This window comes from Acomys minous (assembly GCF_964271855.1).
Source record: "Acomys minous genome assembly, chromosome: 3".
Taxonomy (NCBI): domain Eukaryota; kingdom Metazoa; phylum Chordata; class Mammalia; order Rodentia; family Muridae; genus Acomys; species Acomys minous.
This window is the reverse complement of record NC_140485.1, coordinates 20,273,367-20,417,545: the sequence shown is the minus strand read 5'-3', so window position 1 is coordinate 20,417,545 and position 144,179 is coordinate 20,273,367. Positions and strand designations below refer to the sequence as shown.

The 144,179-nt window shown below is 45.3% G+C and overlaps 3 protein-coding genes across 5 annotated transcripts in view; 2 read left to right on the top strand and 1 right to left on the bottom strand.

The window, feature by feature from the left end:
* The first annotated feature begins 5,112 nt into the window (after window positions 1-5,112).
* Window positions 5,113-10,497, top strand: LOC311594008 (putative speedy protein E7). Of its 2 annotated transcripts, none has more exons than XM_084775448.1 (9): window positions 5,113-5,280; window positions 6,178-6,362; window positions 6,661-6,732; window positions 7,173-7,289; window positions 7,455-7,661; window positions 9,257-9,315; window positions 9,615-9,700; window positions 10,117-10,291; window positions 10,378-10,497. In XM_084775448.1, the coding sequence occupies exons 2-9, from the start codon at window positions 6,272-6,274 to the stop codon at window positions 10,435-10,437; spliced, it is 867 nt and encodes a 288-aa protein (XP_084631574.1). In that variant the 5' UTR covers window positions 5,113-5,280; window positions 6,178-6,271; the 3' UTR covers window positions 10,438-10,497. The 2 variants fall into 2 exon arrangements, with proteins under 2 accessions (XP_084631574.1, XP_084631573.1); XM_084775447.1 differs by having other exon boundaries at window positions 6,616-6,732.
* A 13,221-nt stretch (window positions 10,498-23,718) lies between these two features.
* Window positions 23,719-100,884, bottom strand: ANAPC1 (anaphase promoting complex subunit 1). Of its 2 annotated transcripts, none has more exons than XM_084774589.1 (48): window positions 100,568-100,884; window positions 99,293-99,529; window positions 97,744-97,905; window positions 94,056-94,107; window positions 93,777-93,877; window positions 93,417-93,499; window positions 92,114-92,187; window positions 89,267-89,412; window positions 88,903-89,123; window positions 87,297-87,506; window positions 84,759-84,854; window positions 82,295-82,385; window positions 82,121-82,186; window positions 80,855-80,989; window positions 79,055-79,195; window positions 77,896-77,956; window positions 76,561-76,748; window positions 73,294-73,368; window positions 71,800-72,068; window positions 70,465-70,556; window positions 68,661-68,809; window positions 64,663-64,741; window positions 64,305-64,341; window positions 64,144-64,214; window positions 61,986-62,164; window positions 59,186-59,400; window positions 56,252-56,370; window positions 52,813-53,084; window positions 51,719-51,953; window positions 49,037-49,128; window positions 46,368-46,502; window positions 46,137-46,219; window positions 45,014-45,092; window positions 44,301-44,375; window positions 39,499-39,575; window positions 38,956-39,046; window positions 38,795-38,848; window positions 37,528-37,721; window positions 36,076-36,162; window positions 34,568-34,685; window positions 33,621-33,698; window positions 33,249-33,316; window positions 32,248-32,386; window positions 30,837-30,923; window positions 29,999-30,094; window positions 27,922-28,120; window positions 26,139-26,273; window positions 23,719-24,015 (listed from the first exon to the last, which is right to left on the bottom strand). In XM_084774589.1, the coding sequence occupies exons 2-48, from the start codon at window positions 99,503-99,505 to the stop codon at window positions 23,900-23,902; spliced, it is 5,835 nt and encodes a 1,944-aa protein (XP_084630715.1). In that variant the 5' UTR covers window positions 99,506-99,529; window positions 100,568-100,884; the 3' UTR covers window positions 23,719-23,899. The 2 variants fall into 2 exon arrangements, with proteins under 2 accessions (XP_084630715.1, XP_084630716.1); XM_084774590.1 differs by having other exon boundaries at window positions 100,744-100,884.
* A 13,471-nt stretch (window positions 100,885-114,355) lies between these two features.
* MERTK (MER proto-oncogene, tyrosine kinase) overlaps window positions 114,356-144,179 on the top strand; it is a 96,220-nt gene continuing 66,396 nt past the window's right edge. Inside the window, exons 1-2 of the mRNA XM_084777615.1 lie at window positions 114,356-114,569; window positions 136,092-136,500. Of these exons, the coding sequence (XP_084633741.1) occupies window positions 114,512-114,569; window positions 136,092-136,500 (467 nt within the window). The 5' untranslated portion in view covers window positions 114,356-114,511. The remainder of the gene's footprint in view (window positions 114,570-136,091; window positions 136,501-144,179) is intronic.

The window sequence follows — 144,179 nt, the reverse complement described above, 5'->3', positions numbered from 1 at the left end:
ACTACACATGTGGTCCTGTTGTGTGTGGAGAGGTCAGGAATGACATCACTACACATGTGGTCCTGTTGTATGTGGAGAGGTCAGGAATGACATCACTACACATGTGGTCCTGTTGTGTGTGGAGAGGTCAGGAATGACATCACTACAGATATGGTCCTGTTGTGTGTGGAGAGGTCAGGAATGACATCACTACAGATATGGTCCTGTTGTGTGTGGAGAGGTCAGGAATGACATCACTACAGATGTGGTCCTGTTGTATGTGGAGAGGTCAGGAATGACATCACTACAGATGTGGTCCTGTTGTATGTGGAGAGGTCAGGAATGACATCACTACAGATGTGGTCCTGTTGTATGTGGAGAGGTCAGGAATGACATCACTACACATGTGGTCCTCTTTATGCTCTTGCACAGGAAATTGAGATTCCATGGGCCTACTGCATGGAAACATGAGAAAGCATGGTCCCATGAGCATGTCTGAGAACCAGGAGCTGCAGAAGGACAACTCTTCTAAGCAGGGTCATTGTCCCTCAGAGCCAAGGAACACAGTCCCACAGGCTCAGCAACACTGGCAGGAACCGGAAACACTTCCCACCTTCCCTAAGAGGGAAAACAACTGAGCTCCATAAACACACACGAGAGAGAATAAATAAGCCTAACTTAATAAGCTACCCTACAAATGCCACAGGTCACGTCCAGCTGGGACCTTCTAAGTTCCTCTCTGCAAACACTCTCCCACATATGATAGCTGTGTTCTCAAAACTTGTGTGAAGTAGCCAAGCAACTGGCTCACTTACAGGAGACATAAATAAAATCCTTGCCTCTTATACATATAAGATGGTGACATTTTCACAATTTTAATGCCCCTGCCTAATCACATACGTGTGCCATCTGCTGTGGTCCTACACTGTCCAGGCCCCACTAGGGGGCACTCTAAGCCACCCTAAACATGTCCCATTAGGGCCTGACAAGTTCTCATGAACCTTTGCAGGCAACACATGATGATGCTTCAGCCAGTCCTGCCATGGACCCCGGGGTAAGTGGACAGGAAATTGCATTGGCACAGGAACCAAGGATCCGTGAACTCATATTCAGAGCCAAAGTGTTTTTACACTTACATTCCAGGACAACAGTACATGTGTGGTACTATTTCCTTCCCTCTCACTGTCCAGTCTGCAAATCTCTTCTAGCTAAATGAAAGAAATATTACTTTTTGGTCTTTTACACAAATTGATGGTGAGGAAAGAAATAAGGCGTGCTTACCAGGCAGCCGGGGCCATCTACATAAGATCACAGTAATAACAATGTATTCTAAAGTCTTCAGGGCCTGTTGAGAGAAGCACCCATTAACCAGAGGCTCCGCTGCCCAGGATTCTCTCCCCCCATGCCAATCTGCGGGGACATCTCAACCGGCACATGATCCCCAGAATGCCATGACTCCCATGCCAATAGTCTTCTCTGACAATGGTCCTCTCTCCATGTGCCAGTGACCCTCTCTGTGTCCCAGCAGTCCATCCTCCATGTGTCAATGGTCCCCCTCGGTGTTCACAATCACTGCTCCCTGTAAAATGAATGAGGCCTCTGTGTGACTACACACACACACACACCTCTGGATGTGCTATGATTTTCCTTTTCCATCCACTTGTGACTCACCGATGTCTTTGTAGCAGTATAGCCTTATAAAAATGTGTGTTTCAATCTGGCTTTTCACACTGAATTTATATCATACTGCTTACTATTTAATAGGAGCATATAGACTTTAAACTTTTTCTTTTCTTTTCTTTTCTTTTTTTTTTTGTTTTGTTTTGTTTTTCGAGACAGGGTTTCTCTGTGTAGTCTTAGCTGTCCTGGACTCACTTTGTAGACCAGGCTGGCCTCAAACTCACAACGATCCACCTGCCTCTGACTCCCATGTGCTGGGATTAAAGGCATGTGCCACCACCGCCTGGCTGCTTTAAACTTTTTCAAATCTACTTTATTTGGGGTTCTTTAAATGCTTATGCCTACCTTCTGTCCCATCTACCCTAGACAGAAGAGAAAATAGGTTAATGGGAACACAAATAGACCTTTTTAGACTTAGTTCCTTGGAGTGATTCAACTCTTCATAGTCAGGATTTTAGCAGATGCATTAAACAGCAAACCAGCAATTCAGCAAAGGTGATGGCAACCTCAGCAGCCAGAATCCAGAGCAACAGCAGGAACCTCAAAGAGTCCTCTGGAGCGGTTCTCTCTAGGAGCATCTGGAAGCAGAGGGATGCTCTGCAACGCAATGCCAAAAGCAAAAAGCAAGAAGGAAAAAAAAGCCAAGCTCCTTGTTTTGGGGGGAGAGTCCATACTAGATTGTTTATCAGCTGGCAAAGACCATGCCCCCTCAAGAGGCGGTTCCTCTTCTAGTGGACAAACATCACTTGTTCTCTCACAGGTCCATTTCCAGCAAAAACACACCTCACACCCTCACACAAGGATGTTTCACACCTGGGATCAAAACAGAAACACCCACTACAAGGAGCCTTTGGTAATTTGCTCTGCCCCGTTCAATGCTCTTGCTGAACACCTATGATTTCTATGGCAGGGCGGCATATCCAAGCCACCATCAGGCTAACACGTAAGGCTGCAGGACCCACATGCTACGGGGATGTGTGAGGTTGCTGTAGTCTCTCTACCTCTTACCTTCTTCTCCACACCAGGCAGACAGTGTCCTTACAGGCTTCCCCTCACCTCCTAGGCCAGGCTGCTGCTCCCGGATCTACACAGGTCCTGTGTGTGGGTGGCCAGGCAGTTGTTCAGCCTGTAGTAGGACTGTACAAATGTGACACCAAGCCTACCTGAGAAATAGGACTCTTACAAAGGAGTAAATGCAAAGAGACCTTTGTCAAAAACTATTCTAATGCAAGACCAATTCCACAGTGAAAAATGGACTCAACTCGCACCTCTCAGGCTGTGCAAACCACTTACAATTACCTTCTACGGGATTGTGGACTTGCTGGAAATCTTCAAAGGTTTTGAAAATACATGTGTAACTCCACAGAACTAAATATATACAAATATTTGGGATCTGGGGCTAGGTAGAGTTCTTAGCACACTTGAAACAAGGCAGAACATAAAAATAATTTTTATTTCATGAAATTTGCAACTTTGGCTTTGTGAAAGACCTTTATGGGAGAAGGAAGACCTTTAAGGGGCCAAGGGGAAAGATGGGCACATTGCATAACTGACAAAGGACTTGTCTCCAGACCGTAGAAAGGATGCAAAATGGGAGATGACTCCGTGAATAAAGTACTTACTGCATGAGCAGAGACAAGAACTTGGCTCTCCGACACACATGTAAAGAGAAAGGCTTGGAGGCCAGCATCCCTAGCCCAGCATCAAAAAGTGGAGGTGGGCACATCCCGGGGGCTCGCTGGCCCACCTGCCTGGCCAAGGCAGAGAGCTCAAGGATCATTGAGAGGTCCTGTCCCCCCAAAATAAGATGGAGAAGCAACTGAGGAAGATGATGACATCTATCTCTGGCACGCACACACACACACACACACACACACACACACACACACACACACTTCTATAATAAGAAGGAAACAACTAAAGCCGGGCATTGTTGGCGCACACCTTTAATCCCAGCACTTGGGAGGCAGAGGCAGGCAAATCACTAAGTTCAAGGCCAGCCTGGTCTACAAAGCCAGTCTAGGACAGCCAAGGCTACACAGAGAAACCCTGTCTCAAACAACAACAACAACAAAAAGACATGGTCAGACATTTCTCCCAAAAGGATACATAAAGTATATGGGAAAATTATCATTTGCTATTAGAAAAATGTCAATTAAAATAACAACAAAATACATGTAAAGTATAAAATAATAGTACCACAAGATGCTGCCCATGAGGTAAGACAAGTTGCTCCTCCTCGTACTGCTGTGGCTGGGGTCTGCAGGATCCCAGAAGGCCATATGTTACAGCTTGCTCTCCAGCTTCTGGGTGTGGTAGAACATTCTGGGTGAGGTGAGGCCGACTTGGAGGTGCTAGGCCCTTGAAGAGGCTGAGTCTGGGTCCCTCAGAAGGGGGTTGTGGTGTTCTTCCTTCCATTTACCTCCCAGCCATCATGAGGTAAGCATCGTGGTCTACCTCATAGTCCGTGCAGTGATAGATTGCCTCAGTACAACAACATGGCCAAACAACCATGGACTGAAGTCAGCAAAAACTGATACGAAACGAACATTGTGCATTTTCTCTTTTGTTTCCAGTGCAGGAGATTGAACTCAGGCCCCCCTGTACGCTAGCATGCACTCCACCACTAAGCTACGCCTCCAACTGCCTAGTCACCTCCCCGCCCCCACCAGTATATATGTGTGTCAGTGTCTGTGTGTGTGTGTGTGTGTGTGTGTGCACACGCGCGCACAGTCATAGCCTCACTTTATACACAGATAAAATTAATGGTTGCCACAGATGTTGGGGAAACAGAATTTTTTGAGAGCTACGGTGGCTCCTTGTCATAGAATTCTGCACATCTTGATAGAGAGCACAAAAGCACACACAAGATACACAGCTGCACAGAACTACATGCAGACACATAAGCACATGCATGAGAATCTGGAAAGCTCAAGTAAGACTTCTCCCAATGTCCATCTCCCTGGGGTGCTGAATTGGCTATGCAAGCCGATCTCGTGAGAGGATCATTGGGAGGAAGGGATGTATGATTGACCTCTAAGTATAAGTCCTGAGAGCTGCATACCAACCTCGTTACCAGCAAATAAGATTGTAAAGATGATTTGATTGTATCATGATCGGAACTAAAGACGACAACAAAATAAACTGTATGCCTAGCTTTGTACTACAGATGAGGGGCCAGTGCTTAACTGCGTGTGTTCCAAATTTACTCTTTCGGGAATGTACTTTTCATTTGTAACCTTGAACAATCTGATTAGGCAGAAGGTGAAGTCTAAAAGAAAGTTAGCAGTGGGACAAGAGATGATCACTTGAGTGTCTACAGGAGATGCCAGCCCTTTATCCCAGATGCCCATGGCCGGCTTCTGGGGTCTGTTTCTTTAATAGACCAGAGAGCAGGTTCTGGTTAGTGGTGTGATGTCAACAGTGCCTTTAGAATGTTTGAGTTCGCTTAGCTACTGCTGTCAGTGCTCTCCTCGCAGTTGTGAGACTGAGCTCTGGGTAAGCTCTGAGAAAGCCTAGATCTCGAGAGAGCAGAGCAGGTGCTCACGCGTGAGTGTCACCCATTGCTACACTAGACTGAACGTCAGGTGCTGAACTACAATCATTCAGAGAGTCTGAGGTGTATCATGGGTCCCCTGGAAGACTCCAGATGGACAATTGGTGATATGGTGGGAATGGAAACAGGTTTTAAATTAAGGGAAACCGAACAGGAAGTAAGTGAACAAAAAGGAAAGTCAAGTGTCAACAGGGGGGCCGTTCAAGAGGACTCTTGTCCACCAGTGTCAGCCCTGGAGGAGTCATAAGGAAGATGGTGTGGGCCACATGGGTTGTCTTTTTAGGGAGATTTAATTGCCTGTGAACTTCTAGTGGCTCACAGAGCTACGTAAAGAGGTGATGGCAAAGAAAACAGGTGTGTAAAGTCATCAGCCTGACCCTATTGGAAACATGACTGATGCTCAGTAGCCATCCCTCCCATTGGCAAATGAACAGTGGCCTAGCCACAGCAAGGCACACACTCTAGGCAAGTCCAGGAACTACCTTCTCATGTGTAAAGCACGTGAATTTTAGTCTTTAGTTCACAGATTACAAGGATTAAGTGAGGCCATGTGTGTGTGTGTGTGTGTGTGTGTGTGTGTGTGTGTGTGTGTGTGTTCATTGGTGTTCTGCCCACATGTATGTGTGTGTGAGGGTGACAGGTTTCCTTGGAGCTGAAGTTAGACAGGTACGAATTGTCATGTGGGTGCTGAGAATTGAACCTAGGTCCTCTGGGAGAGCAATCAGGGCTCTTAACCACTGAGCCATCACCCTAGCCCCAAGTGAGGCCTTCTTTAGCATAGAGTAAATTCCAGTTTCACAAGGAATGAGGAAATTTGGGGTAGAGCTCCAGGATAGAGCACTTCCTCAGCACGTGTGACGCCCCAGCATGTGTTCAAGTCCCATCACCACACAAGAAGAAGACCTTCAGCTGCCATTAACCATTTAACCACTGTTTCAACTTTTACTATTCTTTTGACTTAGGGGGAAAAAAAAAGGTTACACAGAAATAGCCTGGCCTTGGAATCAGGCTGGGCCGCTTCCTTGGTTAGGAAACCAAAGAAGACAGGATCCCTTTATGTCGATCCCAGCTGCCTCAGGTAGCATACCAACGCTTCAGGACCCAATGAAAGATCAAAAGAAAAAAGGACCTGGGAGAACAAAGACAGGTGTGTATGGCCCTTGGTGCTTTCAGCCCTGGCCCCCAGATGAATGAAGAGGGGAACAGTATGGCCGATGCTCCTAGCTCCTCCCTCTCCCCCAACTATTGTGAGTCAAGTTTTTACAGGGCATGGCAAGAGATATAGGTGCCAGATGATGTCTTCAGATGTTACGTACAAATTCCTCACTGTGTATGAGAAGGGCCAAGCATTGGCCAAGCAGGTCCCTCTCGGTGTCATGCGGGGTGTTCTCTTCCTGCAGCTCCACAGGTCAGCAGCTTTCTGGCTTCCAACGATGTTTCCACAGGGGATGTCCCTGAGCAAAGATCCAAGAGGAGGAGGAGACAAAGGAAAAGGAAACTGGAGAATATTGAGACCGGTATGTGTCTGGATGTCCCCTTGGTACTCTTGTCCAAGTATGAATGAGGCTCAAAAGAGCATGGCCACCATGCGTGGCCCCTCTTTCTTCCCAAGCTCTCCTAAATCACGTTCTACAGGGGCCATAGCAAGGGGTGGCCTGTTGAGCCAGAACATCACCTGCTCACTTTTGTAGCTATGGTAGACAGAAGACCAACATATTCATTTGTCTCCGTGGGGGTATTGTGCACACAGAATGATCCAGAAAAGAGACACCAGGAAGAAACTGGTGCCTGACAAAGAATATGGTACATAGTGACTTGATGTCTAGTCTCCTTTGTAGGTACATGAAGGCCATCCCAGATGGCTTCAGATGTCACATTGGAATTATGAGAAGGGAAGAAACCCAACCATGTCCCAGTTGTCCCTCTTGTGGTCATGTGAGGTCTTCTCTGCTTACAGATCCAGAGGCCTGTGTCGGCCCTGTCTCTAATGATGCCTCTGCAGCGGATGTCCCTGAGCAGCAAACCAAAAGGAAGAGGGTCCAGAAGACAAAGACATCTGAGGATGTCCAAGTAGGTATGTGTCTATCATCTCTGGACATTCTTGTCCCTGTATGAAGAGACACTTGTCCTTGTCACTTTGTCCTTGGGAAGCAATAAATTCCTCAGTAATGGTCAGGGAGTTGCCAGAGTTCCCAGTGTGGCCACATCCACGCTTACTGAGGAGCTTTTGTTCCCACAGCCACCCAGGAGAGCAGTCTGGAATCTTCCAGAACAGCCACCTCTGAAGCCGCCCCTGAAGCTGCCTCAGAGCCCAAGTTCCCCAGGAAGAGGAAGAGGAGGACCATATGGACTGTGGAATGCATCGAGGGGACAAAACTCATAATGAACAAGAAGAGAAGACCCAGCTACCGCCCTGAGGACCTTGAAGCCTTCTACCGACTTCTGGGTGGGTTCTTTGAACCGAGAATTAGATACGTGGGGCCAGCTCTCAAAATTGAGAATTGAGTGTAGGGAGCAGTAATTCTAACCTCCCCAGAGTGCTCATGGGTAACAGGAATATGGGTGCCCTGGTTGTGTGGAGGTGTTTCCCTTCTGTGTTAAGTCCTTGGAGAGAAGGTAAACAGCCTCACACATGAATATGAAAGTTGTGGGGCTTCTCCACTCATAGAACCAACCACTGAACCCCACCAGTCAAGATGGTACAGACTGGTGAAACAGGAAATGTCACTCATCTGGCTTTGGGATGTGCTATCAGGAAGACACAAAACCAAAAAGGCCCAAATGTTTACAAAATAGAGTTACTATCAACTCTTGCTAGCTTCACAGGAGAGCTTCAGGTCATGGCACCTAGAGTTGGGCAAGCATGACAACAGCAGAGACCTATGAAGCCAGTAAGGCACAGACGGTCTCTCTGAGGTGGTGATAACAGGCCATAGATCTGGGACCAAGTGAGGCAGGTTGGAAACAACACCCAGGTATACTACCCAGTATAGTATCCACCAGTCATTTACTGTTTAAAATGAATTAAACAAACCACATCCATTCAGCTCCTCAGTCTCCTTTGCTGCATTTCCAGTGTTCGATACCTACATGTGGTCATAGGGTGCCATGTTGGATTGCAGTGCCAATACCTACATGTGCCTGTAGGGTGCCATGTTGGATGTCAGTGTTCAATGCCTACATGTGGCCGTAGGGTGCCATGTTGGATGGCAGTATCAATACCTACATTTGGCTATAGGGTGCCATGTTGGATGGCACTTTTCAATGCCTACAGGGTGGCATAGGAATGCTTTAAACACTTGAGAATGTTCTATCAGACAGTGCCCTTCTGAATGTCAGGGAAACTGCAGGAGACATGTGCTGTCCAAGTGTTATTTTCCTGGGCAACTGGTGAAAAACACACAGGACCCTACAAGCATAGGTCTTCACCAGAAAAGGGTGCTTCCAGGGAGGGACTCTGAGCACAGGTGGCTTCCTGTGGGGCAGGAGAAGCTGGTTACTACCTCAGGGAGAAAGGAGACCCAGGGAAGACAGGGATGGGGCCAAGCTATAAGGATGGCGCTAAGGGCTCTCTCTCTCCCCCCCCCCCTCTCTCTCTCTCTCTCTGCCCAAAGAGTCAGTTGTCATACAGGGCAGGGGACTTTGGCACGGTCCCAATATGGTAAACGGACAGGCTGTGGGGTCCTAGAGATCTAAGGCCATACCTGAGTTTTTGACCAAAATAAAACCTAACATTGAGAGGTACGTTAAATCCCTGATGTAAGGAGAAGTATCAAATGACGTCACTGACTGAGCTCACGAATCTACAACAGCAAACTTCAACATGCAAAAGCAACATGGGTGTGTTGATGCCAGGAGCATACCATGTTCCTGATATGAAGGTGCCTTAAGAGAGGTCCTGTTTTCTGTAAGGAAGCAGCTCAGGGGGAGAGGTCTGGAGACCACACATTGCTCCTGAAACTTCCCCTGGGAAGCTACAATCCCACACATGGTCAACAAGATAGGAGATCCAAGTCCCTCTCATGCCTGCTTGCTTTGCAGATGATCCTGTGGTCCAGAACTTCTTGGCAGCTGACATCTTCTTCAGGGTGACTGACAAGGTACCTGTAGCCTAAGATAAACAGTCTACAGTCACAGCCCTTAAGAGGACAGGCAGAAAATATTAGACTGTGTGAGGCCAGGATAACCCAGGTCTGCTCTCAAGGACAGAGGCAGGGGAGACACACTTCCTGTCCCTCTTATAGCCTCAAAATTCCTTTCCGGTTTTCCAATCAGCTCATAGTCACAAAACAAATGTACCCCAGCCCCTCATTCTGTGTGTGACAATTGGATGCAGAAGGTCCAGGCCCTACTGAGATGTCTCAGCCTACCTCCTCTCACCAGCTCTCTCTCCACACAGTACCTGCTGTCCATGGTGGTGGAGTACTTTGGCCGAGTTGGGCTCCCAGGACACCTCTACAACAGGATCCACTTCTTCCTGGCCCTGTGAGCATCCATCTCCTGGGGACCAGTGCTCCATCTGTCCAAATCCCAACTCTTATAGCTGCCATCACTCTCCCAGGACCAAGTGGTGACCCTCAAACCAGAGTAGTTGAAACTTTCAAGGGACCAGGAAGGGGAGGAAAGAGAGGGTCCTGACATCATGAAAGTGGCTGAGAAGGCAGAAACTACTAGAGGCCAGGAAAGCTTCCTTTTCCTGGGCTGAGAAGTGAATGGGAGCTGTAGGCTTTGTATCAGAGACGCCCCGGGAACGATCTAGACCAAGGTCACCCTGCACAGACCGCCTCCCCACTCTCTCTCTCTCTCTCTCTCTCTCAACTCTGTGCTCCCGCCTGCATCTGTCACAGTTAGGGACATGCTCTCCCCCGACCCCCGCCCTCGCCCCTGCCTCCCTGTGGCAGTTACATTGCCTGTGACATGGAAGAGGATGACCCCGTATCCAAGAGGAGCATCTTCCAATTCTTGCTGGGACGAGACACCTGGCAGGACTTGTACAAGGACTTCCTGAGGCTGCAGAAGGACTTCTTCCAAGCCATGGATTACCGAGCCTGGGTCACGCGAGAGCAGTGTGAAGAGGTGCAGCCAGGGGAGTGGGTAGACAGGGTTCCACCCACAGAAGAGCAAGGATGGGCCCTGGGATCCACCTCTCATTTCCCTTTCAGATCCAGAACCAGAACCCACACCACTGGGTCTGGAGCCGGGTGCGCCAGAGCACCGCTTAGGTTCCCAGGCCTGGGAACCATCAGCAGGGTCGTGGAGCATGGAGCTGCACGTGAGGCAGGCAAGTGGAGGGCCTGGCCAGGGGCTCCACATGCATGGCCTGGCTCTGTCCTCTGGGCCCCGGAAGCTGTATTCTGGGCTGTGTAGACATGGGAGGAAGCTCTGTTGTTCTCCATCTTGGCGTTTCCTCCTGGATGGGGGTATCTGAGCAGTGCCAAGGTACAGAGAGTGTTTAAATCACAATTCTCCAGCTGGATTGCATCACAGGGACGTGCAATCCATGACACTGTTTCAATTTGCATGTCCCTCTTGTTGTGTCGTGTTATTTTGTTTCTTAACTCAACACACACAAAAAGTTTAAACTCAGCTGGCTGTGGCGGCACGTGCCTTTAATCCCAGCACCCGGGAGGCAGAGGCAGGTGGTCTACAAAACATGTCTAGGACAGCCAAGGCTAACAAAGAGAACCCCTGTCTAGAAATAATAATAATAATAATAATAATAATAATAATAATAATAATAACAATAATAATAACAATAACAATAATAATTTAAACTTACATTGTCTAGGCAACAGCTCCAGTTTGCACTCAGGTGACATTTAAAATATTCAAAGATAAAAAACACTGGAGCAATCCACTCCATAAGGGAAGATGACACCAGGAACTCTGAGTTACAAGATAAACCCCATTTGGCAGAAGCTTTGCCTCATCCCCAGGCCTTGTCTAGGATGGCAGAACTCACCTCAATCACACAAATAAGGGAGCTGAGGATCCGCCATCAGTAGTCATGGCAACTCGGATGCTGTTACTTGGAGCCTGATCTTTCACTGTGAATTCTGTTTGTGATATGCAGGGAGTTACCTTCTATCCCTAATGACACTTTCTTTTTCTCCTTGTAGCTCCTGCCCACCCCTGCCTTTCCCTCCCCTCAACAAGAAGCCAGAGCTTTCCCCCATGATCCAGGCACCTGAAGAAGCCAACATACATCCTAGGGTTCCCCTTATACCTTCAGGGTGAAGGATCCAGGGAGAGCCTGTGCCTCCGGAACACAATGCGGCCAGCGAACCTCAGGCCTCAAGGATGGCGGCCTGCAAGGGCTTACCTTCAGAATCTTTCATTGGATCCCATAGCAGCTTAGAAAGGTCCAAGAAAACCTTTATGTCCATCCTACTGAGGACTGGGAGCTGTGATGTCACACAAGGTTCAGGAGTCCTGGACCAGAAGAGGAAGAACTTAAAAAGCAAGCTCAGGCTCTAAGGTGTAGCAGGGGACCAGGGGAAAAAAAGGAGCAACCGAAATCAGAGGGTGAGAATAGGTCCACATACGGGGCAAGCAATGCCTTTGGAAGTTGTCGTCAGGGACCCTCTCAAGTAGTCTACCAAGTTATCCAATGCGGCTTACTGAGATAAGTGATGATGGAGCGATCACACCAGGGGCCTGATGGGAAGCTCTGAGACCGGAGGCAATGATCCAAGTAGAATAGGAGAAAGGGGAAGCCCATGAAATTGCAGGCTGCTACCACAGGGAGACAACCCAACTCTCAAATGAGAGCCAAGGAGTAGAAGTAGGGGAGAAAGAGGAGATATGAGTGGCTACGGCTCCCAACACTGGCAACAAAATGGTGAAAGCTGAGGAACAGGGCAAATGGACTCACACAGGGCTGATGCAAAGGCTGATGCTTACAGACGTGACCACCGCAAGGCAGACATAGGACTTAAAACAGGAAAGACAAAAGGGCATATAAACTTCAGACACAGCTGACATCTTTCATATTATTTTGGTTATATTGTTTTGGTTATACTGTTTTCACTCTTATTTTTGTTTTTTAATATTTTGGTTATATTTGTTTTATAAAATTTTGATTGTATTTGTTTGGTTATAATGTTTTGATTATATTTGTTGTTTTATGTTTTGGTTACATTGCTTTGGTTTTATCTTATAATATTTTTATTATATTTCTGTTATTTCCATTACATTATTTGGGTTATATTTTTGTTATGATTTTTTATCGCATTTAGGATGTGTTATTTTGCTTATATTATTTTTCTTATACTATTTTGGTTAATATAATTGCTTATATTATCTTACTGATAATTTTATTTGTATTACTTTAATTGTAGTGTTTTGGTTATATTATTTCTTTTGGGTTATTTTCATTATATTATTTTGGTTACATTATCTAAAATACATGATTACATATTAAATTATATTACATACTAAAGCTATATTATTTTCTTTACAAAATTTTATTATTACATTCCAATAATAGCATCTTGGTTATATTATATTGGATGTAATGTTTGGTTCTAACATCATATGGCTTATTTGTATTACAACATTATTTATATTAATAAAAATGAATTATTGCTAAAGATGACTCTGACAGGCTCACAAAAGCACAATTCAGCTCTTTCCTGTTTGAGAGATGCCAGAGTGCTTCTAAGGTGCTAAAAGCAAGGTTTGAGGATGCGGGGGCTGGCAGGTGAACACCCCAAGATGAGTAAGATGCACATCTGGATTGCAAAGGAAAGGAGCCCAGGTAGACAGAAGGGTGGAAAACTCTTAAAATCTAAGTTCCTGGGCATCAGGAGGGTAGTTGGGCATTAAGCCACATCCATTCACACAAACACATTCACCTAAAACTAATTTTATTGGAAATAAGAACACCAGAGGTGGCTATTATGCCCAAGTCTCATCTTGTACTTCAGAGCCATGGCAGCCTGCCACCTGCACACAGCACACAGGGTGATGAAATAGATGGCCCCAGTGGAAAGCCACAACGGAGAAAAGACAGACTCTTAGACAAATGGTGCTGGGAAAACCAGTTACCTCCACAAAGAAAGAGGCTCGATCCTTGTCTTTCACCATGCACCAGAGTCGACTCCAGATCCACAAGACCTGACCCTGACACTGTCAGATATAAAAGCAGGGGAAACACTTCAAGATACAGGCACAGGTAAGGAGTTTCCACACAGTTCCAGTAGCCCACAGAAGAAGGCCAACAAGCAGCGAACGCAGGCAACAGTTACCACAGCCTGCAGAGTGGGAGAAAATTTCTGCCCAGAGGATTAACGAGAATAGACAACGCAATGAAACAAGGAAATAACCCAACTGAGGTGTGTGTGTGTGTGTGTGTGTGTGTGTGTGTGTGTAAAAATAGGCCCTCCTTCCCCCAGGGGGAGGCACTAAGATGAGCAAGTATGTGGTAGAGAGAGAAACAATGGTTTGAGCACCATGAAGAAAGGAGATGCAAGGTGGGTGGAGAACAGCCTGCCGAGAGGAACCTGCCCTGCCACCTGAGGCCATGGTGAAGTTCTGGCCCAGGCTGCTACTGAGGGCCCTGTCTGGGTCCATGGGCATGCAGCAGCTGGGGTCTCTGTCAGTGTCTGTGGCCCATGTCACCACCATGCAGACATCCCTGGTCTGGGCTGCTGCCTAAGACAATGCTGACGTGCAAGGGCTGCAGAGAGTTGGCCCCACCCCTTCTTGGCTGGCTGCAGCAATCAGGAGAATGGTCCCTGCACCTCGCCTGGGCAGCACAGCAGAGCTGGCTCTGGTTGCAGGGGCACAAGTGGGTGAGCTAGGCAGGGCAGTACTGGAGAGCTCACCCAAGTGGTGGAGGTGTAGGAGAGCTGGCAGGGTGACCAACTTAGCTAACCCCTAGGCCCAAATCCAGGGCTTTGAGTTGGCCCGCCTCAACATCTACCCCATTGACGAACTGCTGGAGTGTGAAGGGGCTGATCCTGCAGACCCAAAGCTGCAGGGTCTCCATGACACAGAGCAACAACAGGCTATCCGAGAGGAATCCCAGTGAGGATCCAGTATTGACAGTGTAGCAGAAACCAGAGGCCTCAAACCAAACCAATGACTCATTGCAATGAACATTTCCAAGTAAAGATTTGTGAACAAAAGGGTATATACTGTGTGACACGCTGCAGCTTCCATGGGGGGGGGTGTTTTTATTTTCCAGGGGGGGCAATTGTAAGGGCAGAGGGCAGATATAGAGGGATGGGGAGATGAGTGCATGATGTGAAATTCACCAAGAATCAATAAGCTAAAATATAGAGGAGATTGTGAATTCAAGGAGTGGAAGAGGCCACAGAGTTCGAGGAAGGAGAAGTGGGGAGCAGAAGTGGTGTAAACGGTGCCTTCATGACTTTGTCAAACTGAAAAATGAAAATAAGTGGGCTAAGAGACTAAGTAATTCTCAAAGAAAGAAAAAATAACTGGCCAGTAAATAGTAAATACTTTAAAAAGTGTTCAATATCATTAGTCATTGGGAAAGTGCAAATGAAAACTGAGTTGAGATTCCATCTCACGCCAGTTAGGTTAGCCATCATCAAACAAGTCTGGTGAGGATGTGGAGAAGGCACAGCCCTTATCCACTGTCGGGGGCAGGGTATGCTGGTATAGTCCCTGTGAAAATCAATGTGGAGCCTTCTCAAAAAAAAAATAACTTAAAGCAGGGCTGGAGAGAGAGGGGAGAGAGAGAGAGAGAGAGAGAGAGAGAGAGAGAGAGGGAGGGAGGGAGGGAGGGAGGGAGGGAGGGGAGGGGAGGGGAGAGGAGAGAGAGAGAGAGAGAGAAGGAGAGGAGAGGAGAGGAGAGGAGAGGAGAGGAGAGGAGAGGAGAGGAGAGGAGAGAGAGGGTTATGAGAGCTTAATGGTCCCTGCACCCATGCAGCAAGCCAGGCTGCCATCTCTTGTGTGCTTGTGACCCCAGGACTATGGAGGGGTAAAGACAGGAAGCTCATTCGGGTGTGGTTCCCAACTCGTGGGTCACAGCCCTTTGGGGATCCCATATCAGACAGGCTGCATAGTAGATGTTCACATTACGATTCAGAACAGCAGCAACACTACAGTTATGAAGCAGCAAAAAAGTAACTTTATGGTTTGGGGGTCACCACAGCATGGGGAACTGTATAAAAGGGCCAGAGCATTAGGAAAGTTGAGAACTACTGCATTAGGGCTTGCTGGCTGCTAGCTCACTTAAAAAATAGAGGGGTTCATGTTTGAGAGAGGGGAAGAGGAGAGACAGAGAAAGAGTGAGAGGAAACAGGAGGGAAAGAGGGAGGGAGAAAGAGAGAGAGAGGAAGGGAGGGAGGGAGGGAGGAAGGGAAAGAGAGGGAGAGGGAGGGAGGGAGAGAGACAGAGACTTTGCCCCCAACAAATAAGGCAGAAAGTGATAGGGGTGGGTATTTCATATCCTCCTCTGGCCTCTGTTACACATGTATAGGTGCATGCACCCACACATACACCACACACACACACAGACACACACACACACACACACACACACACACACACACACACACGCGCGCGCGCGCGCGCGCGCATGCAAAAATCTGACGCAAAAAAGAACATTCTTCTGACCCAGCTATAATCTCTTCGGCTTACCCCCAAGGCATCTGTCCTACCACAGAGACATTTGCACTTCCAGGTTTATTACTATTCTACTCATAGCAGCAAGGAAGTAAAATCAACCTAAATATCAACAAATAGACAGTGAAAAATGTGTCTCTCACACAGGCGTGTTATTCAGCTACCTCTGAGAATGGCACGGAGCCGAGCGTCCCAGATGGAAAGCACCTGTAAGTGTTTATGTGGCGACTGGATAGGAAGTAGCCCAGATAGGAACAAATGAGTAAGGCAACCGGCATGGGATGTGGGGCTGAGAGGGAACAAGTAGATTAGGGGTGACATCTGCCCAGCTCCATGTGAAACAAGGCTTATTGAAATAAACAGGTGCCTGTGTCTTTTACTGATTTGATAGCAGGTTAATAATAAGCACACTGTAATAATTATAGGCTTTTAATAATAAACATTATTAGCCATATACTTGTATAAGGTAGCCACCAAAAAAAAAACTGATTTATTAAATCTGCAAGAAAATGGATGGATGTGAAAAAGTTTATTAAGTTAAGTGATTCAGGCTTAGAAAGACAACCATTGTGTCTTCTCTCTCCTATGCAAATTATAGCATCTAATTTTTATATGTGTGCATTTTTGTGGGAGTGAATGTATATTGAGCCAAGGGAAACAGAAAGGGGCTATGAGAGAGGAAAAACAATTCTTTAAGGCGAGGGAGGGCTTAGAACATGTGATACAAATTAAAAAGGGGGAATATTAGGGGTGGAAAGTTTTAGTGAAGGGGGGATAAGAAGTGGGGAAGAAAAGGGATAGGGGAGTGTCAACCAAACTAAAACTAAATGAAAAAGTAATACAGACGTATGATATGTGCCAAGAGAGGCAAAGAATAAAAAATTAAAGTCTGGGTATGGTGGCATATGCCTTTAATCCCAGCACTGAGAAAGGAGAGGCAGGCAGATCTCTGGGAGTTCCAGACCAATCTGGTCTACACAGTGAGTTCCAGGCCAGCCTAGTCCACATAGTTCTAAGCCAGCCTGGTCTACATAGTGAGTTCCAGGCCAGCCTGGTCTACATAGTGAGTTCCAGGCCAACCTGGTCTACACAGTGAGTTCCAAGCCAGCCTGGTCTACATAGTGAGTTCCAGACCAGCCTAGTCCATATAGTGAGTTCCAGGCCAGCCTAGTCTACACAGTAAGTTCCAGGCCAACCTGGTCTACATAGTGAGTTCCAGGCCAGCCTAGTCTACATAGTGAGTTCCCGGCCAGCCAGAGCTACACAGACTCTGTCTCCAAAGAGAGTAACATAAACAAAAGTTTCTAAGAAGATACTTTGCATCATGATACCTTGTGTGGGTGAATAAGGTTACTTCCAGGAGCATACACTTGTACTTGAAAGTCAGTGTCAAAGGCAGACTACTCTCTTGGTTGTTGGTCAGGGGGGCCCCCAAAGAATCCCCCAAACAGGTAATTGCCACTGTTGCTGTTTGCTCACTAGAACTAGACGCTAAGACTGTGTTGATGATACCACACATCTTGATCTCATGCCACCTTGGGGCAAAACTACTGGCCAGCCAGGCAAGATGGCCCCACTCGTACATTAGTGGCAAATGTGTTATAGCAAGAACTACCACTTTGTTTTGGTGCCTGCTCCAAAGAAGAGATTTCATGTCTGGTACCCAAACCAGCCAAACATAGCTACGTCATAGGACCTTGTGAGAAAGCTACTGTTGTTGCTTTGTTAAATGGGCATAGTGTACCCATCAAATGGCCCCCCAACTAACTATGTTTATGCTCAATGGTTAGTGTTGCTGTCAGTTTTGTCAGAGAATCTTCATTTTTTTTTTCAGTAATCAACAGTAATTAGAGTCTTATAATTGGTCAAAGCACTGAGATTGACTGCTGAATGCTCCACCGTAAGTGCCATCCCTTCCAAGGCTTAGGGACTATGGCAGTAGACGGGGCAGACAGAACAGAAGGGTTAGAGAGAGGAAGGAGGGGCGGTATTGAACACTAACTTCTAGGCATGGCATGGCATTTGCACTATTTTTAAAGTGTGTGTGTGTGTGTGTGTGTGTGTGTGTGTGTGTGTGTGTGTGTGTACAACTTGTAGCAGTCAGTTCTCTCCAAAGAAACGACTCCACCTAAGTCTATGCAGTAGGCCAGCGAGTTTACTGTGGTTACATACAGGAGTGTGGATGAGGGGTTATTTATTTACAGGAGCATAGACTCCCCCTCAAAGACAATCGCATCACAGAGAAGCCCGCCCTGCAAGGGTGACAACTTAAAGCTACATCCTTGGAGTTCCCTGCTTGACTTCAGGCCACAGGGCTGCTACAGTTCCCTCTTCTGAGTCATTTACTGATGATGTCACCCTGAGGGAGGGGGGGGTGCGTGCTTCAAATCTTACACATTTCAGTTTTCGGAGACTGGTCAGTTGTGTTTACTTCCTGGGTCTTAGGAGCTTCCCTTCTCACCCCAGGAGGAAGTGTGTCACTTGGGAAGAAAATGGTTTATGGTGGCCCCGCCCCATGCTCATTTACACCCCTGTGTTGGGGTGCTGGTAGCAATAGTGGGATAAACACGGGACTCACTGGGACACAATCCAGGGCCCAGAAATAGAATTGGTTCTTAAAATTATGCTGTGCTCTATCTTAACTCACAGAAACATATTTTAACAACTCCAGTTTGAGCTCAGGTGGCCTTTTAAAATATACCTGGATAAAAAACACTGGAGTAACCCACTCTGGTGAAGAGACTCTCATGTGACTCTTAGAAAGAAGAAGAGAAATTCCATCCCCCCCCTGGGTTTTGTATGTTTCGCTCCCACATGAAGCAAGGTTCACTGAGCTGGGCCAGTGAAGGACGATCCAGTCGCATCTCCATGGGCAAATCCCTGGTCTCTGAAGGCAGTGTGATTGCCAGGAACAAAACAGTGTGTGAGTGGGCAGGGAATTCTGTGAGACAGGTAACCATGACAGATCAGTGTCTGGCACCACACTCCAAGGCACACTTTCCTTGCCTGAAATTTCCCTTCCTCTTTGGATTTACTTGAAGTGGGGACAGATTGCTAATGAGATGCATAAGGGTCCCTTCATCTGGGCATATGATTGTGCTAAAGTAACCCATAGCCTGTATACGCCAGAGTCTATCAGTCTATTTTGACCCTGAACAATCAAAGGAAAAAGGGAGGGAGGAAAGTGGGAACCTTGTCTTCAGCAGTCAGCTAGTTGGCCAAAAATTCACCACCAGGGTTTTCATTGGTGTCGAAACCAACCACATTGGAACTTTAAATTCCAAATGCTGCGGTATTCAGGGCCCTGAGTTTTTGTCCTAATAGGTGGGTAAGCAGTAATCTCCCCAGTTCTTTTCCCTGTACCCTGTATGTGATATTTAAGAGTCTCCTTATACTTTCCTTCTGTCTAGCTCTTGCCCACCCTTGCTATCCCCTTCCCTGCCAAGAAGACATTGTCTTACCCCTGGGATCCAGGTATCTGTGCATTGGCAGCAACCCACCTCCAACCCTCCTCAGGATGCAGGATGGAAAGTCCATCAAGAGTAAGCATCCCTCCACCAGGGAATCACTGTCCTCCACCTTCAAGTGGGAACCGGCCTACGGAGGTCCCTGGCCCCTGGGTATCCCAGGGAAAGGTCCCACCACAGTATGGAAGGATGCGGAAGGGAAGCAATACCTTCAGAGATCAAGAAACAGGAGGTTACAGTGCAAATCTTGGGAGTCCTAGGCCACTGAGAAAGAATGTGAAGAAAAAAGCCAATTCTACACTGAAGACAGGGAGGACAAGGAGATAATAAGATGACAAGGAGGACACCAGGGAGAGACAGCTGAGAGGAGGAGGAGAACAACTCCGGCTGGGGGGATGGGATCTTATGTCAGGAGACAAAAAAAAAAATGCTTTCTGTGAGGTAAGGTTCCTAGGGAGGCTGTCTTCAGAGCCCTTCCTGAAGGCTACCAGATTATCCAACGAAGGCTAACACCATATGGAGTCTGTGAGGAAATTGGAGATGAAGCCCTGAAGTACTGGGCGTGATAGCATCAGCTGAAATCAAGGTAGGAACAGAAGGGGTGAGTGCATATGCCACTGTGTGCCCTAATGACGTAATAAGCAGCCATCGGGACCCAAGAAGGGGAAGAGGGAAAGAACGCAAGTGTAAGGGTATCCTCAACACTGAAAACAAGGGATGGAAGACAAGGGAGAGAAAAGAGGGTTAGAGACACGAAGCTGTCCTAAGTGCAAAGCATCTGATGGGATGCAAAGAGCAGAGAAAGCAGATCAAACAGAAATTTAAAATAAGAAAGTAGCACACATGGACTACACAGCTGAGGAGCATATTACACTGGTTGTATTATTTATGTTATGGTTCTACCGTTTTAGGTAACAGTTTGGTTACTGTATTAGTATTAATAAATATTTTTTAGTAAAAAGGACTCTGATCGACTCACACAGCAAAATCTAGCTCTTCACTGTTAAGATCTAAGTAGTAACTAAAAACAACGCCTAGGGAAGAGCAAGCAGTTAGCATCCCCAAGATGAGAGTGCCATCTGGAGGTCAGAGAAAGGAAAACCAGGTTTAGGGCATCTAAGGTCTTGCAAATTGGGAGGGAAGCCAGACGCTAAGGGTGATTCAATGGAGCCAGCAGATAAAAAAACAAAAAACAAAAAAAACCCCACAAACACTTGCCCTGAAAATCTGATGTGTATTTGATCCCAATTGTATGCATGCCACACAGCAGAAACAAGAGAGGCCATGCCTTAACATGGTAGAAAGATCTACTCTCAAAAGTTCTCTTGGATTTGGAGAGATGGCTCAGCTATTATGAGCATTGCCTGCTCTTGCAGAGGAGCTGAGTTCAATCCCCAGCATGTACACAGAAGCCCCCAATGTAAATCTAGTCCCAGGGGATCGGATGGCCTCCTCTGGCTTCTGGAGGGCACTGCAAGCATGTGGCCCATGGACATACATTCAAACAAGCACTCAAACACATATTAGTAGGGGTTCTATGGTACAGACAGACAGACAGACAGACAGACAGACAGACACACACACACACACACACACACACACACACACACACACACCAGTTAGAGAATCAATTGACATTGCTAATGTCCAACTTAGCAAATCGATGAGTTTATTGGGGTCACTTACAAGAGCAGGAATTTGTGTTGTGCCAAGAGTGAGGATGACTCAAAAGTGGTTGCGTCACCAAATCCCACCTCAACATAGGCAAGAACTCTGCACAACTTGCAGGCTACTTGACTAGTCAGAGTCTCCTCTCCCAGGCAGCGAGGCCTCCTCTAGGCAGCTCTGCTGGTCTCAGTCAACCTGTCCCTTTCTGTCCTGTTCCTATTCCTCCAGCATACACTGCCACACAGCTCCATTCCTACAATCTTGGGGAAGCACTTTGTGACCTTAAGCTTCAGCTTTCAAGACAGGCGATGTTTGTTAGTCTCTTCGGCCTCCCCTCCCTGTTCTTCCTGGAGGGGTGTTTCAATTAGAAGGGAATTACTATGTAGCTCTAGTTTTCCACTTTGTCCTTGTTTTAGGTACCCAGGCTCCACCCATAATGTGACCATGACATCATGATCCAACAAGCCTTGAGTTCTTAAAGCACCATCTGCAGCCTCACAGGGCAGACTTGAGACACCCATTAGCTACAGAGAGAAGCTAACAGCCCAGCTAAGCCCAGCACTGGAGTAGGGAGAAAAAAAAAAAGGAATGAAGATCCCACAGGCACTTAAAAATCTTACTGAATTTATTATGAAGTTCCTGTTTTAAAATTCTAATATGAATGTTTCAAGGGGAAAAAAAAAGTCTGAAAAGTACTCTCTAAAGTATTCTAAAGGAAAAAGATTGCAGTATTAAAGTTTACCAAGGAAGTATTTTTTTTCAAGGAAGTATTTTTAACTAAAAGAAGATTAAACAAGGGGCTCTATGTAATGTGGTCAATAGTGACAGACTAAGTCAATGAGAGAAACTTCAAGAACACAGACACAAAGGCCCATGTGATTACAAAGATGTGCGCCTGCTCTTCGACACGTTCACAAGCTCTGCCACTGCGAAGTCCTTTCGGTTCCCACTGAGTAGTTGTTCCTGAGTCTCCTGGACTGAAACCTGTACAGGCAGCAGCACATCGGAGCAGGAAGGGTAGAGAGGCCAGCATGTTGAGGGCTGTGGCAGAGCGGTGCAGCTGAGGTCTGGCATCGGTCCTCGAGGGCGGAGCACACTGCTCAACTGTGTCTGTCTGCAGCAGACAACACTTGTGCTCTCAGCAGCCACACCTTGTGTCTCTGCTCCACATGCACCGGAGGCAAAGCACTGTAACAAGTCCTGGCTAACCGGTCTTCACTTGAAGTCCTGAGTGCCGCTTGGGGACTAGAGCACTTCACTGCCAGCTGCTTCTCTGGCCCTTCCCTTGCCATGGCTCCTGGGAGGCTGGGTCCCACAGGATGTTTTAGACTAGAGAAGATGATTTAGCTGATGATGGCAGCATGCTGCCGTAAGCATGCTAGAATTTCTTCAGGGAATCCAGATTCAGCTAGAATCTCCAGCTGACCCATAGATAGGCCCACCCATCAGTGCTGCTCCCACTTTCTCACTCTTGTTGACATCTCCACGCCTATTTTCGCTCCTGTACAAGTTAATGTGTCCAAAAACTAATTAAATGCCTCTCAAGTCTTCCCCTGGCAACCACTAACAACTGAGTGACAATATCGATTGCCTAAAGGACGGGTTCCATCCTGATGCAAACGTTCTATCACCTGCCATTTAATTGCAGCCCTTAATCTAAGAGTGGAAGAAAACACATTTGCCCTCAAAGTCATGTGCTTGCTGCAGGCAGGCAGGCAGGCATTACTATCCCCAATGGAGCCGCTTCAATGTGCCTTTTCCAGACACAAACAGGAAGTGAGTGAACAGACCCCTGGCATTCCCGCTTGTCCATGGTCCCACTGGTCTGACAGAAGCTGTGAGCACAGGGGAGAATGGGTAGAGGAGTCTGTCCTGCCACATGGGTGCTGCAGCTGCAGGGCCCACACAGGTGCCCTCCTGTGTCCATCATGAGCTGTCCTGAAACTCAGATTACAAAAGCACTTTCCAGAGCGTCAGTTCAGATGGATGGGCTTTTGTGTTTAGAACCATAGGGTAACTGTATATTTTAGATTATTTTGAGCAGGTGTCATGCACTAGCCTGCACAGGCTCCTAAAACCCAATACCACAGACAAAGCGGCTTAAGCATCAGAAATTTATTTCTTACACTTCTAGGTGCTGAAGTCCAAGACTGTCTGGCTGATCCCCCACAAGGGAATCTTTTTGGCTTTAAGTAGCTGTGCTAGAGAGAGAAATACATCCCCTTTCTCTTCTGAACAGGCTGCTGACTCTATCAAGTCAGGACTCACCCTTACGGTGGCCTTAATCTGTCACATCCAAAGAGCTGCTGCCCGCACGGTCGTACTGAGGTCAGGGCACTGACACAGTCCAGCACTCCATGCTGAGCAATGCTTCACACGAGTAGAAATCTGCTCGCAATAATGACGTCATGCGCCACAGGAAGCAGAGTCACTGTGACATAACAGGCCACACGGGCACGCTGTGACATAACAGGCCACACAGGCACGCTATGACATAACAGACCACACGGGCACGCTGTGACATAACAGATCACACGGGCACGCTGTGACATAACAGGCCACACAGGCAGGCTGTGACATAACAGACCACACGGGCACGCTGTGACATAACAGGCCACACAGGAACGCTGCTGTGGCAGCAGGAAGAGTGCCGACCCTTCATCTGAAGTTCAAAGGCTTCAAGGCCCAGCCTGTCACTCTACTCTCTCACGTCAAAGGAATCATCAATAGTTTTGAAAACAAACCAAAAAAAATCTTTATTTACAAAAGTGACTTTTAACTGACTTTTATACATCGTATGACATGTGGACAGCAACAGTGTATCTGTAACATTTTCAACACAGACTTAGATACAGGAAGGCGTACGCATCTGGATTCCGCTGCCTCAGCTTTGCTGCCGTGGTGATTCTGTGCCGCAGTTACTTTTGGGGTGAGTTTCCACCCAGGGTGGTTACATAACCATGGGCTGTGGATTCCCAAGCAGCAAAGGAGCCAGTCTTAGCAGAGCTCGCACTGGCATCTTCAGCTGTCTGAACCTGAAGAGTAGCTCGGCAAAGCTTGTGCTCCCTGAAAGGACAGATGCCAAAAGCCATGTTACCACACAGCCCTCCAAGGAGCTCAGCACAGCCAGGAGGTCTTCTTTCCAGACAGAAGCCCCCGTGGCCATCCCTGGATTTTTAGTTCCCTGAAACACTTCAAAGAGTTTCAACTTATCCATTCTATACTTTGAAACTGACCGTCCCATAGTCCCAACAGCACAGGTTATACACTTTCCTGTTTCTCTCCATCTTGGGCTTTATTTTTTCTTTTTTTTTCATTCAGTAGTGTTTACTTTCTTATCTGAGTAAGAACAAGGTGGGGAGCAAAGAAAGAAAACACAGGGGGAAAGGTGGGCAAGACTCCTGAACAGGCAGAAGCCAGGGGGAGACAGCTGTTGGCTTGTGGCAAAATTGTAGCAACAAGGAGGAATGCACAAGCAGCTTGAGGCAGCACAAATCCAACCAGACGCCAGCCTGGGGCTGCACTAGCAAGGCAGCTCACGGGCCTGTTCACCTACTGTTATCTTTCCTGAGACAGGGTCCTGTGTGGGCCCCGGCCAGCTCTCAGCTCACTCCAAGCCAAGGATGGCCTCCCTCCCCTCCACAGAGGCCCTGCTTCCGAGTGCTTAGATTACAGGATGGGCCACCATGGCCATTTTCGGGGCTGCTCTTATTGTCTGCCACATACTGTCAGTTCACCCACTTGAGTGCTATGTATTTTTGTATTCTTGAGCTATTGAGCTTTGATCTGGATACAGTCAAATCTCAAGAAAACATTCATGCAGTTATGATCACGGATCACAACCTGTGTTGGTCCTCTGAGATTTATAAGGTGTGACCACAACACGACATAGACCAGAGGCAATTTACAGCCCATGACCTCAGCCATACCCTGCTAAGTTCCATTACGAAGCTGTGGGAGAGACACTAGTCTTGGGCTAATGAAAACAACTGGCAGGTTGCCTTCCAGTCCACTTGCAAGCTCTTGCCTCCAGGGCATTCCTTTCCATGCAACTCTTCTGAAACCAAAGGCATCCTGTGGCTTTTCTGCATAGCTCGCTGCTCTGACAGCCCCTGCAAACTGCAGCTCCCCTGGTCTCTCAATATCCTCACCTCCCTCCCACAACTCTAGGAGTTTTCTTGGCATTACTTTGGGCTCCCTTTTCCTATCACAGCCAAGAAACTCCCAAACATTCCAGTCAGCAAGGGTAACACCAAACCTTTAGCTGCTATTTTATGCATTTATTTCACTTTTGTAATTGTTTCCATAGGAGAGGCCACAAAATAGAAGCACTTTCCCATAACTAGAAGTCTCTGAGGTTTCCTAAGTCACATAAGCCAGTAAAGGCACTAAGCTAAAAGTGATTAAACATTAACAGAACAACCTTCCCCTTCTCAAAAATATTTTCACCTCCAATGAAAAGGTAGCAATTTAAATATGGTGTGAATAAATCAGGCTGTTTTACTGACAAACTCAGTGTCTGATTCCATACTGCAAATAGCACTTGCTCAACATTTTACACTTCCTAATGTAAAAACTATAAATATAAGGGCCAGGTGTGGTGGTGCAAGCCTTTAATCCCAGCACTTGGGAGGCAGAGGCAGGTGGATCACTGTGAGTCCAAGGCCAGCCTGAACTACAAAGTGAGTCTAGGACATCCAAGGCTACACAGAGAAACCCTGTCTCAAAACAAAACAAAACAAAACAAAAACGAAACAACCAAACAACCCTCTCCCAAAAAATTGTAAATATATACATAATTACACCTATAGTTTTAAAGTTTTAGGGTAACAGAAACTGGTACTATATACAACTTTTTAAAACTAGGAAATCTTAAAAAGTTATAATAAAAATCAAATAAGTTCTGTAGCTATAGCTCAGTGGTAGAATGTCTGACGACCATGCCCAACTCATGTAATTAAATACACTGACATCATACATATACAGAATAACATACACACTTATAGTCCTACTCTGAAAGCTTCTTTTTTAAAATGAAGTATACGGTTTGTTCTATTTTCAGAAAGCATTCTCAACAAACATAAGGCATGAACAAAGATGAGTGCTGCATTAGACAGTGACTCCCAGAATTTCCCCCCAACTAGAAACTAGTGGGAACAGCACTGAACAGAGGGCTGAGATGGCATTACCTTCCAGTCCCAGAGGAGGCAAGTGTCGCGGCGCTGGCACGGAGTGGTACACAAGGAAGCAGGCCAGCATGCTTAGCTGAGACTTCTCCACAGGCTGCCCAGTGAGGTAGGCGTGCACACACACATCACCTCCAGCTGTGAGGACCAAGAACAGAGATGAGACAATGGTTATTTTTATTACTTTTTCATCAAGTATGCACTTGGCCCTCGGCACAGGCCAGGCAGTGCTGCACAGGTTCAGAGGCTGGGGTGCCTGGCACTGCCCCGTTCAGAGTACTGAGGAGGTATCACAATACCCACTGTCACATCTTTTCCTCCACCTGACTCAGCCCAGGACTAGAATCTGCTTATTCTTGGCTGGAATTGATCAAATCCCAATGCCTATCAGAGTGCTTCTGAAAGACAGTCTGGCACAGCCGAGTTTCTGGTGTGGCAGGTTTAGAGTGCAGGCAGGAAAATGCACTGTAACAGGGCGCAAGCACTAGTGCTGCTCAGAGGCCAGGGGCGACTAAGGCACTCCTATCCTGGGACACAGTGGTCAGCGGAGGACAAGTGGCCTAAGCTACTCAGTGAAGAACTCTGGGACAGGAGAGGAATGGGGTGAGATGCGGCTTGGATCACAATCAAGAAGTTCAGCGCCACATCTGCTTCTGGGATGGGAGTGGCCCTGTCTTCATGCCACAGTTCCTAAAAGCAACTCGGTTCTCTCTCTGAGCACCACGGAAATCTGAAGGAAAGGAACTGTTGGTTGTTTCAGTACCACAAGGGGCAAAGCGTCTACGCAGAGGACAGCAAACAGAGCCTCGGGGGTAAAGCTGTAGGTCCAGCCACTGAGGAGCCTCTTAAGGCTGTCTTAGTGTGGACCTGCAGTTATACGAGCTTCCGGCTAGCCTCCTTAGTTAACCAAGCTCCGCTCCGTCTTCTGTTACAGACATAAGACATCTGAACCACAACAACAATCGGAGAACAAATAAGAGAGATAAAGATGTCTGAAAAACTAAATTTACCAAGTGTCCTGGAGGAGAACAGACCAACCAGGTCCCTATTCTAAGGATGCCCCATCACCACCAAGGTTTTACATTCCAAGAGATTTGCCAGAGAATTTGCCAAGACTTAACACCATACCCCTCAATAGCTAAGGTGTTGAAATACCAACTCGGTGGAAAGAAAATATTGACATCTAATATATAACATTTTCATTAAAAAAAAAAATGGGGCCTGAAATGCCTATCCAAATCATTTCAAGGCTACACAGAAGCAGGTGGTAAGCGTAAGGCCAGTGCTGGCATAGCTGCTTCCTTCAAGCCTCTTTACAGCCTATTTGTCAGAACCTTATTTCCAGCGTACTGGCATGACAACTCAAGTAATGAACCAAGGACTGTTTGACTATGACGAGGGTTTGTACGAACTCAAAGCAGATCATTGTCAGGTATTTGCTGTGAGGATTTGAAAGACCCAAGAACTGACTGCGGAAAGTGAACCTTGGGTGCAAGTACCGTATCAACTGCATTCCCACCATCCTCATCTGAATCAGCATCACGTCTAGGAGTCATGAGCAACTTTACAGTTTCCTTCTCTCCGAAGTTAACACTTGTCCTGGCAGAGAGCCACGACCACTGGCTGCCGAAGGATCTCACTGACTGCCTCACATGCCCATCCCTAAAGCAGGGAAATGGGTTTTTAAAGACACTAAAGTACATAACCAGACATTGGTGGACACGGTTAGAACACAAAGGCCTAGCCGAGTGTACTCTACAAGCACAAGGGCAGGGCGCCAGCATACCTTGCAGCCACTGGTCCAGGGTGGAATCAATAGTGCACTTCACCACAGGCAGGAACTCAGAGTTCATGAAGAGTCCTCGCTTAGGCTGGCTCTGCTGCCTTTCCTGGTGACTTCGTGAACTGAAAAACTCTAATATCAACTTTATCTGCCAAAGATCAGACGTGTCTGACATGTCCCTCTTTTTAAGACTTCTTATGGCCTGTGTGAGGAAACGGAAAGAATGGGCTGTCTAATGAAATGGTGAGATGTTCTGGCCACGTTGTCTTCAGGGTTGCATTCTAGGGTATGTCCCAGCTATGACCGACAGATCAGCAAGACGCTATGGAGAGCCACGGGGTGCTGAAATGCAGCTGACCACTCTACGAAGCCCTCCCTGGTGTGGCTTAGTTTCTTTAACATGAGAGCAAGTTCCAAGTAAAAGCAACAAAGGTCAAGTTCGGTGCTGGCTCAGCAACCCTGAATAATGAATACCCACTCCCCTACCACCACCACCCATGGCTGTATATCTCTCTGGGGAGGAAGTTGACATACAATGACATCACAGGGATCAGACAGGAATCCCAGTGGGGCGAGGGGCTAACCAGTGATCACACTGATGTTATCAATCACCTAGTAAGGACCAAGGCCAGCACCAGAGGAGATGGTCATCCATGGACACTATTCTAGATGGCGGAGGGGTGAGGGTTCCCAGAGTGCTTAAAAGGAAGAAACCACTTAACCAGCACCCAAGAAGCACAACTTAGCAGCTGTGCCAAGGGAGGCAGCAAGCAGAGCACCAGCACAGCGCCGACCACAGGGAAGGATGGCTTCCACGCAGTAAGAGCATTCTGGCCCTGCGCTGCTGCCGGAATGCGGAACACTACAGAGTGTGGTTTTCATGCCTGGGGAATTATCTCCTGCCAAATGCTTTCCACTCAGCTATCCACAAGATGATTTTTACCATCAAAGACTGTTTCTTTGGCCTGAGACTGATGCCCAAATGCCAGTCTACACACTCTTCATATTTACTGAGGAATCTTCAAAAGTGTAGGCTCTGGATCCTGCACCCCAGACTCCAACTCAGGAGGTATGGAACAGGATTTGAAGATCCGTATTTTAAGGTCCCCCAGATAAACTTTAGCCAAGTTAGAAAACTAATGTCTGAGCTTAACTGGAAACTTGGGTCTTGAAAAGCTGTGAGACTATGAGAAAGCTGTATTAACACCAACCATGACAAGAAGGCTGAAGCTTTAGGAAGGCTCTCAGGCATCATGTCCACGTGTTCCTCCTAGGCACTTACGAAGTATCAAGGGATGAAAATGAGCACCACCTCCCTACACCACCGCTCTACACTGCCTGCAGACCACCCTAACCACCGCTCTACACTGCCTGCAGACCACCCTAACCACTGCTCTACACTGCCTGCAGACCACCCTAACCACCGCTCTACACTGCCTGCAGACCACCCTAACCACCGTTCTACACTGCCTGCAGACTACCCTAACCACTGCTCTACACTGCCTGCAGACCGCCCTACACCACTGCTCTACACTGCCTGCAGACCTCCCTACACCACCGCTCTACACTGCCTGCATACCGCCCTAAACCACTGCTCTACACTGCCTGCAGATCACCCTAACCACTGCTCTACACTGCCTGCAGACCGCCCTACACCACCGCTCTACACTGCCTGCAGACCTCCCTACACCACCGCTCTGCAGACCTCTGTAAACTGCTGAGGACGTGGGATCTTACACCCCAGCAATCACCTTCTGCTCATCTGTGGCTTCCCAGAAAGGAGGCAGGGGGAGGAAATGATCTACCCCCCCCCCCCCCCGCGACAGCTCTCCCACCCCCCAAGCCAGGAGAAGAAGACAGAAAGGAGCGCGGAACTCCTAAGGGGAGGACAGCCTTCCAGAGAGCACTCCTGCTAGCACCAAGTCCAGCCTTTGGGCATCAGCACAGAGCTATCAACTGGTGTCAACTAGGTGTTCGAGGTGTCTACAAGCAAACAAGAAACTGAAAACTGAACACACAGGCAACTCTGTGCTCATACTGTGAGCTAGGTCATGTGAAATATGCATCAATCACACCATACCTGATCCATTGCTATGTAGGCAGGCAACATCTCTGGGGTCTCCTGAGTAACACACTCATAGAGTATTGAAGAAAAGAGGTCCAGAATCTCCTGTTTCTGTGGAAAGTGTAAGTAATTTGTAGCACATCAAAGCATATTACAAAATCAACTCAAGAAACAACGATATAATAGCTACTGCAGCCCGATCTAAAGCTCTACTGTAACAGTGAAAAACAGCTCATCTGTATAAAAAGTCACAGTTCACACAGTGTTACAACATCAATCAAAACCCAAAAAGGATGGTGAGGCAGCAGCACATGATCTGGTAGATTGATGATCAATCTAGGAGATGAGCCTTCAGTCACCTGGGAGTGGGGGGATCCAGAAAGGCAGCACGGCACCAACAAAGATGCAGGGGTAAAAGCACCCAGGTGGGCTGGAGAGATGGCTCAGAGGTTAAGAGCACTGGCTATTCTTACAAAGGACCTGAGTTCAATTCCCAGCAACCACACAGTGGCTCATAACTGTCTATAATGGTGCCCTCTTCTGGCCTGTAGGCACACATGTGGGCAGAATACTGTATAATAAATAAATAAATAAATATTTATTTACTTATTTAAAAAGCACACAGGTAAGTACAGAGGGCTCTCAGAATCAAGCCCAGCAAGGGGGCTGGGGAGAGGGGAAGGCGTGGTGGTGGCGGCAACGGAAGGCGCAGGTTTTAGCCGCAATCTCTGACACATGCATGTGAAGGATGCCATCAGTCTCAAAGGCAGACATGGGTATTACAGGTGACTTTGGTTGTCCACTGCTAGAACTATAAATCTTGTCCTGAGGCCCAGCAAACCGTAACACTTACTTGACCCATGTTCACGGTCGGCTTGCAGAAATATTCAGCAAATGACAGAAGTGCCGGATCAGAAGTGAATGACGAAATTGTTTCCGGCTAAAAAAGAAAAATCACACTTTAAGTGAGATAACCAACTATTACTTCCCTTTCTGCTCACACTGTGAGCTCTGCAGTTAGAACTCTCCCCCCATTTCACACATGGTTCAGCAAGACGAAGCTGGAGCTTTGTCACCCTGTTCTGCTAAGCTGCAAGAAGCTTTTGCACAAGCTAATATAAAGTACTGAGTACCAAAAAGCCAACAATAAACGTGTCCTTTTTTGTTATAAAACACCTGCAGAAGGCTTTCCTCCTTCCCTCCATGTCTAACTAAAAAGCCTGTTGAGAAGCACAAATACTCAGCCAGGCAGTGATGGTGCGCACCTTTAGTCCCAGCACTCGTGAGGCAGAGGCAGGTGGATCTCTTGAGTTCGAGGCCAGCCTGGTCTACAGAGTGAATCCAGGACAGCTAAGGCTACACACACACAAAAAAAAACCTGTCTCGAAAAACCAAGAAACAAGTCCAATCATAGGGAAGAGTAAGGAAAGAGGAGTCTCACTCAAGTGAGCTACCAAAAGAGGACAGCTACTGTGACCTTCAGAGGAGCTAGAACCACAGACAGAGCAAGCGGAGGAGCTGCCTGGGGCTAGCTGACAGCTTAGGTCAGCAAGCTGCGACTGCTCTAGTGATGGTTGCATGTCAGCATTGTATTTAATCATCATTAGAAACATCTCACATTTAAAATCAGCTAAGGCACGAATTTTAATTTTTTGTGTAAAAAATTAGTAAGGGAAAAAAAACCTTAGTATTCCACTTAATCAAGACTGAAATAGAGTATTTTCAATTTCAATTTCCTATTTTAGTTCTAAACTCCCAGCAGGCAGGACACTGAGCTATCTTTTAATTTTTACATTCTTTCAGTAGTCAAAATTAAGTTGAAACTTGCCTACAAATTAGATTAGCTTTTCATGTAAACTCTCATCTTTAGAAAAAGAGATAGTGCTAACTTAAGCCAAAAAATTTCTTCAAGCACTCCAGCAACACTCTTTTGATTGCCACCAAGAACAACGCACTTGACATCATGGCTGCTGAGCGGACATATCTTTGCTATGTGTGGCCCAAGTCCCAGGAACTCTGAAGATCTCTGAAACTCTTAGGGCTGACATTAAATCTAGACTACAGAACACGTTTCTAATGATGGAAATGAATTCTAGAATATGAACTATGCACCGATCCCTTCCACAGTACGAGCTAACTCACGCTTTTATTTTAACTATTTCTTCATGCTAGACACCACTGCAGCGGTAGCAATGAAACAATGGTGTGCTCAGCTTCACGGCCCACAGCAGTAAAAGAAGGCGCTAAGTGACACACGGCACTACCTTGAAAGCCCGGGCTTCCGAGTTCCTGTTAGAAACAGTCTGTGCCAACAGACTCTGCCACCCCATTGGATCTTCCTTGTAGGAGAGCTGGCCTGCTCTGAGCTTTACATATAAAACTCCGTCTTTGGAAAGAATAGACCTAAAAGAAAGAAAGAGATGGCTTTATGGGAAGTATTGTTGGTAGTTCTCGGCTAAAGCGAGTGTTTTCCATGCCGCTCTTGAATGGGAGGAAGCCGTCTCCATCCTCTGGCAGGACTGTTCACTAGGCGCAAAATGACTGAGTGCACGGGAGGAGGGCCAGACGCGTGTTCACTGGGAAGGGATCCACCTGCTCAAGGCTGAGCTCTTCTCAGGGCTCTAACCTAACCCTGCTGGTTCCTGTGGCCCTAGCAATACGCCCTATCTTAAAGCACTGCAGAGCTAGTGACTGGCTTGCAGTAGAAAGAAAATACTAATTATTCTAAGCACAAACAGAAATTAGCTGCCAGAGAATCAGGAGATACAACTGGGACCAGACAAAGACACTTTTACATGCATCTCAAAACTTTCTATGAATTTAAACAATGTACACATTCCCAAGGTATAATAACATTAACATGCTAAGTAATGGCTTGCATATGATTTACCTACCACAGCCTTGTTAGCTGTAACAAGAGAATAGTGAAAGGAGGCAACAGAAACCGTCTGACAAGAATCAGACGGAACGAAAGGTCCCCTTTATATCAAGTCTTCCTGTACCCACAGAAATCCCCATCACTGTCTCATGCCAAGTCAGCTCTAGTTACTCCATGAACATGTGTAAACATTTACAGTTTGACTTTCAAATTAAAACTTCGACATCCTAAAGCAAACCCTGTTTCAAAGGCATAGACCACATTGTTCAACATGCCCTACGTGCTGCCTAGCATGAGACCAAAGAGTGACAAACACCACCCGGACATACTCTAGGACCTCACCACCCTGTAGACGTCTGTGCACACCTGCCAGCTCTGCGTACTTACTTCAAGTGCTGCTCTCCCTTGCTCAAGTCTATGAGCAGCTCCCAGTATCTCGGCCCTTTAACTTTCATCTGCAGGGAGAAGAATAAACAGTCACTCAAGGCTGGCGAGCCGAGCGTGCTTCTCAGAGGAAACAGTGACTTGGCTACAATGAGCCCCTATTGGTTAACAAGATCCAACTGCTGTGAACCGTGTTCTGAAAGGATAGAGACTATCGTATCAGTAAAATCCTCTAAGCCAAGACCTCCTCTGCCCTTGTAAACATTGCTCCTGCTGCTGGTGCTCTCCTCTTTTCTTAAACAGGGAACCTTTATAGCTGTGCAGCTCTGTTTCAATTTCCCCCGTGGGTAAACCACCCAGGCCACACCAGCTCACCTGCTTTAAAAGATGAAGCTCTGGAAGGAGCGTTGGAGCCATCAGCTCTTCTTTGGTCTGTTCGTACCACTGAGTGCTCTGTACAAAGGCAAAACACAGCCAGCATTGGCAAAGCGGTCACTCTGAAATAGCACAACTCCTCTGATAGTCTTCTGCTTGGCAGTGCTAGGCCGAGCCCAGAGCCCGGTGCTTGCTGGAGCTGAGCTACAGCCACAGCCCTAATACTCACACCTTAAAGGGCCTCAAGGCTACACTCTATTTCAGAGCATTATCCTCTCAGGACCCTGGGGCTTGCCCTTCACTGAGCAGCAATCTTGAAGGGCTGTGCCTCTACAGCGTGGGCTGATACACATGCTGACAACAAGCCTCACTTCTCAGCCTCTCTTCCACTGTGACAGTTGCCCCAAACTCCTCACCAGGATAAGAGCACTCTAGCATGCCACACAGCCCTCCAACTACCACACTGTCACCACTGTACTCATGCCGGGTCACTCATGTCCTTTAGGAAATGACACCATCACCTCACTTTCACATATGGAAGTGTAGCACGTTTTGACAAACAGAAGTATTTAATGATTTGGTACAGACTTCATGATTTGTAGTCTATATGTGGATTCCAATGAAAGATTACTCAATACACAATTTGGGGATTTCAAACATTCAGCAAAACCAAACCTTAAGAATCATTTTAAACTAACTCACTTTGCAGAACACTGTAACTAGCCACATAAAGTCACCAGGAACATTTCCCTGTGGTCATCTCTAAGGGCAAAGGAACAGCTGACGGTGTCTAAAGTTACACCCAAATACAAGAACTTGCACAGCCCGGCAATTAGCAGCAACTCAGGAAGCTTCAGTCTTTGTGACTGTTCACTTGGTATTATCACCTTTTGCTAAAATGCTTTTAAGATCATCTGACCTGCAAAGATGGCAGGGAGAGTCAGTACCTTGTATGTAACTTCTATGAGGGCGTAGCAGGGCGTGTTTGTGTCCACATCCACGGGAACCAGGAGCCTTGGCTCCGCAGCTAGCACATAGAGGTGCCGGAGGGCCTGGAGGTGATACCTGTGCACAGAAAACACAGAAGTGACAAGACCAGACTCCTGACAATCACTGTTATGAAGAATCTGAAATGAAGATGACAAATTCCAGTTTAAAATTGGAAACAAGCACCTTTTTCTACTAAGCTACCTTGCAGACCCCAAAGGGTACAAAAAAATTCTAAGAAACTACTTAGATCTTTGATCCAAGAATTCTTCACCTGAGTTCACAGATAAAAAGTTTTATAAGAAAGTAACAATTCCCTTAATAAGAAAGTATTTACTAATGGTGGCCTGGACACTGATTAAAATAGCCATGTCCAACCACTCTTGGGTGCTCCACACGACACCTCTCGTCACCTTTCTAGGGGATGTGCTGCAGATGCTGGGTTTTTTCTTCAGGGTTCGTAGGGAAGAAAGGATGCCAGTCAGTTCTCCTCAGAGCAGCGCTTTATGTACACATCCTTGCGTACAAACTACCACACACACCACTAAAATAACCAGTAAAACACTGATATGGGAGTGGTAACGTGTGTGTATGTTTGCTTGTGAATCTTCACAACTTATATTTTAGAAGGTACACATAAACGCTTAATTTTTAGATCCCAGTAAAGAGTGATGAAATAGGATTACAATAAAAAAACAGGGATGAGGAGATGACTCAGTGGGGTTGCTAAAGTGCACGGGGTTTGAGTATGAGACGTGAGTTTGGATCCCCAAACCCAATATAGGGTGCAGAGGGACACGCCTGTAACACCTCCAGTGTCAGGAGACTGAAGACAAGTGGACCCTGGGATCCTAGGGGCTTGGTGGCCAGCTCTTTGGGCAGACAACAGAGGGCGCTATCGATTAAGTACATGGCCTACTGCCTTATGTCATTTATTCCTTTTTCCCTGGAAATGGACTAGTTGGTAATTCTTTGTGCTCTACAATGCTCTCTAAATGTTCTATGATGCTGACTTTATTTAACTTAGGGTTACTGCCTCCCACCACTTCTAAATTGTGTGGGTTTTTTTTTAATAGGTCTCTATTTTTGTTTCTTGTTGATGTCATTTACACAGAACTCAGCAATTGTGTGACAGAAGGTTCTCACGTCACCACTAAGTCAGATTAAGTTTCTTTCTTTGAATTAAATAATTATAACAGAAAAAAATATTTTTATAATTCCCTTGGCTACTGAAGTTTGTATGGTAAATTTGTACCTGGAGACAACTCTATCTGGCTTTACAACAGTTTGACAGGTGTGAAAATGACCAGACATCAGATGTCCAGAATTTTCTTCTAGTCTAATACTTTGAAAGAGACACTTAAAACATTCATCCAGGAAAGTAAGGTCAAAAACAAAGCAACAGTCCATGAAAGTAGAGCGGACTGACTACCTTCAGGAAACAGGCTAAGCATTGCACAGGACTCACCGGTTGTCAGTGCTGTGGGCCGGGAAATGCGGGTAGAGGGCACAGAGAAGAGCGGCAATGGACGAGTTGGATGTGCTCAGAGAATACCTGCAAGGCAAACCCAGAGGGGCGGACAACTGTTAACGCCCTGCTCATGCCTTCAAGCTTTCTTGGGTCAGAGGGGGGCTGTACTGTAACAGTACTGGTAAGAAGCCATGGCAAGCGAAGTGTGGCCTCGGCAGGGTACAGCTCTTTACAGTTTAGTCCTTGCATCATTTACAGACTGACTATACTCAAAACAGAAGCAACGCTCTACAAATGCCAAAAGTCAACCCAGGAATTAATACACAGTGTTTACCCTAAAACAGCAGAGTGAGGGTGACAAAGTATTTTATCATTTTGATAAATCAAAATTCAAAGATGAAGATTCATATATTAACAGTAGAAACTTAGGGATTAAATGTAGCAGTGCAGGCTGTTATAAATATCAATCTCACAGAAAACATGTGACCATTTAAAAATAAACCAATCACTAAAACGCACTGCCAGGGGCTGGGGAGAGGGCTCAGTGGTTAAGAGTATGAGCTGCTTTTGCAAAGGAGCCCAGTTTGGCTCTCAGCACCCATGTTTGGCAGCTCACAATTGCCTGAACCCAAGCTCCAGGGGACCGTACTCATGTGCATAAACCCTTACACAGACACACACACATACAAACACATAATTAAAAATAAAACATTTTTATAAAATAAAGGCAGAAGCAGAGACGCAGAAAAGTGATTCAATCTGGAAGACAAGCAAACAGTCACACATGGGCATGGTGCACATGGGACTGTGAGAGCACAGTCGATGCAGGTACTTGTTTGGAAGGAAGTAACTTCAAAAACATAAAATACAAAAGAATTTTTATAATTAACATTCCTTTATCCATTCTTATTGGCTCTCTAATTTTCATTATTGTGCCAAGAATTCTAAAGTTGGGTATTATACATGATAGGTAAGTGCTTTATGACTGAGCTGCAGCCCCCAGCCTTTAAGCATTGATACTTTTAAATCATTAAAAAGAAGCAATTGTCATAAAACATAGTAAGAAAACACACATAATCTCTATTTTTCAAATCTCTATTTTTTTTAATACTTGTGGAAAGGAGACAATAAGCCTACATAACTTTCAGAAACTACAGCAGTTATCCAAAGTCACAGACATCAGATAGGTAAGTGAAGCCACAGTTAAAAGCTGATGTGGCACTGACACTTCAACCCTCTGCAACTGGTAGAGTTAGTGCAGCTCTAATTAATGTTTTACCGGGTTACTTACTATGAAAATGACAAATCCCAGATTTGTATGAAAAAGGCCAAAAACAGAAAAATATACTTTTAAAAGTGAAAAAAAAAAAAAAAATAGATTACTTCTATGGATCTCCCTCATGGATTCTTTTTAAGTAAAGAACAAATAAAACAAAGCATACTCATTACCTTCCTCCTCCCAAAAAGAGGAGGCCCAGGGCCATGTGGTGGGCCAAGTGGAAGCCGTAGTTCATCTCCCCGCCCGTCTTCATGTGCAGGAAGCGACAGAGCTGCAGCACCTTCAGGTTCCCAGAGCCAGCCATCACCATGGCGAGGGACAGCAGGACCACACTCAGACAGGTCTCAAGGTTGTAGGGCCCTGTCTGACGACACACAAACGCGACTCTGTTAATTTTTGTTATCTTTCTTAATTACCAAAATATCTGACATTGGGAGATTACAAATGCTTATTATTTTAAAACTAAATATACAAAAATAAATATTCTGGTTATGAAATATAATTCAATGTAGAGTTTAAAAATACAGCATCATAAAGTATCCAATGAACCACCCACTGAAAACTGGCATTAACCCTATAGTCACCATTCTCTCAGAAGTTCTTCCTGTACATACATATATGTTTATAGATGAAAATCAAGACACTACTACGCACGCTAGCCCTTTAATAACTTATAAGCAATTCTCGTACACACAAAAGCCTTCTACAGCATGATTTTGCTACATCCAATGTGTAAGGCCATATGGACAGCCTATAACTTAAATACTTTGGGAGCTTCTGATGTTTTTAATTTTTCACATTATAAAACTACTGGACAGGTGTGTGTCGCTAACCAGGAAATAAGATCTTGTAGTCTCTTGTTATCAGGAAGCAATGTCTCAAGAAAACTGCATCCTCACTAGCTTTTTGGTTTTTAAAGGAAAGTTTTGGCATTCAGTGACATGACAATCCACAGAAATTATATGCCTCTCATTTATTCTTATCATAAGAACTAGAAATGTTGGGCTGGAGAGATGGCTCAGAGGTTAAGAGCACTGGTTGCTCTTCCAGAGGTCCTGAGTTCAATTCTCAGCAACCACATGGTGGCTCACAACCATCTATAATGAGATCTGACTCCCTTTCTGGCCTGCATGTGTACATATAGGCAGAGCCCTGTATATAAAACAAATAAATAAATAAATAAATAAATAAACAAACAAATCTTTAAAATAAAAGAATTAGAAATGTACACACCCACAAATCATATATTTTCAAGGGTAACCGCATTCTCACCTAATTTAGTATCTTAAGACCAAAACACAGAGACAAGCAGTACTTCAATCTCACTTTAAATTCAAATAGCAAAGGTATTTGATAACTCACAATTTTATGGCTTATCTATGAATGTTCTTTGTTTACTTTATTCCCAAACAGGAGAAAAAAAAACAAAAGACTTACCACAGAAGCATTGGGTGCAGATAAATAATTCATAAAATCTTTTGCAAATTTATGCTGGAAAAAGAGAAGAAAACTTGCATGTTAAAAGTGGCATCTTAAGGCTTTGACTGTAAAACAGAAGGAGAGCGCAACACAGCAGCACGAGCCAAGATCTTTCTCACCAAACAGTTAAATGCTGATAAGTTTTCTGAGCCAGCAAATCGAAAACCCAGAGACAAGCAGGCTCCTGCGATTATATAGACGTGTGCTTGCCTGAAAACAGATTATAGGAAACATAATGTTGCTACTGTCCTTTAAAATCCATTATCATTTACCCTCTTGGAATAAAAATAATATTCATCTTTTCCAAACTAATTTACAGCCTTCTGAGACTGCTGAAGAAGGTCCCTAACCAATCAGCAGATGTCAGAGGACCATGACTACAGAAGACATGTGACCCTGACTGATACAGCCTCCCTCTTACACAACATTCTTTCATATACTGCAAGGAAGGACAATTTTCAAAAGTATTTCCCTCAACCATGAAAAGAATGAGAAAAGGGGAAAGAACATTTAAATTTCCATTTTTTAATTGTTTGAGACAGGATCTCATGTATCCCACACAAAGGATTCAGAATTACTCAAACCAAGCCCCGCTTCTCCTATGTAACCTAACTGATCTGACAAGTGCTAACATAGTTAATACTATAAATTACATTACTTACGACAAGGTTTCCAGATTCAAATCCTCTGAACAAGGCAATTCAATTTCACTCAGAGAGATACTATTTTCTCTTATAATCTGTCAAGACAGAAAGCAATAATGTCTGAACACCACTTTCCCACTGTTCTAGTTACAAATATATCATGAACTAGCTGTCAGAGCTGTATTTATAGAAAATATACTCCAAAGTGAGTGACTTATATATACATGGATAACCCGTTGTAACATTCATGTGTACTAGAACTTAACTGTAGCATATAGGAACATACAGAATTTACCTGTGACACAGGAATTTCTGCTTGGACTGTAGGCACTTCTAAAATCCTTTCACTTGTTTTATTTGTTTGTATGTTTGTTTGTTTGCTGTGAGAAGTTGCATGTGTAAAGGTCAGAGGACTTCTTGTAACTACAATTCTCTCCTACCGTGTAGTGTTTCCTGGATTAAACTCAGGTCTACCAGGATTGGCAGCCAGAGCCTTCACCAACTCACTGAGGTACCTCGCTGGGCCTCCTTTGGGTCTTTGGTAGAACATAAACCCTGGAGCTTGACGGCCCAGCCTCAAAGCCCAACGCTAAGGCTCACACGAGTTGCCTGATAGCTCTGTGACTCATCTGTAAGTGCACATACTGGAAATTAATGCGCTGACAGCTCTTAGAATTAGCAGGCTGCGTACAGAAGCCGTTTGTATTGGCTACAGTCATCACCATATACCAGCCATGGTCACAGGAGCACACTGCGCATCAACTAAAAGCCTAAGAACATGTTGTCAACACTGGGAAGAAAATCCCTCTAGGATCTGGTTCTTCATCAGCTTCCTATGGTCTTCTCAAGTTATTAAAAATAATAAAAATAAGAATAGATCAAAGAGAGAGCTGTAATCACTTGCAAGTAGGTAGATGTATATGGAAAATAAAATCAGTGTGGTGTGTGCCTGTGAGTCCACACTCAGAGGATGGAAACAGGAGGATCCCAAGTGAGGCCAGCCAGGTGTTAAGAGCCAGCATCTGGGCTATCAGGATGATTCTGTCCATGGCCCACATAGCATAGTGCACTAAGCCTCAGCATCTGTGCACCGGTTACTGCGTATTTTCACAATAGCTTGACCCATGACATCAATAAACTGAAACTGCATGGGTGCCCAGCAAAAGACAACAGAAAGAAAACTGGCATGTTCACACGACAGAATAAACCTAAAGGAAGAACTATTAATATACTCAGTGATATCACATGCCATGCTGAGCAAAAAGCTCATACAAAAGATCCGTACTACAAAGATATGTAAAATCAACTCATCAGCAATGTGTCTGGGGGACACATTTGCAGGTGGGAGGATCAGTGCTCAGAGACGCAGCATCAGGACAGGGTTTGTGTCTGCAGGCAAGACACCAGTCACATCTCACTGACAGCACACTTAACTGTGTGTTCCACAGCATCAGGACAGGGTTTGTGTCCGCAGGCACGTCACCAGCCACGTCTCACTGACAGCACACTTAACTGTGTGTCCCACAGCATCAGGACAGGGTTTGTGTCCACAGGCACGTCACCAGCCACGTCTCACTGACAGCACACTTAACTGTGTGTCCCACAGCATCAGGACAGGGTTTGTGTCCACAGGCACGTCACCAGCCACGTCTCACTGACAGCACACTTAACTGTGTGTCCCACAGCATCAGGACAGGGTTTGTGTCCGCAGGCACGTCACCAGCCACGTCTCACTGACAGTACACTTAACTGTGTGTTCCACAGCATCAGGACAGGGTTTGTGTCCGCAGGCACGTCACCAGCCACGTCTCACTGACAGTACACTTAACTGTGTGTTCCACAGCATCAGGACAGGGTTTGTGTCCACAGGCACGTCACCAGCCACGTCTCACTGACAGTACACTTAACTGTGTGTTCCACAGCATCAGGACAGGGTTTGTGTCCGCAGGCACGTCACCAGTCACGTCTCACTGACAGCACACTTAACTGTGTGTCCCACAGCATCAGGACAGGGTTTGTGTCCACAGGCACGTCACCAGTCACGTCTCACTGACAGCACACTTAACTGTGTGTCCCACAGCATCAGGACAGGGTTTGTGTCCACAGGCACGTCACCAGCCACGTCTCACTGACAGTACACTTAACTGTGTGTCCCACAGCATCAGGACAGGGTTTGTGTCCACAGGCACGTCACCAGCCACGTCTCACTGACAGCACACTTAACTGTGTGTCCCACAGCATCAGGACAGGGTTTGTGTCTGCAGGCAGGTCACCAGCCACGTCTCACTGACAGTACACTTAACTGTGTGTTCCACAGCATCAGGACAGGGTTTGTGTCCACAGGCACGTCACCAGCCACGTCTCACTGACAGCACACTTAACTGTGTGTCCCACAGCATCAGGACAGGGTTTGTGTCCACAGGCACGTCACCAGCCACGTCTCACTGACAGCACACTTAACTGTGTGTTCCACAGCATCAGGACAGGGTTTGTGTCCGCAGGCACGTCACCAGCCACGTCTCACTGACAGCACACTTAACTGTGTGTCCCACAGCATCGGGACAGGGTTTGTGTCCGCAGGCACGTCACCAGCCACGTCTCACTGACAGCACACTTAACTGTGTGTTCCACAGCATCAGGACAGGGTTTGTGTCCACAGGCACGTCACCAGCCACGTCTCACTGACAGCACACTTAACTGTGTGTCCCACAGCATCAGGACAGAGTTTGTGTCCACAGGCATGTCACCAGCCACGTCTCACTGACAGCACACTTAACTGTGTGTTCCACAGCATCAGGACAGGGTTTGTGTCCACAGGCACGTCACCAGTCACGTCTCACTGACAGCACACTTAACTGTGTGTCCCACAATATAGAAATTTATCTTAATAGAATAAGTGAAACTAATTATTGGTATCTAGCTAATGATACCCATACTGAGATATTACAGAGAAGCTCATTACTGTTTGTAACTTAAAATGTATTTTAAAATTATGAGTGAAATAAAGGACTAGGTAAGCAGATAGATGTGCAATTAGACAAATTTATCAGGTAAAATGTTAACTACAGAATCCATCAGTAACATGGGTGTACATACAAAGCTCACTCATGTTTTAGTTTTAAATGTGTTCTACATAGAGTATGGAAGGGAAATAATACAGGACACACTGGCTTTCAGCAACAGCTACTTACAATACTGAATCTAAAGCCTGTTACACAGAGACTGCTTGCTTTTAACTAATATACTTAGCTTGTTTCGTACATATGGTAAAATTGCAAATTTTATAACAGAATCTTAGACAAATGTATACTTAGAATAAAATATCAAAAATATATCTGTAGAGTCATTTAATTTTATACAATATACTTTCAAGCCTCATAGGACAAGGGAAGACCAAGAGGTCTGTGGTCAGTGTACAAGTTTTTGCCAATTTTTTTTAACTACTTTTCATGCACATGTTCATCTGGCGTGTGACATGTATACATGCATGCTTATATGTGTGTGGGTGCCTACACTTGTGTGTGTACAGGGGGACCTGAAGGAGCTCTAGCAGGCCTCAGCATGGCAAACGCAGCTCTGGTAGGCCTTGCACCCCCCCATTTCCCTCTTCCTTGCTAAACTGTTAGATGACATTCCTCAAGGTAGCCACCAAGGTCTACTCCCTTAATTTGGCCACTTCCTCCTCCTGGGGGTGACCACCAAGGTCCAGCTATAAAAGTATTAAAGTATAGCAATCAAAAGCCCCCTTGTGGCTACCCTAATTAACCTGTCCAACCGAAATTAACAAACTCATCTTAACATGGGGTCTCCCATTGCACCATTATAAACTGCCATTTGCCTAGAGGCCACATCTCTCTCTTGTCTGTCTGTTCTCTCTCCAGAAGCAGTCCTTTGTCCCTCAGGGACAAACACCCCTGGCCCCTCTCCCTTCTCTCTTGTCCTCAAACTCCTTTGTCACTTGTCCCTGCCCTCTGTCCCTCTGTGGCAAATGAATCTCCTCTGTGCTGAGAACTTGGTCTTGGGTTATCTTGAGCCGACCTCAAGGTCCCTTTAGGGACAGAGGCCTGAGGCTGGTATCAGAATCGCCCTTGCTCCTCCTCCTGTCTTATCCACTGAGGCAGGATCTCCTAACCAAACCCAGGAGTCACCAATATTTCTAATCTTGTCTGCCAGCTTGTGCACAGGAATCTCATCTCTACCTTCTCCCGCAAGGATTTACAGGGGATCTGAGGACCCTAACATACCACACACCCCCAGCATTTCAGAAAGCACAACCACACAGAATATACACAGCAAGCTTAGTAGAGAAGATTCCCGCACTACCCACCCCACCACACGGCCTACAGCCTCTGCCAGAGATGGCCTCCGGGATCCAGTGCGTCTGGGATAGAAGGGTCCCATGAAGAGGGTGAGCTTGAGCAGGACCAGGCCGCCTCAGCCCGTGACCACCCCTGCGAAGGAGGAAGAGCTGGATGCCTAAGCTCTAGGCCTCTTGCTCCCCAAGATAAGCACTCAAGCTGCTCTGCCATCTCCTCAGCCCTCAGTCTACACTTTTAAAGTGAAATTCTCTCTGTCATCCAAAGGTACCCCTAAAAGTTAAGCAGGAAAGACCGCTCAGCAGTTACAAGCATGCACTGCTCTTCAGAGGACCTGAGTTCAATTCACAGTGCTGCTACAGGCAGCTCAGAACTGCACGTAACCCTGTCAGCACTAACATGTGGACACATACACACTTAAAAATAATAAAAATAAATCTTAAAAAAACCTTGCAAGCAATTACAACTTATGTTACTAAAGTTACAGTGTTTCTATGTACCCACCTGAGGAACATTGCTGTCAACCCACTTGGAACTTGGTAAAATATCATCCCACAAAATCAGGCACCGGGCAAGCGTCTTAAAAATGAATTACAGATAAAGTCAATTAGGTAAAACTCATGTATTTTCTAACAATTTTAACAGTAAGTAAACTAAGGATTAGGTCCCAACTAACAACTACTTTAAAAAACACACACCCACAATCAACTAAACATATTAAAAACAAAGGTCTAGCTCTTAAAGAAAATTACAATTCAGCTCATCATCATCAGAGTTTCAAGGGTTTGGAAAAGGCTTAAATCACAAAGGAACGAGCCATAGCTCAGCATACACATCAATCTGAAAGCTTCCGCATTCTAGGTTCAAACAGGAAAGCAGCGCAGAACAACTGTAGACAGCACTGAACCTCACAGCGCTGCTGCATCCTCAGGACCACTGAAAACAACACAGGGCCCGCCCACGTGGTGCCTCTTAGTAGGTGCTGAACAACAGGGCAGGAAACGTCATTCCACGTACTAGCTATCAAGGTGGCCACCTTTCCTAGCCTCCTAAGTTCTATTTGGGAAACTTCAAAAGAAAATTGCCAAACAGAAAAACCTGGCAAGTTAAAAGTAAAACCCTTTTGTGGAAAGGCATTTAGATTTGCAAACTAAACCTGAGGATCCCATGAAGTGCTCCCTCGTGTCAAGAAAAATGAAAATGAGAAAGCGTCATACCCTAAGCAAGAGAAATTCTGGTTTCACAAAGTCCAGCAAATACATGGTATCTGGAGCTCGCAGCCAGTCAGCAATAGATCTGTTGGTAGAGGACAGAAATGAAGGAGAGGGCAGGCAAGCAAATCAAGACATCACACTATCCCCCCCACCCCCACCCCCACCCCCGCCGAGGAAATGCCTAGCTTTTCCATTAATGCTTCACACATTCTGTCATAATATTTATTTTTTATGTCTCACTATAACATAAGCTTCATCAGGGTATTTTTAGTTTTGTCTTGTTTACTGAAATATCTCTAGTATCAAAAGGACACTGAAATAACAGTTATCTGAATAGAATATTAATAATATCTTTTACCACTTTGTTAATTCTGTATAGAATTTTCCTAATTACAGGAGTTTAGAACTTTGTAGAGTTTTATGAATCTCAGAATATTTTTCAAATTAAATGAATTAAGGTGAGCTGAGGACATAACTCAGGAAAGGCTAGGATAGAAGCTTTAGTCATTAAAAAAGCTTCTCAACAAAGCAGAAGCCATTCTGACAAACAGTGAACAAGGACAGAATAGCGCTAAGTATCTCTGGCTTACACAGTACTCACGGGGCTAAGCCAAATCTCTGAAGGGAACTGGCAGCTCTTTGGGCTAGCCCTCCATATCCTTGCTTCCAGATCCACTTGAAAATACTGGGGGGGGGGGGGGGGGGACACAGGGGGAGTGGGGGGGGGACACTTAAATCTAGATTAAACACAGATGGTCTTTTTTTAATCATTATTCTCTAAACAATTCAGAATTGAAAACCATTGATATGGTACATATTTCATATTATAAATAATCTACAGATTAATTTGAAGTAGCAAGATGAAATGCATAAATTACATGCAAATCCCATGCATTTATATGAGAGGCTAGACCATTTGTGGGTTCTAGTGTCTGTAGGGATCCTGGGACCAACAAGTGTCCTGACAGAGAATGGTCCTAAATAAAGTCTATTCGGCTCCTATCACCTGAGGGAACAGTCCTCAGGCTGTTCTATCATGGGAGAGAAACACAACTGAGAAGATGTATGGCTGAGGACAAAAAGGATGCCGCACATCATGATGAGGGACAGGTGAGGGTGCCAGTACCTGTTATTGGTCTTTAAGTAGATCATAGCCAAAGCCAGTGTGGCACCTGGACAAGTCACGTCCACGTTTATGGTATCGCCTTCCTGGTGAGAGAATTTACTCGTGTAAGAGCTCTAAATTCACCTGCCAGAGCACAGCCCCAGCACGTGTACAGCTGTTGTAGGAAAGCCACAACTTTGCAGCTAATTTCTTAGCCTATGGCGTTCTCATCTCTTACTCTGATTGACTTACTTTAATTTGATAACTTGGAGACTTGTGTTTCTCCCTGTGCATTCCAGTTTGGAAGCGCCTATGACCTCCGACCATGTACTGATACAGCTGCTCAGGCACATTGAGATCAGACATACCAATCAAATTGCTGCCATGCTAGAAAAATGAAATAACTGAGATGAAAAGAAGGCTTCCAGCAGTAAATCAGTAGCACACAGCCATGATAAACAAAGAGACACACCTCAGAAGATATTTTAATTTTGATATTTTTCCAATTACAATAAACATTATGCACATCAACTGATGTCAAGATATCAATTTTTGGCCGGGCGGTGGTGGCACACGCCTTTAATCCCAGCACTTGGGAGGCAGAGGCAGGCGGATTGCTGTGAGTTCGAAGCCAGCCTGGTCTACAAAGTGAGTCTAGGCCAGCCAAGGCTACACAGAGAGACCCTGTCTCGAAAAGCCAAAAAAAAAAAAAAGATATCAATTCTCATAAATATTATAATATACATTCAGATCTACAAACTTTCATTTCATAAAATGCGTGAAGAAGTCAAAGGATGTAATTACACTCAGAGTAAAGGAAAAGATCGAGTAGATATTCAAACCCTGAACTGTGACCCTGAGTCCCTTCATTACTGCACCTCTGACTTCTTCCAGCAATCACAACAGTACCTTATGGAACAGTCACTCAGTACCACGTTCAGTTCTGTTGTATTTAAAGTGAGTTAACTCAATTTAGCAGCCCTGATTGTCCTGTTAGCTTTATTTGTTAACCTGATACAGCCTAGAATCCCCTGAGAAAAACACCCTCAACAGGAACTCTGTAGAGGAGGGTGGCCTGTGGAGCAGTCTGTCAGGGGCTGACTGCCATGGTAAGTGGCTGATGTGGGAGGCTCCTGCCCACTGCGGGGTTGCCCTAGGCAAGTGGTCCTGAGAGCAAGCAGCAAGTAAGCCGACAAGCAGCACTCCTCCATGGTTTCTGCCTCAGGTTCCTGACTTGAGTTCCTGCCCAGAATAAACCCTGTCCTCACCTAAGGTGCTTTTGGTCAGTGCTTTATCACACCAACAGAACAAAACTAGGACACTACTGAGTAGCTTCTAGAAAGAAACTCATTTATAATGGGGAAAGGGAGGTGCAATTTAACCAAGCCCAAGATTACCTAACTACTAAATGGCAGGGCTGTATACCAAACCCAGCAGTTCTGCTCAACAGCCATGGGGCTGCTTAACCAACAGACAGACACTGATGTAGTTAACTGACTGGATGCACCACTAGTCAGGACCAAAATTCCAGTCCCGATCCACAGTGTGATGCTTTTTACATAGAACCACCTGCCTCTTCAGCTCATGTCAGATGTGAGGAGAAAATGCATGGCCAACAATGACAGATTCTCAGAATGCACACAAGAAGCAACAGATTCCACTACAACACTCTGAATATCATTTAGCTTGACTAGAAAACTGCCTTGGTGGATTTTCAAGTAAACAGTAATTACATGAAATGTTTTTGGTAGCTTTGTAGACATCTCTTGGATGGAGTTAAAGATGGATCAAACAGACACTGCGTTCTGTCACAAAGCAAGAGCTGCTATGGCAACCCTTGGCAATGCAGTGACCAACAGAGCACAAAAGGGGTTAAGGCTATTTCTAGCAATCACTACAGATTCTTAAGGCTTCAATCATATGTTTTTCAAACATATGTTTTTACTACCTTTCTATTTGTATATGTGTACAAAGGAAGAGAAGAGAGTGATCACTATATGCATGGTGCATGTCCACGAGCATGCAGGTACATACATACATACATACATACATACATACATACACACATACATACATACATATCCCTCATATACATGTGCACAGGAGGATGCTGGGCATCTGGCTCTATCACTTTCAGGGTGTACTGAAATCCAAACTCAAGTCCTCCTGCTTACACAGCAAACCCTCTTTTTTATTTTTTAAGATTATTTATTTATTATGTGTACAATGCTTGCCTGCATGTGTGCCTGCCCATGAGAAGAGGGTACCAGATCTCATAGAGTGTTAAAAGCCATCATGTGCATTCAACTCAGGTCCTCTGGAAGAGCAGCCAGTGCTCTTAACCTCTGAGCATCCCTCCAGCCCTGCCACACAGCAAACATTGCTATCCACTGAGCCATCTCTGCAGCCCTATTTTCTTCCAGAGTAGTTTATCATTCTTTAGCTTACGTCTTGATTTTTTTTTTTTTCCAATAAATTTCAGGGCTGGAGAGATGGCTCAGCAGTAAGGAGCACTAGCTGCTCTTCAGGGGACCTGGTCTCAGTACCCAGCACCCACATGGCGGTACCTACATGTAACTCTAGTTTGGGTACCCACATGACAGGTCTAGTTTAGGGCATTCAACACCATCGGCAGGCACTGCACACACATGGTGAACAGACAGACATGCAAGCAAAATATTCACACACATAAAATAAAAATTTAAAAAAAATATAACTGTGAACATTTACATCTAAGACAGGGGAAAGAGATCTTAAAGTCTCACATCTCAGGAATCTTTCTCTAGTTAAACCTAGAGAGTTTGAGAAAAGAATCCAGAAAGAAGAAAAGTTTGGGCAGTGGGTTAAGTCACAGGATATCATTCAGAGCATTTCAGTGTGGAGGTGCACTGCTTTAAAAGCAGGGGAGACAGACTACTCACCCCCAAGCAGACCATGCCCAGGGCCAGGCCAGCAGCCAGGGAGTAGGACTCTCTGTCAGTGCAATACTCCATTTCCGGACCAGGGGGCCGCCCTGCGGAGGACAGAGAAGCACAGGTCAAGCCAGCCTACGACAGATCCCAGCCTGTAGAAGTGTTCGGGAGTTCATTTTCCAGTTACCTAAGCTGAAGACACTGTCCAAAAGGTGTCCAACTTCGCCATTTATCTAAAGCTCCCAAAGGTTCTTAAATTTACCTATTAAAGCTTCTCTATCAGCAAAGACTTTCAAATACTGGGAAATTTTGGGTTTTAAATTAGCAAAAGGTAAGAATTATATTTTTTGAAGAGACAATTGCTTTGGAGCTGGCCAGAGAGCAACCCCAGCAAACTGCCTTCTGACTGCCATGCTGGAGCCCACCCCAGCACTTAAATAAAGGGGCAATTAGTTTTAAAAGACTGTTTTCACTAAAAAATACAAATTTTTTAACCATTTGAATTTTATTTTTATTATTCAAGTCATATTCATAGATGTGATTAAAATGCTCAAGTGTATAATAAATAGAATGTTAATTTACTTTCTCCTTTTAAGTTAAAAACTGTGTTCTAGGTCTTCATTTGACCGCATATAATATCCTGGGTGCCTATGATTTAAAAAATTCATACTTTTAAAAGCATTCCTTCCTATTAACTCTTTAGGGCAGCAGTTTTCAACCTGTGGGTTGTGATCCCTTTGGGAGTGGCATATCAGATATTTAATTATGAGTCATAACAGTAGCCAGATTACAGTTATGAAGTAGCAACAAAAATACTTTTATGGCTGGAGGCTGACAACATGAACTATATTAAGGGGTCACACAGCATTAGGAAGGTTGAGAACCATGCTTTAGGCAAACAAAATGTGTTTCCCTCCAGAAAGAGTTCATACTTTGGGAATTTTTATTTTTCAGAGAAAAAAATGACATTCAAAAGAAAAAGGTATGTGAAAGTAATCAGTGAAACAGGCATACATGCAGGCAAAACACCCATATATGTATTTTAAAATAAATAAATAAAAGTTCTAAAAATAAGATAATTAGGCATTTTAGAAAACTTCATAAGCTATACAAAATCAAATCAATTTTAAAATACTTATGACAATGAAACATTTTCAAAGGCAGAATATAATACCATGTACATCCTGATGGTAACAATATGAAGAAACAAATAGATGAATCAGAGAAGAAAGCTTGTATGCAGAATTGGAAAGAGGTGTGGTGTGGCTTCAAGACCACATGCTACAGCACCGTTTACTTACCCTCTACATGAATAAGCTCTAAACAGCAGTGCTGGGTAGCTTTGGGTATTTTTTTTTTACTTATAATTTATGCTACATTATATTTTGGTATAAGAATGTTTCAGTTTTGTAAATATCTTCTATTATCACTGTGGCAGATCAAACTCTCAGCCCCAGCCACCCCTGACACAGTTTTATGGTGGATTTGGCAAATGTGCTCCCGGCTTTAGCTGGGACTGAACGTACTTTTATTATTGAGTTCTACACACACACAGTCCCAGCAGAAAATACACGCTCTAGCTGGGTCCTAGGATAACAGGTAAAGCGGAACTAGAACAGCAAGGCCAGCAGGCCAGTTTATGGTAGTTCACTATGTAGGAGTGGGGCAGCCAGGGCTCTGTGACACAGTCGTGCTAAAGGATGATGCAGCCTCACCAGCATACCCTGAAGGTCAGAAGCCTCCAGAGCTTTTTACTTTCCATGGCTTCCCTACGGGTAGCCACGTTCTGACAACATTAAATACCGAATTCTAGGAATAAAACGCCTGATGTCACTAGAGCATGAGAGTCACCCACCAGTTACCGTGTTAGTCTGGTACTGTAATTTATAAGTTAAATTTGGTCACTTGTATGTACAGTGGCCTCCTGTCTACAGGCTCTGCACCCATGGACTCAACCAAGCACAAACCAAAAATATGTTTACAATTCTGGCTGGGTGTGGTGGCGCACGTCTTTAATCTCAGCACTCAGAAGGCAGAGGCAGATGGATTGCTGTGAGTTCGATGCCAGCCTGGTCTACAAAGTGAGTCCAGGACAGGCAAAGCTACAATGTCTCGGAAAAAAAAAAAAACAAGAAAAGAAAACTCTGCCTGCACTGTGCACTGAGCATGCACAAACTTCAACCATTATTCCCTACACAATATTATTCCCTACACGATACAAGTGTAAAAACTGTTTACATAGCATGTACATTAAGATGTAAGGCCCTTACGTTACCAGCGATTGAGAGGTAACTCAGGTGTGCGTAAGTTACAGGAGACAATCACTTGGTTTTTCAAGTGTTCTTGTCCAACAGAAGAAAACAAGGCTATATTAGGAACCCTAACAATGGCGCTGTAAGTGAGGGCCGCTGCTAGCCACTGCCTGGTGTGAGAGGAACACGCAGGCATGCTCACTAGCGCTCTAGCTGGCCTTGCCCACTCAGGGTTACCTCCTGCACAGCAGCAGAAGCCAGGGCTGCATGACCTGTGAGGGTTGCTTTTTTTTCTCTTAACCAATGATCTGATCATTCTATGCTCACGAAAGCTACTCTTTGTTTTCTCTCATTTTCGTAATTTTGCCATCGTTTTTGTGTCTAGATGTTTGAGTGGAAAATGTACACCTGTAAAGATTAAACATTGTTAACCACATACCTATTTCAGCCAACAGGACTTCCGCGGTATGTCGGTGAGCTGTGCCCTGATAAACAAGGCCAATGCCAACCACAGCAGCCACCTGGACATTGTGAGGCACGTCAAGCTCCGTGGACGTTGGGGGCAAGAGAGCAGGAACGTGGATGCTGAGGAGCCGGGTAATTGACATGTCCATGGTGCCGAGTTTTGCAGCAGAAACACCAAGTAACAGTCCAATGCTTGTCATTTCATGGCCCTACAAAGACAAACAAAATAAAACTCAGACACTAAAACAAATATGGCTTTTTTGAAATACTGAGTGTGTGTGTGTGTGTGTGTGTGTGTGTGTGTGTGTGTGTGTGTGTGTGTGTGTGTTGTTCTTGGGAAGCTGACCATCTTATTTTTTAAAGCACAGTCTCTCACTGAGACCTGGGACTGGTTGCCAGCAAGGTCAAGGTCCTCTTTCCTTCTCCCTGCAGCACCAGGATTACAAGCGTGCTCTGCCACAGCTGGCATTTTTATGTGCGTGCTGGAAGCAAACTCAAGTCTTCACGTCTGCATGGCAAGCACTTTCCTGAGCTGCCTCCGCAGCCCCACACGCAGTTTTAAATAAAACAGTGCCTGCCTCTTTCACTAAGCACCTTACATGGCAGGCACTGAGACTAAACGTGTGGTCTCAGCTCTCATAGTGTTCTAATAGGGAAAACATGCTAAATTAAAAACACACAAATCCACAAAAATTTAAATTAAGAATATAGAACATATGAGGCTACATAAGAGACTAATACTTTTTATTAGGAGGGGCTGCAAAATTACTAGAATGCCTTAAGAAACGCACCACATTAGCTGGAAAAGCAGAAGAAAGTGGGACACCTAAACAGCAAGAGTGGAAGAGTGGGAAAGTGGCTGCAGAGGTGAGCAGGACCACACAGGCCCCCGCAGCAGACTGAGAGCATCAGAGGGCAAGTACATGGCTCTGAGCAGGAGGCACACACTGGCGTTCACTTTAGGAAGGCTGCTTCCTGCTATGAGATGAGCATAGTTGGGGGTGCAGCGGTGAGCAGGGCGAGCAGGACAATGAGTGGCAGCGGGGCGCGGGGAGAACAGGTTCTCACCTTGGTCAAGTAGTCATGGATGTTGAGAGTAGCCAGCTTGGTAAGGTGCCCGTTCAGACCCAGGGCCATGAGAAAGCCCGCGTACTCATTGGCCAACTCCGCGTGCTTTGGCTTGTTGTACACGATCCAAGCTGAGTCTATCTGGGAGGCAGGGGCTATCTTCAGGCCAGCAGCCACACCGTTATGGAAGCTGGCCCAGCTTGTCATATTGGGAGGCACATCGATGTTCCCACTATTAAGATCTACAGTTGTGTTTCGTGGAGGGGCTCGCCCTAGGCAGACAAAGGAGAAGTGAAGTAAGAGAATTTACAAAATTAAAACTCAAATCTTTGAAATAAGGCAACATTCAAAACCCCTACTGGGAGCTGGAGAGATGGGTCAGCAGTTAAGGGCACTTGCTTCTCTTGCAGGGGACCTAGGTTCAGTTCCCAGCACCCACACCACAGCTCACAACCCTTCGTAACTGTTCCCTGGGGATCCACTGCCTCCTCTGACATCTTCGGAGTCCTTCCGACACATGGTATATATACAGACACTCAGGTACATATCATATACACATAAATACTTAAATATGCATATACAAACCACTACGAATGCAACATTTATATAATTCCTGATTGTTTCATGGTTCTTCTTGATGTAGGTAGTTTATATATACGTGTAATAATATAAATGTATATGTAAAAAATAAAATAATATTTAATTTAAAAATATACATATATAAATTATGTATGTGGATAGATAGATAGATAGATAGATAGATGACAGACAGACAGACAACATGGCATGGCAGCACAAGCCTGTAATCCCAGGAACCCAGAGTCGAAGGCTGGTGGATCTCTGTGAACCGGAGCCCAATCTGGTCTACATAGAGCTCCAGGCCAGGCAGGGTTCAGGGTTACACACTGAGACTCTATCTCCAACAACAACAACCAAACAAACAAACTGTATTGTTTAGAATATTTCAGGGTCTAGTTTGCTAACACAATAAAATAACTGTCACCAATTTAACTTCAGACTATCTGGTCAGGGCTCTCGCTGCTCTGTGGTGTTTGCAAGTGTGGGGAGGTAGACGGAAACTAAACGAAGATTAGCTTAGCTATGAATAACAAATATCAACAGGTGCCTGAGGACACTGAGGTTCATTGCAACATTCACCTCTGCCTTGTTGTCTGGATATTGAAGTACACCCGTTTAATTAACGAATGAATTAATTAATTTACTTTATATTCTGATTGCAGGCAGTAAAGTACATTATAAGAGACAAGGACTTTCAGAAACCTGCCCTATCTCTGACTCACATGTCTATGCCTCCTCAAACCAGTATCTATAAGTATCTAATGCATGCTGTAGTTAAAAATGGCAAACTCTGAGCTGGAGAGACAGATGCACTGTTAGGACCATTTTCTGTTCTTTAAGAAAGAGCAGAGTTGAGTTCCCAAGCATGCACATCAGAGGACACAACACCTACAGCTGCAGCTCTGCTCTCTCACCCTCACAGGCACCAACGTATATAAACACATACACAACAACTAAACAATTTCTTTTTTGTTTGTTTGTTTTTTGTTTTTCGAGACATGGTTTCTCTGTGTAGCCTTGCTGTCCTGGACTCACTTTGTAGACCAGGCTGGCCTCGAACTCACAGCGATCCACCTGCCTCTGCCTCCCGAGTTGCTGGAATTAAAGGCGTGCGCCACCACCGCCCGGCCTAACAATTTCTTTTAAAATGCCAAATTTAACCGAATATGGTGGCACATGCCTACAATCTTGACATTCAAGAGGCCACAGAAGGAGGATGGAAATTTTTAAAGAAAATGGTTCTTCTTGGTGTTACTTTCAGGTGAGCTGCACTAGTACACTCAGATCCCCCCTCACTCCTCAGACCAGGGCTGCCCCAAGCATGCCACCACCTCTGTGTTCTGTACATAAAGAAAGGAAGAAAGCAGTCACCAGATCTACACACAAGGTCTGTTCAAAGTTAAAATGGCTTCCGTTGGTCGCAATGAAAAACACAACAAGTACACAATTTCTTTTAAAATGGCAAATATAACTGAACATGATAGCACACGCCTTTAATCCTGGCATTCAAGAGGCCATGCCAGGAAGACAGAAATTTTAAGGCCAGCCTGAGCTACATAGCAAGACAGTGTGTCAGAACAGGAAGTGTCTGTTTACAGAGAAGTTTCCCAGGAAAACAGTAAGGAATACTCTAGCGTGATGGCCCACAAATGATATAAATTAAATGTCTATGATGCTATAAGTTCAGTTTGAACTTTTCTAATTCCTTTGAATTTTGATGCATATTGTGTACACAGCCATGAACAAAATTATCTTTATATTCTGAATGGTTTTTGTTAGCTTGACTCATCAATGGACACTCATCAAACTATTGCGATGTCCACTGTGCCAAGATGACAACGGGGTGCACATTTAAAATAAATACTGATTATTGAACAAAGCTACCAAAATCCTTAAACTCTGAAAATACCATTTTAAAGATGTCTAATGCTGGGCATGTTGGCACACGTCTTTAATCTCAGCACTCAGGAGGCAGAGGCAGGTGGATCGCCGTGAGTTCAAAACCAGCCTGGTCTACAAAGTGAGTCCAGGACAGCCACGGGTACACACAAAAACCTTGTCTCAAAAAAACAAAAAAAAAGATGTCTAACCTGTCATCAAAAACAATAGAATAGATTAGGTGACTTATTTATAGCATGTATACCCAGAGAGAAAGAATGAGTTCCTCAAGAGAACCCAAATATTATATACATTAGATTTTAACATCATTTAAAATTCAAGTCTTAATTTAAAAACAACAACAACAAAACAAGGTCTTACTATGTAGCCCAAGCTGGCCTGGAATTCAGTGATCCATCTGCCTCTGGCCCTAAGTGCTGGGACTAAAGGTGTGTACCACCACTCAGTCCTAAATAGTTTCATCTTTTTCAACAATAACTCTGACCTTTTTACATCTTAAAATAATCATAGTAAAATACAAAATTAGTAATAGGCTATGTTCTATGTACTTCTTGTTTCCCAGCTGGTAGCACTGTTCTGGGAGACTGCGGTATTTGTGGAGTGTGGGAAAGGCTGGAGGAACTGAGCCAGAGAGCTGATCCTGCTTCCTGATAGATCGTTCAGACTTGAGGATGCTCCAGCCACAGCTGCTCTTCCCCTGCTTCCCTTGCAATGACGGACCGTGTCCTCTTAAACTGCGAGCCAAAGTGACTCCTTTCTCCCCTAAGTTGTCTGACACAAGTATTTTGTCACAGCCAAGAGAAAAGTAAAACAATTTACTATGTGAACTTCAGTAGCCACTACAGCAGCTATTAATGCTTAAAATCGAAGAGGACAGAGAAGCATTTCTTTGGTTTTAATTCAAAAGAACCCCACTTGGGTAAGAACAGTCCTTTGTCGGTGAGCCCAGGATTTAACATACCCGTCAGGTTCAGCTTAGGAATCGGCAACGGCTCTGTGGGAACAGGATGGTATGAAAACAGGGTAAACATTCCTCGCCCGACTGGCAGGGCCATAGTTCGCTGGCACAACTGGAGCAGTCTAGAATGAACACACAAACCATCACACACGTGTTAGCAGAGTTCACAGCTGGAACCTGACAGGAGGTGATTCTTCTGAGAGGGACTAAGACAGACAATCAAGTCCTCCCAAAACAATCCTCACAGAGATGGGAGGATCAGCAACTCCTCTTACAACTCTCACTCCCTCAGGGAGCTGGGGCAGACACACACTGCTTATTTGCTTGGAATGAAACCCAATTCTCCTGAGGTAGTAAAACATGAAATTTAAATTCTACTCTGACTGATGCTCGCCTGTCTGTTATTCAGGTGGTTCCTCTTGGTGTTACTTTCAGGTGAGCTGCACTAGTACACTCAGATCCCCCCTCACTCCTCAGACCAGGGCTGCCCCAAGCATGCCACTACCTCTGTGTTCTGTACATAAAGAAAGGAAGGAAGCAGTCACCAGAGACATTACAGTTAAAATGCTTCTGTTAGTCACACTGAAAAACTTAACATCTCACTCTTATTTCTGCATTGCCTTTGGGACAAAAACTAACAGAAAATTTGGAAGTAGCAACTTATAACTAAGAAATGCTTCTAAAAGTTGCATTTGAGACTAAGAAAAGGATCTTCAGAGGCTGACAAAGGGCTTATACTCTCTGCAGACAAGAAAATTCATTAAGCTGATTTCTCCCTAATTATATAAATTGCACTGCTTCTCCAGCTCCTTAGCGAGGATGCTAATATTCCTTGGGACTCCAGCAGTACCACTGGAGATGTAGGAATTTCCGATTCAAGAATCTAGAGCCTATACAATGTTTTGGTGAAAGCTTTATACATTATCCAGTTCCACTTGCCAAAGTCATAACATTAAATCAACAGCGCTAATGCTGTAGCCCTGGAGCTCGAGGCCACTAACAGAAGGCTCCCAACGAGACCAACATCTTCTGACCAGAAGATACATCCTGATTTCAGATATACTAAAACAGCAGTTCTCAACCTGTGGGCTGTGACCCCTTTGGGGGAGTCAAATGACCCTTCTGCAGGGGTCACCTAAGACCATCTGCATATGAGATATTTACATAATTCATAACAATAATAATAAAAGTACAGTTTTGAAGTAGCAACGATGGAGGTCATCACAACATGAAGAAGTGTGTTAAGACGCTGCAGTATTAGGAAGGTGGAGAACCACCGCACTAAAAGATTACAAAGAAAAGAGAACCGACCACAGTGAGCTTTACTATGCTCTACGAAGTGCTGCATAAAGAACTGACTTGACACCACCAGCTGAAGTGTAGCTGTTACGCTCATGTCTATTACAGCTGAAGCAACAGATAAAGTAACAGGTTATGGAATTTATCCCAGTCCATCCAGCAATGGGGCCAGGCCTTACTACAAGCGCCTCTGTCCCTAACTATGTGCTCTACCCTCAATTTCAAGTGATAATCTGAGGACATGTAGTGAGGGAACAGTGAGAGAGCCTGTAGGATTTTCAGCAGACTTCTTCTAAGCATGAGTGGCGACTGCCCTTGAAACAGTGTGAAGCTGGGCTGCCTCACGCCCTGCAATTCCAGCTGTTCAAATCAGAAGCCCAATGCAAGCCCTGCCTGGGCTAGAGGGAAAGCAAGTCCAGCTAAGCAACTTAGTGAGTTTGATGCCAGGGGAGGGCAGGAAGGAGAATCAGCTGCCTCACACCTGTCCCTCCAGATGGAGCCACCCTCCACCCTGCCTCACACCTTCTGAAACTGTGTTCCAAACTTCCCTTCCTAAGTTGTTTTTGTCAGGTATTTTTTTTCACAGCAACAGAAAGTATCTAATACAAGCAGTGTAAGTTTAAACCACACTAAAAATTAACAAACAAGTGCCTCAAAATCGACTCCTGAATTAAGACACAGAAGCATGAGCCCAGTGGACAGTTCATTTACAAATTCTGCTACTCTCTTAGAGTTGCCTTTTCAGAAGTAACTGCTCTATTTCAAGAAAAGGAGGGTACAATTATTTCCTCAAAAGCCCAAAATATTTTAAAACCATATTATTTCCTGGTGTTGGGTTTAAAATTAAGATAAAAGGTAGATTTTTAACTTCAAAATAAGTTGCTTTGTTTTAGCTTTTACTTTTCAGTACCTCAAATGTAAAAGCTAACAACAACACTTTATAGTTTCACTTCTGTGGCTGGGATAAAAATACCCTGACCAAAAGCCATCTTGGACAGGAAAAGGTTTATATGGTTTCTAAGTCCAGGTTACAGTTCATTATAGAAGGAGGAGAGCAGGGCAGGAAGCAGTGTCCACATCATATCCACAGGCAAAGGCAGGAGAGAGAATGCACTGTGCTGCCCAGTGGTCTGCTCATGCTCAGCTAGCCGCTTCATCCTCATGCAGCTCAGGGCCATGAAATGGTGCTACCCAATCAAGGCTGGTCTTCCTAGCTCAACTAACAAGCAAGACAATCCCCCACAGAGCAACCTGATCTAAGTAAGTCCTCAGTTTAAATTCTCTCCCAGGAAATTCTAGATTATAGCAAATTAACATTTAAAACTAACCACCAAGCTGGCAAGCTGGCTCAGTGAGGTCAGGCCCTGGCCACTGCGCCTAATGTCTTGAGTTGGATTATCCTGAAGTCTAGCACAACGAAAGAACCAACTCCTAAAAGTTGTCCTCTGACCTCCACATACACACTGCAGTGTACACACACACACACACACACACACACACACACACAGACACAGAGAGAGAGAGAGAGATTGAGAGAGAGAGAGAGAGAGAGTTTAAAAAAGAAAAAAAAGTTAATACACTAAAGGAAAACAACCTGGTCTCCAGTGTAACAAACTGGCAGGAGATGAACTGTTTTACCTGTTTTCTTTCTCTTCAATGAACTCATGGTCACTGAGTTCCGGGTACTGCACCACATTGACACGGACGGGCTGTGCGCTCTGAAGCAGCCTCCGCACATCCTGCACCCGCAGATCTTCACTCCATATTAATGACATAACCTCATGATTCAAGTCATTCATGCCATCGTCTTCCTCCTCAGCCTCCGTTCCCGAAGACACGTCTGACGAGAGCACCTGTGTAGCAGACTTTACTGTAGTGATTTCAACAGCAATCGTGTGCCTAGACTGAGAGGGCCAAGAGGCTACCGGAACAACTCTACACTAGAGGTAAGCATAACCTGTGGGCTTCCTGAAGTCACGCAACACTGTTGTCTGCACTGGAAGAGCTCTACGTCACCCAGGCTGGCCACACACTCCTGGCCTCATTATCACTCTAAGCCTACCACGTAAGCAGCTAGTGCCTGCAAATCTTCTTCAAGTACTGTATGGCCTATTAGGAGGTATTCTTTACCAACTACGGAAGGAGTTTACATTCAGGGCCATTCATAGTCAGGGAGCTGAACTTACTAAAACAAACAATCCACTACTGGTTGTTGTTGTTGTTGTTTAAGGAAGTAAGCTATTCCAAACAGAAGAGGAGGTGACTCACTATTAGACTGAAGCCTACTTCAACACTAAGATCAACAGAAGCAGAGGAATAACCCTGGAAGGGCACCCAGCACAGGCTGACGGAAGCTGCATGATACTTTGGGCTGTGACTGGTCTCATTTTCCATGTTCTAACCACACTTCAAATAAAGGTTTTAGAAAGGGAGCAGGCAGCCTGTCCTCAGAACCTCAGCTGGGCCCCCATGCAGGGCTCCCCAGAACCTCAGCTGGGCCCCCATGCAGGGCTCCCCAGAACCTCAGCTGGGCCCCCATGCAGGGCTCCCCAGAACCTCAGCTGGGCCCCCATGCAGGGCTCCCCAGAACCTCGGCTGGGCCCCCATGCAGGGCTCCCCAGAACCTCAGCTGGGCCCCCATGCAGGGCTCCCCAGAACCTCAGCTGGGCCCCCATGCAGGGCTCCCCAGAACCTCAGCTGGGCCCCCATGCAGGGCTCCCCAGAACCTCAGCTGGGCCCTCATACAGGGCTCCCTAGAACCTCAGCTGGGCCCCATGCAGGGCTCCCCAGAACCTCAGCTGGGCCCCATGCAGGGCTCCCAGCCCACGCGCTTCAGCCTGACTACAACATGATGTGCACTGCATGGACTCTCCATCTTCTCTCAAGTGAAGTTTTACACGTCAATAAAAGATTAAATCCTAATTAAAATGCTGACGCTTTCTGATTCTGACATTTAGTGTGGAGGCAGCAATGGTAGTCTGGAAAAATGGTATATATGACCAGATGAAAACTAACCTAAAACAACTATGACCGTGCAGCACACAGTACTTCCACCAAGAGCCCATACATGATGGTGCGTCCCTAAGAGAGGACCTGTGCATGTCGACCCAACTATAAGCACTACTGAGCCTGCACATCAGAATTAAGCACATGTTTCTCAGAGTGCATGCCATGTTAGCATTAGATGACTGGATGCCCTAACCTACAGAACAGAAACACAAACAGCAGAAGCAAGTTAAAATTTAGCCACACATAGCTTCAGAAACTGAATTCAGATAAACTTGCCTAGATTGACATTAAAATAATCTATAGATTAAGATTTATAGTGTTTATGTGCTGAATTGTTCTCAGGAGCAAAAGAAATCTAAATGCCAAAAATCTGTGTACATGTATGTGTGCGTGTGTGCATGTGTGTATGTGTGCATGTGTGCACTGGGACAAGGTCTTACTATGTAGTTCAGGCTATCCTTGGACTCATGGTGACTCTCCTGGCTCAGTCTTCCAAGTTCTTGGTCAAGAAAGGGAGTGTTTTAGATTTAAAATAGGACAAACACAGCTCAGCAGTGGATCCCAGAACTCAGGAGGCAGAGGCAAGTGGATTGCTGTGAGTTCGAGGCCAGCCTGGTCTGCAAAGCAAGTCCAGGACAGCCAAGGCTACACAGAGAAACCCTGTCTCAAAAAAAAAAAAAAAAAAAAAAAAAAAAAGGACAAACACCAAGGCAACTAGAGTTGCTATTTAGATACAAATCTGAGATCAGACTCCCGTGGAAACTGAATCTGGCCCAAGTCCTGGGTTAGAAGACCCACTGCTTGCTCAAGGATGGTACGGATCTCTGTGAGTCCTATGCCAGCCAGCCTGGTCTACATAGAAACTCTATCTCAAAATAATGACGACAATGACAGTGGTTGTGATGGTGACAATGATGATAAATCAAAGAAATTATTTTCCTTGTTTCTAGGCTTCTTAGGACCCATCCTGAAATAGATTTAACCCTAAGGGAGAAAGTATTCTTCCTCAGGCTTCAAGTTTACTATTGTTCAGGGATTATGAAAATATATTTATACCTATTTAAAGGACTAAAGTCAAGAAAATGAACCCTTAAAATATGAACAAGTAAACAGTTATTATCATAGCTAGCCAAACTGAGGGTGCGCGGGCTCTGGGTCTTCCTAGGTAGCAATCAGCTGCTTCCACAGGTACAAGCAGGAGAACAGGCATGGTAGGTGGCTTGCTGACCTTGTAACTATGCTGATTCTGCGCAAAGGTAGGTCCACGCAACACAGGACAGTCACTAAGTGCACAGCTCACATGTTCAATCACAAACTCCATCTGGCTCCTTACATAAACGGTAAACTGATACGCACAGCTACCAAAATGTAAAGACGCAAAGGGAAATGACAATCATTCCCACACTGAGCTTCCTATGTTGATACTCACGGATTTGCCTCTGGGTAAATTTCCTTCACAAGCCTGCTTGGAAAGATCCTGACGTCCAATCAAGAGACAAACTGCTTCTGACCAGTCTGAGTCAGGCTGCTCCCGACAGTGGTATATTGCATCTCGGATGGGAAGAGCAATTCCAAAGGGAAGAGTCTCCAAATCTCTTAAGGTGAATCCTTAGAGTGAGACAAAGGGAGAGACGCTTTTCAGTTAGATCTGCCACATCCCCAATCATCCTCTAACTGTGAGTCATCAGACTCTGGAGTCAACCAATACTAAGAGCTAGCCGGACAGGAAACAAAAGGACTTCTCAGCCACAGCTGACAGTGCTGCAAACTGGTAGCCATTACTTTGGGAGTTGGTATGAAAAGATACTCCACAACTCTGGTCCATCACAGCCACAAAAAGCACTGTGCACATGTGCATCAAGATAGGAATAAAAATAGGAACTTAATTTCATTGTAGGAGTTAAAGGGGAGGAGGCAAATCCTATTGTCTGTCTTCAGTAAATGCCTTACATGAATCAGCTCAGGTAAATGTGGTATTTGCATGTACATACACAAAACACTCAAAACATTCCCAAGCAAAATACAAAGACAATTAACTGAAAAAAGCAAGACAAAGGTAGCATATAAGCAAGGGCAGCAGACTAGCTACACTGGTCATATTTTGTTTCAATGTGGACGAATTATCCCTTATTTAATGAGATAAAAGGTGATTAATTATTGAAGCAAAAATATTTCCTTGAGCCGGGTGTGGTGGCGCACGCCTTTAATCCCAGCACTCGGGAGGCAGAGGCAGGTGGATCGCTGTGAGTTCGAGGCCAGCCTGGTCTACAAAGTGAGACCAGGACAGCCAAGGCTACACAGAGAGACCCTGTCTCAAAAAAACAAAAAACAAAACAAAACAAAAAAATTCCTTATATAGGAATAACTTTTGTTAAGTATTAAGTGACATACAACAGACAGAATTCATTCAATATTTTTCATTTACATGTTATATATGTATACTGTAAAACAACTCTCGTTGTTTTTCTTTTCTTTGTTCACTTTTTTTTTTTTTTTTTTGAGACAGGGTTTCTCTGTGTAGTCTTGGATATCCTAGACTCACTTTGAAGACCAGGCTGGCCTCCAACTCAGTGATCCTCCTGCCTCTGCCTCCCGAGTGCTGGGATTAAAGGCGTGCGCCACCACCGCCCGGCTATTGTTATTTTTCAATGTGTCATATAAAAATGAACCATGTAGACCTTCCCTGAGATCATACCCCAGGTAAGAATCAAGAAACACCTGTGTCTTACTTGAAGCACTGCTTTTTAAGGTACTACCTTGTACAACAGTCTCAATTTTTTTTTTGTCATAAACTCATTTGAGTAACTTTTTCCCCAGCAGGGAGCAGGGTCTCATGGCACAGCCCTAGTTGGCCTGGCACTCACTATGTGGACAAGGCTGGCGTCAAGCTCAGAGACATCTGCCAGCCCCTTCCACCTGAGTGCTGTGATTAAAGGTGTGCAACACCACTGCTGGCAGGTAGCTTTTTGCTTTTTGTTGTTGCCCAGTTTGTTTGTTTTTTTATTTTTATTTTTTTTTTAAATTAATTTATTCATATTACATCTTGATTGTTAGCCCTTCCCCTGTTTCCTCCCATTCCTCCCTCCCTCCCACTTCCCCCCTTCTCCCCTCCCCTATGTCTGTGATTGAGGGAGACTTCTTCCCCCTATGTATGCTACACTTTTAAACCCAGGAGGGAGGGCAGTTGGACTAAGAAACAATGACTTTTCCTCCCCTCTTATTAGCTGCAGCTCATCACCGTGCCTGACTCTGGCCTCTCCCATTTGAGAGAACATTCTGAAGTGCTGTCCAGGAACAGCTTCACACTTAGATGCACACCAACTAAAGTTTGCCATTCTGAGGCCAATTTGCAGAGCTGCAGCCTCCACTGATCCACAGGGAATGAAAAATTAGGATTTCTAAAGCCCTGAGCTGTAAAGGGCTGGTGTCGCAGCTACTCTTCTGCAGGACGTTTCGGAAGCACAACTTGATGAACAGTATCTGAGTCTTCAGCCTTTGCAGAAACCAAAGCCTCTCCCCTCGCCCTTCCCACTTCCGGTGAGAGCAGGAAGCAGGGCCTCATCCTGCGATGACCACGTAGCTCTTACCTACACTGGTCATCCAGACAACTAATTTTTCAGCTAGACTAGACACTGAAGCAGAATGCCGGAAAGTAAACCTACCAAGAACAAAAGAAAAGAATGTTACACACAAACACTGAATGCTGCTTCCGATTTTAAACATAAAAGCACAGTCTGAAACAAATTACCTGTTTTCCTCTTGTTCTGCTTGTGGCTTTTGGGGGGCTAAAAGGCAACAAATGAAAACTTTATTTTGATAGACATCCTGGTAAGAAAAGCAAGAATTCATTAACAAAAAACTCATTAAAAATAATAAAGCAAGTAGTGCTGTAGCAAGCAGGAAAGGACAGCATTTCCTTTGGACTAACAGTCTACACAGCCACATGGGCAGCAGAAGCTGAGAATGTCAGATTTTAAGTGGCCTGGTATCTGAAATGTGGCTGCAGACTGAATAGTAATAAAAGAAGCAAGATGTGGTCTCTAAGGCAGGCGCTCACAAATATTTTAGCACTCCACTGGCAGGGGCCAGACGCTGCGACAACTTACTTAAGGTCACTCTGGATAAGTACTGGGCGTCTTCATCGGCAATGCAGCTCTCATCACCCAGGATGTAGAGCGCGACACTCTGCGGGGAGAAAAGGAACCTGTTACTTCTTTGTTTACTTTTCATTTCCAGTTGTTTTGGTTATTGATGTTTGTGAAGCAGGGTATCATATAGCCCAGGGTGGCCTCAAACTCCCCATGCATCTGAGGCTAGCCTTGAACTACAGAGCCCCCTGCCTCTGACTCCCTAGGGCTGGGATTACGGGAAAGCCCCCACACCCAGATGAACCTGCTCTTATCAAACCACGGAAGTAAATGAAGAAAGGGAAACGTAACGTGGCAAGACTCACAGTTCAGATGTGCAGCACTGAATCTGGACAAATGCCATACAACCTGTGACTACTATCATGTCCAACACAGAAAAGCTGCATCACCCCTCAAATACCCCTCATGCTGTCAGCAACCCCTCTACACAAATGGTAGAAATAACTCGTCTGTTCTCCTGCCTGCTAGCTCATCTGTCCTACGTGATGTAAACGGGGTCACACAGCACAGAGCCTTCCTAGGTCCATTTTTCAACACAGCGCAGACATAAGACTCAGCTTTCTTATGCTACAATCAGTAGTTTGGTCCTCTCTACTGCTGGGTAGTATCTGTTACAGAGATGTACCGGCTTAGTACATCCGCTCAAGAATTGATGAACATGGGCTGGAGAGGTGATTCAGTGATTAAGGGAGCTGGTTGCTCTTCCACAGGACACAGGTTCAATTCTCAGTACCACACGGTGCCTCTCAACCATCTGTCACTCCAGTTCTAGGAGAGCCAGTGTCTTCTGGCCTCCATGGGCACTGCATGCACATGGTACATAGTAGACTTGCAAGCAAAAGACCCACACAAACAAAATTAATTATTTCAATTTAATTGACAGAAACACAGGCTGTTGCCAGTTTCCATCAATGATAAGGAAACAGCTTCATGCCTTCACACTCAGGTCTTTGTGTAGCCACATAGACCTTGCTCTGGCTTATGGTAGACACATGTTAAAATTTACAAACTTTGGAGCATTCTTATATCCCCATAAGCAAAGTCAGAGTTTTGGTTGTTCTGTACCTCAGGGTTTTAATTATTGTTGTAGGTACCAAGTCACAGCCTAACAATGTCGAACAGTAGAGCTATCCAAAAGTATCTCGTGTAGCCTTTAATTTATTTAGAAATGTGTTTACTCAAAAACAGTAACAAGAAACATTACAAAAGAGTTCAAATGACATAAGATCACCCACTAGAAAATGATTTCTGTAGAGTGTGTTTGGTGTATATGTGCATGCGTGTTTCTGTTGAGTGTTCATGTGTGCGTACAGATATGTGCATGGCACAGCACACATGTGCAGGCCAGAGGACAAACTCAGATGTTGGTGCTTGTCTTCTACCTGGCTTGTGGCAGGGTCTCTTAGTGATGGGCGCTTTGGAAGAGCAGCCCAGTGATGTCAGCCACTGCGCCATCTCTTCAGCGCACCCCATGCCAGGGCTCTTACTCACTACTGTGTAAACCAGGACCTGCAAGCTTGTGGGGTTCCTCCTATCTCTGCCCCCCACTTTTCCTGTGGGCACTCTGAGAGTAGAGATATACACTACAGCATGCAGCTTTACATGGATTCTGGGCATCCAAACTAGCCATGCTTACATGGCAAACACTTCACCCACTGAGCCATCTCTCCTGCCCCAGGAGGTAATAACTCTCTAAAATATAAGACCTCTGGTCAACAAAGGTGCGTGGATAGGTGGGTGAGGGAGACACGACACACGTCTACTACACTGTTGAATTATACACACTTATTTTAAGCTGTTAACTGTCATAAACAGTCTCAAACTGTATGAACAATGAGGCTACAATATCCTTATTTATAAGTATTCCCATGAGTCACTCAAAACCCCAAAGGGCTACAGCAGTATTCTAACAGGAGGTATATAAATTAGGCAAATTCACAGAACCAACCAGACCAAGGTTAACAGAGAACAAAGGGAGGAGGAATAGAAAAGCACTGTTCAGTGGTGCACGGTCCAGGTCAGCCTGGGTTATGGGAGTACTGTCAACTCAGCACCCAGGAGGGAGGCTTCTGGGCACACTTGTAATTGTCTAGATTAAGGCTAGCCCCTGCACATGTCTGGGGGATTCTCATGATTGTGTTAACTGATGCAGTCTTCAGTGGGACCATCCCTAGGCAGAGGATCCCAGAGCACATAACTCAGAGCAGACTAAGCACGTATGCCTCAGGTCAGTGGTTTCTGCTCTTGACTGTGGAGTGTGTAACTAGCTGCTTCAGTCTCCTGCCGCCCTGGCTTCTGCGCAGTGACGGGCTGTAGCCTGGAATGTGAGCCAAACAAGCCCTTCTCCCCTAAGCTGCTTCTCAGGGGGAGATAGATGGTGGTAATGACTACATGGTGAATGAAAAAACACGACACAGAGCCACCCTTGTGTACGCACGCCTACCTGGAGCCACTGAGGACTGAGAAAGCCCTGTTTAACAAGAAGCAGACGGGAACGTAACAGAGGGGGGCAAGATGAAAGAAGATTTATAGTTTTCTAACTTTCAGAAGAGGGGCTAAAAGCAGTAGGAGTCTCTTGTATGCCTGGGAAGACCCCAATTCTGGAAAGACCCTAAGAGGCCGATACGCTCACTGGTCCAACATCAAGAAACAGAGCGTATGTGGCAAAGAACACACCTTTACCAACGCCCTGTGGTTCTATACGCAGGTCTGAGGCTCATAGTAACATTTCAAGATGAACGACAGTCCAAAAATAAAGATACTTCTTTTAAAAATATTTCAGCAGGACTCTTAATAACCATAGGTAAAAACTAATTCTAAAATAGGCAAAGGTTAAAAACTGTTAAGACAACTTCTAAACAGAGCACTAACGGAGAGAAGAATAGCACAAACTAGTTTTAAGACTTACTATGAAACCTGAGCAACCAAGACAATGCGGAGAGCACACAGATCAATGAGCTAAGAAAGCAGTTTCCCCAAAGTGCTGGAAAAAAGTGGTCACTGGACTTTTGACAGAAGCACAAATGCAAAAAAAAGTGATGGTCACATTAACAACCAGTGGTCAAAGAGCTGGACAGCCAAAGAGCTATAAAGCCTCAGTTTAAGGCACAGTTAGTCAGGGGGTAGAACTCTCCTCAGACCCCAGTAGTCTGGATGCTGAGGCAACATCACCAGTTCAAAGCCACCCTGGTCTATATAGTAAGATGCTATGTAAAGACCAAGAAAGAGAAACGCTTTCTTGGCAGAATAATGACATCAAGTGCCAAGCAGCAGACAGCAGCAGCAAATGACAGCTGGACAGTAACTCCGCAGATGGAACTCTCAAACATCACCAGAGTCACTAGGAAATATAATTTAAATGTACGGTGAGGGATGACTGCAGATCAGCCAAACTGAAGTAACACATAATGAACAGGAACTGAAGGAAACAGTCTCTTAACATAGCTGGAGGCAATGTGAAACAGCTGCTCGGGAAAATAGTCGCCCGTGCTGTAAAGCTGCGCACACGCTTGTGTACATCCATCAGTCCCAGTGTCCTCAGTCCTCTCCACAAGGAAATGAACATTTATGCTGACGTAACAGCCTGTGTGTGACCATTTAGAGTATCTGTACTTCCAATTGCTAAAACCTAGAACTAATCCACCTATCAGCTAAGACAAACTATGGGGCTACAATGCAGTGGACTGTTGGCAACAGCATCTGGTGGCACATGTGACAATTTAAAGAGGGATTTTGTAGAGAAGTACTGCAAATGTTTAATATTCCAATTGAAATGGTAATTATATAAAACTATTTATCTGCTGAAATGTTTAGAAATATATGAGGGGGAAGAGAAACATTCTGATTTTACTATAATATGTGTATGTGTACATATGAGATGTGTGCATGTGTTCAACGTAAACTAATAGAAAAATAAAACCAAGTAAGGTAAGACAGTCAATGCTGCAAATACGTACCAAGAGCACCAGCCTGCTCCTCTCGCAGACCCCAGGCAGGTAGGGATAGGGAGGCATTCCTTCTCCCTTCAGACAGGAACTCACCCACTGATAAATACTTGGTGGCTCAGAAGTGAAAAATGAAGGATGATGCATAAATCCCATCTGGCCTTTAAAAGTACATAAATGTTTATGAAGACACACCAAAACATTAAGAGAAAAAAGATCATCACAATATTTTTCCTTTCAAACTGCAAGAATTATATTTTCAATATTATCCAAAATAAATCATACTAAATAGCTGATTACATTATTCATAAATTTAAATTATTTCTATTTTACTCCATTATAAACAGAAATTTAGTAATGTTATTTACAAATATATAATGAACTAGCCAAGAGTTGGTCAAATGGCTCAGTAAAGGCACCTGCCACCAAGCCTAACAACCTGAATTCTATCCCTACATCTACATGGTAGGAGAGAAATGATTCCAGAAAGTTCTTCTCTGAACTCCACACATATGTAATGGTACATACATATACATATACACCACACATACAGAAAATATACATAACATAAAGGATTTTTGGTTTTGGTTTGGTTTGTTGTTGTTTTTTGTTTTGTTTTGTTTTTCCAAGACAGAGTTTCTCTGTGTAGCCTTGGCTGTCCTGGACTCACTTTGTAGACCAGGCTGGCCTCGAACACACAGAGATCACCCTGCCTCTGCCTCCCAGAGTGCTGAGATTATGGGTGTGTGCACAACCACGCCCAGCAAAAATAAGGTTTTTGTTTTTTAAAGATTTATTTATTATTATGTATGCAGTGCTCTGCCTGCACATACACCTACAGGCCAGAAGGGGGAACTAGATCACATTATGGATGGCTGTGAGTGACCATGTGGTTGCTGGGAATTGAACTCAGGACCTCTGGAGGAGCAGTCAGTGCCCTTATACTCTGAGCCATCTCTCCAGGCCGCAAAAGCAAGTTTTTAAAATTGTTTTTACAATTTTTTTTCTGCCTAGCTCTATAAAGATAAAAACAAAGGGACACAGAAGATTCAGCTCTGCTCTCTGAGCCTCTTCAGTTCAGGTCTGGACAGACAGTGGTGACAAGTGGGTTACATGCTGCCCAACATGGTAACGACTAGTCCTGAGGACCTAAATTTTTACTGTTAATTAAAAGCAACTAAATGTATGACCACTGACTATTAACTGGACAGCACAGACCAAGGTTAGCATCTCTGACACTAGAAGCTCTCTAAGCTTGGGAATGGGAAGTTTTGACTACACACTGAGTAAGTTATGGTGTACTAACCAGGGCGCAGAGAGGCTTGTGGAGACTGAAGCACCAGCAAAGGACCATGCCCGGACTAGACCTAAACCCCCTACACAGATGTAGCTGATGGGCAGCTCAGGCTTCATGTGGGTCCTCTAGTAAGGGGAGCAGGGGCTGTCTCTGACAAGGACTCTGTTAGCTGCTTTTTCATCACGTCCCCCTGGCGAGGCTGCCTTGCCAGGCCACAGGGGAAGAGGACAGGCTGAGTCCTGATGCTACTTGATGAGCTGGCTGGGGAGGGTGGAGAGGGGTAGGCGCCTCTTTTCTAAGGAATGGGGGGAGGGGACCTGGGAGGAGAGGATGGAAGGGGGCTACCACTAGGATGTAAAGCAAACAAATAAATTAATTTTTTAAAAAGTTATAGCTTACTTTAACTCAGAGATCAAATGCTACCAATTCAAAACTGCATGGCTAAACGTGTCCCCTGAGAGAGACACAACAAAATGCCTATCCACTGTTGAGAAGACCAGTGGTGCTGTCGACACTCACCTTGGTCAACTGTACACACTTGTCCAGTAGTTTTGACAAGAGTGGGGTAATCTCTGTAGTAATAATCCATGTAAGGCTCCAGTTTTAAGTCCCTAGAACATTAAGAACATACAGAAACAAGGGTCTTATAGCAGCCCCTTCAGCTAACAGTGCAATTTAAAAAGCTCAGTTATGGAAAGCTTTCAAACCTAGAGTATCTCCAGGTGTAGCTGGTGTCACACACCCAACCTTCTGTCTACACAAATTTCACAAAGGTCAAACTAGAGAAAGAGCACCCCCTTGCTCCTTCCTGTTGTTTACTGGCTGTGTGATCATCAGCAAGTAAGCTCCACAGACCACAGAGACGCACCACCTAACTTACTCTGAGGCTTCCTGACTGTTTTGTTTTTCACACAGAATGGTCTCCCTCAGATACAGCCATTTCCACCCGGGTCTTCCAAGCACTAGGATTACAGGCATGTGCCCCTACTCCTGACTACTACAGGGTTTGAAGAATAAATAATACATATGTGGAAAATACAGGGCATGGTGGCACACATCTGGAAATCCTAACACTGAAAGGTGGTGGCAGAAGCCTCAGAAGTTTGAGGCTGGCCATAGTTACAGGGACAGCTGCTATGTATTTCAGAAAGCCAGGATCAGGGTTTGGAAAAACTAAATTACAAAATGGCGTTTGTGATGGCAATGATCTGTCCTTAGGGAAATGGATCATCAAATAAACATGCCATGTTTTAGAAAAGTATTTCAGGATCCTCTGGATCACAGCAGTCAGAAAATGTGCTATCGTCTTAATTAAGAGGCTGAAATGCCAACTTTAACTTAGTTGTCACCGAGGGTCGCAAAGTCCAAACAACAGTAAGCATGACCAAACAAGGTGTTATACTGTGAGAGCCACCTACTCTTTGCAAGAAACCAGAGCACAGGGGCTAACGCAACACTGCCATTCTTGCCACACACAAGTGGGACAGTTTCCCCACGGCCACGCAGGACAAGCATTTGGTACTTCATCCACAGCCACATTTTCCAAGGGAAAGCACCATGTGACTGTGGGCACCATGACAGAACACAGACGCAGGGTGCAGCCAAGCAGCTTGTCAGAACAGAAAGCCCAGGCAGGCCACCGTCACCCTGTTCCTTCTCACTTTCACTGAATCTTAAGATAAAAACGAAAATTCCCAGGATGGCCGCAGGCACACACGTAAGCAGCATCAACTGTTTTGTGCTGTGGTGGCCTGAGAAGGGCAGCCTGCAGAGTGTGTCCCCTGAGGAGGCTGCTATGACCTATCACAGGGGGCAAGTCCTCCGAGGCCTCCTGCAGTTCCTGACAACCCCTACCTCGCCAACTGAACCAGGAGGTCAACGAGGGAGCAAATCCCTTCCCCCATTAGAGTGTTCAACTTGAGCTCTTCATAAACCAGGTGAAGAACAAAGAAAATGGCCGGGATGTGAGCAAAGAGCAGAGCAGAAGAATCCAGACTGAGGTTCTGCGGCACATCTTCATCTCTCGCCTTAGAAATCTCCAAAGCACTCAGACAGAGAGATCTGTTCAGAAGATGAGACTCGACATTGTCATGGTAGTCTGAATTCAGTAAGTACTCCCAGTCCTAAGAAGAAACAGAGGACAGTGATTATTTATATAATGCCTCTTGAAAATGTCACTGAAAATAACGCCAGGGATGACGGGACATGGTAATGCATGCTTTTAATGCCAGCACTCGGGAGGCAGAGGCAGGCTGGTCTCTGTGAGTTCAAGGCCAGCCGGGTTTACAGTGAGAGCTCCAGGACAACCAAGGCTACATAGAGAAAGCCGTCTAGAAAAAACAACAACAAAAACAAAACCCACAAACAAGCAAACAGCAGGAGGCTGGAGAGGTTCACCAATGCTAAGAGTACAAACTACTCTTGCAAAGGACCTGAGTGTGATTGCCAGCACCCACATTCGATGTTTCACAACCACTTGTAATTCCAACAGGGAATTCGACATCTCTGGACCCCATAGGTACCTTCACTCAAAGACAAAAACTAACTGGAAACAGCCTCATACACCTATCAACAGAAGGAATATAATAAAAATGAACACACAACAGATACTTAGACCATCATGGATGAATCAGCAATATAGTATGCTGAATGAAAGAAACTTTATATAGGCCGGGCATGGTGGCGCACTTGGGTGGCATGGGCAGGCAGATCTCTATGAGTTCGAGGCCAGCCTGGTCTACAAAGTCCAGGCAAACCTAGGCTACACAGAGAAACCCTGTCTTGAAAAGAAAGAAAGAAAGAAAGAAAGAAAGAAAGAAAGAAAGAAAGAAAGAAAGAAAGAAAGAAAGAAAAAGAAACTTTAATATACCAGAATACAGACTGTATTATTTCATTTATATCAAATTCTACAACAGGCATAACTATCACGTGGTCAAAAAATTCAAGACAGGGCTTGCTGGAGGAAAAGGGGGAAAAGAATAGTTACAAATGACACAGACAGTATGAAATGTCCTGTGCTCTGGGCCACTTCGGAATAAGCCTATTTAAGCCTAAGCCAGAGCAATGCTACATAAAAGGTAAATGCTGTCAAATAGTTTGATCAATTACCATACATACCTACAAGTCCACACTGAAATCATGCAGCAATAGTAGTTTTTATATGATTAAAGACATAAGTAAATAAATGATAGAAAACCTAACAGATTCTATCCTTCAAAATAATGTACTCAGAGGTAAAATAAAGCAAAAGATACTGGCAAACTGGCAAACTGATAGGAATACCAGACATGGAACATCAGTACAAGTCTCCACAAATCAGTAACATTAGCAAGAGATAACAATGCTTACATCATCAGATCCAGTATCAGAAGGCCTCGCTTTTTTGGGTGCAATGACTGGGGAAAGTGATCCTTCAAAGTCGAACTGAAAAGTAACCCCAAGGCAGAAGACAAAGTCATGACTTTATTACTGTTTACCAGTTCATGTTAAGAATTCAGACAATGCATACTGTAATCCCAGACCCCCTGTTCAGATCTAGCTAATAGACAGCTCGTTCTCCACTTTTGTGGGGGGAGTGGAGGACTGCCCCTGGCACGAACTCTGGTGGGGAGCTGACCAGTTCCCCTTGGTGGGGAGGCCCAGCAGCACACAGAGGAAGGGGAAGCAGGCTATGCGGATAAGACCTGCTAGGCTGTGGTCAGATGGCAGGGAAGGAGCCCCCTTCTGTCAGAGGTCTAGGGGAAGGGAGTAGGGTGGAGGAGGGAGGAAGGGTAGGAACAAAAAGATACATGTGAGGGGATAACAATCGGGATGTAATCTGAATAAATTATAATAATAATAATATCCATTCTGCTAAGTACAGAAACTGAAGAAAGTCACTAACACTCTTTTTTTCACTAGGAAGTATAGTATAAAGCTCTTCTAAGTGATCCTGGGCTAAATCGTGTAGTAAAACATTCAGCACAGTGCCTGGGCTCAGAGGTACAGTAACGGTCATTTCTTTTTCTCTCCTTCTCTGAAGATAAAAATTACATCCACACAAGAGAATACCAAAAATCACATAAGGAGTCATTACTTCTCTCTACCATGTTACAGAAATGAAAACAAAAAATTAGTAAGTCTGGACTAAAGAGAAACCGAGCACCATGAAAGTCACTGGCCACCGAGGACCACTTCATGCCACGCTTTGATCTAAAATAAAGGATGACAGAAGTTCAATGTATGGCCCATTTAATAAGTGTCAAAGTGATCTGGCCTTGAGAACTGACTTCCAAGCTGGCGAGTCCAGCAAACCTACAGTTCTACTGACTAGAGAGGCTATGGCTGGAGAGTTGCTTGACCACGGCTCAGGACTAGCTTGCACATACACTAAGATTCATCTGGATTTTGTTTTAAAGGGAATTTCTTCTCACTCTGGACCACCATGCAACATGGAAGTGCATGAGTTCAGTCCTTCCCACCAATGAAAATATGGGATGAGCTGGTTTGCTAACCACTCTGTGAGAACAGAGGCTCATGACTGTCAACAAGCTCCACTGGTTAGCTACATATTTAAAAAAGTCAAAGGAAGCTGGGCATGGTGGCACACATCTTCAATCCCAGCACTAGGGAGGCAGAGGCCGGCGAATTGATGTGATTTCAAGGCCAGCCTGATCTACAAAGTGAGTCTAGGACAGCCAAGATAACAGAGAAACCCTGTCTCGAAAAACAAAAACAAAAACAAAAAAGTCAAAGGATACATAGTCATGATTTTTAAATCTTTTTGCTCTTTCTCTATGTGATTAAGCAGGAGGAGGCAACCACTGTGCCACAATCACTTAGAATAAAAGTCAGCTCTGCTCTCACTGGAAAACTTTTCTTAAGTACACTACATTCAACAGACCAAACTCAGTACTGAGGGCACTCACTGCAGTAACTGTTCACTGAGCACACCTAAGCCATGCGCCACAGGACAGTGAACAAAGCTGAGCAGAACTCCTTGCTCCCTACACCTTCCACTCCAGTAGAGGAGGGAAGGACACAGGAAGTAAACTATACTTAACAGATGTGCTGACAGGCAAACAGAGAGAAGGACACAGGCACGTGTAACAGACACGGCAAGCGGTGCTGCAGTGAAGCCTATAGGCCAAGCATGCCTTGTCAGAAGGAAGCATTTTCTGTAAAGGAAGCAAGTGCAGATGCCTGAGTGTAGACCACACTTGGAAAGCTTGGGGGACAGAAGAGAGGGCCAGTCAGGGTGGCCGGCAAAGATGACAAGGGGGTGGGCTCACAGGACACAGTGCAAGTCCATGGCTTATATCCCGAAGCAGTGAGGACTGACTAAAGTGACCTGACTTTATCAGGCTACTGAGCTGAGAAGGGAGCAAACACAAGCGAAAGGCTCCAAATAGCTACTCAAGGCCTCACTATACTTTATTCCTGGTTGACGAGTGAGAGCCTGGGAAAAGACAAGCATCCCCACTTATACAGAAATAAGATGCTACTACCCCCACCCTGCAAAGGGTCACGACATCACAACCAATCAATGTGGTAATGGGCACTTCTAAACAAAGCTTGCAAGAATGTTGACTGGGCACCCCTTCCAAATGTTATCCGGCTTGATCTCTTAAAGATTTGTTTCTTGAGAAATAACTAGACACATGATTAATAACTTATGTATAAAAAAAACCACTGGCAAATTACTCAACATAAAATAACTTTTCCAATAAGGCCCAAATACTAGCTATTTGTTTAGATAAGATAAGATGGAAGGTTTTATGTAAAAGGCACCATTAAAAATGTCTATAGCAGCTGTTCCAAGGAGTAGGGGATAACTGCCTGCTTCTTCCTCCATTTTCCAAATCTACCTCAGTGAGAAGATACACTGTCGTAATGAAGAAGAAAAATCTTTTTTTTTTTTTTTTTTTTTTTTAGTGGAACTACTAGCACCAGGCCAAAATACACAGGCGAGTACATCTGAGTTTTGGGGACAAAGGCTAAGCATCTCCTACACTGACTTCTTCACTGTTCCAAGCATAGCAATCTGGAGAGTGGTCTCCAACAGAGCACACACCCACACTGAAGGCATTCTGCTGCTGTCGTTCTAGATCATCACCTATGGGGTCTGCGGGGTGGGGGGTGGGGGGGAACGGGAGAAAGCCTCAGAGTCTGAGGGTAGCACACAGCTGACAGCACCAACGGTGTCCTCAGACTGAAGCACTTCAAATGAGCAAAGTGCCTGTCTGTGAGAGTTCCGATTCACCTACCAACGAAACCCAGAGCACTACTTTATAGTCATTTGACAAAGATGAACTGAGAAAAGGTCAAAATCAGGCTTTAGTAACACACGACTGCAATCCCAACCCCTGGAAGAGTCAGGAAGGTGGTGACCAAGAGCAGGCTGAGCTATATACACAGCAGGACCTTGACTTTAAAAAGAGAGAAAAGGTACAATGTGCTTTAACACATTATAAAGACTCAACCCCTATGAGTATTTGTCTCATGATGTATGAGTACAGAAAGCCGGAGTAAGATTCCAACACCAGGAACAAGGCACAGCTATTACTAAGTCTGTCTGCTAGGTCCCTCGAGTGTTGCATTCAGAACAGAACAGATGAAGAAACCAACCGTACTTACGCTTCGGGTCCATGCTAAGCGGTCTGTGTTATAACCCATCATGTTCAAGAGACAAATCACAAACAAGTTCCACTCTGAGTGATAGCTGGGTCCTCCTGGGGCGCTGTGGACATTGTACCACTTGACGAGCACCTGGACTGCGACCTCCTTTGGCAGGATGAACTTAATTGCTTGCAGGCACGTTTGTACTATTAAAAGCAAACATCGATTTTAGTACGCTGTCTATGTATGTGTTTCCCTCCCCTTTTCAAATGGGAAAAGTTCAAATTGCTACTATGTCAAAGCCAGTCCCTGGAAGAATAGAGCTGTCATTAAGGAGTCAATCAGGCCCACACATTGCCTCTTCAGCATCAGTCACTTTACGCCAACTACTGAACTCAACAGGGATCACAGGCAATCCCAAGACAGCTGCCAGATGCCTAATTTTGGAATAGAAATGATGCGAGTACACCACCCACTTCACCTGAGAGAATCCTGATTACAACCACTGCTTTAACACTTAACTGTTCCCTTCCCACTCTCAAAACTGTTCTAGCTTCAATAAAGTGTACTCTATAAAAAATAGCTAATTTCTACAACAATAAATGTTCATGGAATACCAATTAAATCTTTTCGTAGACACAACATGGAACATGGGTGCTTACCAGCAGAAATGCTTACAGGACACAGCAAGATGTTTTAAATGAGTGAACATTCCTGTCAACTAAAACTGCAACTTTTAATTTCTAAAATGTCTTCCCTCACCATGCCATAAATGGGTGAGGCAAACGCTATAAAATATAGACTATTCTTATGCTGCCAAGTCACTGATGTGAACATCAGTTACAGTGGAGAGAGCCAAGAGCACTGCCTGCTGCACACAGCACGGATCTGCTGATGGGAGTCCCTCCAGAGAGTAACAGCTTTCACTTGGTTCCCTCCCCTCCACCACTGCCACTGACTCCATCTTTAGCAGCAGCCTTGCCCTCATCAGTCTGCTGTATGAGGACAAACATTGCAGAGACTAGACGCAGACAGCAACGAATCTTACAAAACCAAATAAGCAAGTGTGTTACGGCTGAAAACAAAGTACAAATAAACCAGATGTTGCAGAGGAAGCACTGCTACAAACAGCAACTGGAGGCTGCAGGGCGGCTCAGCAGTCAAGACCACGAGCTACTGCTGTAGAGAACCTGGGTTCAGTCTGCAGCTTCCACACAGCAACTCACAACCATCCACAACTCTCGTTCCAGGGGACCTGACGCCCTCCTCTGGTCTCCATGGGGACTACACACAAAAGAACAGCAACCATCACCATCAACTGTGTGGTTCATAAAACCGAAAATAATACAGTACCTAATTCCGAGGTGGCCACTTCAGGGATAGTGATCCTGACCATGGAGCCATTACTAAGTTCCTAGCAAAAGGACAAGAAAAAAACAAAATTGGGCATTCTAAGTCTTTAAAGGCTTAATAATAATAATAATTATTATTTTTTTTTTTTGCCTGTCAAAGCAATATCCAATAAAATAAATTGCTACATTTTTCAATGAGAAATGAATACTTCTAACTAAACAAGCATTTTTGCAAAATACTTTTAAATTTTTGTTTTAATGTTTTTATACAAACAAGACACCATCATTCAAAAGTGACATTCACTGAAAAGACAATGACATGACAACACGCAACTGATGGATTAAGTACGCTTGTTTTAAATAAAACTGTTAAATATTTTTATTAATTACTTGGGAATTTCATCCAATATCTTTGTATCACAGTCAGCTGCCGTTGCTCCCCCTAACTCCTCCCAGACCCTCCTACTTCCCTTCCCGCTATGTCCTGTCCTCTCCCCTTAATGACCCCTCAAGTCCAATTTGTGCTACCCATAAACCCCTGGATTTGGAGCAATTCACCAATGGGGTCGCCTAACCAGGGCCACACCCTTAAAGGAATCGGACCCTCCCTCCTCCAAGAAATCACTGACTCCCTACAGCTCCTCGGGGAGTATGGGAGTTCAGATAATAAAAACAGAATTACACACCTTTAATCCCAGCACTCGGGAGACAGAGGCAGGCAGATCACAATGAGTTCGAGGCCAGCCTGGTCTACAAAGCGGGTCTAGGACAGTCAAGGCTACACAGAGAAACCTTGTCTCGAAAAACAATCAAACAAAGAAACAAAAAAACAGAATTAAAGGAGACTAGAACAAAATGATAGTGTGTCTTATAAATTATGAGACATACAAGTGGCGAAGTAACTCAGTGGCTATAGCAATTATCCTGAAAGGCAGCAACCTGTGCTCACCCTTACAGCCCACATAAAGGAAGTCAGGAGAACACAAACTCCACGCAGCTGCCTTCTGACCACATGCACGCACACCCCACACACATGCACATCAGATAACAACAGTAAATGTTTGTAACCGTGAGGCGTCCGTTTTCATTTTCACACCTAATTTTACATCTTGCCAAACAGGAAGTGTCAGCAGCTACTCCAGCCTCTGAAGAGGACTTACCAGGGTGACTCTGTTATGAACAGGGTCTCGCACAGAGTGAATGTAAGTTCCGAGCTGCTGGAAAGTGCAATCCTCGTTGTAAAGAGAATCATTAAGTTTTGAAGAATCCCTCAGCTCTGGAACTGGGGACAGCAGAACCACCTACAGAAAGTCACAACCCAACACAGTGAGAGATTTTTTTGAGAATTAAGGAATAAAGAAGTGTATTTTTGCATATGGTTTGATGATTCTGATCATTCTCTTCCAGTCATGATGAACCTGCAGCAGGCCGCGCTCTTCACAGAAAACTACATATATACATACACGCATATATACATATATACATATGATGCCCTTCAAGTGTAGACGGCTTGTCCCTAGGCGCTCTAGCCTGGTAAGCACAGCTACCAGCCTCATTATATATGGCACCCAACAGCCTAAGGGAACAAACGCTGCTAGCAACACGCCATCACTTACACCTCTGCAGGCCTGCCACGTCACTCTCTCCCTTTGCACATGCACCATGCTCAGACCTCTGTATCTCTCTTATACTGACAGATTTCACTCAGCCTTCCTACTTTCAGCCCTAAGAGAAACCCACCTAAAACAAGTAAGGACTTGAGAAACTTCTCCCAAGCATACAATGCCAAGGGAACTGCACTCAGGACACTTTCCTTCCCTCCATCTTCGTCAAAACGCGTTGGTAGGATGGTTGATCTGCTGATCCTAGCTTTACCACTTATTTGCTAACTTTGTACCACTAAGCTCCAGGTACCTCTGCACATCTACCAAAAGTGAGGACCAAGTGTCTATAGTACAGTTGCTAGAATAAGAAAATAGCGATAAAACTTTAAAATAAGTTATTCTTACTGCCTCACCCAACACAGCACCTTCTCACTCCACAGATCTGTTGAGTCTTTGGCTCATGTGTTAGGTGATGGAGAAACAACGATCAAAAGATCTTCTAGCTGGATAAGGCACTGCATACCCGCATCATCGGGAGCTCCATCATGGCGAGTAGCCAGCATGGGCTACATGCGACCCCCAGAAAAAGCCTTTTGTACTCTCCTGTGCCCTTGCCCTGAATGGTCTTTTATTTACCCTTCTTACCCCCAGGATTCAGGCAGGAATGGCGTGCCTCAAACAGTGTACATTCCCTTCAGTGAAGGGAGAAACATTAACACCTTCTGTTCCTCACTTAGAACTCTTCTAAAATAATAATAATAATATTTTATTTTATTTTATTTTACATGGACGGGTGTGAGGATGCCAGATCCCCTGGAACTGCAGCTCAACAGTTATGAGCTGCCATGTGCTGGGAACTGAAACCAGGTCTTCTGGAAGAGCAGCCAGTTCTTAAGCACTAAGCCATCCTAACCCTAAACAATTAGGATTTTTTTTTTCTTTTCTTTCTTTCTTTTTTTTTTTTTTTTTTTTTTGAGACAGGGTTTCTCTGTGTATCCTTGGCTGTCCAGGACTCACTTTGTAGACCAGGCTGGCCTCGAACTCAAGAGATCCACCTGCCTCTGCCTCCCAGAGTGCTGGGATTAAAGGTGAAATTATGCAGATCACACATCTACTACAACCTGGGAAATTGTGAAATCGCTAGGTTAAAAAAAAGGTATAATTTTCACCTCTCCTCATCTTCAAAAAATACCTCTCATAGTACAAAGGAGGTGAACATATAGGAACCACCACTTGTACTTGAAAACATGTACCTAAACATTACCTAAAATTAAATTAACCATGCAAAGAAATAATACTTGGCCAAACTTCTTTAAATTATGATTAACATTTGAGAAGACCTAATCTGCTTCTTACCTCTTCCATTGATCCAAGTAATTTGCTGAGAGGCTTGGGAGTGCTAACACCATCAAGCGGGGTACTAGGCCGAGGCATCATGTTGGACATCGTCAGGGAAGGAGCCGGAAGTCCAGGAATAAAAACTTTCCCCACCTTGAGCAATATGAGGATAACAGGGAAGATGTCAATGAAGAGAGCCTGTCCTTAAGCTGTATGTTTAGGCACGTGAGTTAAAAGTTCTTTACATGTGTTGGTGTTCACGCTCACCGCACACAACTGAAAAGCAAAATGCACACTAACAACCTTTCAAATTCTACCAGCCAACTGTGACATCCTAGGTATAAATTCTTTTCTTTGATTCAGGAAATTTTTTGGCAAAAAAGTTGGAAAGGGATATTAATAAGTCAAAATAATATATAAAATTTCATGAAGTACATCAAGAGTCGTACTTATAATCATTTTTATATAAAAATCATTTATATAAAAAAATTCCTCAAAAATGAGGAAAAATAAACCAACTGTTCTATAGTGACTCACACGTAAGTGCAGAAGGTAACAATAAAATCAAAGGGCGGCTTATGGGAAAAGTCAGGGTAGTGTGCTGGGGCGGCAGGTGGCAGCTGCATTCAGAGAACATAATAAAGCTCCTGGCAGGCCAGGAATAAGGGGTGGGTGTGGAGGGGGTCCCCAAACCTGTGCTACTTAGTGAGACTCTGCCTTAAAAACAAATAACAATACATTAATAGAAAAATAAGAGATACTGGCAATACATTTCCTTCATTGCTCTTCAGACTAAGTATGTAGTTTTACTTATTTATTTTTGATTTCTTGAGTCATTTATATAGCTCTAGCCGTCCTAGAACTCACTCTGTAGTCCAGGCTTACCTCAAACTCACAGAGATACACCCGCCTCTGCCCCCGAAAGTGTCAGGATTACAAGTGTGAGCCACCACACCCGGCTTAAGTATGTTTTTAAATTTGACAAATGTTACAAAAGGAAGCTGCAACCAGCATACATAGCAGTGAGCACACTGAAACACGGCAACAAGGCTGGCGCTTCCCAAAGCAGCTGGGCTTCCATTCCCAAACTGGATTCCAAGACTCCCTCGCCATAATAAAGGTCCCCATTTGGTGGTGACAGGTGCATGCCAATGCATTTAACAGTGAGCCCTAGTCCGAATTACGACTGGCCTCCACAGTTAGTCTCATTTTCCACAAGTATCTTCTACCAAACAAAGCAGGAGGCCGCTCTACCACAAGCGTGAAGCACTGCTTTCAACTTACCCGCACCACGCCAGTGTACAGCACCAGGTTCCCGCTGCCTTCTAGTACCAACATGGTGTCTATCTTCTAAAGAAGAAAAAAAAAAAGGCAAATCAAAATCTCTTCTATTCTAAGTAAATTAACGTAACTTCCAGAAAACTCTCATAGAGCACAGTAGTTTCCCCATGCGCTTACCTCCACCGGTGCTGCGTCTTTCGCGTGTACGTTGGTAACAGAGCCAAAGATAAGCTGGGTCTTGTCGTTACTCTCTTGAAACTTTACACAGCTAAAAGTGAAAATAAAAATGAGGAAAAAAAAAATGAGTCTTTAGAGTGTCATGTAGGCTGGGCATGGGGGCACATTTGGGGGGCAGAGTCAAGCAGGTCTCTGAGTTCAAGACCAGCCTGGTCTACAGAGTTCCAGGATGGCCAGGGCTATACAGAGAAACTCTGTCTTAAGAGACAGAGACAGACACAGAGAGACAGAGAAACTAGTCTGTGTTCACTACTGTTGGAGAACAAGAGGACAGATAGTATGGGATGGATACAAAAAAAGCAGCAAAAGGAAAATATTCACAGTGACAAGGGTATTTTCTTGTCTTTTTAAAAATATTTACTTATTATTATGTATACAGTGCTCTGCCTGCATGTACACTTGCACACCAGAAGAGTACACAAGATCTCATTATAGATGGTTGTGATCTACCTTGTGGTTGCTGGGAATTGAACTCAGGACTTTTGGAAGAGCAGCCAGTGCTCTTAACCTCTGAGCCATCTCTCCAGCCTGACAAGGGTATTTTCTATCAACTGTTATGACTGTTACACAAAACTGCAGATATGAATACATGTAAAACAAAAGAGAGATGTGTGGGTCATACTGATACCAGTTTCCTGATTTTAGAAACATGCTATAGTTACATAAGACATTACCACTAGGAGAAAAAACTGTATGGGGCCAGGGAGCTAGAAGGCTCAGCCTAGATAAAGGCTGACAACCTGCGTGCAATCCTAGCACCATACAGTGAAGGAGAATAGATTCCTCCAACTTGCCCTCAGACCTCCACAGGACGGACGGACAGACGGACAGACGGACAGACGGACAGACGGACGAATGGACATACACGCACGCACGCACGCACAGGCACCAATAATAATTTTTAAAACCCTCAAATTTGAAAGGAATTAATGGTATAGAAGGACCTCTCTGTAATTTTGCAGCTTGCTGTAAGCTATAGTAACTTCTAAGTGAAAAGGTCAATGGGTGGACAAAACACGTGGGTAGGCACTACTGCTAGGAAAGCAAGTGCGGCTAGTGACCTTCGAGATGACCAATACCAACAGCATCAGGGAGGGGCTGGAGAGACGGCTCAGAGGTCAGGATGCCTGACTGCTCTTCCAGACAATCAGGTTTGGGTCCCAATATCCACATACTAGCTCGCAACCATTTGTAACTCCAGTTCCAGGGGATCCGAGATGCTCTTCTGCCAAGAACCTTTGTGGGGGCCCAGGCATGCACACACCAAGTACACAGGCATACATGCAGACAAAACATACATACACAGAAAATAATGATTTCTTTAAAAAGCATTAGGGAAATATAAATAGAAACCACTTGACACTTCATTAAGGTGACTACAATCAAAGATGCTAACAGCATCCAACACCATTAAGGAAAAAGAGACACAAGCCTTCACATACTGGAGGAAGAAATGCAAGGCACAGCCCTTTTGGAAATCAACTGGCCAATTTCTTGAAACGTTCAACATGAATTTACCAGTCAGTCCAACAATTCCACCACTAGATGTCCACCCAAGAAAAGCATAATTACTTATGTCACCCAAAGATACTTGCTCACAGGTTCCTGACTCACAGTGGCCAAAAAGTGAAAACAAGTAGGGGTAGTGTTGCCCAGAGGGAGGCAGAGGCAGGTGGATCTCAATTGTTCAAAGCCAACTTGGTCTACATAGAGTTTTGGGAAATGCAGGGCTACACAGTGAAATAAACAAACTATCCATCAATTGGTAACTGGGTAAATGTGACCAATCTATACACTAAGTACCGCACAGTGACACTGAGGAGGTTCTCATTCATGTCCCAACAGGGTAGATCCTAAAAATCACTGAGAAGTCAAACAGTTGATATCACATACGCGCGTGTGTGAGAGTGGTGGTGACAAATGCCTTTAATTCCAGCACTTGGGAGACAGAGGGAAACAGATCTCCCCCAAGTCCCAGACTAGACTGGGCTACAAAATGTATTTATAGATAGATAGATAGATAGATAGATAGATAGATAGATAGATAGATAGAAAGAAAGAAAGAACATATGATGATAGATTACATAAAATATCCAGAGAAAACCTCTAAGACAGGGCAGAAAGCCTCCCAGAATGACTGACTGGAGCTGGGAACAGGGCGAGACTAGCTGCAAATAGCAGAGGGACTCCACATGGTCACAGAAATGTTTACGCCTGAACTGTGGTGGCTGGTGGCTACACAACTCTATAAATTTACTAAAAACCATGAAACTGTGTACTTACTACCAGTTAATCGTATGAGGCACGACCTACTTCTCAATAAGGCTACACAGGACAAACAGAAAGGGAGAGAAGCAACTGGTCCTGAGCTCCTTGAGCGGTAACGGGAAACAGAAACACTTACCGTAACTGCAGCTGGGCCTCCACTAAAAAGCACAGGAACTTCTGTCCACACAGGTCAGTCGTTATAAATACCTTCGAGGCTTGAGAATTTTTCTCCCTGAAATAGACACAGTAATAAACTGTCAGTATTAGTCCAAATCTACCTCAGTAACTTAAACATTTTTGAAAACATTCTACAAGAAAGCTGAATACTTCCCAGATCAAGCAATAACCATGACACAGAAACCCCATGTTCCGTATGTGTGATCAGCTAGCGCTTCTAAAGCTAATCTTTCCAGGTTCAGACTCCCCGGTCTCTCCGTCGTTGTCGTTTCTCTGTGTTCAATGCTTTCTCTACTTGAGTTTAGCCCACTCAAGGACTCTCACATGAAAGCCTTACTCTAGGACTACGTCCTAAGAAGGAGGATACAAAGGGTTAAATGGGGGGCCGTGAAGAGGGCACAACCAGAGGCGCTTGCCATGCAAACGTGAGGATGGAGTCTGAGTTCCCAGAGCCTAAGTGTCTGGTGAGTGCAGCAGTCTAAGTGTAAACACAGCACTGAGACGAGGGGTCCCAGGAACAGGGGGGCTAATCAGCAGGCCAGACTAAGCAACTCTGGACTCAACTGAGAGACCTTGCCTCAGTAAGTAAGGTGTAGAGGAATCACGGAAGACTGCTATCAATCCCAGACCTTATCATGTCCATAGCAGTGTAACTGTACTTGCAAACATACATGTGCACGCACATGCACACACACACACACACACACACACACACACACACAATCATTTTTACTCAGGGTTAGGGTTAGCGTTATGTAGATAGGTAAAAAAGCAACCCATCTTTTATATATACAAAGCAACAAATTTGGGTGACATTCACAGACTACTTCTCATTACATAGTTCAATGAATGCAGAACACCCTTAGGCAGCTCCTCAAAACATCCTCCAAGTCTAAGCTCACTTTTGCACCATGCTACCCTACACCCCTCAAGCCTGTAGAAGTGACCTGACTAGTGTCCACCTCCAAGGTCAACAGTCAGGACCATACAGCACCAGCACATGGAAATACTAGCACCACTTTCCTCTTGAAATGTTTGTGTTCATGATGTCCCTGTTGCTACTCCCACCTGACTTTGCTTCCTGTCTCCCTGTAGCCCCCATTGTTTCCTGTCGCCCTGTAGTCCCTAGCCTTCTACACCACTCGGTTTTACCTTGTTAGTAAATGACAGACTAATGTGAAAGTTGAAGGAATGTTTAAAAACCCTGACTAGGAAAAGTCTCACACTATGCACATCCACCATCACCTAACGATTCCAGAATTAACAGGAACACTGCAAACTTATCTACAGGCCCTCCAGGGACCCCATAGGCCCACAGGCCCCCCAGGGACCCAACAGTTCCCCAGGGACCCCACAGGCCCCCAGGGACCCCACAGGCCCTACAGGCACCCGAGAGCTCGCACTCGACACTCAAACTCTTTAAATCCTAACACCTGTAGCCTGTTCTGCTCTTTGTGTGTTTATATACATGAGTAACAGGCCTAAAAAGCAACCGCTCTCTCCTGCCCCTTCATTCTCAGTCTGTCCCCGCCCCCACAGGGCACACACACACACCCTCTGAACTGCTCTTTAGACCACATTTGCCTAGCATGCCTATCTTCTCCAAGTTCTGCCTGCAGAGCAGTAAGAGCTCCAGTGGAACTACCTTTAACTATGTATTGGACAATTACTAAACCACCTTATTAATTAGTGCACACACACTGGCATGTGGCTGAATTCATTAACAAATTATCAATGAAATCATAAAAAGAGTATGGTTATTTATTTCTGAAAAAGTAGAGCTGACATTTAACACAGAGACAAAAGTTACTAAAAACTGCTAGAAATTTTCAAACTACATGTGGTGGTTTAAATGAGATTGCCTCTACCTCCCCCGGGCTCAAATTTCCATGCTTGGCCTCCAGTTGATGAGCTGTGAGGGAAGGGTCAGGAGGCGTGTCATTAGAGATGGGCTTTGCAGCCTCCTCCAGGCCCAGGGTCTGGCTCTTTCTCTGCCTGCTGCCTCTGTATGAGGCTGAAAAGCTGCTGCTCCAGTACCATGCTTGTCTGCCTCCCCCTACCATGATAACGGACTAACCCTCTGAAACTCTAAGCAAGGCTCAATTAAACGTTCCTTTGTAAGTGTTGCCGTGGTCATGGTGTCTTTGTTTACATCAACAGAACCCTGACTATGACGGTATGGAATTCAGTGTTTTGCCCCAAAACTTCAGACACCTCAAAGTTCAAAAGTTACTATCTTAAAAAGAATATTTGATGACAAAACATTTTTGTGTCACTTTAGTATCAATAATTCCTCCTAAAATTAAGGTGGTAAAATGTGTTTCTCTATATAGTTTATGTGTTTATAATGTGACTGAAGTTGAAAGATGCTTTAAAAGTTTCACACATATTTGGCAAGCACTCTACCACTGAACTAAACCACCAGGTACAACACCAAACATTTCCCAAAAAACATTAGTAACGTTTTCCTTTGAATATAAAGTTGTATCGGCCAAACCTTATATTAGGCAGCGTCTCAGTCCACAGGTGGTCAATGCACAGCTCAGGGATAATTGGCTCTGTCTCTGGAGCCAAGAAGGAGTCACTGAAACTGCCACTCGGAGAGTGAGAAACACTGTGTCTCTTTGGCGACTGATTATGGCTTGAAAGGTTGAATCTTTGCACCCCTGAGAAGGAGTGCACACCTAAGGCAGGAGAATGGGCACGACTGCAAAACAAGCAGAGAGAGGGCATCACCACGAGCAGCGTGAGCATCTAACACATGCGGTAACACGTCTCCAGTCCCACCCACAGGAAGTACTTACGGTGCAATGCCACTTACAGACACTTTCAGAATTAAGCAGCTTTGGTTTGTTTGGTGGTTAGGGTTTTGGTTTTTGGTTTTGGTTTTTTCTTTCAAGACAGGGCTTCTCTGTGTCACCTTGGCTGTCCTGGACTCACTTGGTAGACCAGGCTGGCCTCGAACTCACAGAGATCTGTCTGCCTCTGCCTACCGAGTACCACCATGCCCGGCGCTTAAGCAACTATTTAAATGGTTCGTCCTGATGCACTTTATGATAGCCTAAAACTTTATTTAGAACTCATGTTAAAACACACTCGTGTGAAACACAGAGGAGGGAGCCTTTAATCTCAGCACTTGAGAGGCAGAGACAGGCAGATCTCTCTGAGTTCTAGGTCAGCCTGACTTCATACTGAGTGAGTTTCAGGGCAGCCAGGGCTTTACAGAGAGGCTCTGTATTTATATATATAATATATATATAATATATATATGCATATATATTTAGAACTGAAAATGAGTCTATTTCATTCTTCAGAAAATAAATGGTTTAATCATTCATTATTCACAAAGGTCTAAAGTATGTTGCTGTACTTTGAGACATATCCAAACTAACAGAACTGTCCATGCAGCAGCATCCGTGTGCATCTCTGCCAATAAAAAGACATGTAGGCAGGTATGCATATTATCAAAAACAAAACAAAAAATCATAAATTAAGGTTTAAAAAAAAGCTAACAAAATATTTGTAGAATTACATGTTCATCCAACTGCTGCCACCTCATGGGAGAAACAAAGCAACCTCACAGCAGCTTTAGCAGGTTCTAAATGCAACCAAACTGGGGCAATGTGGGCTTAGAATTCTTTGCTGTTGTTGTTTTGTTTTGTTTTTGGTTTTGGTTTTTTTGAGACAGAGTTTCTCTGTGTAGTCTTGGCTGTCCTGGACTCCCTTTGTAGACCGGGCTGGCCTCGAACTCACAGCGATCCGCCTGCCCCTGCCTCCCGAGTGCTGGGCTTAGAATTCTTAAAGTAGCCATTGTTGAGGGATGGTCTGATGCTAATTACTGCTTGCTGTGTGTGACAGGGCAAAGGAGATAGGTGGGGCTAAGGGAGAGAGGAATTCTGGGAAAAACAAGGATTCGCCACCAGGAGAAAGGAGAGACCTAAAGTAAAGAGAAGGCCACATTGGGTTTATGCCTACTCCCCCTAAAAACTATCCAAGAGTTGTCAAAAGAAACCTTAAATCCTTCCAAACATGACAGAGCTAAAAAAAAAAAAAAAAAAAAAAAAGCTTTGGATATGTTGTTTAAAACAAAGAAAGACACCCACCTTAGAGCCGCCATGTTGGAAATGGAAGGAGAGCGGGAGTGCAGGCTGGGTGAGGAGGCTGAGCGACTCTGGCTGTGGATGGAGGAGTAATTCTGGAAGGGTGAAGCCACAGGGGACTCGCCTTTGGAAAGGCTCCTGAGGTGTGCTGTGAGGGAGCTACTAGTGGCTGCATTCTGCATGGTCCCCGCCTGCTCAGGGAACTTTAAAACAGCATTCTCTTCCTTAGGTCAAAATGAATGGGGAAAATGGAAAACAATTAGAATGAAGAGGTAACTCCCCTGAAAATGCACGGTAGACTTGAAAATATGCAAGTGTTCAGGGTTCGCTCTCTCGCACAGGGAGAAGCAGGATCAGTCACCCTCACCTCTGGCTTTACCCTCCGCAGAGTCCACACAGAATGCACATTCTGAACAGCATCATAGGTCATTACGATGGAGGGGTCAATGTTGAGAAACACAATTTTCACTGCAGGATCGACGACATACTGCACCCGTGATGAGCCAAACAGACCTGAAAATCAAAGTGGACATGGGCAGGCACAGAATAGAGGCTTTGCTCTTTTAGAAGAGTTCTCCATGAAGAAAGCTCTCATCGTCCTAAAAGGAAAGGGAACCAAGACTGAAGTACAAACCCACTCAATGTTATCTGACAACAAAATTTAAATATGCTGAGTGTCGACTTCCTTAAAATGCACTCAACAAGTCGTGACTGCTGCACTTTGACATGCACATATACAACTCAAATGCTGAAGATCTACCCTGATTCATCAATAAATTCACCAGCCAAAGGCCAAGGATGCAGACGCCTTCACCCTTCAACAATCAACCTCCTTCTTCACCTCGTTTCTTTTCTGTTTGCTTAGTTCTCTGGTTTTTCTGAGACAGGGTTTCACTATGAGCTCTGGCTGTCCTGGAACTCACTAGGTACAACAGATGAGTCTCAGACTCACAGAGCTCTGCCTGTCTCTGCCTCCCAAGTGCTGGGATTACAGGCACACACCACCACATCCAGCCTACAATCAACTTTGGAGATTACCATTATCTATTGGGAAGGTCTGACTTGTGCACTGGTTCTACTCTGTCCTCTGTAATAACTAACCCAAAAGTAGTAAGCAATATGTATTTTACTTATTACAAAGGAAGTTGCTCCTGCTCTGTCCAGTTATTTTTCTAAAGCACCACAAACCAGTTCCCATATCCTTGACAGCTTCTTTCTCAGTTAAAATATTGGAAAATGAAAAAAATGATTATTGTGCAGAAACAGAATTATTTTATAAAGAAATAATAAAAACTAGCCAGACATGATGACACAAGACCTTTAATCCCAGCATTTGGGAGGCAGTGGCAGGCAGATCTCTGTGGATTTGAGGCCAGCTAACCCTACACAGTGGGATCCTGTCTCCAAAACATAAAAAAAAAAAAAAAAAAAAAAAACCGAAAGAAATAATAAAATTAACTTATGATGCCACCATCCCCCTAAAGTTAGAGGGCTCTTCTTTTTAGGAAGGAGGAACAGGGCTGGAGAGATGGCTCGGCCATTAAGAGTTTAGTTCCCAGCACCCATGCCAAGCAGCTCACAAGCACCTGGAACTCCAGCGCCAAGGATCCAATTGTACCCTCTGGCCTCTGTGGGCATCTGAACTCATGTGCGCATACCACACATGGACACACACACATAACTAAAAATAATAATAATAAAATCTTTTAAGACAGACAGACAGACAGACAGACAGAGACACACACACACACACACACACACACACTCACTCACAGAAGCTTCACTGTGTTGCCCCGGCTGCCTGCGAAGAGCCAGTCTTAGCTGCATCAGCAGCTGGACTATAGGTACACACCACCACACCCAGCTTTCATCACATTAGAATCTTACCTTCTTACTGCTTATACATTATTCAGAACATCCTATATAATCACGATTTTTGTTTGTTTGTTTGTTTTTTGTTTTTCTCTGTGTAGTCTTGACTGTCCTGGACAAACTTTGTAAACCGGGCTGGCCTCAAACTCACAGAGATCCTCCTGCCCCTGCCTCCAGAGTGCTGGGATTACAGGTGTGTGCCACCACACCTGGCCTTTTTTTTGGCTACAACTTCAAAAGGACAGCTTGCATATTTACACGAGAAGGACAGTGGCTTGATTTAGCCACACTCATGGATGCAGAATGTAACACCTCAGTGGCATCTGGAATGTACAAGTATAAGACTACAAACGTCCTTCTAGTCTTCAGCCTATTATCTGTGGGTGCCTAGTCACGTTTGGTAAAGCCTAAACTTAAAGCCAAGCATATAGGAACACTTTAGAAATACTCAAAGTGTGGAGGAGCCTCAGTAAACTTGAACAGAGCAAGTGAAATACTTAAAGGTCCCAACAATTAGGACCTGTAATTTATCTCAAAAAAGAAAAAAAAGCCAGGCATTGGTGGCACATGCCTTTAATCCCAGCCCTCGGGAGGCAGAGGCAGGTGGACTGCCGTGAGTTTGAGGCCAGCCTGGTCTACCAAGTGAGTTCAGGACAGCCAAGGCTACACAGAGAAACCCTGTCTTGAAAAACCAAAAAAAAAAAAAAAAAGAAAAAAACTTTAGTTCATCCAAGTACCAATCATTTTCATATTTTTAAAGGTCAGTCCCCTACAGGCAAGTTAACAAACATCAGTGTCCCTATCTGATTTATATACCTTAGTTTTACTGAGATAACTATTGTCCTTGCTTTTTTTTTTTAATTTAAGTAATTTATTCAGAGTATGTCTCAATTGTTATCCCCTCACTTGTATCTTCCCATTCCCCCTCCCTCCTTCTTCTGCCCTATCCCCCTCCCCTAGGCCTGTGACAGAAGGGGATCTCCTCACCCATCCTATGATCACAGCCTATCAGGTCTTGTCCTGGTAGCCTGCTTCCCCTTCCTCTGAGTGGCACCAGGGCCCCCACTAAGGGGAAGTAGTCAAATAGGGGGCACCAGAGTTCTTATCAGAGTCAGTTCCCGCTCTCCCACAACTGTGGAGAATGTGTTGTCCACTGGCTAGATTTGAATAGGGTTGTCCTTGCTTTCAATGAGTTATTTTCTTGATAAAAGTTTCTTTTATAACACGCTCACATTATCTTCTGATAAAACAAGTCACTTTTAAAATAAACTTTACTTTTATTTCCTCCCTCCCCCAATGTCAAAACAGAGCTTTATGTAAAAGAATATAAAAGTTCACTTACTTCCAGATTTACAAACAAGTGGAGTTATCTCATCGAGTGGGTGCAGCATGCTGAACATTGTAGGCAAAGGTTCTCTAGCAAACAAATACACAGACAATCACCGACAGGAGAACGGTGTGCACCTCAGTGCTAACAGGCAACTTGAACACTCCTGTTACCGCTTGACATGACATGCCCCCAGAGGCTCACATTTGAACACTTGGTCCCCAACTGTGGCACTGGTTAGGAGACTGTGGAGCCTTTGGGAAAACAGGGTCTGTCTGAGAGCCACGGGCGAGCCCTGTTTCCAATCCCTCATTTCACTTCCTGGTCTGCCAAGATGTGCAGAGCCTCTGCCACACAGCCCTCGCATCAGGAACTCTGTCATGTCTTCCCTGAACCAAGGGCTGAAACTCTGAAGCAAAGTAAGTCCTTCCTCCCTCAAGGTGCTTGCCAAGCACTCTGTCACAGCTACTATCTCAAAAAGCAACCTTCTAACCTCTTCATATACTGTCTGTCATGGCATCCTGTTTTAGTTGTAAAAATATCTTCCTGTAATAATTCTGTACATACACACATAGAAGGAAGCTGACTTGTCCAGGGGGAACCTGCAAAGAGCAGCCAACACATCACAGAACCCAGAGAGACATAAGACAGTTGTTCACTCATTTCTCCTAATGGCAGCATGCCTATGGTATCGAGAAACTTAATTTCCTATGCTTGTTCATAAATAGGTACATTTTTAAAAAGAGAAAAATACTTCAAGTAATTAAGTCTGCAATTTTCAGAAAGCTAAAGAGGAGGGAAAGGGCTGGCTTTCTATCAGCGCAGAGACTAAAATCTGAAACATCTTGGACACAGCAGGTATCTGCCTTCACACACAGTGTTTGTCCAGCGCCTTCCTCCTCCCAGTAAGCCCCCAGTACACAGGGAGGCACGTGCGGTAAGCACACTTCGACAGGCAGCCACCACTAACTGTGCGCTCTCTGACAGTCTGCTTAGATCCCAAGAGGTAACTAAGAACATTCCTGCAACAAATTAGGCAATGAAAACTAGGAAAGCGATGGAGATCTGTGCAGAGTGGTAGAGAGAGGACATGGCAGAGCTGAGAACTGAATCCTGTCATCACTACGCGACTGCCAGTGTCACTAAGGAGAGCACAGGGCAACGGAGTGCTGAGTGAAGGGCCACGGGTGAGCTCAAACTGGCACGAGAATGTTGTAACACTCACGCCGTGAACGTGGATAGCGTCACCACTCCGCACACTTAGGCTAACAAGTTTACTTCAAGTTTACTAAGAAATTATGCAGAGTAAAACGAATACCTAGGTAGACCCGGAGGCGTCTCATGCGAGGAACTGCTTCGTTCAAACAGCAAGCCATATTTAGTGGCCCAGACGTTCGCCACCTATCAATGAAAGGGTATTATTCATATTTCTAATATAACAGAGCCAAAATATCTAAAATATTTATAAATATCATTAAGCTGATAAGCATCTCATACTTCATAATTTACTTCACTAAAAAACAATTATTGTGGAAAGGACAGACAAATGGTGAACTGAAACTACTGAGTCTTGGTTAAGTCAAAACTAACAGCCTTAGTGCATAAGAAAGCTACACGAAATCTGTCACACATCCTCACTGAGAAAACATGTGCCGAGCACTTACAGCATTAAGCTCACCTGAAACGGTAAGGAAGCTATGTAATCCTTCCCGTCCACGCTGTGCATGTTCATACACGAGCTCTGCAATATGCAGATGCACTTCTCTACCTCGTGGCTCTCTGGAAGGAAAGGGGACAGGATTTGTGGCCTGTTTGTTTTCCTGCTGAACAGCTCAATCCAAACAGCAACCGTTCACCGATGCATTATGCACCGTGTGATTAAGGGCTGCTTATAAACGTATCACAGTGGGGTAAATGCTCAGAACCATGGAAAATAAAATGTCATAAATAAACTTACTGTGGGCCTTTTCAGACTTATCCTGTGATGTAATGAAGTCACACCACAATGCCTAAGATCAAAACAAATGCTTGTCTAAGAAAATTACATTTAAAAAAAAAATCAACTGTCAGTTAACGACATTATAACAATACATTTCCTCAGCTCATTACAGATTTACACACACACACATACACACACACACAGTCATACATACATACATACATACATACCATGGAAACAAATAAGAGTAACGAAAAGTAAGTTTAGAACACAATCCTACATATTCTAAGGAGATAAATTTGCAATTACATCTTTTATTTTTATTTTTATTTTATTTATTTATTTATTTTTGATTTTTCAAGACAGGGTTTCTCTATATAACAGCTCTGGCTGTCCTGGACTTACTTTGTAGACCATGCTGTGCAATTAAATCTTAAGAGAAAGAAAAATAAAATAATCAAAAGGCTCAGTTGACCCAAGTCTTGCAGTTAAAGCTCAAGCATAAACTGAGACTGTACAAACTCTGCATCTCACAAAATCAAGGGCTGTGTGAGAGCTTAAACAGGACTCAGCAACTGATCTCAGGCTCTATGCTCATATTTTAAAAATGCTTAGAAAACATCTTCCGCTATTCATGCCACAATCCTAATTTTAATTTAGAAAATAAAGATGTTCTCTTTTGTTTGTTCACTTCCAAGACAGGGTTTTTGTGGAGCACGACTTAGCTTGGAACATGCTATGTCGACCAGGCTGGCCTCGAACCAAGAGATCCTCCTGCCTCTGCCTCCTAGGTACTGAGATTAAAGGTGTGCTCCACTATGCCCAGCTGAAGACATTCTCTTTAAAAAAAAATCACAACCCATACCCAGACTAGCCGATGGACAGGACATTCTCCACTGGTGAGTGGAGAAGGAGATCTAACTTTCACACAAACTCTGGTGCCCCATATTTGAACATGTGCCTTGGATGGAGATGCCTGGTGGCACTCAGAGGAAAGATAATAGGTCACCAAGGAGAGACTTGATACCCTATGAGCATATACAGGGGGAGGAGGTCCCCCTCAGACACAGACTTAGGGGAGGGGAGGGGAGTAGAGGGGAAGTGGGAAGAAGGGAGGAATGGGAAGATACATGGGATGGGCTAACAACTGAGATGTAATATGAATAAATTAATTTAAAAAAAATAAAAATTAAAAAAAAAATCACAAAACTAGCCGGGCATGGTGGCACACGCCTTTAATCCTAGCATTCAGGAGGCTGAGGTAAGTGGATCGCTGTGAGTTCGAGGCCAGCCTGGTCTACAAAGAGAGTCCAGGACAGCCAAGACTATACAGAGACCCTCTCTTGAAAAAAAAACAAACAAACAAAAACAAAAAACACAAGAAATCACAAAACTACTAGCTTTCAGGAAAAAAAAAATTTTAATGTCACCTAACTCTTCATTTTTCCAAGTCCCCCATCCCCACCCAGCTGTGTGTGCGGGGCTGATTGGAGGAGACTTTTTACCTCGTGCTCTTAGAACCTTAGAGCTCATTTAACCAAGCTCAAAAGTACTGCGTTTGCCCTGGCATTTGAACCACATGCACATAAGGCTGAGGCAAGAGGATTCCTCATTTGAGGACAACCTGAGTACTACACAGTAAAACCCTGTTCCAGAAAACAGGAATTTGATGATGTCATTTTAGTGTCTGCCATCCATGACAGTTTTCCTTTTTCTTCCTCCCTAATTCACTTTTTAAAAGAGACCACAATGTAAACATTCCCAAATTCTGGATTCATCTAGTTACTAATTTCCCTATTTTTTTTTCTTTTAAACTCTTTACTATGGAAATTTTCAAATACATACACAAAGGACACACAATGCATCCCATCTACAAGCTTCCATAATTACCAGCCTTCAGCCATTCTTTCATTTTATTTTGTTTTGTTTTGCAGACAGGGTTTCTCTGTGTAGCCCTGGAACTTACTCTGTAGACCAGGCTGGCCTCGAACGCACAGAGATCCGCCTGCCTCTGCCTCCTGAGTGCTGGGATTTCAGGTGTGCACCACACCAGGCCTCTGTTCCTTATTGTTATTGCATTTATTATTTATGTTGTGTGTGCCATAGCACACCTATGGAGGTCAGAGAACTAAGTGCAGGAGTCAGCTCTCCCTTTGCAACATGTGGGTCCTGCGGCTGCAGCTCAGGGTGTCACAGGGACTTAGGAGCCAGTGCCTTTACCAGCCACACCACCACCAAGTGACCTTCGCCCACTCCTCATCCCATGCTGCTTTGTAATCTGGACCCTGGGTCTTAAGCTTACTACAAACTGAGAGCTAGATCTATATATTCACATTAAATACTTCTCAAAAGAAAATTTAGCAGATATCCCATTTTTCCCCCTATATTACAGCTAGCTGAAGGTTCATAAAATCCTTTACTCTACTGTAAGTTACATGAAACTCAATCACTTGGATGGGCTAGAGACAAACTCCAAGCAAGATTCACTTGTCTCTTTACATTTAGGAAGCAATGCCTGACTGCCAAGTATTATCCTGTTTCGCAGTGGTGTTAATTAGCTGTTACAGCCATGCCTGAACTGATCAGCATACTGGAAGTTACAAAATGATTTCTGCTTCTACCATTCTTTTACACTTACAGGTTGTATTTATCAGAAGGTTAAGAGTGTCCCTCATCAGACAGGAATAATTGCCGAGCTTCCCATGACTCCTTCTATCAATATTCAGAAACTGGTTCCAAAAACTACTCCAATAGTAGATTAGGCTGAATTTCCTTCCACTATAAACTCAGTCATCTTTATGTATTCAATAGCTGGAAATGAATTATACTAATCATGTATTTTAAAGTATTTTTTGTGATTTTAATATCACATAATTGTTTGTTGTCGAAGCTGGAGAGATGGCTCAGTGGTTAAGAGCACAGTCTGCTCTTCCAGAGGCGTTGAGTTCAATTCCCAGCAATTACATGGTGGCTCACAATCATCTGTAATGTGATCTGATACACTCTTCTGGCATGCCTGTGTACATGCAGGTAGAAACTCATATACATAAAAATAAATAATTTTTTTGTTGACAACAACAAACTGCAAGTCCTACATCTAGTGTTAAACACCATGATTTGAAGTGCAGTGTGTGTGTGTGTGTGTGTGTGTGTGTGCGCGTGCGCGCGCACGCGCAAAAAAGTGCTTGTCTAGCATATAAAGGGGCCTAAAATCAATCCTCAGTACTACAAAAATAATAGAAATAAAAATAAAAGATTGTGCTGGGTAATCTTTTTATTTAATGCCTTTAATCCCAGCACTCAAGAGGCATTGGCAATGGGATCTCTGTGAGTTCAAGGCCAGTATAGACTACACAGTAGGGTCCAGAACAGCCAGGGCCATGTAGAGACCAGTCTCAACAAAACAAAACAAATAAGTAAATAAATAAAGACTGCATCATTGGCAACGAAGAGTGTAAAGACTGTGACAGGCCAGACATGGTGATGTCATCCCAGCACTCAGGAGGCTGGGGCAGGGGGATCTCAAGGGCTAGGCCAGCCTGGGCTACAGGGACCCTGTCACGATGGATAAAACCAAATCTTGCTTTCCTGCCAGCATCCTCACTACGTGACATGATGTACATTTGTTAGTGATTTTAAAACACAAGCTCCTTTCCCAAACAGCTATATGAAACAGTTGATCACTGTGCAAACTCGAGGAACTCACCTGCTGGACAGCGCTGTCCACCGTGAAGGCTTTGTACACTGCCAGTGCCTGGCTCTTACTCCCTTTGCTCCAGATAACCATGTTCCCAGCCACGTAGAGCTCTTCGTCGTAGTCGGCTGCATCTCCGATCTCGCTCACTCCTTTTCTTAACTGCCAGCTTTCCTTAAAAATTAACAACACACGACATGCTCAAGCACTTCTTCTCTTCCAACAGTCTGGAACACAGTTTGCCTGTGAATTAAGACTCAACCCAAGACTAATTCCTAAAAGGACTGTTATGCATGGATGAGCGGAGTGAGTGGGTTAGCATAGTGGGCGCACTGTATCCGGGGATTCCTGAGATAACTTAAGAGAGGTGGGAGAGATGGCTAAGTAGTTCCGAGCACTGGCTGCTCTACCAGAGGATCCAGGTTTGAGTCTCAGCACCCACACGACAGCTCACAAGTATCTTTAACGCCAGTCCTTAGAGATCTGATGCCCTCTTCTGGCCTCGGTGGGCACTGCACACATATGGTGCACAGACATACAAGCAGGCAAAAGACACGTCGTATTTGGTTTTTGTTTTTTTAACTGACTCAAAAAATTCTCTATAGTAAGTGTTTTTATTTTATACTTCTACGTCCCCAGTATTGCACTGCCAAAAACATGGACTAACAAAAAGTGTATCTTACGTATAGATCATAAAATAAAATCCATGCTTGAAGGGAAACTAAAAATATGTATTGAATGTATGCAGAAGGCAGAAAAGAGACAGTGAGGTACACATGGGACTCAGTGGGGGACTTGCTGCGGTGCGGACTAACCTGCTTCATGGCTGCAAATGCCTCCTTTCCCTTGTCCTACCCACAGGATGAATGGAAAACAGAACGCTTCTGATTTCTAACTGTGAGCATCCCGAGAGATTCGATTTCAAGGCATATGAAGATTAAGCAAGGCAGGAGAGGAGCAGTACAGCTCAGTGACACAGCGTTCGCCTACGGAGACCATGACCTCGGTTTGCCCCCCCCCCAGCATTACCCACCCCCACAAAAAAAAAAAAGAGGGGCTGGGATGGGGGACAGGACAGGGATGGAATACAGGAACTGTTCTTTTCTGGTGGTGGTGTTTTCTGCAGGGCCCTGTGGCACACACATCTAATTCCAGTACTCAGAAGACTGAGACAGAAAGGTCAAATGTTAGAGGTCAGCCTGGGCTCCTTGGAAAGGCCCCATCTCATAAAAACTCTTAACATTCTCATATGACATCAACCCTCTTCTAGAAACATGTGTTGCAGGTACCATTTCTAATCTCTCTCACTTGATTGCCCACATATGAAGTAAAGATAAAGGTTAAAATGAGCCACGATCAAAGCACTCAACTCTCACTATAAGCTATGTAACATGCCTCAGTAGGCAGCACTGTATTTCAGTGCTCACTGAAATGACCAAACATTAGCTTTTAACCAAGTGCCAACATCGACTCATTTCTCACATATGCATCCAGGTCGCTTTACATTACAAGTTCACTATTCATTCTTTGTTTCAAAGATATGATGAAAAACTTAATAAACCTTCTGTTTCTCGTGGATTGTAACCTCCTGAAGAGATCCCACCAGGCCAGCGGCACCATCAGAAGACCATAGCTCAGAGGCTGGCTGCAGCTGACGAAGCTGAAGGTTCAAAGCATTAGGGTGGTGCTTGCAGTGGTCGCGACCGAAAGGAACGAATTCCTGCAAATCCCCGGCTGCAATCATCGTTGCCCTCTCTTCAAAGAAGTTCGACATGGGTTCCAAATATCACCATTATTTCTGTGTGAAAGCCAAACACATTCTTGTCAGCCTCCCACCCAAAGCCAGTTCGTTACTACCTCGAAGACCCGGATAGCTATGGTGGAAACATGCCACGCCAGCCCACCTCACAAACATTACTACACACAGTACGAAAGGATGGCTAACACGCTAACATTCTCGTGGCAGAGTATGTGCGGATTCTGTCTCTGAGAAAACCTCTGCAATAGCATTTAATATCAACGCTATTACCAACGGTTATGTGTTTGAGCTAGCACTCAACATTAACAAGGTCTAATTAAATTTGACTTGAAGCTCTCATCTGAAGTCTTCTTGACATTTTTAATTTTTTTTTATTTTGCAATCACCTCAAAGCCTCTAATTCTACGAAGCATTCCATAGCTACAAAGCCATCTCTGGGACGATTATGTCCAAAAACAAGTGCAATTTTCACCTCCTAGAAATAAATCACTATTGAGAACTGGTCAACTTGAAACAGAACCACAAATGCCTTATGAAAAGTAGGAGGAGAAGAATTCCAAAATGTGTCTGGCCTTTCCAAATTCTAATCAACAAAGTAGCCGACATTTAAGGAACTTGCAATCATGTAATGTCATTCTCTTATAGTTTAAAACAGCCTACAAGATTATCAAACATTGCAGTTTCATAGCCCAAATGCATCATACTTAACACTTTCACAGTTCCCCCAAAGTTATTAAGCGTGTTATTCGTCACAGGCCACATAAAAGTCCTGAGTTGACATGCAATAAATAAAACTGTCATTATTGGTTACTAGGAACATAGGCAAACAACAGGACCCAGGGTTGTGTCTCTACAAAAATAGGCTTTCCGTGTTTTTTAACAAACAACGCTCAGAGGCAGCAGCCCGCGCATCTGGCTCAAGGCGCATCCGGCGGCGCACCCCGGAAAGCTCACTAGGGTCCCCCTCATCCCGGCGTGAGCTCGATGCCCGCCCCGGGGAGCTCTGCACTCGGTCACCCGGTGCAACAAAACCTCGACACCAAGTCGCAGAGATGCGCTACTCGGCCTGGCCCGCACCTGAGTGACTCGGGACGCGTCAGGCGCTTGCAAGCCCCGGCTGCTCCCAGCAGGCTCAGGGGCCTCGGAGGCCCGAGAGCAGCGGCAGAACGGTCACGATGGCTCGTCAGCCGCCACAGCTTCTCATTCCCTTTCCCTCCCTGATGCTGCAGAAAGAATGAGCCGCAGTGGGGTACCAAAGACGAGTAGGCATGCGAAGAACTCAAATGGAAGGACCCATCTTGGATTTCCCGTCCTGCTTCGCGCCTGGGCAGGGCAACTTCAGGATGCGCGCGGCAGCGGAGAGGACTTAGCGCCTGCGCAGTTGAAAAGGGTGTCCGCACAAACGCCTTCAAGAAAGCAATGACGTCACCTCCTTTCCACACCAAGTCTCTGAGATCCTGAACTATCTTCTCAATGGAATTAAGTTAGGTAATTTTTTTTCTAGCTGGTTGCATTTCCTCCTCAACTCCAATAAAGAAGTGCCCCTCCCTACTGAGGAATGGGAGCTTAAGGGAGGCTGTTCATTTTATCAGGAATGCTAGGAAAGCACCCTATCACGAATGCCTTTAATTCCAGCACTCAGGAAACAGAGGGAGGCAGATCTCTGTGAGTTCAAGGCCAGCCTGGTCTACAAAGCGAGTCTAGGATAGCCAGCACCACACAGAAAAACCCTGTCTCGAAAAACAAAACAAAAACAAAACAAAACAAAAAAGAGAAGGAAAGGAAAAAAGAAAGAAAGAAAAAAGAAAAAAAGGTGGAGTCTTTCTTTGCCTAAAGTCCACTTCTTTGCCCAAAACGCAGTTAGCTGGAATTTGATATCTTCACTATAATTATCTACTGTGACACACACCTTGATAATTTAGTCAATTCTCATCCTTTTACAAGGAGTGTCATCCTCCAGAGCCTGAGGCTACACTCCCCACAGGAAGGAGCTACTGTTAGAACTTGGTAAGTGGAATGCCCGTTTAGCTGAAATTCACTCACCTGGGTATTCCGAAACAGTCAAATTAGCAATCGTATTCCACACGCTCTGCTCCGATCTTGGGTCCCTTCCTGTAAAACCCCAGCATCCCACAAAGTTCTTTCTAGCTCCAACAGGACTTTTTGGAAGAACCAACAGAAGAAAGTTGCGTCCCGGAGTCTCATTGTTCCTGTTCTCCATCCTGTCGACCTCTTGCCCCACTACCCACCCCACCAACCCTACCAGTAGACACTTGGAGTAGAAGGGTGCCCCGCTCTCCATGACGCTCTGATGCTCTGATGCACTGATGCTCTGATGCTCTGATCAGCAGGCCGTTTTCATACTCCCTGGGGATGTGCTATCTTCTACCACTGCCAGACCTGGATGAAAAATCCCCCCTGAAGGAAACGGGAATTGGCTTCTGAAGAGGCCATAACTTGAGACCCAAAACAGTAGGGAGCAAACTGCTCAACAAATGAAAACGAGGACATGGCCGTTCCTAAAGTATGGTTGAGGAGAAGGTTTTTGCTGTAGGTGTGAGAGAGAGAACAGCCAGAGGCATCTGGAAGGATCTTGACTAAGCATGGGCAGCAGAATGGACCAGGCCATGAGAGGAGTGGGGGGAGGGGGAGGGCACACGAGGGGAAGAGAGGAGAGGAAGGCAAGCAAACCAGGAGAGGTCCAAGAGCAGAGCCAAGGGGAGCAAGAGAGAAGCCAAGGAGCAGGAGATTGTGTGGCCAAATTGCCTGAGTAATATAGGAAAACAAGAAGTGGGGTAGGGAAGCTAAACTCAGGAGCTGGAAAGGTTTAGGGTAGAGACAGGGGCAAGAAATGCTGAGAGGAGCCAGGACTCTGTAACAGGTACTTGTGATGCTGGGAGAGCCTGATGGCCAGTGCTCACTTTGATACATGAAGGGTTTTTTTGTTTTGTCTTGTTTTTTTGTTTGTTTGTTTTTGCAGGGGGGAAGGGAGAACCCAACAGTCAATAAGAGCAAAACAGGAAAGAGACAGATGTATAAGTTATTGTTTTTCTCCTTTGCATGGACTATTCTAGAGAATTATTATTATTATTATTATTATTATTATTATTATTATTATTATTATTACCTGTACAAACCTGTCATGAAATATAGGGTGTGACTGAGTGGACACTTCCATCAGTCTGCCGAGTTTGTGGCATTTGGTTATAAGGCGGCAGCCGGTGCAGTATGTGTTGTGTCACCCTTCCTTACCCTTGTCCTCTTTCCTTCGCCCTCTCTCCAGGGCTAAACACCAGTACTTCATCCCTCGGTAGCCCTGAGGGACACAGAACACACTGCTAGCTGTCCACGATGGGAATTAGGGAGCCACTTAAAAAAGGCGTCTCAACTCTCATTTAATGAGCATTTGTTTCTCTGAGCAAATCTCCTCGGGTGCATCTTGCTGTGATAAAATGCCGTGACCAAAAACAATGTATGAAGGAAAGAGGCTTTTTTTCACTTACATCATTCCAGAAGCGAGAGCAAGGACTCAAGGCAGGAACCTAGAGGCAGGGACTGAAGCAGAGGCCATGGAAGGCCATACACTGCTTAACGGCTTGCACCCTGAGACTTGTTGAGCACGCTTTCTTAAAGCACCCAGGACTACCTGCCCAGGCGTGTCACTACTCACAGTGAGCTGGGCCCTCTCACATCAATCATCAATCAAGAAATTGCCCCAAAACCTTGCTGACAGGCTAATCTGACAGGAGCATTTTCTCAGTTGAGGTTCCCTCTTCCCAAGTGATTCTGGCTTGTGTCAAGCTAACATAAAACCAGCCAACATATAGGCAGGCAGAGGTGGTGACACATGCCTTTAATCCCAGCACTCAGGAAGCAGAGGCAGGGCAGATCGCTGTGAGTTCGAGGCCAGCCTGGTCTACAGAGTGAGCTCCTGGACAGCCAAGACTACACAGAGAACCCCTATCTCAAAAAAACACACAAACAAACAAAGTCTAACCAACACAATATACTAAGACCCTCCATGCTCCAGGCACCAGATCAATGCTGTGTTTCCTACAGAGCTGCAGCCAGATCTCCATCTGCCCTCTGTCACACTCCAGTGTCATTAACAGCACTGCTAGGGCCCATGCTGTGACAAACTCCCTTGAAAAGCATATCTTTCTGTTTCTGCCACTACTCTGAGGAGTTCAAAGGACAAAGCCAGGCATTTGAGAGGACAAGGAGCCCCTAGTGTACCATGATCCTCCCAACCCAGTCCACTGGTACTTGAGTAAATGATTATCTTAGAGCATAAAATCTCTGTACAGACTCCCGTATGTCACCAGTTCACTACATGTCTACTACGTCCTTAAAAGTAGCATGGATTTCCTTCAGGGCGCCTGGGGTTGCATTTTGAATACAAACATGCCCAGTAATATAGTTGATTCTAGGTCAGCACTAGTAAGGCACCCAAACTGCTCGTGCACAACTGTATGCATAGAGTTGAATAAATCAAATCCTTGTTTTACTATCTCTTCTAACTTGAGAAAATATGTGTATCTTTGTCATAATTTTGCTGCATAATAATATTACCACAAATATTGGAACATAAAATAATAGTTGTCCATTGTGTCATAATTTCCATGGACCAGAAGCCTAAGTCAAGACCTCTGGAAGAGCAGCCAATACCTTTAACACTGACCCATCTCTCCAGCCCACATATATATGTGTGTGTGCACGTGCATGTGCATGTGCGTGTGCATGTGCGTGTGCGTGCGTGCGTGCGTGCATGCGTGTGTGTGTGTGTGTGTGTGTGTGTGTGTGTGTGTGTGTATGTAAGAGAAAAGGTTAGTCTTATGTAATATAATCACAAAAGTGGCACCCTACCCACTTGGAGAATAAGAAGAACATCACACTCAAGGGAAGGGATTATATATGAAAGCAGGAATCATTGGGGGCAGTATATGATTCTTATTTTAAGGCCCAAAACTACCCGTTTTAACTGAGAGAGTGACACAGGTGCTGCACTCTTGCACATCTTTTGTAGCTGCCTCCATTAACCCCTCTGGTCAGGTCTGCACAGGGCCCAGGCCCATCTCATTGTCTAGTTCTTAACAAGCTCAGAGTCTGAGAAACTACCCAAAGCCTTTTATTAAAGAAAAAAATGAATATAAAGGCAAAAAGACAAAATAGGCTAGTTTTGAATGGTAATTCATTCTTTTTTTAAAAAAAAGATTTACTTACTTGTTATTTATGGTGTTTTGCCTGCATATATGCCTGCACGCCAGAGGAGGGCACCAGATCTCATTATAGATGTTTGTGAGCTACCATGTAGTTGTTGGGAATTGAACTCAGGACCTTTGGAAGAGCAGGCAGGGTTCTTAACCTCTGAGCCATTTCTCCAGCCCCTATTTATTCATTCTTATTCTATGTATCTGTGTGTACATGTTTCTTGTATGTGCATCAAATGTATGCAGGTACCCATGGCGGTGACTGTGAGCAGGCCAACATGGGTGCTGGGAACTGGCCTTCCAGGTGTTTTTTACACACCTGAAATTGGATTGCATTTGATGTTTATCAAGTTGAAGAAAAAGGACCAAGAAGTCAGAGGGAAAAGGAAGGGAAAGACATAAAATAATTTACTACCCACTCATTTGCATGATAAGTGACTAACAAAAGGTGCAATGAATGAGGGGTAATTGTTTTTATTGGTTTAATCTGTTTTCTAGTGTATGCCTTACATCTTGTGTGTAAGGGTTAGGATCTGTATTTGAGCTAGAATGCCCAACCATCCCAGTTTCCCATAAATGGGGTTCTGATGGATATGGGATTTTCAGCTTTAAGGTGAATTTGCCCAAACAAATTGGGAGAATTAGAATAGCTACTCCAACCTGGAGTAATAAGCACAGGTTTTCTACTCAGTTAAGCAAACGTGCCTTTTTGGATCCTTAAACACTGGGGCATTTAGCAGGAACAAAAATAAGAGCCACTCATGGTAGCACATGGTCATGTTGGGCAGCTCACAGTGGCCACCATGGGCACCTGCATGTCTGAAGTGCCAGCACTCAGGAAGGGAGGCAGATGCCCAGGAGTTCAGGGACATCCTCAACTACATTGGAAGATTTAGCCCTGCCTGGGCTATGTGAGACCCTGTCTCAAACACAGCAACAACAGCAGCAGCAATAGCAGCAGCAACAGCAACAACAACAACAACAACAACAACTCCATCTAAGAAAAAAAACAGCCCAAAAGGTGGAAACAGGCAAACCAGACAAGCACCATAGAAACTTTCAAGAGTTTAAAAAGTACCCACAACAGACCAGCAAAAAGTATTATCAGGGTTTGTTGTCTGCCACTTGGCAGCTCACCAACAAGTCAGCCAGTCCCAAGAAGCTATCAACAGACACATCTCTAATTACAATATATAATTCAGTAAATGAAATCTCCTACCCACACCATCTGCATTCCTTCCAACAAACTACAACAAGAAGAAATTTTGTTTCCAAAAATGATTTTGGCAAGTAGAATGGAGTGTGTGTGTGTGTGTGTGTGTGTGTGTGTGTGTGATATGTGCTGCTGCTGCTGTTGCTGCTGCTACTGCTGCTGCTGCTGGTGGTGGTGTGTATACCTCTTCTAGAACTACAAGCAAAAACAAAAATTGCTATTTTGTTCTGGAAGCCAAATGGAGTTGCCTACTCCCATCAAGTGTGACTTTCTGATGAATTACTGAGTTCAGTTCCCAATAAATTACAAGAGTCAGACTTCAGAGTGTCTGCTCTTCTTCCGTGTGCTGGATGGAATCCCCCACATCTGTCATCTCAGTTTCCTCTGCTCTTCATGGCCAGGCACGTGTGTTTCCAGTATGGTTTTCTGCTGACCTGAGACTCTTCTAAGCACCACCTTGGTGCCTCCATGAACTCCGATGTCCAGATATTTTCATAGCCCTCGTGTTGTTTATCATTGTAAGGAGAGTATCTCACCAACTTCCTATCTCAAGCATCCAAAGCTGTGTGGACTGGACGCTGACCCTTCTCCCCATGAACTCTCTTACTTTCTTCAGTATTTGCTTCATCAGTTAACCGTGATGATGCGAGAAATGTTTGTGAGTGTGTTTAGACGTGCAGGTGATCAGGGGTCATTCTTCAGGTGCAGTCCACATTGCATTTTGAGACAGGCTCTGTTTAGGATCTGGGGATGGCTGGTTAGGACAGGCTGGCTGGCCAGTGAGCTCTGGGGGGGGGGGTGTCCTTCTGCCTCTGTCTCCCCTGTGCTGGGATTATAAAAGCATGAACCTGCCTGGCTGAGAGACTCAAACTTGGCTCTTCATGCTTGTCCCACAAGCACTTTCCCGACGGAGCAATCTCCGCCGCCCCTGATCTGAGACTTTTAAAAACACTATCTGATATCTCCTCCCCACCAACACACACACACACACACACACACACACACACCCCACAAGCTAGTATTTCCAGTCTGGTTTTGGCGTGGTATGAAATACAGTGTATATTACAGACATCACACACCAACAGTTGCATAAACTTGGCCTTCTACTGTACAGCAATGTTAACGAAGTAACACATTGAATCATACCCTTTTTTTCCTTTCTTTCTTTGAGGTGTTTTATGTTTAGTTATGTGTACAGGAATAGTATATGTGTGATTGGGAGCAGGCACCTGTGGAGGCCAGATGAGGGCATCGGGGTATCCTGGAATGACAAATGGTTGTGAGGGGGATGCTGGGAGCCAAACTTAGGTCCCTTTCGAGAGCAGCACGTACTCTTAACTGCTAAGCCACCTCTCTGGCCCACCCCTCCCCGCCACACCTAGTTGTGTAACAAATTACTTATAAGTACCAGACAATGGAATTTCTACGTTGATTTCGGTTTTGTGAAAACACACAACATCCACCTCATTTCACAACAGCAAACTGCAGCGCTGAGCGCCTTGCACTTCTTGCCCTTTTCCTAGGACACTAAAGGGCTTCTCATTACCCAGCGTGGTGGTGCTCACCTGTAGCCCCAGCATTTAGGGAGCAGAGGCAGGAAGACCAAGAGTTCAAGGTCATCGTCAGCCCCGCCTACTGAGTTTGAGGCTGGCCTGAGCTACGTGAGATTCTGCTTTACAAATACATACACACAGACGGGCTGGAGAGATGGCTCAGAGGTTAAAAGAACTGGCTGCTCCTCCAGAGGTCCTGAGTTCAATTCCCAGCAACCACATGGTGGCTCACAACCATCTATAATGAGATTCTGGTTGCTCTCTTTTGGCCTGCAGGTGAAACACTGTATACATAATAATAAATAAATAAATCTTAAAAACAAAACAAAACAAAACAAAAACCTTACAAATACACAGGGACACACAGACACAAATATCAAAATAAATAGTTAAGTAAATCTAAAATGAATATCTAAAAGAATTCTTTGTATCCACAACATCTCTTTTCCCAAGAAACTATTCCCAGTAACACTTCTCTTCCATATGTCGTTCAGTGCACTAAAGTCCAGCTTCCCAGGATTCCACATCATTTCTAACAGGATGGGGGTGAGGGTTTTACTTCTAGTAAGTTTTTCAGCCTATCAGTTGGATTGTCTTGAAGGGGCGGGGGTATCAGTAATCTACAAAAGGAGATACCTTTACCCCACTATCATGTTTGCTGTTCTGGATGTGGCCCTTTACTTTTGCTCATTTCACTTTGCCATAACTGCAGAAGCAATGGTCTCGGGAGGATTCCTTCCAGCAGGCCTGTAATTAGTAGAGCCCTGGCCAAGGGCACGAAGCACACACTCCTTTACAATGTTGCTTTTTAATCATAGGTCTGAGGAGGATCAGGGAGACCCTGCACCAGCCTGTCAGCATTGTTAATTGAAAACAGTGAGAGAGATGATTTGCACCTGGACTCTGGGCTTGAGGCTGATGTTGCCCTAGGAAGATGCTGGGCAGCCAAGAAACAGAAAAATCCCCCGATGAGCCTCCACATCAGGATCCCTGGGTTCCCAGTGTGCCTTGCACGCATCAGTGAATCAAGAAAGGGTACATCTGGTCACTTCTTTACAGAAGGCGCCTTACCTTTCTGGGTCCTTACCCCAGGTGGCCTTTGATTAGGGTGCACATTCTTTTGTTATTACGGTTATTACAGGCGGGGATGTGAGTGTGGGTGGCGTGAGGGTATGAGTCACCAAGGGAAAACCTGGATGCAGTTACTAAAGGACTATAGTGTGGTCCAGGCCTTAGCTGGCACTAGACTCCATGAAACAGAGGCTCCCTGCTGGAGGAGCTGTGCATGGTCTCAGCAAGCTTCCTACACATCTGCTGATACCTGAAATTAAACGGGTAACGGTCCATAGCTTCCTATAGGAGTTAATGAGATGTTGAAAACTGAGCTTTCTGTAAGACCTGCTTAACAGTTATACGACTGCAACTCTGATTGTGTTCGATTCAGATCCTGTGCTGCCTGGTTTTATGTCAACTTGACACAAGCTGTAGTCATCTGAAGGGCGGGAACCTGGATTGAGAAAATGCCTCCATAAAATCAGACTATAGGCCCCGCCCATGGAGCAACGAGGCCCCGCCCATGGAGCAATGAGGCCCCTCCCATTGCAGGTGATGCTACTCCCGGGCTGATGGTCCCCGCTTCTATAAGAAAGCAAGCTGAGCCAGGCGTGGTGGCGCACGCCTTTAATCCCAGCACTCGGGAGGCAGAGGCAGGCGGATCGCTGTGAGTTAGAGGCCAGCCTGGTCTACAAAGTGAGTCCAGGATGGCCAAGGCTCCACAGAGAAACCCTGTCTCGAAAAACAAAAAAACAAACAAACAAAAAAGAAAGCAAGCCGAGCAAGCCAGGGAAGCAAGCCAGTAAGCAGCATCCCTCCATCAGCTTTGTATCCGTCTGGCCTCTGCATCAGCTCCTGCCTCCAGGTCCCTGCTGTGTTTGAGTTCCTGTCCTGACTTCCTTTGATGATGAACAGTGAAGTGTAAACCCTTCTCTCCCCAAGTTGCTTTGGTCATGGTGTTTCATCACAGCAGTAGTAACGCTAACTTAAGATGGTTCCAAATGGATTACATTAGCTTAACCCTGCTTCGCCAAGAGGTGTGCACTATACTGTCAGCATGGTGTCGAGCACATTGAGTAGTCTCTTCTGGGCTACTATTTCATCCTTCTATGAGACTCCACGCTGTTATCCTTCCTTTATGATGCTTTGGGCTCTCTTATTGGCATCATCACAGTTGCCCAGCAAACTTCAAGAACCTCTCGTTTACGTTTCCAATGTGGTACTGAAATCAAGATCTATGTCATGGGTAGTGTGAAGGAAGTAGCTATAACGCATCTAATGAAACTTTCAGTGGATGCGGAGAGACCCAGAGATAAATGTAGATAAATGTAGCAGACAGGGCTGGTCTAGTCTTATTAACTAATTCACTTTCTAATATTATTAGCATATATTAATTATAGACCATGATGGGGTTATTGTGAACCTGTTACATATGAACAGAATACATTTATTTTTATTGTATTCACCTTCTGTTGCCCTCTTTCATCCCCCTTGGAATTATCTCTTGACACAAAATTTAGAGTCAGAAACTTTGGAGAGGGACCGTGGTTGGTCTTAAGGTAACAAGGAGAACCCCACCTCTCACTCAAGGACAGCAGGAATGTGAATGTGTGTGGGATGATTTACCAAAGAAAAAGCCAGATGCAGTTCTGAGGACTGTAGTATGGGTCCTGGATGGGCGATAGCCAGAGTGGTCCAGTCCTTAACTGGCACTAGATTCCATGAGATAAAGGCTCCCTGCTGGAGGAGCTATGTATTGCCCAGAGGTGTCTGTTTATATCTGAAATTAAGCAGGTAACAGTCAGTTTATGGCTCTCTAGCAATGAAAGTACATTAAGGTCATTTCATGCCACACAGTCATTTGTAGAGTATCCTGGGGTCACTCTGATGTCTAGATCTCAGTCAGTGCAGATAGTCAGCCTGAACTGTGTCACAGTGGACCAGGGAGACTAGCAGCGGGGGAGGGGTATACACTGTTGGGAGAAGGCACACATACTGGAAAAGAAACTGGAGTAAATTATAGGCCCCAGCTAAAAACAATGCTGAGAAAAACAGGAGGCAGTGGCTAGGAGAATACAGAGGAGGATTCGGGTTGAGAATGAGGTCATGGGCCTGGGGATATAGCTGGGAACGCTTGCCCAACAAACACAACAAGCCCTGGGTTTGATCCTCAACTCCACACAAAGCCAGGTAGAGTGGCATGCATCTGTAATCCAGGCACTGGAGAAGTGAGGCAAAAGGACTTGAAATTCAAGGCCATCCTCAGCTGTGTAGCAGATTTGAATCGAACTTGTGATGTAGGAGACCTTGTCTCACACAGGGGGAGGGTGTCACTCATTGAAGAATGTCTCAACCTTTCATGAATGGTCTGGCATAATCCCACTGGGGTCTTTGATTGAAAGTCTTCAGCCATGTCACTGATGTGATAAACATGCTTAATCACGATCGATCACACTTTATGTAGGTTATAGGCATCTACCCTTGAATTGATAGAAATGATCTTCTCTGGCCCTGGGTAAACAATGCTCCAGGCCCAGATTATTCCTTTCTTTAGTTAGTTAAAAAACAGTAGGTCTGGGGCTGGAGAGATGGCTCAGAGGTTAAGAGCACTGCCTGCTCTTCCAAAGGTCTGGAGTTCAGTTCCCAGCAACCACATGGTGACTCACAACCATCTATAATGTGATCTGACTCCCTGCAGGTGTACATGCAGGCAGAGCACTGTACACATAATAAATAAATAAATAAATAAATCTTAAAGAAACAAAATTAAAAACAGTAGACCTGGCTGGGGGTGCACGCCTTTAGTCCCAGCACTCAGGAGGACAGGGCAGGTGGAATTTGTGGCCAGCCTGTTCTATAGATTGAGTTCTAGTACAGCCAAAGCTGCATAGAGAAACCCTGTCTCAAAACAGCCCCTCCCCCAAAGCAACAAACAAACAAAGCCCAGCAGTAGATCTAAAGCTCTAGGCTGCAAAGTGTTATTGAAACATGAGTTCCACGTCACCGTTGTCCTGCTGAGATTGCACAAATATTGTCCACTGGGCAGTCTACAAACATGGAGATAGGTATAGAAACGCGGAGCCTAATTCTATTTTGTCTTACATTTCTCTCCGCCTATTTTGGTAACAAGTGAATGTCTTAAAAATTGAAGTTTCCTTTGGAAGTATAGTAAGTCTGAAAGTAACGCTGTAGGATGGACAGCCTGCTCTGTAGCTCAGTTTGTTGGTCTGTGGCTCATCCCAATGAGGATACGCTTGACGTTGCTTTCACCTTAACCTCTGAGGCTGGGTCACTAGGCACCATGTAGACTCCACCTTGCTCACTGGGTTGCTCACTCTTGGAGCACTGAGCTCCCATGCCAGACTTCCTCTAAGCTTGTCTAGATCCTTTGGCCCAAAGCCCTTGTCTCCAAATCATGCCCATGCAGGCAACAGCAGTTATGTAAATGAACTAACCTTTAGTCCGGGGCTTGGCCAGCTTTGTAAAGGGCTGTGTTATAGGGCTCTGTGAACCATATAATCTCCGCCACCACCTACCTCTCTATTCGGCTGCCTCAGCACACAGATAACACGTGGGTAGCGGCTGCAGTCCAATAATGCTGACGTGCAAAGCCAGGCCACAGACTCTCGGCTCCTATCTCAGTGAGGTCACTCTAGGTGCTAGCCACTTGAAGGGTGCAGACAGAGACCCTACAGAAAAGACCATCCATTTCCTCTGATGAAGCGACCAGTGTTCCATTACCAGTATATTTAAGATACAATACTGTGAAACAGTACTGCACAAGTGAGCCCCGCCCCCCCCCCCAACAAAGGCAGATTTGGGGCTGGAAAGATGGCTCGGAGGTTAAGGGCACTTGATGCTCCTGTAGTGGGTTCAAATCCCAGCACCATCTGGTGGCTCAGAACTATTTGTAATTATATCCCAGACACGCAGCCCTCTTCTGCTCTCCATGGGTACTAGGCACACATACACATGCAGTCAAAACACCCATACACATAAAACTAAATAAATGAATAACAACACAAAACAAGGTCAGGCTTGTGTTGAACACGGTGGCACACATCTTTAATTCTAGCACATGGAAGACAGAGCAGATGGATCTCTGTGAGCTCAAGGCCAGTCTGCTTTACATAGTGAGTTTCATGCCAGCTAGGGCTGAATAGTGAGACTTTGTCTTTAAAAAAAAAAAAAGTGAGCCAGGCAAGGTGGCACACACTTGTAATCCCAGCACTCAGGGAGGCAGAGGCAGGCAGATCTCTGTGAGTTCAAGGCCAGCCTGGTCTACACAGCAAGTCCAGGACAGCCAAGACTACACTGAGAAACCTTGTCTGGAGGAGAAAAAAAAAGTGAGATTTAAGTAAGGCATAGCAGCATACACGTGAAGTTGTAGCTACTCAGAAGGCTGGAGTGTTGGCTTGATCCAGGAGTTCAAGTCCAGCCTGGGTAACAGAGCAAGACCTTCCAAGCAGGTTTTTATTGCTGTGATAAGCGTTGTGACCAAAAGCGACCTGGGGAGAATAGAATTTATTTCGGCTTACAGTTGTAGTGCATCATGAAAAGAAGTCAGGACAGGAATTCAAGGCAGGAACCTGGCGAGAAGAGACAAAGCAGAGACCGTGGACCGCTGCGGTCTGGCTTGCTGCTCCTGGCCGGCTCAGTTTGCTTTCTTATACAAGCCAGGATTACCTACCCGGGGATGGCACCATCCACAGTGCCAACCTGGGGTCTCTGCAATCCTGCCCGTATGGTTTGGTGTCATCCTGTAAAGCTAGAGATACAAGCTGATTATACTACATGCTTGTGTGCCTGCCCTTAGTTTCAGTAATAAATACTCTAAATTCACCAGGGCGGATTACTCCAAGTCCTAAGGCGATCTTATCTCCAAAGAAAACGAATCATCCTATTTCCTTTAAGAAAGCATCATACAAAAATGTAAGGTATCTCTGTGGTTGCTAGGAAAAGTACCTTCCGTTTCTTCGTGATTTACAACAGAATTCACAACCTGTTGCTGCTGTCGGGGACCTTTCACCCTTTGCTGCTGCAGCGCTGTCCCCTCCACCCCTGCTCCGCACGCTTTTAAGCCAGGCTCATCTCTCAGCGTCTCTAAAACTCTTAGGCTCCTTACAGGATTCCGCTTAGTCCTCCCCACCTCGCCTCTCTGCTGGAGGCTACAAGCTCCTGACGCCAGGGTCCGCTATTGAGCCTCGGATTCTGTAGCCTGGAGGAGAGCCTGGCTCAGCAGGGTGCATTGCCACGGTGGCCACAGCCGCTGGAGCTCTGCTGCCAGGACCTCCCAAGCCAGTAGAGGCTGGACTGCGGGGTCGCTACCATCCCAAGGCAGCTGAACACACTAACCCTCAAAGGTCTGGGGAGCTGCATCCTGTATCCTCTACTAAACTCTACCTCTCTCGGTTCCAAGCCCTCCCACCTACTCCTACTGAGTGAGGCTCCCAAGCTGCCCGGTGGCCAAAAATGCTGTCTTCTCCAGTTCTTTCTCTTTCTTAGCCCCCTCCCCTTCCTCTCAGCTTTCGGCCCGTCCAGCCTTCCCTTGCTCTCTTCTTTCTCTCTTTCCTTCTCCAGCTCTTAACTTCCAGTCTTCCCACACCCTCTGGCGGGGGCGGGGGGGGGGGGAGGCGGGAGGGGGATAACCTGCGGGAGTTGACCCAAGTTCACCTTCCCAAAGGCTCTCTGCCCAGGTCTGCCCCTCCCGGATCCCCTCCTCCAGTTCCCTCCTTCTCCTCTCTTTGCCCTCCCTCCTTCCCGCCCTTGCCCACCCCAACCTGCTGGCCCCGCCCCGGGCCTGAGCCCCGGGCCCGCCTCTTCTAATCTACGACGCCTGTGATCCTCCGTGGCGCTGCCACTCCGGCGCCTGCTGCCCGGGCAGCCGGGACTGTGGCGCTACGCCTGTGGGCTTGGCGGCCACTGGCGAATTCCAGACATTGGTGGGTTAGTGCATCTGTCCGGAAAGAACTTCCAGATCCGCGGCCCCGCGATGGTTCTGGCCCCACTGCTGCTGGGGCTGCTGCTGCTACCCCTGCTCCGGAGAGGAGGTGAGTGCGGGGCGGCAGGGTCCCGGAGAGCTGCTGCTCACCCCAGCGAGCCGTCGGGGGTTCTAGGGGGATCCTTAGACTGGTCAAGGGCTGCACATCCTAGTGGGACCGGCACCGGAGGGCTCTGAGGGCTCCCTGCCACCACAGAAAAGGACCTCGAGCCTGGCGGGGCGCTCTGGGAGCACCCGATTTTGAGCCTGTAAAGGAACTCAAGACTCAGGTCTGGTATGGCACGCTCCAAGAACTTTCCCCTCAACACTGTCTACTGGCCTGGCCGCGCTTTGGCGGGATTTCTGTGAGTCCAGTCGCAGACCCTGGCTCCCAAGGCAATCCACGCCGGAACCAGTAAGCAGCTGTCGGAGTTGGATGTCCCCGCTCAGGTGGCGTTGCACTGAGGCTGGGTGTCCCGTCAGGGAAAGAGTGGTTCTGGCTTCTCCCTGGCCTCTGGTAAACATTGCGTGGGCCGGCCCTCCTTTGCAAGGATACCCTGTGAGTGCAGAGGCCTGGAAAAAACAAAGAGGCACAACACAGTTCTTTCACCGTTATTACTGTGTAGCAGAATCTGTTGTGTTTGGGTAGCGTAGGTTCATCTCAGACTTGCTTAAGTTTTCTCACAAGCGGTTCAGTATGACAAGATGGATTGATTAGCGCAAACAAGTAAGGCAGGTTCCCCCAACAGATGACGTTAAGGCACTTTGTGAAGAAGCTGGAGGAATGAAAAAAAAAAGTGGAAGCCGGAGGGATTGGAAGACTAGTAAATAAACGAGCACATCTCAGGTACTGCCTCTGCCCTTAAAGGATCAGTTTCCATTCAGAATGTGGTTTGGCCTCTTTTGATCTTGAATCTGGTTGTCCAAGATTGTCTCTTAAGAACACCCGGAAAGTTCAGTTTTTTATGAAGTCTAGCTACAAACCTTGTTTTTCCTTTCAAAGTTCATTTGCCCAGATGCACATTTCTTGAACAGTTCTCTTCTTGGACGCTAAATTACATAAGCAATTTGTAGTTTGAGGCAACAAGACAATTTGCAACAAATACCAAGAGCCAAAAAGAAGCAAAGAACTGAGCCCGCTCTATTCTTCATAAATGAGTCCTCAAAAATTCCTCAGCTTTCTGCCAGGTCTATTCTTAATAATCTGCCGCAAGCCGGGCGTGTTTTGCTACTGGTGCTGGCAGGCCATACAGAGCTTTGGAGGCTGTGAATGTGGTAAGCAGGGGGAAAGTGAGAGGAACCAAAGCTTCTGTTTGATATTTTTTAAATCTATGCTTTATTTTCTAAGGTTTTGTAACTGTCAGACTTAGTTAGGTAACCATAGAAAGTCTTGTTTGTTTGTTTGTTTGTTTGTTTGTTTGTGACAGGGTTTCTCTGTGTAGCCTTGGCTGTCCTGGACTCGCTTTGTAGACCAGGCTGCCCTCAAACTCACAGAGATTCACCTGCCTTTGCATGTGCCACCATGCCTGGCATAGCCATAGAAAGTCTTAACATGCCCTCTAAAGAAGAATGTAAGCTTCTCAGTTTTTCTTCTATCTGAATTGGCGCTACTGAGAGAATAAAACCAAACAAACAGTTTCAGGCTGTCCAGTGCTCCCTCTCTGCTCAGTCCCTGATTGGAGGTGGGGGCACAGAGCCACATAAGGGGCATTTGGTGTCTCTAGGGAGGGCCAAGGAAGGAGGAAGATGGAGAAGGAGAAGTTCCAAAGTGCATAAAAGTGAAGCCAGTCTGATGACTTAGTTCTAAGATGTGTGAACCTTGAGAGCAAGCTGGGCTTTTTAAATGGTTGAGTTCTTAAACTGAAAACAGATATTCCAACATATTATAAATAATTTCCCAAGGAGAACGCTGAATGGTTGGTTTATAGCCACTTTTTATAGTGACCTGTGTTGCTTTTTTGGAAGTAAGCAGGGTTTATGTGAATAAATGAATGCATGAATTTTGTAAAGTTCTTTAAGGTAGCAAGCAAAATATAGCCTTTTTGTTGTTTTGTTTGTTTTTGTTTTTGTTTCTTCTAGACAGGGTTTCTCTGTGTGGCCTTGGCTGTCCTGGACAGGCTGGCCTTGAACTCACAGACACTCACCTGCCTCTGCCTCCCGAGTGCTGGGAGTAAAGGCATGCACCACCACCCCAGGCTATAGCCATTTTTAAATGAACAAAATTATGCTTTAATTAAAAAAATTATTTTATCAGTATGGGTATTTTGCTTGTATGTGTCTGAGCATCATGCAAATGCACGGTTCCCAAGGAGACCAGAAGAGGGCGCTGGATCCCCTGGAAACAGAGTTACAGGTGGTTCTGAGCCACCATGTGGGTGCTAGGGATTGAACACGGGTCCTCTGGAAGAGCAGTCAGTTCTCTTAACCACTGAACCATCTTTCCAGCTCAAAATTATGTTTTTAACACTCACTTCTTGGAAGACTCTCTAGATATTTCTGGATAGAGAGCTGTTGAGTCAGAGCAGATTGCCAGGTAGGAAAGATGAGCTGGGACACTGAACACTCAGGTACCACAACACTCCCCACACAACAGCCAGAATGAGATAGTCTGTGACAAATCCTATTGTGTTGTCCCCAAGTGAGACATCCTCCAATGGCTTCCTCACGGGACCTCTGACTCCTTGTTTGACACTGTTCTAGCCATTTTCCCCTTGTTGCTACTGCTCTGGTCCCCTCTGTGTCACCTTCCTAGCACTGAGCAAATTTTTTAAAGTATATTTGATTTTGTGTGTGTGTGTGTGTGTGTGTGTGTGTGTGTGTGTGTGTCTATGAATGCTTTGTCTGCATGCCTAGTGCCTAAGGAGGGCAGAAGAGAGTGGTTAATCGCATCTAACTGGAGTTTCGGGAAGTTGGAAACCATTAGCGTGAGTGGTCTGGGTTTTTGTTGTTATTGTTTGTTTGTTTGTTTTTTTGCAAGAAGAGTGCATACCCTTAACTGCTGAGCAATCTTTCCAGTCCTAAAAGCTGGTTAAAAAAAATTTTTTTAACCCATGATTTTAACAGCTCCTTGACCAGGAGTGCATTGCTCTTGAAATGTGGATGATTATCCAGAGTTTCATCATAACTCAAAACACATTGGGTTAGACCCCAGCTACAGGGAGGAAATACAGGGCTGACCTCTGTGGGCCCCTGATTTTGGTACAGTGGGACACATTTCAGAGAACAATTGTGTTATAGTTAGTTTTTGTCAACTTGACGCAAACCAAAACATACCTGGGATCAAGGGAGCTCAGCTGAGGAGCAGCCTCCTCTCTGCGTCTGTCTGTTGGGGTATTTCCTTAATTGCTAGTTGATGAAGAAGGGTCCAGACCACTGCTGGTGGAACCATTCCTGCCTAGGTGGGCCTGGGCTGTCTAGGAAAGGTAGCTGAGCGCACCACGCGGGGCAAGCTGGTGGGCAGCGTTCCTCAGTGGTTCTGCTGCAACTCCTGCAACTCCTGCTGTCAGGCTCCTGTCCTGGCCGCCCTCCACCAGCCGACTGACTGTGCCTGCAAGGCAGATAAACCCTTTCCTTCCCAGGTTGAATTTGGTCAGCATTTTATCACAGCAACAGAAAAGCGAAGTAAGATATGCAGGAAAAGGTGACCCGAGCTAGCAGCACATCGTCAATACGCAACGGTTAGCGCTATAATCACCCACGGTTCGCCTCTGTACTTCTGCATTCACATTTGGGGTGGGTAGCTGTCTTTCCTAGACACAAGGTGTCGAGTGGGATGACTTCTCTTCCTCCTCCTCCTCCTCCTCTTCCTCCTCCTCCTTTTCCTCCTTCCTCATCTCTTCTTCTTACTGGAATGCTTCTTAAGTAAAAAAAAAAAACCTTGAACTGTGAGGGCAGAGGTTCAAATGTAGTTCCCCCGGTAGAGGGCTTGTCTGGCGCGCACACTGCCCTGGTTTCAGCCCCCAGCACTGCATAAATCAGGTATGGGGAGTGGCTCACCAGGCCTCACTTCTGCCTGGAGAGCGGGTGGTAGGTGATGGCTGCTGCAGAGGGGGTCCGTTTTCTTTAGGAGCATGGCTCTCAGTTGCCCAGGTTCTAATGGGTGGTCCTCTCCGAATGTGGCCCCCACAGCACTAATTAGACTCAGCGAGTTGTAAAACATAAATCTAGAAAATGACATGAAATTGGGAGGGGGATCGGGGAGGAATTAAGGAAGGAAGTAGGGTGATAGATATCATCAAAATACATTATATACATACGTGGACTTCTCAAATAAGTTAAAAACCACACACACACACACACACACACACACACACACACACACACACACACAGGTGCTGGTGTTTACCTATAATCTCTGAAGTCTGAGGTGTAGGCCAGAAGGTCAGAAGTTCAAGGTCATCCTTGGCTACACATCAACCTGAGCTACATTACTTTAGAACCTGTCTTTAAAAAAAAAAAAAGAGGATGATATGAAGGCAGGTCTGGGGCTACCCTCCTTTCTCGCAGTGGTTTGAAGAGGCTGTAAGATGGTTGCTCAGAGCGCCTAAGTCTTTTGCTGCAGCCATTTAGGATTTGGCTTGCCGGTAGTTCTGCCAGCAAAACCCAACCAGGAGCAGACTTTCCCAGGAGAGACCGGCACTACCAACCTCTTCCCCCTCCCTTCCTTGTGAAGTAGAGGCTTGACTTGGCACAGGAATTATCTTCCTGTCACGTGTGCCTCACAGGAAGGCATAAAAAGGACATCCATTCTGGCTCCATTCTTCCTATGTAGCTCTATGCCAGAGAGGGTGTGGCTTTGTTTAGTTTTGTTTTGTTTTTTTATTTGTTTTGGTTCTGGCTTTTTTTTTTCAACACAGGGTTTCTCTGTGTAGCCTTGGCTGTCCTAGACTTGATCTGTAGACCAGGCTGGTCTTTAACTCACAGAGATCCTCCTGCCTCTGCCTCCCAAGTGCTGGGATTAAAGGCGTGCACTACCACCACCACCCCGGCTTGGTTCCAGCTTTTTAAGTGACCTCATCTGGGTCTTTCCTTTCCTTTGGTGGCCTCCACAAGAAAATGAGCACTGTTAATTCTATGCAGCTATGAGGGTCTGAATGTAGATTCGAGTGTGGGGAGTAAGGAGGATGGTAGTTCCCGGGTGCCTTCTTGCTTCCCACTTGATGGCAGGTGCCATCCAAGACCTCTGCTAGCCAGGAAGGAAAACTCAACCTCTCTTTCTCTCTCATACTGTGTATTCATTAACCCCTGTCCTTGGGTAAGTGTGTATACTCTGTGGTTATGCCTTCGTCGTGCCTGCTCTCCTGTCTGCCGCTGAATTGCTGAAGATGCACTCTGGCAGGATGGATCCATTTCCCTCTGCAGTCTCCTTCTATGGAATAAGAGTACGGAGACGCTTGGCAGCCTAGGGTGTTCTCAGTTGCTGCCTCTAGTTTTTGTTGCTGTTTGCTTGGTTTGGGGGTCTGTCCCCTGGCTTGTGCTAGGTGGAAAGTCCTGTACCAAAGCAAGAGAGCTGGTTTTGTTGAGACCCTACAATCAGTTTCAACCGCACTTTGGGCAGGTGGGAGCCTGTTGCTCCCCTTCCCCTGGCCTCTGTCAGTTGGGGGGACCCAGTGGATGTGTGGATACTTGAAGTCCCAGGCAGCCTTATCTCAGGCATCTCCTCAGGCTGCAGTGTCTTAGTGAAGGAGCAAGGGGGATTATGGGTTGACAACCTCTTAAAGAAATCTACGCTTACCTCCAAAGTATGTGAGTTTCCTTCTTGCTGTTCGTCTACAGTCATTTCACTCCGTGGTCAGAGTCTTGAGGTGGCAGAGGCAAGAAGAAAAGCAAACGCAGAGGTGTTGGCTTTTGCGGGGGTCAAGGTCACACACACACATCTAAAACTCTAAAACCGAGATGTTCGACTGATTTGTTTTTTGGAGAAAGCCCATTTTATTAGCTCAGCAATGGGTTTTTCTGGCAATTCGTTGGATGTGTCTACGTTTCTCTTTGTGCTTAGAGCCTTCCAGCATTTCTCTCAGCCGGTCTCTGCAGAGGGGCCATCTAGGCCAGCATGATGTGATCCACACAGGGTTAGTACCCTGTTCACTTCCCCTCTGGAGGGGCTGTCCACAGCTCACGGGCCTCAGGTGTATGGTTAGGCAAGCACTCTCTGATGTAGATCCCCTTTCTGGCAGACACACCTAACCTTTTGACATTACAACACCTGCAAGGTTCACTCTCAAAAAGCCTACGATCAGTTTATCAAACAAACAAACAACCCCCCACCCCCGACACACACACCCCATAATGTCTGAAGTAAGTTTACAATTTTTGTGTTGAGCTGCACTCATAACTAATACCCTCAGCCACATTTCAGCCAACTGGCCATGGGTTGGGCACCTGAAGCTTCTGGCTCTTGCAAGCTCTAATTACCTCAACATCCAGGGCCTCTAAGCAGTGTAGGATCTTTAGCCATACTCACCTCATTAGATACACAAAGGAAAGCCTTGTTTGTTTTGGAGAAAGTGTTGCTTTGCTATCTTAAGCCTTCAGGGCTGCTAGTTAAAGCTAGGCCGGGCAGGCTGGCCTTCTTTACGGCTTTGATGAGGGGGTTTCACAAGTAAGAACAGGCTGTCTTTGTGGAAAATACTAGAACAGACAGCTAGTTGAAGTTGGCTTTCTCACTGTTGAAGGAACTCTCTGGGAGGTGATGAATATTCATGGCTTCCCCACTGCCTCTTGTGTCTGGTGGCTGGTGTTCCAGTTTTGCTGTGAATGGGCCTCAGCCTCTCTGGCACACAGGAAGTGGAACCCGCCCTGCAAGCACTTGGACAATTCTCCACGTGACTTGGAACTGGTAGAGGAAACTAATGTTCTTTTAATGTTTCAGGGCAGAATTAAAAGGAAGCTCGTGGGATTTAAATCTAGTTAACAACAACAATAACAACAACAACAACAACAAACCAGTTTGGGAGCCTAAGATGTGGTTCCCCTATTGAGTTAGATTTTGTCTTGCAGGGACACCTATGTTGTTGTGCTGTGGCCATTTGTCAGTAGACAGAGCAGGTAGATAAGTCTGGGCAGAACACATTTCTTTCTTTTTAAATAAAAAAAAATTTCTATTTATTTTTATTTCATGTACACTGGTATTCTGCCTGCCTGTGTGTCTGTGTGAGGGCACCAGATCCCCTGGAAAAGGAGTTACAGACAGTTGTGAGTGGCAATGTGGGTGCTGGGAATTGAACCTGGGTCCTCTGGAAGAGCAGCCAGTGCTCCTAACCACTGAGCCATCTCTCCAGCCCTTGAAGGCGAAGGTGATGGAACACTTTCTTGAAACTGGACCCAGTGCTCTGAGCCCCGGCTGGGATTCTGGATGGGAACAGCAGTCGGTATCTATTATGCAATGATGAGACAGAGATGCAGGGCAGAGTGTGACTTACAACAGGAATCACTCAGTTGGCTCTTCTGTATTGGTGGCTTCCATCCTGGCTGCCTGTGCCCCCAGGGAAACAGCCCCTCCAGCCTCCATCCTGGCTGCCTGTGCCCCCAGGTAAACAGCCCCTCCAGCTCTATCTGGAGAAATAGAATAGGCTAGAAACTTAGAGTTGTCTTTCTGGGAAGTCTAGACTTCCCTGAACAAACCTGTCAAATGTGCTAGGAGATGTGCTCTTGGGTTCTGGGTACCAGGAAGGACACTACATCTACCTGGAGTAGACGGGGTGGATTCATGCCCTCTAGAGAAAACAACAGAAGTTTCAGGATCTGGGAGAGACTGATACTAAGTTTAAAAGTCTGTTCTTAGTATTAGGGCACTATTTTATATCTGGAAAGAAAACCAAATATGCTATGTACAATAAAATGCAAGCCATCTAAGTACTTTGGCTGAAGGATAAGGAAAAAGGTGACTGCTGCAGAGCCTGGTTTTTTTTTGTTTTTGTTTTTGTTGTTGTTGTTGGTGGATTGGTTTGGTTTGATTTTGTTTGGTTTGGTTTTGGTTTTTCGAGAAAGGGTTTCTCTGTGTAGCCTTGGCTGTCCTGGACTCACTTTGTAGACCATGCTGGCCTCAAATTCACAGAGATCTGTCTGCCTCTGCCTTCCAAGTGCTGGGATTAAAGGCATATGCCACCACCACCTGGCTAAAATAGTTTTGGGTTTTTTTTTCTGGTTTTGTTTTATAGCCCTGGCTGTTCCGGAACTTGCTCTGTAGACCAAGCTGGCCTTGAACTCAGAGATCTGCCTGCCTGTGCCCCCATATATGCCACCACTTGTCCAGCTAAGAAGATGAGATTTAAACCCATCTACAAAATCTTTTCAGAACCCAGTTGCCCTGGTCAGCCCAAGACCTCTCTGGACTTGGTCTTTGGGGGTATGGCCTGCCCTGTCTGGCCATTTTAAGTCACCCCCTCTCATTACACTCCATAGAGCCAGTGTGTCTGAAGTCTGATACTTGGGGAAGGCTGGGGAGCCCTTTCCTACCTTCCAGGAGGAAATGTGTTGGAACCTGGCTATAAATTTAGGACTAAGGTATTTGTACATATCCAAGGAAAGGGGCAGGCCTTAGGCCACAGTGAGAACTCTGGGTTGGCTACCATGGTTTTTAGGACCTGTAGGAAGATGGATGAGGGTAAAGCTTCATCCTATACCACACTACACCAGATGTGGATGCTGGGAACCAAATTTGGGTGCTCTGCCAGAGCAGTATGAATTATTAACTGCTGAGCCATTTCTTTAGCCCCAATCTAGTTATTTCTTAATAGGTATTTAGGTTTTCCTATTTTTTTTCTGTTATAATCGATGTGGATATGAACAATTTTTCTTTCTTTCTTTCTTTCTTTTTTTTGTTTTTTGTTTTTGTTTTTGTTTTTTTGAGACAGGGTCTCTCTGTGTAGCCTTGGCTGACCTGGATTCTCTTTGTAGACCAGGCTGTCCTTGAACTCCCAGATATTCCCCTGCCTCTGCCTCCCAAGTGCTGGGATTAATGGCGTGCGCTACCATGCCCGGCTGAACACCTTTTCTTAATCTTTACTTCAAGGATGTTTAATTTGCTTTACTAAAATGTACAGATTTTTTTTTTCTTTGTTTTGTTTGGTTTTGCTTTTGGTTTTCAAGACAGGGTTTTTCCTCTGTAACCCTGGCTGTCCTAGAACTCACTCTGTAAACCAAACTGGCCTCGAATTCAAACAGATCCAGCTGCCTCTGCCTCTGCCTCCTGAGTGCTGGTATTAAACTAGCCTTACATTTTAAAAAAACCATTTTATATATGTGGGTATTTTGCCTGTATGTATGTCTGCACATGAATGTCTGGTCCCTAAGAAGCCTGAAGCGGGTGTCAGATCTCCTCAAACTAGAGTCACGGGAAGTTGTAAGCTGCCATGTGGGTACAGGGAACACATGCCTGGATCCTCTGCAAGGCTGCTTAACCGCTGAGCCATCTCTTCAGGCCCTAGATACACAGATTTTTTTTTAAAGTGTGGAACTTGATGCGTTATGGCAAATATGACAAAACCACCACACGAGTTAAGATAGCCCCCAACGTTCATATGTCTCCCCAAGAACATAGACACATATTCAAAAGTTGAAATGCTGAGCTGTGGTTAAAAGCAGTCTTTCCAAACAGTGCCGTTCTGTGTCTCTGCTCGGTTGGTGGCAGTGGTAGAACACCCGGGCCGAGCTGTTGCTTCCCAAGGCTGCTCTAGACTAGTCGGCCCTCCTCAGGGCAGGGGGTAGCTAGCTTGTCACTATGGCTGAGTCGGCCCCTTCAGGATTCTCATTTGGACCTTCCTCCTTGTCCCCTCAGAACCAGCTGCAGTGAGGGGCTCTCTAGCAAGGGCCTGTAGATGAACAACAAGAAAGAAAAGAAGAGTAAGACATAAGAAGCGCCCATCCCTTTTTCATGGCTGTGCAGATCCAGCCGTGAGGGCCCCACCATGTAAAAGGGACAATATTTTTTTTAAATATTCATTTTTATTTTGGGTTTAATTTTTTTTTAATGAGTGTTCACCTGAATATTCGTGTGCAGTGAGGGCAAGTAGGCAAAGAGCCGTCTTCTCCATGCCCTTTGACGTAGGCTGTCTCTAGAAGGCATGGCTCAGATTTGAGATGGGTCTTCTCCTCTCAAATGAGCCAATCAAGAAAATCCTTTACAGGTGTGCCCGGTTGCTTGGGTTTTAGTTGATTCCAGATGTAGTTAAGTTGACAGCCATGATCAGCCATCAAAAACTGTAACCCCACACCACTAAGTAACCCACCCCCACCCCCACCCCCACCCCCACCCCTACCCCTTGGCAGCCACCACACAACTTTCTGGTTTCTCTCATTTTGAGTGCCTCAGCTCTTTCAGAGTGTTTGTTGTTGTTGTTTTAAATGTTTGTTTTACATGCAGTGGCCAGGGTACTTAACTATACTTACTACAGAAAGTGGGCAAAAGTTCATTTGAAGTAGATACTTTGCTCTCTGTCACGTACGAAGGACTGGAACAAATTATTCTTGCTCAGATTTTAGCCTTCTGGAATGTGGCATTTTATAAGGAAATACTTATCTTCCTTAAAAGATTTTTTTTTTAATAAGAGGAATTCAGGTTCCGGTGGTCTGCAGTACAGTACAGGTTTGGGAACCAGCTTTGGAGAGGCACTGAAGTTGGGGGTCTGAGAGCGTCTCCTAAGTTTTGGGAACCCACCTCTGGGCCTTTGAGGCAATCAACTCCAGACTTCTCTACCCCCTCCCCCCCTTGGTGAGAGAGAACCACGCTTCATGCCTGTGGCCAGAAAGAATTGCTTCAAAGTCTTTCTGGGGCAGTCGGCCGCTGCCAGGGGGGAAAGGACGGAAACCCTTGGTTAAATAAACACTGTGTGTTCACGTTTCGTTGTGAGGCGCTGAAGAGGCTAAGTCAGCAGAATTGCTTCCATATGTTTAGCATCTCTAGTCTAGGCATGACTAGTTGCAACCGAAACAAGGCAGATCAGGTGATGTCGGTGCTGTGGTAAAGACTCCCTGGCATTCGTCTGCGCACGCCGGCGGATACTGCAGCGTTTATCTCCAGCACTGGGCCCTGCCAGCTGGAGACGGATGGAACCGCTCCACGTCATGGCGGCTTCAAGGCCAGACCTTGCCTCTGAGATGCTGCTCTTATCACCCCTCCCTCCAGCTCCCGAGGGACACCGAGTCAAACCTGGGCTTCCCAAGGGGGTGGGGGTGACTGCAGTTGCCACATGCATTCCCTAGAGATTGTCCAAGCCTGTTAATCAGGAAAAATCACCAGAGGAGAGTTTCACCAAAATCCTGGTGCCCAAACTGTACCTCAGGCATAACAGTTGTTTAAATCTTCCTTGGAAGACTCCGGTGTTCTGCCAGGGTTGAAAACATGCTAGGAAGGTTAGAGAGGATGGTGAAAGGTTGCAGGAAGAGTCTAGAAGGTCCTTTCCAGTTACACTGGTACCCCTCTACAGAGAGCACCTAGGGGTTAGGGCCTGCTTGGAAAGCCCACAACAACAAAGGACTTCTGCTCAGAAGGAGCCAAACACTTATGTTAAAAACTAAGAGGCTGCCGGGCGCTGTGATGCACACCTGTAATCCCAGCACTTGGGAGGCAGGGGCAGGCAGATTTCTGGGAGTTCAAGGCCAGCCTGGTCTATAAAGCGAGTCCAGGCCAGAGAAACCCTGTCTTGAAAAACTAAAAAAAAAAAAAACAAACAAAACAAAACAAAACAAAACAGACAAACAACAACAAAAAGGCATGGTGGAGACACTCTGGGCCAAAGAGTGAAAATGTTTCTCTTTTTCCCTCCCTGTTAGCCAAAAGGAATGTGTGAGGTAAGGGTGGTGAGGTTGTCATCCTGGTAACTTCTTTATACTTTGGTCAGAGATTTGGGACCCTTCAGACCCTCCACGAGACTCAGTGGCCTGCCTGGTGGACTGGGGTCCCTGTCTGTCCTTCCAGACCAACTTTTCATCCCACTAACCCCAGAAAGCCGGCCTGAGGTCGCAGTGGGTGACCTGCCAACGAATCCATGGAGCTCTGCCTCCAAATAATCCCATAGGCCTCAGAGTGGTTGTTTATCTGTTGTTTAAGTGTTAAAGTTGGGGTGCATTGGTCATCTGACATGGCCTGGCCAACAGCATGTCTCACGGGCTATTTTACTTTCTTCGCACTGGGGAGCGCTGGGCTTTGGCTACCCCTGAGCTTTTTGCCTCCTGTTGAGCCCCAGCTGTGAGCTCTTGTTAGCATGTGTGACCACTGGCCACTTACTCCCTCCCCTCTTTCCAAGCTATCAACCCCTACTCCCATTTCCCCTGCCCCCTGCTGACTCAAGGTCAGGGGCCGTACTGATTACACAGAAGCACAGCCCCTGGAGTCTTTAATCTCTCAAACAGCCTCTTTAAGGTTTTCCAGCGGTCTGAGGGCAGTCTCTCTGCTGAAGTTAATGATTATTATGTTCAGTTTAGGACTGGTCAGGCCAAGTGATCTCTGATTGAAGGTTGTATTTTTCCCCTCCTCCGTTTTTGAGGCAGTGTCTCATACATCTCAAGGCTGGGGTCTCAGAGACTCTCAGTATCTAGCCCAGGGGAACCTTGAACTTCTGATCCTCCTGCCTCCCCCTCCTAAGTGCTGGGATTACAGACATGTGCTTCCAGTATGCAGTGGTGGAGCACAAACTCAGGCGAGGCTCGCTCTCTAACCACCGGGGCTACGTCACCAGCCCCGTTCTGTTAACTGTCAACCCTCTTTTAATCCAGAATTCTTTCCGTTTGCATAAAGCCAAACTATACCAAGTAGAAATTTTTTGCCTCCTTTTTTTTTTTAAAGAAAACCAAGGAAGCAACCCAGCTCCATAACTTGGGGGTGCCTACAGAATAGGACCTTGGTGGGCCAGTATCTGCCTCCTTCTCCTGAGGAAGGCAGGAGTATTGGATATGCAGGCTGTGTGTTCCAGGAGGAGGCCTTCTTGGAAACACCAGAATAGCCCATAATACCATAGAGAGGCCACAGGGCTGAAAGGAAAACACAGCATGCCGGGGCAAAGCATCCCATGACCCAATCATGCTGCATCTGGCCCTGCCCACCTATGGAATAGACAGCAAAGAGCACCTAGGGGCTCTATGGTAAGTCACGGCACCGGAAACCTCCTTTCGGCTTCCTGACATTGACTCGATTCTCGAGCGTGCAGCTAAGAACGAGTAGAAAGAGCAGGCCACTTCAGCCCCCTTCGCCTGGTACTTCAGGCTCAGTCTTAGTACACCATCTGGCCCAGGAGCCCTGGTGATCCTGTGAGTCAGACCGATGGTACACAAATAACACCCAAGGGTGAAGAATAAAGAACAGGCTCACTAACCAGGACCCTTTGCCCTACAGGGCTGCTGTCCTGCTCAGCAAGATTCCCCAAGAGCAGAGAGCCCAAAGCACACTTCCCCTGGGATTCGTGGCTGCCAGGTACTTTGCCACAGCGTGGTCACTTCCTACACACTGTCTTTTGATGGCGTGGTCATTCCCTACACACTGTCCCTGATGGATGTCAATGATTATTCTTAGGCTTGTGTCCCCAAAGCCTCCGAAACTGCTCCTCCACAGGACTGCCAGGTCAGAGTTCAGAGGAAAGCCCATGACCACCATCTCAGGCAGAGAGGGCATCTCAACTTTCGCCTCGATGGTCCTCTTCTCCTCTGGGTTCCAGAGAGGTTAGAGACCATCCTGAATGTGAAGGCATTAGCAGAGTAGGTGGGATTCACCTCTCTGAGTGCAGAGCTGCCGACTAACCATTGAGCTTCCCTGCCCACAGCCCTCACCACGCTGTGCTGGCTCAAGATTCCTAGGCTTAATTGTGAATTGCATTAGTTCATCTTGCAGAATATAGATGGTTCGCTGGCATCGCAGTTCCTGAACAATCTTGAGCCTTCACAAAGTCCCTGAGAGTCTGAGCCACTGCAGCTGTGTGGGTGCCAGACGCCTGCTCCAGAGGCATGGCGACAGTCCCATCCTTGTTCTCCCAGCCAAGGCAGCGTTGATGCCTGGCCCGCCTGTCTTCCCTGACCACTCTTTAGAATGCTGTGAGATCTCACGCCTGTGGTCCATAGATGTTCACAGTGTGTCAGCGCCAGACCATGCACCACGAGGGACTCTGAGGATGCGCCTAGAGACTCTGAAAAAGCCACAGACAAATGTGTTCAGGAAAACAAAACAAACCCACATGGAAAGTGGACATCATACCCAACCAGTTTAGCCACTGGACCATTAACTATTGCTCACCATTTCCCACAGGTCTGTCCCTATACTGAGCACTGGGTGGGGCAGGAGGCGGGGGTGATGATGACAAAAATCTCTGATTTAAGAAGCCATCATTTGGGTTCTAGTCAAGGGCTAAGTGGCGACTGGAAACACAAAGGCTCTGGGCAGAGGTGTTCACCTCTCTAAAGCTAGCAAGAGGCCGTGTATCCAAGGCTGCTTGCTTAGTAGCATGTGCTATGAATGAAAAGTCACATTTCCCACAGCCCGCTCATCCAGTCCATGCAATAGAACACCCTTGGGAGAGGCGGGTAGGGTGTGATTTCTTATGCATTCACCCAAGTCACAGCCAGAGGCAGCCCACTTTTCCACATGAGCTGAATAGGGAGCGCTTGAAGCCGCTGATGTGGGTGTTTGCTATAGCTCTTCAATGGTTGTCTCCAAAAGGGAAGCCGTCCAACAGGCCCTCTTTGCCTTGGCTTCCTTGAAGTCCTGACTGTGGTTAAGGCTTGTTATAAAACTCCTTTTTGTCTGATCCCATCTTCCCACTGTCAGGCCGCCGGCAATAATTCCAACAGGATTCTCCTTCTGTGCAAACTACAGAGGGCAAGAAAGGGGCTTTCTATAGAATGCCAAAATAGCTGAGGAGTGGGAAAGTGGCAGCTTAAGATGTATTTTGAAGGCTAGGGATTGGACTCAGGCGGCTGAGTGCTTGCCTGGAGTACAAGATCCTCCAGTACCACATAAACTGGGTGTGATGGCCCGTGCCTGTTATCCCAGCACTTGGGAGGTGGATGCAGGCATGTCATCCTCAGCAGCAGGTCAAGTTTGAGGCCGGACTGAGTTACATGAGACCCTGTCCAAAAAGAAAATAAAAAAATATATTGTACTACTATCCTGACCCTTGGGTCCAGAGTCTGAGACTGCTTCTGTTTTGTATACCTACTCCCTTTATCCATACTGAGGATTATGCATTGCTCAACTGCAGGGGCCATTTACACACATGGACGGCACCACTGCAGCACCCCAAAGTTATACAGTTCACATCTCACCAGCCACAAAGAGAGGCCTGGCCCTTGGTACCAACCCTAAAAAGTCAGCACTTCTCAAGTTCTAGGCAGCAGTGGAGTTTTGATAGCTCATCACAAAAGGAGAAAATAATAAAGTGATAGCTAACACAGTTTGCTGAGCCACACATGGTAATAGGTAACTACTTTATTCCTAAGAGTGGCCCTGGGGACACCAGTTCTGCCATCCCCCATTTTCCTGGGAGAAAGCAGTGTACAGTGGCCTCAGCTCAGGCTACTGTCTCCCCATTAGCTCTGAGCCTCTCTGCTGCTCTGCTTTTTGGGCAAGTGCCTTGTTTTCTCCGATTGGACTGAGGGAGCAAATCTTAATGCCAGGAGATTATCTAAGAAGGTGCTAGAAGTCAAGTCATTCAGGCAACTTCTGGGCAGTCGCACATGGAGATCAGTTGTCTGCTAGTCCATCAGGAGTAAGGAGAAAGCACAGGGGGTCTTCCTCCACTGACTTTAACAGCTTGTTTACTTATAACAGCTTGGAGCCTCTAAAGATGAAAGCTCTAAGGGCCCCAGACTGTAAAAAGAGGCTATGTTGCAGGATTGAGATGGCAAAGTAGTTTCCATTTTATATGAGATTGCTTCAATAAATGTGACTTTAAAAAAAAAAAATAACAAACTTGTGATACCTTTAAGTTAGAAGAGTTTGATGTTAAGGAATAAATTACATAAAGGAAGTTAATATCTACTTCTTCCACTTTTGAGTTTTGCCGTCTGAGAAAGGGATGTGCGTCTAAAAAGGGGAAAGTAGTGACTTAGACAAAACCCCTGACCCCTCAGTCAGCCTGATAAATAGAACTGCACATGTCTTTGCTCATTGGGAGGAAGTTCAGTCTTCCCCCCTGAAGGTCAGGTGACTGAGTCTGCTAAAACAAACTGCCACACAGACATATTAGCAACAGACAAAGGATATAAGGGGCTGGGGACATGGCTTAGATGGTAAAGTGCTGGCCTGGCATCCATGAGGTCCCAGGTTCTATCCCCAGCATTACTAAAGACCTGGCTAGGGGTTCGAAGTTTACTGCCTATATTCTCCTTGGCTGGTGCCTTAGTTTGAGGAGGACCCCAGGACCCAGATCCGCCTGTCATAAAGTTCTTGTAGGTTTCCAGGACCCTCTGGATCCTTCTATTTCCCCATTCTTCCATGCTACTCTCACCTAAAGTCTCAATAGGATGTCCTCTCCTCTGACCCACTTTCCTGGTAAGTAAAGTTTTTCATGGGACATATCCCTTGGACTAGTGTCTCAATATAAGTGAGTATATACCGTTTGTCTCTTTTTGCAGACCTAGCTGATGAACAGGATATTCTCCACCATTGAGTGGAGAGTGAGATCTGACTCTCACAAACTCTGGTGCCCCTTTTCTGACCATGTCCCCTGGATGGGGAGGCCTGGCGGCACTCAGAGGAAGGACAGCAAGTTACTAAGAGGAGACTCGATACTCTAAGAGCATTTATAGGGGGAGGAGGTCTCCCTCAATCACAGACATAGGGGAGGGGAGAAGGGGGGAAGCAGGAGGGAGGGAGGAATAGGAGGATACAAGGGAAGGGCTAACAATTTAGATGTAATATGAATAAATTAATTAAAAAAAAAGACCTAGCGTAAGTCTAGCTCTCAAGAAAATGAAGCTATGGCCAAGATGTGGTGCACTGCTGGGGGTTGGTCTAGGGCTGTGTATACAAATGCTAAATTCTGAACCCTAAGATCTGGTTGCCATCCAGACTTTTCGAGTACATTCTCGAGTACACCAGCCTTTGTTGTGTAGGCTTTGATCCCCAATATTCTGATTGGTTAAATGAAAGAAAGGCTGGAGCCTGTAGCTGTTCAGAATAGAGGTAGGTGGACAGATATGAGAAGGAAGAAGATGGAAAAAGAGGATGTGGCTTGATGGAGCAGATTGAGCCCAGGCAGGATGACTTATTGGCAAGTAACTTGGGATGTGTAGCTGGGTAATAGCAAAATGTCGTAGAGGGTTGATACCTGCCCAGTTATGGTGGGTGCTTTAAAGCTTTTATAAATCTAAACTTTATATTTTAGATTATTTGGGATAATATAATGACACTTATGTCAAAAACTAAGAGGCTGCCAGGCGCTGTGATGCACACCTGTAATCCCAGCACTTGGGAGGTAGAGGCAAGCAGAGGAACCCTGTCTCAATAGACAGACAAACGGACAAACAAAAAAGAAAAAAGAAAGATGTAGAAAGTTTGAGGCTAGCCTAGGCTACACACACACACACACACACACACACACACACACACTGATCCATAATCATAAACCAGTGCTGATGAATATGCATATGAGAGAGGTGCACCTCATGCATTTCTTGCAAAGAGAAAAGATAGCAGGGTCTTCAGGTTTTTAGGGGAGAGAAGGAAGGAAAGAAGGAAGAAAAGAAGGAATGAAGGAACGAAGGAAGGAAGGAACAGACAATGAATGGCCTGGAACAAATTTTCTCTAGGCTCTAAATAAAGTCTGACTTGGGGGCTGGACAGATCGCTCAGAAGTTAAGAGCACTGACCGCTCTTCCAGAGGTCCTGAGTTCAATTCCCAGCAACCACATGGTGGTTCACAACCATCTGTAATGAGATCTGATGCCCTCTTCTGGCCTGCAGGGGCACATGCAGGCAGAGCACTGTATACATAATAATAAATAAATCTTTAAAAAAAAACAAATAAAGTCTGATTGCAGGCCCTTCCCTATGAAAGAATTTCACTCAATCAAAAGAATGGGGAAGTTCTGTGATTGTCGATCTCTTTAGTTAGATTTTTAAAAAAATGGCCATGGTATTGACTCCTCTTCAAATACTCCCAGTTTCAAACCCAAAGCCACATACTTTGGAATACTGTCTTCTGAGCTTTAGTACCATCCAAGAAGCAAAGATTCACACAGAGGCTTCAAAGCGTTGGGCATAAAATGTGGTGTTCAAGGACACCATCGATGCAGAACAAAGAACACACCAGGAAGCATTTACTTCTGCAAAAGGGAGCAGACAAGGAAGCAGAGACACAAGGAGGGCAGCAGAAGTGGGGACAGTTTTATAGAAAATGATATAGTTCCAAGAAAGGAAACTGAGCTGGAAATGCTGGAGCAGGAAGGAAATTTAGAAGTTCAAATTGCCACATTGTACAAAGGATGGGATCTTTTATGTGACATCGGGCTTTGGGGGGGTCATTTACATAGAGTGGGCTTTCTCAAGCATACTGTGACATGTATTTCTGTTGTAGAACTAAGGGGCTGAGAGATAGTGTAGAGGTTAAGAACACCGGCTGCTGCTCTTCAGAGGACCTGGGTTCGATTCCCAGCACCCACCCAGTAGCTAACAAATGTCTGCAACTCTAGTTCCAGAGGCTCTGACAACCTCCTCTGGCCTCCTTGTACTGCACGCTCAGACACACATGCAGGCGAAACACCCATATATATGGAATTTTAAAAATGACTTAGAACAAGAAAGAATGTGCCTTCCCAGTGAGGAATCACTCCACACAATTAGAGATTAATTAAGAAAAAACCCTTTACTTAAGCTCCTGGCTGACTGGTGGTAATGCTCAAATAGAAGGTGACCACAACAGAAGATTTTGTTAGCTTATATACACCTTAGCTTATGCATGTTACACACTTTCTCATCCTTAAACCTCTTTTGGGGCCCAGCTCCAGGTTGTACTTCAAACGATTTAAGTGGAGGCAGGAGACTGAAAGTCTGGCTGCTTAGGCAGACAGGAGATTGACACAGCAAAGATGTTACATGCTCCCATGCGTATTTTAAGTATACGAGAGTTGTTCTTTTTCAAATAGTTGTTCTTCAGGGTCATATTGCCCACCTCACAGAATTATGTTCTGTTTTGTGAAGGGGCCCTAATGATGGTTGTGACCCTACACACACACACACACACACACACACACACACACACACACACACACACACCATACCCATCAGAGGTATGTCTTTGGTATGGGAATCAGGTCTGGTCATAAATCAGTGCTGTCTCCTTTGTTGTGGGAATCAGAGCCTAGGGACTGGTCAATCCTGGTGAGTAAACATTTACATCCTAGCATCCTAACTTTCACTTACCTCTAGCAGGCATGGTTAGCACCCTACTCATCTCTGGGTGACTTAATGTCTCCTAAGCAGGTCTACTGGTAATTCTTTATAGTACCAAGTCTATAATGTTAAGTTTCTTCTGTATCGGTTCTACACAATTTCACATCACATGTCTTTTTAGCATCTTGAATGTCTCCCCAGGTGTGTGTGTGTGTGTGTGTGTGTGTGTGTGTGTGTGTGTGTGTGTCTAAAGAGATTTTTTTCTCCTTCTAATTAATTTTTATATACTATATTTTGATCATATCATTTTAAGAATTATTTGAGATTATAATGTGATTATATTGTTTTCCTCATCCCTTTCCTCCTTCCTGTTTAATCCCTCCTTGCTCTCTTTCAAACTCATGGACTCTTTTCCTTTAATTGTTGTTATATTTGTGAGTGTGTGTGTGTGTGTGTGTGTGTGTGTGTGTGTGTGTGTGTTTTCTCTCCTCCTACTACATTTATCACTGGGATTGTTGGACTCAAGTTGTCAAGCCTGGCAACAAGTGACTTAATTCACTGAGCCATCTTGTCAGCCCTTCTGTTCTTCTTTACCAGCCCCGGCTAAATATATGCACACAGCCTGCTCAGTGTGTATGTTACTCTCTGTGTGTTTTCAGGGCTGGCAGTTTCCTCTTGGATACCCAGTTGGCTTGCTCTTCCCTGAGGAAGACTATTTCTCCTACTTTCCAAGTTCCTTAGTTACCTATAGTGCTTTGTTCAGGGCTGAGGCCTCATGAGCTCTCCCAAGTCCTTGTCACCATGTCTACTGGTGACCCTCTGGCACTCAGAAGCGCTTCTAAGCCTTGGCAGTTGCTCTAGTTAGTTCTAGTCTGCCTTTTGTGGGGAACAGAGGGTGCCCTTGGCCTATGTGTGTATCTAGTAAACTAACTTTGTAGCCCTTGGGTAAGGCCCGTGGTACCACATCTTTTTAAAGATTGATTTATTTATTTATTTATTTATTTATTTATTTATTTATTTATACAGTGTTCTGCCTGCACATATGCCTGCAGGCCAGAAGAGGGCATCAGATCACATTATAGATGGTTGTGAGCCACCATGTGGTTGCTGGGAATTGAACTCAGGACCTCTGGAGGAGCAGGCAGTGCTCTTAACCTCTGGGCCATCTCTCTAGCCCATGGTATCACATCTTTTACCATATTCTCCTGCCTCACTTTCCTTTCTGGACTTTTACATTGACTCCCTTGCTGACCATCTGGCATCTATCCTAGTTTCTAAAAGGCATTCCCAAAAGAGGAACCTTTGCTGGGTGGTGGTGGTGGTACACTGGGGAGGCAGAGGCGGGTGGATCTCTGTGAGTTTGAGGCCAGTCTGGTCTATAAAATGAGTCCAGGATGGCCAAGGCTGCACAGAGAAACCCTGTCTCAAAAAACAAAACAAAACAAAAAAACAAAAAAAAAAGGAAACTTTAGAGTCAACCCCAGAGTAAGGGACCCAGATAGAGAGGTGAAAGGTTCCTTATGGACAGGAGCAGTTGCCACAGATGAATAGTAGACAGGTGGTCTGGGGTGACATGACGTGGAGGAAGCTACTGGATTGAACCCCAGATCCTCCTTTTCTTGCCCCCAGACTTCTTGCTTCTCTTTTTCACTAGCCAGTTGAATATTTGGCTGGATATTTAATAGGAAATGTTATTTGTGAAATTCCAGCTTATCCAGGCGTCTGTCTCAGTTACTTTTCTACTGATGTGAAAAGACGCCATGACCAAGGCAACTTATAGTTCCAGAGGGTGAGTCCATGATGTCATGGCAGGGGGCGTGGCAGCACACAGGCAGGCGTGAAGCTGCAGGAGGAGCTGAGAGAGCTCACATCTGATCCTCAAGTAGTAAGCGGAGTCCACTCACAGTGACCCGCCTCCTCCCATAAGGCCACCAGATCTCATGCTAGATAGCTACAAGCCACCGTGTGGTTTCTGGGAACTGAACTCAAGACCTTTGGAAGAACATCCAGTGCTCTTAACCTCTGAGCCATCTCTCCAGCCCCAGCTCTCCGTCCTTTTGAGACAGACTTTCACTGTGAAACCCAGGTTGGCCGTGACTCCCCTGCTTCGGCCTCACAAGTGCTTGGATGACAAGCGTATGTCTTTACACTCAGCTTCTTGTTCATCTTTTTCTGAGGCCACTAAGGATGCTCAGCTTTGTCTATTATGGCCTAAGAAGTAGAAATTCTTCTTCATCGTCTTAAAGGATGACATTGTAATGTTCTGTTTTGCAGCCACTGCTGAAAAGGCGGAAGAAAGCAAGCCAGATCAAGTGTTCCCAGGATCTTTTCCAGGCAGCCTACCAGCTGACCACAGGCTGTTCTCCTCCCCTCAGGCCAGTGGGTACCAACCATCACCATCCCAGACTGGAAGATCACATCCAGCGCACACAGCCGTTCCCCAAGTGACCTCTGGAGCATCAAAACTCCTACCTCCTGTTGCATTTAGCCACACGATTGGACACATAATACTTTCGGAGCATAAAAATGTCAAATTTAATTGCTCAATCAATATTCCTAACACTTACCAAGAAACGGCTGGCATTTCATGGTGGAAAGATGGAAAGGAATTGCTTGGGGCACATCATTCAATCACACAGTTTTATCCTGACGAGGAAGGGGTTTCAATAATCGCACTGTTCAGGTATGTGTCCTTTCTCTCAAAATGCCATTATGCTAATGCCGCCTCAAAAGCAGAACTCTCAAGTAAGACTCAGGCTTGTTTTCTCTTTAAGCCGCCTTGATCCCTTTAGAGTGTGGGTAAATGGTTGACGTGGGTGTTTGTGTTGTTGATTTCTTTTAAATAAGTCTGCCTGGTGGGGACTGCTGGCTGGCACACACTCTGAGGGCGTAGAGGGCCTCTCGCAACTCATCTAAGTACACCTTAGATCCCAGTGCTGCCAGACAGTGGGGAACAGTGTGTATGGGGCAGGGGTGGCCGGTGGGAGGTGATGTGTTTGTGCATGTATGGGTACGTGAGCCGTGTGTGTGTGTGTGTGTGTGTGTGTGTGTGTGTGTGTGTGTCTGTGTGTGTGTCTGTGTGTGTGTCTGTGTGTGTCTGTGTATCTGTGTGTCTGTGTGTGTATGTGTGTGTGTCTGTATGTGTGTGTGTGTGTGTGTGTCTGTGTGTGTGTATGTGTCTGTGTGTGTTCATTTGAATGGACTGGTTTCAGATGGAACCCAGACCCTTGAGCCCACTAAGCATGCATTCTATTTCTCAGCCATACTGTAGGCAGGTTCTCACGTCATCCAGGCTGACCTCAAACTGGCCACGTAGCCAAGGCTGCTCTTGAATTCCTGACCTGCCCGTATACTGAGGTTACAAGGCTGGATTCAGAAAGTGGTTAAAGATTTTGTTTTTAAAATTGTCTATTAATTTTGTGTGTGTGTGTGTGTGTGTGTGTGTGTGTGTGTGTGTGTGTGTGTTTGCCTGAATGTATAGATTTGCATTATGTATGTGTTTGGTGTCCCAAAAGGCTAGAAAAGGGTGTTTGATCCCTCTGGAATAAGAGCTTAGGACAGTTGTAAACCATCATGTGGATCCTGAAACTGAACACCAGAGCTCTGTAAGACCAGCATATGCCTTTAACTGTAAGCCTTCTCTCCAGCCACAGTGAAGTAGCTTAAAAAAAAAAAAAAAGATTATGTATATGAGTGCTTTATCTGCATGTACACCTGCAGGCCAGAAGAGGGCATCAGATCACATCACAGATAGTTGTGAGCCACCATGTGGTTGCTAGGAATTGAACTCAGGACCTTTGGAAGAGCAGACAGTGTTCTTAACTGCTGAGCCATCTCTCCAGCCCAGGAAAGTAACTTCTTAAAGGACTAGGAAAATATATCAGTTGGTTAAGTGCTTGCCTTGCAAGCAGGAGGGCCCAAGTTCAACCCTCAGTGGGAAGTGTATTCCAGTGCTGAGGAGGCAGAAGACAGGTGGCTGCCTTAGGCTGACTGACCAACCACTGTAGCCTACTTGACAATCTCTCCTCTCTCATTCTCTCTCTCTCTCTCTCTCTCTCTCTCTCTCTCTCTCTCTCTCTCTCTCTCTCTCTCTCTCTCTCTCTCTCACACACACACACACACACACACACACACACGAGACAATATCTATGTTATCTGGTGGTTATGGGAACTTTAAAACTGTAGCTGTCCCAGCCCTTTGATTGACTCTGTCACCTGCCCTCTGCCTCTCACCATCTCTTGCCTTCTCTCTGCTGCCATCTGCTCTGGGGAACAAGACAGGCCCCCTTCCCGACTTTCAATTTCCCTTCCATTTTACAATGGTAAGGTTGATGAGTCAAAAGTAACTATGGTCAGCCAAGGTAGGGCATGCATCTGGAATATTCCATTCTCCCAAAAGTTGAGCCATCTTTTTTCAAAGTTTGTGGAATGTGGGATTTTGTTCTTCTAATTCCTCCGTTATTTCCTGGGATTTGTTTTTATTAGCATGTACCAATTGTGCATATTAATGAGGTACGGTGTGGTATGTACCTTGTACACTGATGGAATCGGGGTAATTATTTTTTCCTCCATCTTATTATATAGAGCTTGTCTCTTCTAGATCTTCATATAAAATACAGTAAGTTTTTGCAAATGACAGCTATCCCACTGTGCTGTGGAGCGCCCGAGTGCATTCCCTTTATCAAACTTTGCTTCCTGTATCCAGCTTCTCCTTTTTCACCTTTCCCCTACTGCTTAGCCTCTGATAGCCAGAATTCTGCATTCAGATTGACTTTTACAACCTGACGCGTCATTTATCTTTATGTTTTGCACGTGCAATTGAAGAGCTGACTCGGCCTGCTGTCAAAAGCTCAGAGTGAGGTGAGAACTACACAGAGTCAAAGCGAGACCGTTTCTTCTGGTCCCAGCGCTCTGGGGTAGACCATTCTTTGATCTGTGATGTTTTCACTTTCTCTGACCTGACCTTTGGCACAATCCCATATGTGTCATGCCTTTAGGTGAATCATTTTTGTTTCCTTTCCAGAAAACCACCTCACAATTTCCACAGGCCTGATGACTCTGGTCAGAATTTAGTTTGTCAGTTTTCCACCAGTTATGCTTTTGGTTCATTCATTGAATTCTGATGAGGTAAATCTCACTTCCTTTCTCAAACAGTGGATCTGATGTGTGTTTTCCTGCACCTACTGATGTTTTACATAAACAAAGCTTACAAATAGAAAAGGAAAACATTTCAGAAGCAGCTAGAGGGGCGTTTAATGGCCTAAAGAAACAGAAGGGTCACCTAGGTTGAATGTCACTTGAAAAGAGCACAACCCTGCCATTACGCTGGGCATAGCCATCTATGTGACTATGGCTCTGCTGCCACAGCTCCCTGGCTTTCTTTCCATAGACATAGGCTTGGACCACATGATGTAATTTTTTTAAATGGTCCTTCAGGCCTGGTAGATGGCTCAGTTGTAAAATACTTGGCATAAGGACCTCAGTTTGATCCCTAGAATGCACGCTTGTGTGCATGCACTCATGTGTGTGTGTGTGGGGGGGGGGATTAAGCTGAACATGGTGGCATGGACTTGAAATTTCAATACTAGGGAGACAGAAATAGGCAGATTCCTGGGGCTTGCTAGTCACCCAGCCTAATCTACTTATTGAGACTCAGGCCTTCATCTCTGAGCAGGTTCCTGCTGTACTGCGGGGCAGTGCCATAGACTCTGTGAGCCAAACTTACCTACATTTGGCTTTTTCTGGCCCAGTTTCTGTTGTCAATTCTTTAGCTCACTGCTCCTGGCAACAATTAAAATGGAATCAAGGGACTGCAGAGATGGCTCAGTATTTAGAGCACAGGTTCTTCACTTGACCCATGTTCAGTTTCCCAGCAAACCATCTGTTTTTCCAGTTCTTAGGGATCTTACTCCCTGGTCTGACCTCCATAGACAGCAGGCATGCACATGATACACAGACGTACGTGCTGGCAAAACACCCATGCACATGATGATGATGGTGATGGTGCTGGTGGTGGTGGAGGCGGTGGTGGTAATGGTAGTGGCGGTGGTAGTGGAGGTGATGGTGGCTATGGTGGTGGTGATGGTGATAGTGGTGGTGGTGGTGATGATGATACTTTAAAAAGAAAGAGGAATCCAGTAGGATATGGCAAAACATTCCTTTAATCTCAGCAGTTTGAACACTGAGGCAAGAGGATCTCAAGTTGGAGGTCTTCTCAGGCCACACAGCAAAGTGCTGTAGAGAGAAGCTTCCTGCTTCACCCGTGCTGAGAGGGTGTAATGGATAAGTAGATGAAGAGACTCTGAGCGAAGAGTTTTGTGACTGTGAACCGAGTCCATGACTCTCAGGTCCTGTGGTTAATAGTAACTTTGCCGCTGGTGGTTTGGCTAAAGGAACTGTGCTCTTACATTCTGGATTTCTGCTTGTATTTGGTTCCATTTCCCCTCCCTTTCTTCTCTCTACAGCGCTTTTATTTTGTATTTAGTAAACTGCATGCAAAATCAGTAACTACTTAAGTCCTTTGTATATGTGGTGTGTGTGTGTGTGTGTGTGTGTGTGTGTGTGTGTGTGTGTGCAAAGATCAATGGTAATATACACATTCACTTTGACTATGTGACTTTCTACCTGCATCATGGAAGTTACTGTGGGAGTTTAACTGCTGTTCATGAGACGTGTCCCTGTAGGCCTGCCCAGTGTGGCAGGCTGAGGGATGGAGACACGGGGTGCTAGTAGAATATTCTGGAACCAGCCCAGCTACCACTGCCCTGGGGCACGGGCTTTCCCAGTGCCAGCCCTGCAGCTGTGGCCAGGTGGTTCCTGTCTAGACACTGCAGCTCAGTCTGTACCATTCCGTTCAGCCTCCTTGGTCCAGATGTTTGTATCTCAAAGGCTGATGGGATTTTTCATACCTTGGGTGGGGAGCAATGCTAAAGCTAGAACCCGGGGTCTATGGCTGTGTGTACTAAGCTAGGGTTCTACAACACCTCACTGGCCCTATACTATTTTTTTTAAAGCAGCCATGAGCAATTATAAATTTTAAAAATTGACATATATTATATAAATTAATACCCACAAACACATTGAGAATAAAATTAGCAAAGTATGTGCTAGATAGAGCTAAATAACAAATATACTAAGCCACAGTGAGAAAAAGTAATGACTAATAAGCTACATATATAATATAGTAAACTATACATAATTATTTTACATATATTCATTAGCATGTATAGAATATTTTATAACTAACTGGCCATCTGGAAAAGCATTAAATGTAGAGGTTGTTTCATATGCCTTCATTAAGCTTATTACAAGAAATGGTTAAAAATAGAAAGTTGAGCTAGAAATGATCATAATGAGTGAGTTAACCCAGAAGCAGAAAGACTCAAATGGTATATACTCACTTATATCTGCATATTAGCCCAAGGGGCATGTCCCACGAAAGCCTTCACTTACCAGGAAACTGAGACAGAGGGGAGGACATTCTATTGGGACTCTAGATGAGGTAAGCATGGGAGAATGGCAAAGTAGAAGGATCCAGAGGGTCCTAGAAACCTACAAGTAGAACATTATGATAGGCAGATTTGGGCCCAGGGGTCCCGCTCAAACTAAGGCACCAGCCAAGGACAATACAGGCGGTAAACCTTAAACCCCTACCCAGATCTAGCCAATGGACAGAACACTCTCCACAGTAGAGTGGAGAGTGGGATATTACTTTCTCACATACTCTGGTGCCTCACCTTTGACCATGTCCCCTGGAGGGGGAGACCTGGTGGCACTCAGAGGAAGGACAGCAGGTTACCAAGAAGAGACTTGATACCCTATGAGCATATACAGGGGGAGGTAATCCCCCTCAGGAACAGTCATAGGGGAGGGGAATAAGGGGAAAATGGGAGGGAGGGAAGAATGGGAGGATACAAGGGATGGGATAACCATTGAGATGTAACAAGAATAAATTAATAAAGGAATAAAAATAAAAAAAAATAGAAAGAAAGAAAGGAAGGAAGGAAGAGATGACTCAGTGGGTAATGGCACTTGCCACAAAGTCTGATGTCCTGAGTTCAATCCTTGAAACCCACATGATTGAAGGAGAAAACCAACTCCCCAAAGTTGTCCTCTGACACTCACTCGTGCACTGTGGCATGCACACACCTACTTACACACCACACATATACTTGAACACAAAGGAAATGCATAAAAATAGAAGGAAAAAAACCTGAAGCAATGCATTCCAACTGTTTAAAACATTCCCCCTCCATCCCTTCCCCATTCCCCCCTTGTCGGGGCTGAGGTTACCCATCCTTAGGCATCTTTTCCGAACTCTTCAGTCCACATGCAATCCTGTGCGTGTTTGCATGTGTGTCCATCCCCACAATGGTGTGCTAATGAAGTATTTATTTATAGCAGTGGTAAGAATGAACCTTGGTTCTTTTTGTTGTGGTGGTTGTTGGGTTGTTTGTTTGTTTGTTTGTTTGCTTGTTTTGGTTTTTTGTGTGTGCTTTTTTGTTTTGTTTTGTTTTGTTTTTTGGGACAGGGTTTCTCTGTGTAGCCTTGACTGTCTTGGACTCGCTTTGTAGACCAGGCTGGCCTCGAACTCACAGCGATCCATCTGCTTCCGCCTCCCAAGTGCTGGGATTAAAGACGTGCACCACCACTGCCTGGCTATTGTGGTTGCTGTAAGTATGGAAGTTATCTATATGCACTGTGCTATGAGTATATTCTACTTTTTGTTTCCCATAACTTTTTTTTGCCGCTAGCTTGCTTAGTTTTCAACTACTCATTCTTCCTTCAACTCAGAAAAAACAAAAGCCCTGTCTGTGCCTCTTCTCATGGTCATGAAACTGTCAGGGCTGTGTTGTGCCTCCCCCATCTCCATCCGTGTGCCTGAGTCTTGTCCTGGTTCTCACCTCAGTCCTGGGAATCGAACTCAGATCCCCAGGCTTGACAGCAATCACTTTACCCTCTGAACCATCTTGCCCGCCCCCAGGGCAGCTTTTCTCTATGTTGCCTAACTTGTTGTTTGTAAACATATTGCAAAGATAGTAAGAAGGAAGTACTAGCCAAAGATGCTTTTTGTTTTGTTTTGTGACAAGATCTCAAAGTGTCACCTTTGCTGTCCTCAAACCCATAGTCCTCCTGTCTCAGCCTCCTGAGTGCTGGGGTCACAGGCGTGCAGCACTGTGCCAGATGGGTCAGATATGTTCTCAGTGTTATAGCTGGAACATAAGCAAAAAAAGCTAAGATGACTGATACCAAACCAAGACAAACTTCTGTGTACCTGTGTTGGCCTGATCATCACAGGAGAAAGGAAAAAGAGCCAGTCACGTGTCCGTTACCCATGCACTATCACCCCACCCCCATCTTATGCCTGAGACAAATGCAGTGATGCTGTCAGCAATCAACCTTCAGAATGATGACTGAGGTGGGCTGGAGAGGCTCTAGCTAAGAGCACTGAGTTAGGCTCCCAGCATTCATGCCATTGGATGCCCTCTTTTGGCCTCTGTAGGCATCTGTACACATGTGAGCATACTCACAACATACACGCACACACACACACACACACACACACACACACACACACACACACGAGAGAGAGAGAGAGAGAGAGAGAGAGAGAGAGAGAGAGAGAGTATAAATTCAAGCATTAGAAAGTTCCAAACAAGAGAAGAAAACCTCAGCCCTCCGTTTTCAGTTTTAGTTGCAGTTTTAGACAATTGGGTGAATATTAAAACTGTGCAACATGCTTGGAGACCACGCAAACTTAAACCAGGACCTAGTGTCAGAAGGTTATTTGGGATGCAGAACAATCGCTTAGGACCCTGAAATCTATGGAATCCCAAAGTCATTGTGACTGCCAAAAACTCCTCAGATGTCCAAACTGTCTTAAAGGAGAAGTACCAAAGGCCAGGCTTAGAGTTCACCACGGAAAGCAAGACATCTGACAGTTGGTGTGTGTGTTCGTAGGGATTCAAAGAGAGATGGCAGCAAGAGATGTGAGTGCGAGAGGAACTGTGTGTGTGTGTGTGTGTGTGTGTGTGTGTGTGTGTGTGACAGAGAGAAAGTTTTAGTGAACTCACACTATAATACGTACTAACAAACCTGAAACCAGCAGGGCGTTGGTTGGAGACCCGCAGAAGACTGACACTGAGCTTGCTCAGGGGACCTCAGTCTGTAAGTGTTAGATGACATCCATGCACGTTGGGAAGGGGGGAATCTAATTTACTCAGAGGTTGCCAAGGTAAGTGTTCATGCATCTGAACAATGTGCTTTTGGTAGCATCTAAATAACCAAACACCATGCCATGCCATGTTGACTCGTGAAGCTGCTGACCATCTTTTAGCAATGATAAGTGTGGTGCAGGATTTT

What these genes read in the sequence shown, in the direction of transcription:
- LOC311594008 (XM_084775447.1), top strand. Translation starts at nt 6,272, where the DNA reads ATGTCGATCCCAGCTGCCTCAGGTAGCATACCAACGCTTCAGGACCCA. An exon ending in ACCTGGGAGAACAAAGACAG is followed by an intron (nt 6,363 to 6,615) that starts GTGTGTATGGCC and finishes CTCTTCCTGCAG; the next exon opens with CTCCACAGGTCAGCAGCTTT. An exon ending in ACTGGAGAATATTGAGACCG is followed by an intron (nt 6,733 to 7,172) that starts GTATGTGTCTGG and finishes CTCTGCTTACAG; the next exon opens with ATCCAGAGGCCTGTGTCGGC.
- ANAPC1 (XM_084774589.1), bottom strand. Translation starts at nt 99,505, where the DNA reads ATGTCGAACTTCTTTGAAGAGAGGGCAACGATGATTGCAGCCGGGGAT. An exon ending in TGGACAGCGCTGTCCAGCAG is followed by an intron (nt 94,108 to 97,743) that starts GTGAGTTCCTCG and finishes TTTTGATCTTAG; the next exon opens with GCATTGTGGTGTGACTTCAT. An exon ending in ATTTACCCAGAGGCAAATCC is followed by an intron (nt 59,401 to 61,985) that starts GTGAGTATCAAC and finishes TCTGCTACACAG; the next exon opens with GTGCTCTCGTCAGACGTGTC.